Source organism: Pipra filicauda, unplaced genomic scaffold (genome assembly GCF_003945595.2).
Source record: "Pipra filicauda isolate LSUMZ 115617 unplaced genomic scaffold, ASM394559v2 scaffold22_size4397567_pilon, whole genome shotgun sequence".
NCBI lineage: Eukaryota > Metazoa > Chordata > Aves > Passeriformes > Pipridae > Pipra > Pipra filicauda.
Window position 1 is genome coordinate 4195106 of NW_024104343.1, and position 144179 is coordinate 4339284.

At 38.9% G+C, this 144179-nt stretch overlaps 3 protein-coding genes and 3 long non-coding RNA genes across 7 annotated transcripts in view; 1 reads left to right on the plus strand and 5 right to left on the minus strand.

Moving 5' to 3' along the window:
* Nucleotides 1-27343: 27343 nt before the first annotated feature.
* LOC120323298 lies at nucleotides 27344-35436 on the minus strand. The gene is made up of 2 exons (XR_005563624.1): nucleotides 35117-35436; nucleotides 27344-27696 (listed from the first exon to the last, which is right to left on the minus strand). It is a non-coding gene; the product is annotated as an uncharacterized LOC120323298 (long non-coding RNA).
* Nucleotides 35437-51661: 16225 nt separating this feature from the next.
* Nucleotides 51662-69132, minus strand: RBM46 (RNA binding motif protein 46). Of its 2 annotated transcripts, XM_027739555.2 has the most exons (6): nucleotides 68889-69132; nucleotides 66524-66685; nucleotides 62452-62919; nucleotides 60042-60824; nucleotides 53279-53338; nucleotides 51662-51913 (listed from the first exon to the last, which is right to left on the minus strand). In XM_027739555.2, the coding sequence occupies exons 1-6, from the start codon at nucleotides 68917-68919 to the stop codon at nucleotides 51888-51890; spliced, it is 1530 nt and encodes a 509-aa protein (XP_027595356.1). In that variant the 5' UTR covers nucleotides 68920-69132; the 3' UTR covers nucleotides 51662-51887. The 2 variants fall into 2 exon arrangements, with proteins under 2 accessions (XP_027595356.1, XP_027595357.1); XM_027739556.2 differs by lacking the exon at nucleotides 53279-53338 and having other exon boundaries at nucleotides 68889-69131.
* Nucleotides 69133-69251: 119 nt separating this feature from the next.
* Nucleotides 69252-76755, plus strand: LOC113997600. Its single transcript, XR_005563625.1, has 2 exons — nucleotides 69252-69405; nucleotides 76579-76755. It is a non-coding gene; the product is annotated as an uncharacterized LOC113997600 (long non-coding RNA).
* Nucleotides 76756-82390: 5635 nt separating this feature from the next.
* On the minus strand, nucleotides 82391-85450 carry LRAT (lecithin retinol acyltransferase). Its single transcript, XM_027739587.2, has 2 exons — nucleotides 84817-85450; nucleotides 82391-84336 (listed from the first exon to the last, which is right to left on the minus strand). Exons 1-2 carry the CDS (start codon nucleotides 85360-85362, stop codon nucleotides 84184-84186), a joined length of 699 nt encoding a protein of 232 aa, XP_027595388.1. The 5' UTR covers nucleotides 85363-85450; the 3' UTR covers nucleotides 82391-84183.
* Nucleotides 85451-92478: 7028 nt separating this feature from the next.
* Nucleotides 92479-112906, minus strand: LOC120323296. The gene is made up of 7 exons (XR_005563622.1): nucleotides 112652-112906; nucleotides 111608-111659; nucleotides 105168-105279; nucleotides 99247-99330; nucleotides 98590-98629; nucleotides 97569-97692; nucleotides 92479-92564 (listed from the first exon to the last, which is right to left on the minus strand). It is a non-coding gene; the product is annotated as an uncharacterized LOC120323296 (long non-coding RNA).
* Nucleotides 112907-121108: 8202 nt separating this feature from the next.
* The window catches only part of LOC113997578, a 32050-nt gene continuing 8979 nt past the window's right edge, over nucleotides 121109-144179 (minus strand). The window contains exons 8-14 of the mRNA XM_039381544.1: nucleotides 143903-143980; nucleotides 133492-133688; nucleotides 131244-131308; nucleotides 130912-131018; nucleotides 127786-127897; nucleotides 123112-123211; nucleotides 121109-121113 (exon numbers count right to left, since the gene is read on the minus strand). Coding sequence (XP_039237478.1) covers nucleotides 121109-121113; nucleotides 123112-123211; nucleotides 127786-127897; nucleotides 130912-131018; nucleotides 131244-131308; nucleotides 133492-133688; nucleotides 143903-143980 — 664 coding nt within the window. The remainder of the gene's footprint in view (nucleotides 121114-123111; nucleotides 123212-127785; nucleotides 127898-130911; nucleotides 131019-131243; nucleotides 131309-133491; nucleotides 133689-143902; nucleotides 143981-144179) is intronic.

Below are 144179 nucleotides of genomic sequence, written 5' to 3' on the forward strand. Positions count from 1 at the left end.
TATACTCTCTATTGTCTAGATATATAGTTTTATGCATCTGTATAAATGCACTCCTTAGATCTCTGTCTACAATTATTGCATACATTTGTCTACAGTTATTTCATACATTGAAAAATAAAAAAATAGAAACCCAGTGTCATAACAAAGACTGTCTTTCACTATTTAAGAGGCACAGCATGACTTATTGGTGAAAATTGTTATTAATGTGACTGAGACAACTTTGATTTCGCAAGTGCTAAAGAAAAATCCCCACATCATGTGGTTTCTTAAGCATTAAAAAAATCCCCAGATCATATAATTTCTTAAACATTTAATTTTTGCCTCAACTAAAAAAAAAACAAACATGTTGTGTACTCCTGGATTTGAGCTTCCAGATGCATATTTTACTTGGCTTCACCCATTTTTCCCTGCAACCCGAAGGACTAGAAAATTTCCTTCCTTATAGTGAAATCTGAGAGTCATAAATTTCATGACTGCAGAATTTATCATAAACGCACATGGGTCATGAGATTGCCAACAAAATCTTGAGAACTGGCCGTAGTGGCACATCCCACTTTGCTCAGAGTAGACTAATGGGCCAGCTGAGGGCCTCCTACATCTTCACAGGCAGACCCAGCAAAACCTTCCCTCCACCTGATTACCTCACTTGGGTTATATTTTGGTATCTCCCCTCCAGTCAACTTTTTAACCAGTGTTTGTTAACCAGAGAGTGAGTCTCCTGTAGGAAGTGTTACACTGAGATATGCAGCAGCAACTTAAAAACACTTGGCATGGATGTGTCAATCCATGAATACTTGCAATAAGAAGTGAGCATGGCTTGTTCTCCTGATACTTGCCAAAGCTCAGTATTTTAAGTAGTAACTGTAAGACACTAAAAAATGGAGACATTACACTTCAACTACTTGCAGTTATTTTGGGGATTCTGAAAACATGATACAATGAAAAGAAGCATCCTCTACCTTCCTACATGAAAATACCTTGACTTAAATATGCTTTTAGCACAAAAAAAATTACACATTAATTAGTGTCCATCAAAATACAAATACAGATAACCACTTGTGAGATTAGTATAATACACAGATTTTAAAGATGACAGTTAATTTCATCTTAATAGTAGAATTGAAGCTGACATAGAAAACCCATGAACATGTGCATGGTTAAACCTATGTACAGCCTTTGACTATGTGTCTTGAAAATCCAGACCAAATCTTTACAATGCAAGGCAATAAATAGGGATGATTGGAGATTTACTTCAAAAATACACTTCCAAACTAAATCTAAAGTGCTGGAGGAACTCCTTTTTTCTCCTTTGTGTAAGGTCCTCAGCAGACCTTATCTGTAAGGATTAAAGGAAGTGTTCACAGTATTAAAGAAAGAAAATAAGAGGATGCATTTATTGCTTGCCCTTCTGGCTGCCTTCAGGCAAATAATAACCAGCAAGAGAGAAACAGTTTTGAAGATGAATGACTGTTTCTCCAATATATGTTTTTGTGCAGTCAGCATCATTGCAGCATATTTTTCATGTCCTCATTCGTTGGCATACAGGTGATGTGAGCATTTTTCATCTGAAAAGGTGTGAATGTATGCATGGGCAAATTCATAATACAACTGCAGTGTCCTTTCACACTACGATATTATGTTTGTTTGATCATGCATGTAATGATTTTGCTGAAAACTGTGTAAAGTTTGGTGGTTGAACTGATACATCCAAATCAGGTAGGAAAAAAAAGGAAGTAGAGGTATTGAGTTAGAAGGGAAAGGCCCCAGTGTTACAATTTGGAGATGAGAGGAAACAGATCATGTAACACAAGAAAGTAAGAATGTGGAGGATGTGGCTGTTAGGTGACTCCATGCATGACATCTCCTTTAGGTATTGCAATCCCCATTCAAATAAGTAGATTTCCTTGCCATTAAAAGTATATAACAGAACTATTTTATGTTACTATTTTTTTCCATTTCTCCAAACACAGTGCAGTAAGCATCATGTGAAAACACTACTCTTTCTCAAAACTTTCTCTGTTCAGTGGCAATTAGTTCAACTCTTTAATTTCAGAAAATACCATCCTTGATTTATCTAACACAGAATTAAATATTCAGTCACTAAGAATGCTATCTTCCTCTATCAACGGCTTCCTTCTCACGGAGACCTCTTTGTCACTGAGTTTCATGAAATATCACAGAATCACAGAGTATTCTGAGGTTAAAGAGACCCACAAGGATCATTGTGTCCAAGTCTTAAGTGAATGGGCCATAGTGGGATTAAACCCACAACCTTGATGGCGTTAGCACAAGGCTCTAACCAACTGAGCCAATCTCAGCGTTTCTTCCACATCCCCCAGTTTGTTACTTTGCAGAAGTCCTACTCTGTAGATACTACAGCAGCCAAACTACCTAATTATTTTGTGTGTATTATATCCCTTTTTAGGCAGCAGAAAAAAGACAAAAGTACCTCTTTTCACGTTCTTAATTATATACATATATGCAGACAGGAATAGGCAGTGGAGTATGAGGAACACAGAGCAAATCAAAACAAAGTAATGAATCTAGTATTCCTGTCCCTTTCATATGAGTTTAGAATGAAAGCAAAAATTATGCAGTCTGATATGCTCTTTGCCAAAGTCATCACTATTGTACAATTCAGAAAAATACAATTAATTCCTTTAGGTTGCCAATTGTTTTAACTCTGCATCTCTACTATCTTATACAGTTAGAGAGATGGTTACAGACTCACAAATATAGAAGGTCCACCCACTGCTTCGAAGCCAGGATCTACTATCTTTAGGCCATTTGTTGCACGTTTGTCTGCTGAGTACTTCTCATGGTGGGGATTCCTCCACCCTAGCAGGCTACATACTCCTATGCTTTGCTACCATTGCTAGTAGAAAGGCTTAAATCTGTAAGGCAAGTCTTCATTGCAATTAAAAGCCAACATTTTTTGTCCTGTCCTTATCAGAGCCAGGACAAAAACCAGTTATTAAAACCCAGTTGTTCTCTTACTGTTTACTGCAGCCCCTCATATACTGAAAGATTGTTCTCACACTGTTTCCTCTTGTTTCCCTCCCATTCAGTCACTCCTGACAAGAATAAATTCTCTAAGACACTGATCTCTTGGAGATCTTATCTAGACTTTGTAGAGCTTGCCCATGTGTTTCTTGAAATTTGGATATTCAGCAATGGGTTCTCTTTTCTACTGAGAACCCAGCATATGCTAGATAGAGTAGGATTCTTTTACATGCTACATTGACTATACCCTCAGCTATACATTACCTGGCAGCATGTGCCTTGCTCACTACAATACGACTTTGGCGACCCATAGTTGACCTGAGAGTCAGGGTAAGCTTCAGACCTTTTCTCTAGAAAAGTGCCATTTCATTAAATTGGTGAATGTAACTGCCCTTTCACAGCAAAACTTCAAGTAATGGTAAACTTAAAATGGCCTCCGCTTGGACCTAAAAATTTGCACATGGAATTTCATGTGCAAAACCAGAAGAAACACAGTAGAAACACTTATATGTTCCTGTTGAATTTTGAATGGCAGTATTTCTGACCAAACACTTGTGCTTGAAGTCTTGCTTCTGCAGGCCTAGAATTTATGTTAAGGCCTTTCTGAAAACCTGAATTTCAATATGAAAATCTGGCATAGCAAGTACCCAGTCACAAACCTTGGTCTGTGAAAGCAGGCATTTCAAAGCTGATGTATAAGAAATGAAGCTGACACATGAGGAATGTATGAAGGCAGAGAGAAAAAGTCGGGGAGTTAGAAATGAATAAATGGGTTCAGTTTGAAAGAAGTTCTTACTAAAAGGAAACAAAAAATAAACATGCTGAAGTCTCAGAAAAAGATCATGTGCAACTCTTCAATTTGTCTCTCTTGTGTCAGCAGTTTTCTCTTTTTGAGAGGTCTGCTTATCCTGCTGCCAGAAGGTGCCTTGTAGATACTGCAAGATGTGCAAATAATGTCAAGCCACTTGAGTCGAAGCATTCTGACAGCCCCACTGCTTCATCAAGGAAGCTGAACAAGGCAATGAATGAGAGGCTGTGCTCCCAATTGCAAACACACTTTGCTTACCAGCTATGTGCTGTTCACTGATTTGGGCCCAAATAAATTCCCAGTTGACTGTCTGGTGGAAATTAAAACCAACTCGCAAATTTTTCCGTTGATTTTCAGTTCTTTGCCTTTATTACTTTAGTGTAACCCTGGGGTCATCTCAGCAAAAATTGTATGGGGCAGTTCCCAGAATCTACACCTATTTTTTCATTCACCCCTAGAGCTTCTAGGAATAAAAAGCTAAAAAAAACCAGCATGGAAATGGAATAAAAAACTTATAATGTAGTTTCTTGTTAGAGAAATTTTATACTGCGAAGATTCATGAAGTCATACTTCTACAAATGTTTAGTCATTAAAATGATAAGGGACAAATAAAGTTCTCTGTTGCAGCTAAGGAAATTTCTGCACATTATACCTCATTGGTATAAGCTTTTCCTCCTGTTCTAAGTCAATAACAGTTAAAGCTACGATACAAGTATGGAAAAATAGATTCTTCTCTGCATTTACAGCTAAATACATGGAAGAACTTCACTGGCTGATAGAAACAATACCTGACCCATAAATTAATTAGTCATGTTTCAGAAAAAAGTGTGATTTTATTTTTTTTTTTTTATACTTGAAGAAATGATAAATAAGAAATCCAAGGACTAAAGTCTGAAGATGATGGAGCTGTTTATTTGAGCAGTGACAGAACACTGGGAATAAAGTGAATAATTCTAATAAGACCTCTGACTGCGGGGGTCATAGTGCTCCATAAATATAACATGTCTGTAATAATACTGAATTTTTACTTTGTAAAAACTCCTTATGAATGGTCTCTTCTACTAAAAATTTGCCCCAGAATTAGCATCACACTTTCTTGGAGTCCTTATCCAGAGCTATAAAGCCCTCTAATTCAGTTTGGGCATTACCAGAAAGTTGGCACACTAACATTTAAAGTTGAAAAATGTCATATTTTCAGGGCTGAGCTGTGAAGAGCCAGAGGTAGTTAAGTCCCTGGCAGCTTTAGAAAATACAGGAGAATAAAATTTAAATTTCCAGAAGAGATCCAGCTCAGGACAGGCTTTCTGGACTCACTGGGGCAGGTGGATTTCAGGAGCAAGCTGGCAGTCTGTATTCCATAAGCCTTAGCTATCAGACATCCATCTGCCCCAGCTCTGCTCCCTGTATCTGCTTGTGCCAGTGGGTGGGTGTTGCAAGATACAGCCTACAGACATTCTCAGATACCCAAAGGCATGTGACCATGTGTACAAAAACACATAGCATGTGATTAAATCTGTCAGTAGTTGAAACAAAGGCAATGGCCAGACGATCAAGGATAAAGGAGTTTCCATGGGTCTCACCAAATTCAGTGCAACAGGCCATAATGTGAAGCTGTGATGTTACAGTTGCTGAGACCTGACAGTAAGTAGAAGATAAATTAGCAGCTAAATGAGTCTGCCTTCTTCCCAATTACATTAGTAAGTGTTTTAATATGGTCTTTAATAACCAAGCTTCCGCTCTGGGTAGTCATGGAGCATGCATTCAAAGAACAATATCAATCTAGCAGTGCTCTGAAAATTGAGGACAGATCCTAAAGTTTTAAGGTCTCTTCTTAATGCACTAAAGAAAGAAGAAACACTCCTAAGTACTTTCTGGACAAGACAGAAACGTTAAATCGTTAAAGGTCTGTGTCACAAGGTTTTACACATAGTTAGGTTGTAGAAGTTCTGGGCATGTGAGACCACATTGTGTACTGTATTGTTGTTTAAATATAAATTTTCTTTCTCATGTCCATCTGATTCTTCTTCTAGATCCATAATAATTATAATAGTAGTAATCATTCTTAAATCGTTATCAAAAAGAGGACAAGCAGCCTATCCATTTGGGATGGAGACATGAATAGTCCATACTGTGGGACAGTTTATAAAATATTTTCTGGTGTTATTACACCTGCTCAAGCTCCAAGGAAAATGATCATCAATACTTTGTACTGAACTCTAATCAGTTTCCTTGAGGATTTCACTGTTTAACTACAAAATTACAAATAATTTAAGATCAAAAGAACCATATTAGTATGTAAATTTTGTCTTTCTGATAAAATTAATAATAGCGAAGATAATTGACTTGCTTATGAAAGAAAGATAACTGACCTGCTTATGAAAGATAATTGCCTCTGAAGAAGAACAGCTAATGCTGTATTTATTAAGAAGGAAGAGTAAGCACACATAAGGATTAGTAGTGTAATAAGCTGTGTATGAACTGGTATTGTGACAAAATCATGTAAACGTGCTGTGTAGATGTGTAGATCTTATTTTTAAGATTTCCAGACTTCAGTAACTGATAAAATTAGAATGAATATTCATATAATAATTTGACCTATTTTACTGAATCTTTTATATTTATAATTTTATTTCTTAATAATAATTTTTAATAATTCGTTTTAAAATTTGAGTTGTGCCTTCGTCAAGGCAGTTTAATTATCTTCCACTTGATTATCCATTGTCTTACTGAAGGGAAGGAAAATTTGTTCTTTTGAAATAAATGGTAGACTTAGTAAGTCAGCAAAAACACATAGTCTAAAAACACTGTAGTAAAATAAGAAAAAACAGCTACCAGTGTGCACCTTGAAAAGAAAGACTATTATTTTAATGAAAAGGAAGAAAAAATTACCAAGTGTCTGTTCTTCCAAAGCTCATTTCCAGCCTTGTCAAGCTCTACATCACCACTGTAACCCTTTGACCTTACATAGCAGACAGAGGTACTAGGGAGAGTGACAGGGTAAAATGCAGCTATTTGTGCAATATTGGAAAAAGTTTTCTTCCAGCAACCATTTGCAAAGCATAGAGCTGGAAATGGGCAGAAGGTATGCACTTTTGGGAGAAGAGGGATTTTTGAAGTGTTGCCATGCAGCTAAGGGCAAAGAGAACACCTGGTGGTGGGCCTAACAAGGAGTTAATAAGACAGTCATCATCTTGCTTCTGGCATGACATACCTGTGCAGCTAAATGCCACAAATTCTGAGAGTTTAAGATGGAGCCATGTCTGTGGGGACCTTGGCAATGTTCCTGGCCTGTAAATGCCAGCAAGTGTAAGCTGTATCCCAGTCCTTAGTTCCTGCACTCAGGCTTCCTCCAAAGGCAGAGGTCTAAGCTGGTTTTCATCCCCTTGTCTACACAGACAAAAAGCAACATGCTTCTTTGTGGGCAGAGCTCCTGAAGTACAGTCCCTTGTCTGTATAGAACAGTTGAATACATTCGGGGTGCCTTGTCTTCTAGCAGGAAGCACAGGCCCCGTTAGTGGAGCCAAAGTGGCTCCTGAAGTAGAGCTCCATCTATGGTGAAGCTCGTGCACAGCTCCTCACACCTTAAGCTGGAGATGTCTTGCCTCACTGTTCTCTGTACGGGTTTTCTAAAATGTATTCTTCATACATGTCATACTCTGCCATGTAAGGTGCACCCAGCAGAAGGGAACTGCTAAGTTCGTTGATTTTCTTGTTTCCCAAGAGTCCTATGACTCTGTCACCCTCTTGATCCATCACAGTGCAGCTCACCAGGGGAGGTAAAGATAAGACCTTACGTACAATTTCCTGATTTCTCATTCAAACCCTTTAATCCTGTGTTCAAATTTCTCCTGGTATTATTTCAAATATAATCTCCTTTATCCTCCTGTTCTACTAAAAAAACCTTTCAGATCTTGTTCCCATCCAACCTCACATTCCTCATTTGGTGCTGGGCTGCTGGCTGCTTTCTCTGACCAGCCCCTCACAAGATCACCATTTCCAACATCCCCTGTTACATTTCAATAAAAGCATTTTCATGCCTTTCTGCTTGGTGCTTTTCACTTTTAGAAGGCCACAAACACAGCTATGCCATTCTTCCCCTTTAACTACCTATTTAAAATTTTAATTTGTCTAGAAGCTAACAAGGCAATTAGCCACAGTTACACTACAAGCATGCTGTGGCTGGGTGGCTGATCATAAGAAAAAATGATAGCATTTTTTCTTATATAATTTTTCCCTTTTTTTTGCTCCTCCATCTTCCTCATGCACATCATGCGTTGTCAGCTATTGTAGATTTTAAGCATAAGTCACTTTTTTTCAAGCCCCATTTTCTTTAGATTTTGTTCTGTGCCTAGCAGAGTCAGGCCTCTAGTCCTAACCTAATCTCCTTTGTTACCAAATACAAATTATTATATTTGGAGAAGCCTTAAAAATACACCTAATATTGAAATAATACATTCCTTCACAGGAGCAAAGGAATTAGCAAATCTCTTTCTCCTTTCAGATTAGTTATATTATTTTTCAGGAGCCTAATAAGAGATGCTGGTACAAAAGAAGGTAAACCCATCCATATTTAACTCACACAACAACACTGTAAGGGAGGCTTGTCACAGTACCAAATATTTCTGTGTTGTGGGAATTTAATTATGTCTTGCCGGCTTCATGGGAACAGTAACCTAGATACAGAGCACCAAACTGATAAATGTAACTAAATATTTGGTATGTTCAGAACAACCACATTTCAGAGGAAATTATTTGAATTCATTTTTAGAGATCATAAGCCTGAAACTAAATTACAGTCACGAATTTTGGCTCAGCAGAGTTCTCGGAAATGTAATAGCCAAGTCTGAGATAAGGTCTGGGTTTTTCAGTCTTCCAGAAAATAGAGTGAAACTTGCCTTTCTTCTTATAATGTCAATCTAACCACTGTATGTTTCATCCCATAGTAACTTTTCTAATTATAAATGTAATTTTTCTGTAGAGTTGGACTAAGCAAAAAAAGTGCTCCAGGTTCAAAAGAATTGCTACAGGTTGGGAGCAAATGATGAACAGTTTTGTTCAGTTATTTTATTCATGTACAAGAGAAAGAACAGATTAAGACTGATTTAATGAGAATGTCTCCACTTTATATATCAATTTGAAACATGGCTGCTTCACACTTTTTTTCAAACTACTCAAGGTACTTTCTGACGAGGAACGTTGAACTCCAATTTTCATAAGCAAATACAACTGGTAACTCCAATTGTAGAAAGTACAGCTTCCTTTTTTCGATCATCCTTACAAGGAAAATATCCTCAAGCTCCTCTGGTTGATAAATGAATAATGAATTTAGCTCACTGTGACTCAACAAAGGAAAACACATGATGTGAAAATCTCCAAAGGAGTACTAAATTTTCAAATCAAACAACTGTAACAGTTTCCCACCTATAGATGCCGTAGACTAGCATTTTAATCACATGCTAATCTTGAGTATTTACAACTTCACTAGCAAAATAATAAAAGCTTAGCCTAGATTTGAAACTTGTTGTTTTTATCAAACATTTCTTATTCTCATGCAGTCACAGCATCACAGGAAAAAGGGACTACACCACCGAGACGTAAACTAGTGCAGTAAATCAGGGCTGCTTTGCTTAAAATTTGTGATAGTATCACCATGGAACTTACCATGTATTTCCGTCTGACACAATATTATTTTAATTTCTAAATACTTGTGAATTGCTGCATACCACTGTAAAAATAAAACCCACTTTATTCTTAAACAATACTTAAATTATTTTAAAATTTAACACACTTGCTGGACCAAGTTCCCAAATTCATCTGAGCTGCACTCAACACTGAGCTTGCAAGGAAAGAGAAGAGAAAAATTATTTTTGTTGTCTTCTCCTTCTTTCCTTTGCTGTGTCTCTGACAGTTGCAGGAGTATCTTTGAGAGCCCATTCATTTCAAAGTACTTCAGATTTAATCTGTACCATCTTTGTTTATCTCCAGCAATTATACACTTATCAGGCTGACTGAAAAAAATTCAAAGGAAGACTTTGTTCCACTCTATTAATGAGCTTTCATCATATCTGATACAAGTAATGTAGTGATAAAAGCTATATAATCATGCAATTAATTATTCTCTTTCCTTCCATAAATGATGCATAAAGTTTTGTTACCAAGAGAAAGGGATGGTCCTATATTCACTGAGACATTAAAATTGTTGGTATTTAGGTGAGAAAAGATATACTTAATTAGGGTTACCACTTGAACTTAGAAAAAACCAAGATATTCAAATAGTTGATATTCACTTTAACCCACCTGCTGTTTTTCTCTTGTTTAATTAAGCCCAAAATAATACTATTATTAACTTTCTGTTCCTAGCCTTCATTGCTTCATTATCTTCCTGAAATGTAGTATGCCTTGTTTAGCTTTAGAATGAAACAGTACATAGTCACTTGTCGTCTTTCTCCACATATTTGGGTTTTTTTCACAGTCTGCCAGAATTACACATGGGAGAGAGAGGTGAGTGTTTGAATTCTGAAACTTTGTAGGGGTTGTTGCCTAATGCCACCCAGACTGATCAGTCACAGTGGTTCTGGTTGCAAGGTAGAAAGCTGTGCATGCCAGTGAGACTGCAAAGTTGTATTATAGGCTAGAAATCAATTCTTGTGCTGATATCTACTCAGGAAAATTCACCTACTCTTAGAGAATTCTCCATCTTAGTGTTTGACTGCTTTGAGACCACATTTGAGAATTTCTTGTGAATCCTTGTCCCAGTGCCTTACCTGAGAGGAACCTAAAACAAAGCAGCTGGAAAGAATTCCTGCCAGGAGCTCAGATTCCTTCCATGAGCACAGAAGTACACTTTATTTTCTGCTCCACAAGACACTGCATTGCTTTTACATACAGCAGGATTATTCTGTACTTCATTATTCATATATTGGTAAACCATACAATCCAAGCAAAAAATAAGAAGTTCTTCCCCCGTCCAGTAAAAGACTTCAATAGCAGGTGCTAAAGGGATGCTTTATTTCCAGTAAATCATTGGTTTTGCAGAAAGAAAATTCACAGCTTTCACTTGCCTGCTAATAATTAAAATGAAAGCCGAATTTCCAGCATTAATTAAAGCTAAGTCCCAGATTCTGCCTCAGGAATGCCCTTTCTTTTTAGAGAAGCAAGAGTCAAAATGTTGCCAACTAAAGTTCTTCACCTTCCATTGTATGTAAACAGCAAAATGGAAGTTGTGATATAGAAAAAAATTAACCAGCCAGAAGGAATAAATTATTTTTTGGTTGTTTTTGTTTTAATTCATCAGCATGAAATCATGCTGATTTGGAATCCAATCAAGTCTGTGCTATAAGCAGAACTAAGGATCAACACGATATCTTCTTCAAGATAGACATATTTTCAGTCTTTTCAGTTTAAAGAATCCATTCCATTCATGGAGTCCAAGGTAAGCATAAAACAACTTTTCTGTGTAATAACTAAATGAAAACAAATCCTGTATTGCAGATACAGAAACATTTAATCAAAGATATAAATATTTATCCAGATATTTAATTCGGTTTCTGAAGAACTGCTTTGTGTTTGCTTTTGTTAATTCATTTAAAACCCATAGCAGCCTTAGCCTACACTGAAAATGCCAAAAATTCAAAATTAAACTGAGTAACATTATATATAAAGTAACAGACGGGAAAAGAAGTGATTTAAATACAAAACTAAATCCCACTGCTGGAAATTAGGCACCATAGAAGGAACAAAAAGCAATTTATTCAAAGGGCTAAGTCCAGCAATTGAATGGCAAGAAACTCATAATGTCCTTCTGTAAAACATTAAAAATAAAAACATCTGCTTTACTATAGTTATTATCAACCTCCAGGTTTAGTGCCAGTCATTCTTTCCATGTACAAAACCATCACCCTAATCAACAAACGAACAGCACTTCAAGTATGGTATCCACTCCAAAGGTTTTGTGTGGTTTGAAATCTTGCAGAATTTTCACATACTTGAGTTTAGTTGTTAAAAAATATTCTGGCTCCTGCTTTTCATGCAACTTCTCTCTGTGACCATGCTTCATATAGGAGGTTTAATGCCAAATTAATGTCAAATTTTTAGTCCTAGAACAAATCCAAAGAAAGAGATGGGCAGAAGATACTTTATTTGGGTGGATAGATAGATAGATAGATAGATAGACAGATAGATAGATAGATAGATAGATAGATAGATAGATAGATAGATAGATAGATAGATAGACATATATATATTAGTGAATCTGTTTTTAAGGATAGTGTTGCAGAGCTCTACTTTCCTGCTACTCAGATGTCCTGATCTGGTGTTCCTTTTTCCTGAAAGCTGTGGGAGTAGTAAAATGGCTGTTCTGGCTCCAAACCATCTGTAACATACTTCGTTCCAATGGAAAATGTGGGACAAAGACCTGCTGTCATGCCCTGACTCCTTTTTTCCAGTGTGGATTTTATCAGGCAGGAAGGTGAATGACTGAGCTGTCGCCACTCAGGACTAAAACAGAGGTCTTCCTGGAGAGAGGAACTCCCTGCTGCGTGGTGTGCACCATCACACCTGCCCTGGGGAAAGGGTTCAGAAGGTATGGGAGAGCACATTGCCACAACACACATTCCTCATTCAGGTCCTCAAGACTGATAATCTGGCCACTGCATCCATCCGGCCCAAATGTCCAGCTTTTCTCGCTGGATACGGAGTGTGGTAAGGATGAGACAGGTCTGGGCCGTGCCCTGGTGTGTGGTTGCAACATGGACCCTGACCCCAAAAGCACTTCCAGGTCTCTTACAGTGTAGGTTTTAGCTCAGTGATCTGTTCCAATGGTTTCTTGCCTGTTGCAGTAAACACCAGAAAGAGACAAGTAATACTGCTGGTAGCTCCAAGCACTGTACTCTGCTCCAGGGTTGAGCAGCCCTCCTTCACTGCAAAAATCAAGTTTTAAAAAGTGTAGCAGTATAAAAGTGGAATCATTATTCTTGAATGGTTTGTGTGTGCTTTACATTTTTCTGTCCTTAATTGATATATATCAATTATATATGGACATTTTGATTTACAGTTATCAACTACAGTACCATAAATTAAAATTAAAAGTGAAGTGGAAAGCATAAATTTCTATCTTATCTGCAACTTGCTAAGTAGGGGAACACAAACTGTACAAGCTCTACGGAGGAAATAAAAGGAAAACTGGTAATTCAGAGTGAGCCTAATTCATCACAGGCATGTGTGGAATTGTCTGGTGTTCTAGCATTTAATCAGGACTCTTGTCCGCAGGAAAATAAATTGAAAAATATTCTAAGTCAACCCTTCAGTTTAAACAGGAAAATAAATGCAAAAATATCTTTAAAGCTTTTAACATTCAAATTTAATGTATAATTTAGTAGAGCAAATGAGGCCATTTACATTGAAATTTTATTATACACTGTAGTTAAAAAAATAGAATTATGGTATCAACATTGTGGTTATGAATAAAATTATGATGCAATTAGCTACCACCAGCCAGCTTCCTATTTTATTGGAATGTCTTTGAACATGTCAAAAATAAAATATATAATGCAACTGGGATGATATACTTTCAAAGGCTTTTCTTAATCTGGAATGTAGAAGGAAAAATACAAGGAGAGCTCCTCATTGGCAAAAGTCATACAATATCTTTTGCTCCAAGCAAAGGAGGATGAGACTATTCTGAAAAAACAGCTGACTATTTTTTTTTTAAGAAGGATTTATTTGAGATTGTCCTTGTTTAAACCTATTTGCCTAAATCAAACAAAATACATTTTCAGCTGTCTTAAAAACTTCAAATGCCTCTTCAAATCCTTTCACTGGCTTTCTTTCATCTACCACATTAGATTTTATCTCTGTGGATGAAATCCTACTCCTTACCTGCATGCCTCCAAGTCCTCTCTTCAGTGTCAAGAATCCACCTTTAACCTAGTCTAGGTGGTTTAATTCTTTCCACAGAACATTTACTACCTGTCCTTCTCTGACCCTGCATGTGCTGACCATACTTGTCCCTCTCTTCCCAGTATATTATTTCTCTAACAGAAGCTTTTTCCTTCCCTTCTTTCCATAGAAATGTTAATCTAATAAAACAGTGAAGGTTTATGATAATAATTTGTATTAGAATCATCATTGTTTATATGGTTACATCCACTCCTTACATCTTTTAGACTGTAAAAACCCTAAATCACTTTGTCCCAAAAGCTCCTAAGACCCATGGGTCAGACAGGAACAATTGGTTGCCTTTCTCACAGCTTTGGGCACTGCTGATCCAGTCACCTATCAAATGTCCCAGTTCCTGTTGACATCTGCTGCTCCATTTGGTTCCCTACAAATTTACAGGGCTTGATGGGATTCATCCCAGAATCATCAAAGAGCTGGGAGAGGTCTCAGCTGACTGGAGGCTCTCAAATGTTGTTCTGATTTTCAAGAAGGGCAAGAAGAAGGACTCCGGAAACTACAAGCCTGTCAGTCTCACTTCAGTGCCTGGTAAAGTTATAGAGGAGATTATTTCGGGAAGTCTTGAAGAACACTTGAAAGACAATGCAGTCATCGGTCACAGCCAGCAGAAAGGGAAGTCCTGCTTGTTGAACCTGATTTCCTTTTATGACCAGTTTGCCCATCTAGGTTGCACCTCTTCTCTCTGGTGACCAGTGACAAGACCTGAGAGAATGGCTTGAAGCTGCGTTAGGGGGAGTTTAGGTTGGGTATTAAAAAAAGGTTCTTCACCCACAGGGTGGTTGGGCACTGGAATGGGCTCCCCAGGGAAGTGGTCATAGCACCAAGCCTGACAGAGTTCAAGAAGCGTTTGGATGATACTCCCAGGAACATGGTGTGACTCCTGGGGATGGTCCTGTGCAGGACTAAGCTTTGGACTCAATGATCCTTGTGGGTCCCTTTCAACTTGGTGTACGCTATGATTCTGTGATCAGCCACAGCTTCCTGACCTTGCGCAGTTGCACAGTGGACTTACATTGGAGGATCTTCTCCAAATTAATGCTTCATATTTCCTAAAACTTGATGAACATGAACCTTTTGACATGGAAAACAGATCCTGGAACTCACTGAAAACAGTCATTGCATTTAGGAACAAAACTGTCATCAAGGCAACTCTGTCTAGTTGGAAAGGATCTCATGGCAGTATCATATCCGCCCAAGATCAGACAGGTCTCTTAAACACTGAGCTCCCTGTTAGGGCACCTAACTTATGATATTTGGAAAAAAAAAATTGAAAATAAACAAACAAAACCGCCAAGTAACCAAGGAAACAAAACATCCTCACACTCCAAATACTTGGTAGGTCTGTCAGAAGTCTTCAGACATCAGTCTAACAGGCACATGCCAGGTATGTGAATTTTCTTCAATTCTATGCTCCAATTTTCTCATGTACTATGCAAGATGCATGAATACAGACTGTTCTCTACTTGGCACAACATTAACAAAGGTCTTTCCAGACTTTGATCCAAAGAGTGGTGGCTGAGCAGCAGTTCTGTTTATGCACTCAACTGATTTCTGTCTAGCTATCTGTCCTCAGGTCTGCCACCACTGTTCCAGATAAGGCCAGTTGAGGGCAAATGTGCCCAACATCATGTCTTACCTGATGCTGATACTGGTTCCTGGAGGCAAAAGACCGTATTGGTTTATGTAGTTATTTTAGCAGACAGATAGTGTCTTATAAATAATATCTTAATATTCAAAGCAATTTTACTTTGCCTGCTGACAGCTTCACAGTTAATTTCAGAAAATGTGTGGTGCTGGTGGGTAATTTATTCTTGCACATGACTGAATAATCTAATCCTTCATTTGAAAGAGTTTTTCAATTGTTAATAGGGAATATATTTCCTATATAATCAGAAATAACACTTTTTTCCTCCTTCATACTTAGGCTTCAGCTTACAGTGTTTCTTGACTGCATCTTTTGCATGTTAGTCTCTCTGAGACTTCACAGATGAAATGACTCTTGCTGTGAGGCAAGTCACTGCTCAATTACCAAAGAATTGTTTTTCTAAGCAATATAAGCATTTTTTGTTATGTAGTATTTTCTATTCAAGAATAGTTAAAATATGCATCAAAACATCCCAAACCTCTGTTATTTTTGTACCTCTCATATTCAGTGCACAATTTGTAACCCTCTAAGTGATATTTTCCACAACAACGGACTCTTTGCTCACACTGGCTGAGATTCTGTTGTCTTTCCTTGTGAGAGCACTTGTAGGTGGTGTAGCAACATGCAGTGCATAGCACTTTACTCAGCTTTCTATAGGATCTTTGTTCTTTGAAGGGTTTGCATGCTTTCCCCCGAAGCTACATCTCGTATCCAATATTCCTTGGGAAGCTGCCACAGGGACTCCTGGGAGTTTTTCCCTTGATGGAGCCCTTGTTGACCACTTCATTTCGTAGTGTGGTCTCTTACAGATATTCATTGCACTGCCTATGACATTGAATCTGGGTCAGATTAAAGCAAATTTTTGTAACAACCAAATTGGAATGTAGTCAGCAATTAAAGGAGGAGGGGAAAAAAACCAAACAGAAAACCCACCCCACTTCACTGCCTATCCTTTCTCCTCCTCTCTCCCTCCCAAAAGAAAAAAAAAAAAAAAACAAAACAAAACAAAAAAACCAACCAAACAAAACCAAACACCAAAACCAAACAAACAAAAACACATAAGAAAACGTGTAGGTACATGGTGCAGCTATACCAGAGGTGGGTAGCAGGTAAAGATGATGGGAAAATAAAAAGTGGTAGATGGCTTGGGCGAGGGAGTCCATTTTCACTTGTTGAATGAAAGTCCTTGCAGTTGAACAAGGTCTGTCCTTGAAAGTATTTCCATGTCCAGTAAGATACGAGGAAAAAGTATCTGTCTGTGCTATTCTGGTACCTGCATTAACCTTCTAAAATGAGATTTTCAAAATACCATACTTCTAAATGAGAATAAGATGTAGCAGCAAAAATAGGCATCCTCTATGACAGAGGAAAAAATGTAATGGATAAGAATTTATGAGTGCAAATAAAAAAACCACACAGCACATATATTTGCGTATCTAGTAGAGGGAAGGTTAAAACCAAAATACCACCAACCTTTTCTGACAAATAGGGGTTTTTTGCTATTCAGCGTGTCTTTTAGGAATTCTTCAGAACTGTTAGATGTAAACAGTTAGCTCTATTGGCAGTACCATGCAAATATACATGCAATACAAACTGTGAAAATAGCTAATCCAAATGACATCTTCCCATTTTTGTCAAGTACACAGACTCGTAAATTTTGTAAAGACCAAGAAGGTAGACAATGTTTAAGATTATGTTGTTTCTGTATGTGCACATGTTTTCCTATTTGGTCCCAACAGATTTCCCACAAATCTCAATTTTAAACTGTTTCTGTTAATGAATCGTGGGATAAAATTCCCCTATTGATCTTACAGCTATGAAGGAGCAAACACAGTCTGGCACAGTGAATCATAATACTTAGCTTCTGAAGAGATACATTCTAAAAAGAGAGATGCAAAATTCAGAATCACAGTAAGTAAAACTCCTGACATTTCTCCCTGCCGCTTCTCCAACTTCGGAAAGTGTGAAATGATTTAAGGTCAAATCCTCAGCAGGCAGAGCAGTATATGCTCAGTGCAGCGTGAAAACCACCACCCTTATAATCACAGAGCTCATTTGCTGTGAAAAAATGAAAAATTTCGGTAAGCCCAGCTTTACCAGAGAAAGAAAAAGTAATTCTAAGAACATGCAGGGCTGAGTGGCGCTGTTATAAATACGGTAACATTTGCCTCAATAGAAGCAATGCCTCCCTGGATCAGTTTGTTATCTCCCTTATGTTACTTCAAATATCTTTTTTTTTACCTGCAATTACCATTTCTTTTCAGCCAACTAAGAATTAAGACTAGTTCTTGTAAATAGTAAATACTTTTTTAAAAAAACGTTTGCCAAAAAAATCTCAAAAACATGAAAGTCATCTTTATTCTGAGGCTTTACAAAGGAACGACTTTTGCTAACTGACTTTTACTGTACTGGTAGGTAAAATGGTTTCACTGACATTATTTTTTCCTTCTGAACTCTGTGCCCTCTATTCTTATGTGATTCATGGGATCTGTGTGGATGTGAAGAATGTGCACAGCCCTCGGGTGAGTGTTCACATACTGTAGCAGTACCTACGAAGGAAGCAATGAACGATGTCCATCAGGTTCCCCAGAGTCTGTTGCAGAAATCATCAATTTTTCTATGGCAGCAGCAAGTGGTGTTTTGGGTAGAGAAATAAATCTTTCAGCTTTGTGACTTGGGAGTGAAACATGCTTTATGAAGAGCTCAGTCCATGCTTGAGATTTATACTCAGGTTTTTTCCTCTCTGAGTTTTCTGAAATTTTGGTATTTGAGAACAAAATCCTGCTCCCCTCCTGATCTGGTGTGAATTATTCATAATTGGTTAGAGAACTCTAGAGAAGAGACTGGGCATTTTTACACCTCTGTCTGTGCCAAGAGCTGAGGAGGTTTCCGGCTCTGACATTTCCTGGCAAAAGATGACTAACATCTCCCTGCTCCACCACCAGTTTGAAATGTGTTGAAACAACTTATCTGTATCATTCCCCAGCCTGCTGGCTTGCCATCTCACACACATAAACATTTGGATACCTAACCACTCTGCCAGCTTGGTCCCTGATTCCCATGAGAGGACTGACATACATACCCAAGATTAGGACCTTCACTTGCGCTCTCCAGGAGCCATACACCATTTCAGATCTGTGGAGTAGCATCTCTGACTTGTACACGTAAATGAAGGAATGCTGAAGCCTAGCCCCTGCAAACCCAAGATACCCATACTCCTCAGAGAAGGTACGAGGATGTTTCAAAGGATCTGTTTCTGCAAATCATTTCCTATGATCTGCATCCTATGGTAAGAATGAGCAGCAGTAACATCCTTCTTTCAATCACTGCACAGGGAATGGCCCTGTTAGCAATTTAGTTTTGCAACAATATGTAAGATAGTTGGACTAAAGAAGCAATGTAATTGAAATTCGAAAAAAAGTGGTGCGATGGTTACACCATTAAATAAGGCCATATGATTTCAAGTTATTCCATTCTCCCTAGAACATCTTTTCAAATATAATAGATTAATTTACATGTCCAGAAGTTTATTTTTCCTTATATGATCAGTGGATTCTGGTATTTGTCTTTGACTGTTAGTTTTATAAGTGAGAATTCAGGGTATTTTAATAAAACGTGACATTTTATCCAGGAGAAGAATTATTTTATTTTAAAGATTAACCTGAAACCTTTTTCTACTCTTTCATTTCCATGGAGGAGTCAGAGAGTCAGACTCATTTGTAAAATAAGGGGACAGAGAGTCAAGCTCATTTGTAAAATAATTCTGGGCAAAAGAGGAATCACAGAGATTTAATTCAGCCTTTCCTTAACTTCACCCATAGCTGGAGCAAGCCCTACCCTAGATGAGCCATGGAAGCAGACCCTCCTTGCATGTTTGTACCTCCAATAGAAGCCTGTAGTGACCCTAATACAGCAGATGCAATATCTTGAGTATCTTACTCCTGAGAGATCCTCTTGATCTAACATGGGAAAGAAATGCAGCAAGGGCAGTAAAATGACTTATACTGACATCGTAGTATCACCAATAATATCTGAACATGCATGTACAATTTTCAAAAGAGAGAGATCCTTTGGAGGCCATATATAGTTCATAGGTACTGGTAACTTCCTTCAGAATTACAAAATAATCAAAGTATCTTTTTGATTGCTTCAAAGATATTTATCTTAATACTGCTAATTCTTACATAATGATTTTTTTATTGAAAAAAGTTTGTCTAAGTAAGAATCAATACCATGTATTAGTAAATAACAAGACCACTCAACTGCTAATTACAATACTGCATTGATTAAACTAGTAATTTTTATTAAGTTCTTATATCCAGAATCTTGGCCCTTAACGTCCTTTGCTACATTTTTAGACAATTACTAAACCATGTATGTCTATATGTATGTATGTATTTCTCCCTGTAACAGTTAAGTGATCAGAATTGCCGCAATTAACAGTCTACAGTAACAGCTCCCAAAAAGGAAACAAACATCAGTCCCACGTCATAAAAGCAGTCACTTAAAAAAACTTACAATAAACATAGGACAGGTCAACCACAGACCAAATTAAGTACCTCAGAATGATCAGTGCAGACAAACCAGTGACATTAGCTATCCCTAATGCAATCTTGGAAAAAGTCAGACAAGCCAGAACAAAAGCCACCCCTTTGAAACATTTCATAAATATTGACACTTCACTCCCCTAAGAAAAAAACCCAAACAAGCAGACAGCAAAAAATGGCTGATCACTCATCTTTCTAGAAGCAGCTTAATTACATTAACTTTTGATTAATGTCATAAATAGCAACACTGACAGTAGCAATTGTTGCTAGAGTTTCTTTTGTGTATTTTACATCAAGAATAAGCTTTCTAACATGAACCGCAGTGAGAGCCTGCTGCTGAAATCAATCTTCCCAGTTAAAAACAACGTGAAGTCAGGTGTGAGAAGAGGAAAATACAATGCTTACGATACCCTTGTGTTTCTCCTGGTGGAGAAATGCACTACAGATCCCAGTGGCAGGCAATTTCTGGCTGAGGATTTTTACTGACAGACAGTACATTTATCGATTGCCACCACGTGAAGCCCAACAAAAGATGTAATAGCAGAGTACTAAACATGTAGCCTGGGGATCTATCTGGATGTTTAAAAATCTAGTACAGGAGTTTGGAAGGGATTTGTCAGGGCTCTTGGCTGCCTCTGGTGCCGTGGGACCACACTGCTATGGCAGCAATGCCTGGCCCTGCCTGCCCCTTCCTGGCTGCCCTCATATCCCAACTTGCCTTCCCCTGGGGAGGAGCCCAGCTCATGCTGCTCCGCTACAGAATTTTGTATGAGATGATCTTAAAACATCTCTTTTAAATGTCAGAGCACTTTCCCCAGCTGAACATGTTACATGGTAACGTGTTATTTCTTGGCCCTTGGTTCAAGGCCAGACAGTACAGTTAATGCTCAGTGTGGGAAACGGGGCAAGAATTTATTCCCATTTTTTTTCCACTCTGTTTTGTTCTATAATCAGAGCAATTATTGTCATGCACCAGAGAAAACTTTCCAGCTGTGGAAAGTCCCGTAGGAGAAATTTTGAGTAAGAAACTGCCTCTAGAGTATTCTTCTAGAGGGTTTCTCTCTGCTCGGTGCACTGCCAAGGCAGATAACAGACCCCTCATGAAAGACACTACAGCACTGAACTCCAGACGTAGAAAGACATAGCAACATCTTTCACATTCACATGCTATTGAATAACTGGCCCTCAGGAATCTCTCCTGTCCCCATATCTCCAGCAGAAACATAATACCAGGCCTGGCCATACCTCAAGGTATATCTCAAGGAGGTCCAAAAACAGGAAGAAAAAAAGCATGGTGCTAAAATGATAAAAAAGTCCTAAGGATGTTTCCAAGAAATCCATTGAAAGCTCAAGATGTGTTAAGCTTTTGACAGCAGCGAGCCACATCCAGATGAAATAGAACTGCAACTGCCAGAATATCAGGATCGTGTGATTTACAAAATGGTTTCTGGGATGTTCCAGTCTTGTGCTTGATATTGCTTCACTGCCTATGTCCTGGCCAAAGAGCAGTGCTCAGAGCAACATCTGATGTGCTTTTCTGAGGGCTTCTTACTATGGGACCAACACTTAATTAGGATGTTTTCCATGGGTTTTGCCCAAGGCCTCTGACAAAAGATCTCATCACTGCTCTCAATAATGATTGGAGATATTGAGAGGTTTATCGTGTATCTATAGATATATGCACAAATACAGATACATCATCCAAATTTCTGGTACTTGTATCTTTGGTATAGACTGCAAAGCCTTGCAATAATATTAGATAGGTGTAATTTGCTGCTCAACTCACCCCCATACCTGCACTGAAGTCTCTAACTCGTCTGCCATAGACACCACTAAGAATTTCAAACCACTCAACTAATTCTAGCAGCTCCCATCCCTTCCAAAAACCCGATTTGGCAGAATCATGTTTTCTCCTTCTTCTCCATCTCTGCAATTCACACACACTTGCCTTCCCTCAAAAACACCTGATGTGAAGGCTGGATTCTGGCCAGAAACAACAGGGCAAGGAAGAGTTACTGACCAAAGTGCAATTTTTCTCCAAGTTTTCCATGGCTGATAGGTCCACACTGAGTTTATATGTCCTGTTATTCACTAACAGACAGTGCTAGAGACAGTGGGATACCAGCAAGAGGAGAGGAAAGGGAGAGCAGGGCAATGGCACAACTAGGACTGATGCAATGAAGAGTCCTTTCCATTCTGGCTCCTGACAAAGTTTCAAAACCTCTGAGGTAGCAGGAAAAATGAAGTCCAGCAGTAATTTGCAATGGAAATACAATTAGTGCATTAAGATTATTTCACTAAATAACCTCTTTTGCTCCATCACAACAGTGCTTTCCCTGGCTGCTACTAAGAAGGACTGTAAACTCCACAGGAGACAGGCTGAAAACCACCACTGAGAGTTACTTGATGGCTGCTTTTCTGCACAGGAGCTCTGCTGGAGTACTGTGCCTTTGGAGTAAAGGGGTGCACAGCTAACACACTTTTAACCTTTTAGAGAGGCTGTGGAGAAGGAAGGGCTGCCACTAGGACGTCCAGGCACTTTTCTGCATCCCAGGGATACTGAGGACATTTGCTGTTGGGTTTTTTTTGCTTGTTTGTTTTTTTCCCCGACTAATTGCAGATTATTTTTAAATCCTTTGTTTTGACCTGATAGTATGAGTACAGTTTACCTAACTTTGCCATCTAGTGCCTGAGACCACAGCACTTATTAACAGCAACAAAAGCCTAAGGCGACCTGCGGTGGGTTGACCTCGGCTGAACACCAGGTGCCCACTCCCCTTCCCAGCTGGAGAGGGAAGAGAAAATAAGATGGAAAACAACTTGTAGGTTGAGATAAGGCAGTTTACCAAATCAAAAGTGAAAGTTTGCACATGCACAAACAAAAGGAAAAAAAAGGTTTATTATCTATTTCCCATCAGCAAGTGATGCTCAGCCATTGCCCAGGAAGCAGGGCTTCAGCTCACACGATGGTTGCTCTGAAAGGCAAGCGTTGTAAACAAGGAATGCTCCCCCATCCTCTGCCTTTCCTTAGCTTTTATATCTGAGCTGATGTCATAAGGTATGGAATATTCCTTTGGTTAGTTTGGGTCAGCTGGCCTACTTGTGACCCCTCTTGGATCTTGCTCACCCCAAGCCCCTTTGTGGGGGGAAGGAATGTTGAGAGACAGTGCTGATGCTGTGCCATCAGGTGTTACCAACACCTTTTATAGCTACCAATGCAAAGCAAAGCTCTGTAAGGGCTGCTGTGGAAAAATTAACTCCATCTCAGCTAGGCCCAATACACAACCCTAGAGGGTAAGATATTTTACAAAGAGAATATTACATAAAATCTATGTTGTCTTAAGTTTGTTCCTGAGTTCACTCTGCCGTTACACCACTGGCTTTTTTGGAATACTTGTTCTAGAACCAGTACAGATTTTGAAGAATTAAAATAATTGAATGCCATGTCTACTACAAAGAAAGATTCAAACTTTGTATGGGAATTCTAAATGTTTTAAGGGAACATTTCAAGAAGTTACTATGTTCTTACAAAAAACATACTCAGTTCTGGTGAGACCCCACCTGGAGCGCTGTGTCCGGCTCTGGGTTCCCCAACACAGGAAGGGCATTGACCTGTTGGAATGAGTCCAGAGGAGGGCCACCAAGTTGACTAGAGGGATGAAGCACCTCTCCTACAAGAAAAGGCTAAGAGAATTGAATTTGTTCAGCCTGCAAAAGAGAAGGCTTTGGGGTGACTTAATTGCAGCCTTTCAGTACCTGAAGGGAGGCTACATGAAAGAAGGAAAGAAAATGTTTACAAGGCCACGTAGGGACAGAACAAGGGAAATAGGCTTCAAACTGAAAGAAAGTAGGTTTTGATTAGAAGTTAGGAATATATTCTTTACTGTGAGGGTGGTGAAGCGCTGGAACAGATTGCCCAGAGAAGTTCTGGATGCCCTATCCCTGGAAGTATTCAAGGCCAGGTTGGATGGGGCTCTGAGCAACCTGGTCTAGTGGAAGGGATCCCTGTCCATGGTAAGGGCATTGGAACTAGGTGATCTTTAAGGTCCCTCCCAATCCAAGCCATTCTATGATTCTATGATAATGGCATGCTTTGCACTACAGGTACCAAAAACATGATTATTTTTGTTGATAATCCTTTTTCACAGAAATGTTGGAAGAATCATGGAAGAAATGGTTTGAAAAAGTTCATTTGCAGATACTGTCATTATAAATACCAGTTCAACTGTCCTTTATAGGATAGTACATACTAATTTTTCCTGTGACTGGCATCTGAACCTGAGTTTATCCAGGAGCACTGCAAGTTTCTGTCACAGCTTTTTGAATGATCAGTTTAGCGTATAAGAACTTTCAAAGTAAGATCCATTAAATCAGCTGTTATAAGAGAATTGACTTACCACCTCTTCCTCTGATGAAACACCAAAATAGACACACTTAAAAGAGAAAAAAAGAAATTCCAGCAGAAAAAGCGTGAAAGCAGGAGACAAGCTGTCCTCAGATTCATGAGTCCAACTGTGATTGACACAAAACCTTAGTATTTAGTATATTTAATGAAGTTGGTTTTTACTTAAATAATATATTTATACTTACTTAAACATTAGTATTTTTAAACTGTATATATATTTAATTTATATTATTTAGTATATTTATTTAGTACAAGGCAAAATACCCTAGTATGTCTGAGCTGCAATGAAAACTATGCCATTCTATTACACATTTTCCGTCACGATTAAAGTAAAACATGCGGGTGACCATGCAGTCCCTTCCTGCAACACAGTGCCACAGAATCCATCCACCCAGCCATCCATCCACTCATGCATCCACAGGTCCATGCAAGAGTGACTTAACCCTCTCACTGGTTTCATGTTGCGAATCCGTTAACTGGAAGGGCTCAGACAAACTAAATGACAGGCAGTGATATAACCTTAAGGGCAAAGAACATGAACTCCCCATACAACTGTTTATGACTGGCAAGAGTGACTATATGAATGACTATATGAATTCACCCATTCCTACCCTGCAGAAATTTGAGATTCAGGAGAGAAAAAGAGTAAGGAGTAGGTTGCATGCCTTGCACACACTGCTTGGTAGAAGAGCATACTCAAGCAGTTACCAGGGAACCATTAGAGCACTGTAGATCCACATTTTAGTTTGGTTTATGACTACTGCTCACATAAGACCTGTTGTTATATTGATGAAAATTATTTACAGCTAGCAGGAGGCAAACAAAGGGGCTTGGGCTTTGCCTATACCTTGGACTAAGACTCTAAAGCCCTTTGCTTTCTTACAGAATGTGGTATAAAAGGCTTTCTGTAAGACAAGAAATTTGTTGAGAGTTAACTTCTGTGGATTCAAAAAATGCTTGAAATTAAACCCCTTTACCAAAGACAGAGACCACTTTTCAACAGAACTGTTTATTAATTACCTATTTCAATCAAATATTTAAGCCATTCTTGTCTAAATTGCATAAAGATCGAAAAAGGCTTATTAAAAGAGCTCTCTGTGTTTCTTGGCAACAGATTGTCTGATTTGTCAGAATTAAATGCATTTTCATAGGACCTCTTATGGAGCTTAGCAGGAAGGTAATACGTCCAAAAGTCATTTGACTTGGCAGTATGAACTAAATGGTTGCAGGATGATGAATGATAACACTACATTTTCATATTTATATAGTATTTATATTATTTGTATAGTACCTTTTAAAAATAGTAGCACTTTTAGATTTTCCGCAACAGAATCCTAAGAACTTACAGTACCCCTGAAAAGGCAATCCAGTGCTCTACAAAAATGATCAACAGGGACCTAGACCTGAGAGGAGCCAGCCTTCCCTCAGGCTGCAAGATACTCTGCTTTTCAAATATATTAAATTCTGGGAGGCTACAGGAAACAAATGTATGCTTCCTCTGTATTTTCTTCTCCCAGTTCTGGAATGAATAAATTGTAAATAATCTTCAAAGTGCTACAAACACAAGAGTTCGACGCACTTACCATGATAAAGATACAGTAATTTTATGGCAATGAACACAATACGCGATCATGACTATAAGCACTGTGTGATCATAGACACAACTATACACATGGCCAAAGCAGCAAATCTTTGAAAATGGAACGTTAATTCATATAATATATACTCCAAATAAGTCACTTTCAGATATTTGAATATAAATATTCATGGTGTTACAAGGCTTAATGATCTCCCACATGTATCAGTAGCTGATTTCAAGACCATGGTACTTTGAAAGAAATCAAACCTTTCATTACAGAGGGATGCTCAACACTAGATGGTCCTTAGGTCTCCCCCAACAATGGACCTTAACAAATAGACACCACATATTAAGAAGACAGACAACAGCCAAAACTTCTCAGATTTTGTAAGTTGTGGATGGAGATATTCACCAAAGGCAACCTCTGTTGATGACTTCCTCTCATCTGACTTCAGTAACTTGCGTTTTAGCTCAGTTAGGCAGTTCTAGCAGTTAACCAAAACCCACAAGCAATTTCTCTGGTCGCTGAAATTTTGAGATCAGGGCTGCTGTTGAGGTGAATTTGCCTCAGCTGAGTCACTCAAGGAAGCAACTGCCTCCTTGCACATCAGGGAGCCTCTTCCATTAATAATAGCTGAGCTGCCAAAGCTTTTTGTTATCTTAAAATCATCAGCAGGTTTTTCAGAGGAGATGTCAGACCCCTCTGGATTCCAGCAAACCCTTCTGTGTAATTTTAGCTGTGCACATACAGTGAGAGAGTGCAGCCCAAGACGAGGGGTGACAGTGGGCACTGTGGTGTGAGGCACAGAGCTGCAATTTTTTGGCAGAGCTCTGGCTTGCGGAATCAATTTTGGGCTCCTTAGGCAAACTAAAAAGAGACAAAAATGCATTTGGGGTCAATCTCAATGTTTCCCTCGTCAAAATTTTGGTGTTTTTTCCCTTTATTAAGTACCTTGTCTCAGAGGTGCTACCACCATCACTGATGGGCTTCACCTTGGCCAGAGGTGGGTCTGTCATGGAGCCATCTGGCACCGGCTTCATTGGACATGGGGGAAGCTTCTGGCAGCTTCTCACAGAAGTTACCCCTGTAGCCCGCCCCCCTCGGCTACCAAAACCTTACCACACAAACACAATTAAAACTTTACATCTGAAACATTTTCACCAAAATTGTGAAAACTAGTCTAACTTGTGCATTGATGCTGATTTTCTATAAACACATGATTTAAAATTTAAATGTTTTAAATTTGGGGGTTTTCCATTATGTCAAAGAAGATAGTGATGCTTTGTCCCCTGGAGAAACCAAAATATAGCTTGCATGTTATTTAAATTAATAACAAATTACATAACTAGTAGAAGTTGCTTTATGTTACAATTTGGGAAGGAAGCACAAAATACTGAGACCTCGGGGGAAATGCAGATCACAAAATGTAATTAGTCATATTAGTTTCTTGCCAAAAGATTAGATTTTGTAGCTACACAGATATTAAAGTGATAGCAACTGCCAAAGATTTTCTAATTGTAACCAACATATAGCAATAAAGATGTTTGGCTGTTGCACATTTTATATCAGGTAGTACATTTTCTGAAGTGCTGAGGAGGCTTTGTGATGGGTCTCAAGTCAGGTGTCAGGACATGAAGCATCTTTTGAAAATCCAGGATCCATTCTTGAGCCACTCTGTTCTCCAGTATTAGATTTACTGATTTTTGATGTCTGATGTGGATGTGTGATCAATTCATGGCAAGAAAACAGGAGCCCTGTTGTAAAAAAGAAAACAGGAATATTCTTCAAAACTGGCTTCTTTCAGTGAAGACGCACAACACTCTACAACTAACCTCTGTTTATACTCAGTGCCACTCATGGCCTCTCCAAGATTTTCATTTCAACTGAACGTAAGAAACCATCACAGAAGTAAATCTTGCTGGTCAATCACAAACAGCTTTCAGATATCTCCCATAAGTGACTGTACCAAAGTGCAGCCTTGGCTCTTCCTCAGACCTGTTCTCCTGAGGTGAAGCTTTGAGACCTGCACCTCAGCAGACTGCACCAGCCAACAAATGCTCACAGTCTGGCTGCATGGGGCAGCTGGGATCTTTCCTCTTGTCCTGGAAGACCTTTCAAACACAGTGTAGAGCTATCAAAACTCCTGCAGCCACCAGCAGAGATGTGACAATCCTGGACACGTCCTGAAGATGTTTCTCAGTCTGCTTCCCTGAGCAGGGTGGGGAGAGCTGGGAGCATTCATGGCAAAACTGGCAAACAGCTTGCAGTCACAGAACTTTTCCAGAATTAATTTCTTTCTGAATTTTGCATTTATAGATTTCTCAATTTTCCTGTATCCCAGTGGATTAAGACCCCGTATTAAGTAAATATGTTCCTCTGTAAAAAATACCAGGAAGATAAACTCTCTATATGAATACTGGTAGGTACAACCTGCACAGCAAAAGATCTTGTTTTTCCTTATTCAAAGACTACAGATCCACTTACCTGCTCAGTCCTCATCAGACTTGGATGGTACTTCTTTACAGATTTGTATTTGTTTGGAAACACAGATGTTGATGCATCTTAACAGCTTGATTTTAATTCCTATGTCTGCAGCTACTTCTTTTACAGACTTTTCTCCAAACTAAAGCAAATGCGCTGAATGCAAAGGCAACCTGTGTAATTCTAATTGCTACTTTTAGTTGTACTGTGAAGAAATATACACTCTCAGCATTGCTGTCAATATTAAAAACATAAATATGAGTCTCTATTGGAAAGAAATCAAATGCAAATGTATTGATGGTGTTTTAAGCATCTCAGGGCTAAGCATCAAAATCTATAAGACTAGTTCAGGCATTAAGAAACTGACGCATTGTTTCATCTTTATTTTTCAGAAATATAACTTAAAAGAACAGCCTTAATACATGCAAAATAAGAAGTACCCTTTCAGAATTTCTCAAAAAGTTCTTGTACAGAATAATCAGATTTCATTTATCTGTTTGAAGAAGGTGAAATTCTCCCCATGTGAGCAGAAGTTTATGGGGGGTTTTTGTCAGTATTTTAAAATTTCCAAACAAATTACCTAGAACAGCTATCCTCCCTAAATAACTCTCCAGCTTTTCCATTAACTTGGACCAAAATCCACAGTTAAAAGTCACTCTTTCCCCAACCCATACCTCTGGGCTAAAATGTACTAATTTGAGCTAATTCTGCTACAGGATTTCAAGAAGAAAGGTTATTTTTCACTCTCCCTTAGCAGTTTATTTTAAGGTGTAAATTCAAATTTTTGGCACTAAATCAAATCTTTCTGCAGAAAAGCTGTTTTTATTCTCCACAGGGCTGTTAAATGTAAAAGTAATAGACTTCATTCTCCACAAACTGTAATTTTTCCATTATCCTATTACTATAATTTTCCACCATGCTCTTGACAGCCTTGTTGGCTCTGCCTTACCAGAAGAAAGGGGTTTATTAATTTGTTTTGTCTTGATAACATTTTCACCACAAAGGAGGTGGCAGCCTGCAGCACACACAGCTTGCTTTGCAGCAGAAGGGAGAAGAGCAGTAGCCATGGCTGCACTGGGAACATGTATAGTTCACAGCTCTATATTTCATGGGAAGAATAATCTAATAACTGCAGTAATTATAATAATGGCAATGATGTGTGCAGTGACATTGTACAATGCAGGAAGGTTTTCAGACCAATCTCAACTCCAAGCATCCCTGTGTGAAAAAAAATGCCCCTGAATGGTCCCTATCTAAAATGTCCCATGAAAGTGAAAAAGGACAATCTTTTTTCACAAAGCTTGCCATCTTACTGCAACAAATTCCTCTATCAGCCTGTCTCTTTGGGACAACAAGGCGCTGCTAAATGGCAGTCACACTTCATAAGCTCAGAAAAGTGAAAGTAGTAATACATCAGTATAAAGCAATTCACTAGGAAAATGTACAATGCAACAAATCTGTTACCCAGTTTTAGATGCTTCATTTCTCCTTAGTGCCTTACCCCAAAGACTGAACTGCAGTGGTACTTCAGGTAAATACAGTTGGAGCAAGGTGCTCAGGAAAGTAAAGACTTCTGACCTGAGCTGCACAGGATTCAGACTGTGTCCAGTCATATTTTTTGTGCAGTGTAATTTATTTTTATTGTGTCAGCTTAGGACGTTGGGGAAGCAAAACATTTAGAAATGGAATATCATGTCAAACTTACAATTATAATTGTTTGGGAGGAGAGAGCCAACTGTTTTACTTTCTCAGTTTAGCCAAAAATGAACCTGCCATTTCTGATTTTAAAACCAATTAATCATGGCTCCAATCAGTTTTGATCAGCAGATGTTCCATTCTGTTCCATCCTTTGTATTACTTTATTAAAAGCAGGAGGCAGATTTTTAAGGTGTTTTTTGTTGGTTGGATGTTTGGTTTCCAGAGCTATAGCCTTCCAGAGACAGTACTCTTAGAGGTCATCTAGTGTTGGCAAAGGCAAGCACAGCGAAAGTCCCAGGCAGTGAACTGCAACATCTGTCCTGGGGAGGTAGCTGCTCTCCTCACAGAGCACAAGATCATTCTATCACCTTTCCAGTCTTAGAGAAAGCTTCAAACTGCAGTTCTAAAAGCAGAGATCCCTTGTCAGAAGGCATCGAGAGAGATTAAAGGTGAGACTGGACTGTTTTAGCCTTATATCTCTCTGCAAGGCAGTTGGAAGGATATTTGCTGAACTTTCTTCAACAAGAAGCTCACAGCTAGTCTTGTGCAAGAAGAAGGTTTTGATGTGTTTTCTTGCCCCTGCACATGCACAGGATTCAGAGCAGTGGGTAGGATTAAATACTTACCATTCCTTTCCTGCTGCACCAACAGTTTTTGCCATCTGTATGTGAGCAGCCTTAGCTTATAACATTTGGTGTTATAATTGTCTCTGGGGGCTGAAAGATGACTGAGACACTAGCCTTTATAAAATGAGCATTTTCCAAATCACTGTGCCATGAAACAGTCACTTAAGCTAACAGGAAAAAAAAGAATGGAAAAGATACCAGTTCAGAAGCTCAGGTGAACTCGAAAACAAAACAGAAAAGCAGATCTTACAATTATGTTGCAAATGTGTCATTCTGTTCTGTTGAATCAGTACTTCAGTGGCACAAAAGGCTCAAAACTGTGCTAAAAAGCCCCAGAAGAAACCTAAATCCATTCTAGACTCACTTTATATGCATACTGAGCCTGATGAGAGCTTGCCCAAGCAATTAGTGCAGGTTCTTATTAAGTGGGCAGCTGCCTTGTAGGTCCCGCAACACTGAAAGCCTGTTAGCCCACCTTGAAGATCAGGTGTCATTGGAAACAGCTGCCTGGAGAAACCAACAGCTCCACAGAAACAGGCTTGCAGTAGGAATGGAAGTACCCAATTTTACTTGCGTTTATAGCATGACACCACTCTTGTCTGATGCTTAAGGCCTTGAAATAACCGTGGAAAATTGTAGGGTAGTTAGTAACACTTCTGGGAGAAGTAATGCTGTCAGAACCTCTCAACAGGTTCATCTGTTCTTTTCTTGATCTTCTTCCTGCTTTAAAAAGGCTTATGACAAACAGAGGATGATACTCTTTTGCTTACTGAGGGATCCTATGTATTGAAGCTGCAACTCAATTATCTGTGAAGCTTTTCAGAAATCTTCAGCACTGCAGCAAAATTTAGCGCAGATTAGCTTCCAGCTGGGAAAATAATACGTAGAAGTTTTGTTCCTTTATATGTGGGAGAGCAAGTACATGGATATTTCTATGTAAAATGGTAGCGATTTCTTTTGTGTGTAAATAATTGGTGATAACTTGATGTGGGGCAAGGTGGTAATGATTTTGCAACTCAGCCCTGCACCTGCAACGTTGTATGCTTAATCTTTTGGCCTCCTTCAACCTAGAAAGAGCAGAAAAGTGAGAATTTTTATCTGGAATCTTATTTCTAGGTTGCTGCAATATTTGCAACACCTGATGTTAGAAAGAAAAACAAAAGCTTGGAGCTAAAATTCCATGCCCTGTTGCAGTCTATTTAAATTACTGCAGATCAAAATCCTATGTAGCCACTGTGAATTACACTGGAAATGAGCAAAATCAGTGATTGCCTTGCCTAGAAATTCAAAGTAATGCCTGTAACAGTTCTACAGTGTTTTGGCTCAGGCATGCTTAAAATGAAATTATGCCCCTGGTGTTCATGCAGCTGTGGCCCAGCAGCCCTCTTGCACAAAGCCCTTTCAGGAATTTTGTGATAATCTCAGGAGTGTGTTACTTTTCCAAGAATAAAAAAGCACCATGCCAGGTCCTCAGCACCAAAGAAATTTTACTTCCCTGAGGGTCCTACAGGACAAGTTACCCATTGCTGTCAGCTGGGGCTTGGGTAAGGATCTGGTAGGTCTAACACCTTACAGCTGAGTAAAAGGGTAGGCAGGATCCTGCACTGAGCTGTTGTGTTCCTCAAGGAAAAGAAGCCATAGAAGTGTATTTTCTATGGATGTATTTTTGATGGATGAGTGCCTTTGAAAGCTTTGTCAGGTAAGGGAATACCATTTTTCTATGACTTTTTTTTGAGGTAGCTTTGACAATCCTTGTAGTATATTTTAAGCATCCTCGATTCTTGTAATGACTGGGTTTTACTGGTGCTCTAGTTCCTATCTGTAACTCATACCAGCAAGTCAGTTCTCACAGCCATTGCCAGTGAAGAGCATTTTAACCAATAGTCTGGTTCCTGATATGGTCACAGCAGTGGTTAAATTCTGGTTGCAGAAATTTTGTTGAGGAAGGTGATGGGGAAGGGGAGAAAAACCGGCTTGTTTGTAGCTGAGTGGTTTAAGCCCAAAGTACTGGTAGTTTAATTGCTATGTGAACTGAGAAATATTAATGTAACTGTGAGAGATAGAATGACTATGCTCTGTTTTTTTTGTTTCATGATTGTACTTTTCAAGCTGTTTTCCCAAGCTACTATGCTTGCACCTAAAAGGTTGTGCTCTGGTGTGGGAAGCAGCTATGTGGAGAAATAAGTGTGAAATGTTGTCCCAGAATACCCCCTTCTGTCAAAATCTAGAGGTTTTTTCAGTAGATGCAGGGAACTCTACTGATGGGAAGGAGAGAAGACAAGAAAATGGTCCACTCTAATTTTTTGTCAAACTGGGGGAAACACTGAGGGGAAAGCAAGTGCCTGTGCAAAGTGGGTACGGAGGTGAGGGGGGAAACAGGGAGTGAAAGAATTCACATATTTACATTCTGAGATGAGGAAATGAATGATATTCCCCAACACCCTAGTTGATAGTAACACAGTGGTAGCTGATTAGAAGAGGAAGCACTTATGTTAATGATCTTATTTTGTGATTCAATTTTCTTTCAGCTTCTACCATCTGCTTTAAAATACACATTTCTGTTAGGATGCTAATAAGTACATGCTGCATGCTAGTCACCAGTAGCTCTTGCTGATTTAAATGCAAATTTTGTTTTGCCTGAATCTGGTCTGCTAGATCTGGTCCCTGTTTGAATTACAGTTTCTGGGAAATGCTGGAGAAGGAAATGTTTATAGCAAGGTATGTTCACATGTCCCTTCTGCTTTATTTGGAAATGAGGTTCAACTTTGTGATGGATTGTGTTTTGGACCAGGGGACTCATTTATAGTAGGCCAGTGTCTGGCTTTCTTCATTAGCTTCTGCACAGCAGTTTTTATGATTAAAGGTGGCACTGTTTGGGCATTTCTTTCAGTTTATAAGTGAAATTTATCTGGCCATAACTAAACACAAGTCTTACAAAGTGGGAAGTTAATTTGTTGGTGAATGTGAAGTTTCTTTACAAGCAAGGAAGAAAGTCAGTGGTTTTGAACAATTTCATAATGCTTTTATCAAAGGGGTGATGGTAAATGCTTTGCATTCAGGTTCTGTATGGAACTTTTAATAACAAAGACCTGCTATGGTAGAAACCCAGTCCAACAGTGGAAGTTTTCAGTAACATCACACCCCTTGCCTCAAACCTGAGTGTTTAGGTTTTCATTTAAGACTTTTCTGCTTCTCAATAAAAGAGCTTGTGTGAATGTGTGTGTAAAGCATTTATTTATGCAGCTGTTCAAACTGATGGCATGGAATAGGCAGAGAAAAGGACAAAATGTGGGGTCCTCAGCTCTGCCACTCTATGAAGACTTCTATTTTATTATTTTTTTGGTCACCACTGCCTTCCTCCAGAGCCCAAGAGCAGCAAAGAACACAGTCAAATGCTGAATTTGGCTGGTTCCTGGAAGTCTGTATGACTCACCTCTGCAAACTAAGCTAAGCTTAATTTGTAACTCACTGCTCAGTAAACACAATTTTAAAACCCTAAAAGACCAATCAGACACCAAGAAAGTGTGTTGATTTTGTTTTCTTGAAGGAAAACTTGAAAATTAATATCACTTACTGGTATTTCTGATACTGTCACAAGATGAACTGTGAATGAGCAAGCTACAGTATTTTGTGTCTCTCTATGGCCTCACCTCAGCCTCAGTGCTACTGAGCAATGTGTGAGAAAATACAAACCCTAAATAAGAGGTTTTGCTGCAGGTTGGACTCCCACTAGACAGTATCTTTCTGTTTTATAGCAGACGCTGGCCACTGTCAAAATGGGAATTAATGTTAACCTTGCCATTTAAGCTCTGTCTTAGTGACAGATATATTATAATCACTATAAGTTTAACAGAATTTAACAAACTTCAATAAATATATATTTTTAAAGTTAAGGTCTTTTACTTGTTTCCATGTGCAGCCTTTCTTTCCTTGAAGATGACTGTTGAGATGATAGTTTTTTTCATCTCAAATGACAGCTGCACTAGCCAGGACAGTTATAACAGTTTTTGTGCTACTGAAAAATAGACACATCTTTTTCCTAAAAGAGTGACCCTTAACTCAATTTTAACTTATTTGAATTCATAGTTGGCCACTAACACTAAGAAGCTGAAGAATTCCCCTGGATTTGCACTTTTATATCTTTTTGGTACAAAAAAATTCATCATGACTAAGTTCATTTTGAGTGTACCAATAAAACTTCGTCAGAAATAACTGTCTTTAATTCTGAATGTGAGAAATCATATACAAGTTTTACATCTTAAAAAAAGTTATTTGCAAAGAGGATTAGTTGGGATCTTCTAATTCTCATTCCATTTCATCTGCTTTACTAATTAACTATAAATACTCATTCGAATTATGTCACGCTCACCATGCCCTGATCCCAAGAGATGCTGAGTATCTGGATCCATGAGGACGGCCATGAATGTCCTGCTCCAGCATGACTCCTGCTTTCTCTGCCACCTGCTTTAGCCAGAGCTGTTCTGTCCTCTGTTGTCCCGGCTTTGCTTACACGCAAGCAGTGTTTCTTCCTAGCAGGTCTCCAGCATATTGCAATCCTTTTGATGTCTGCACTGCAAAAGGATGGTGTAGCTGCAGCCGATTTCACAGGACATCAAGTCTGTGGAGGCATCCCTGTACTTAGGTTTCTACTTTGTGTATTCCACCAGGCCTTACATAAGCACAAGTAACTGTGTGGCTCAGGAGGCATTATATAACATGAAGTAAGATAAAAATTGCAGGTGTTTGTGTCTTGCTGTGGTTTATGCTGGTAGGCATGGGTGGGGAGGAGGGAACACTTGCACGCACAGGAGAAGAATCTGGGATTTTAATACCAATGCTGAGTGAGTCATGCAATGTAACTACAGTTAAAATTTGTCCACTTGAGGTATCATCAGCTCCTCTCATTTGATAATATGGAATGTTGGTGAAATTGGTAAGGATTCTGCTTTTGCATTTGTCGTAGGGTTTTGCAAAGCATTACTAAAAATTCTGCTATGAGGCGAGTCTTGAAATAGATGTGGATGGGGAAACAGAGGAAGGGGACATTATATTGAGGGCACCTAGTGCAAATGGGACAGTGATGGCATGAAATTGCTACTGCTGCCTCTGTGATACATTTGTGCAGTGAACAGAAGTACAAGCTGAAAAACATATTTCAGGTAACTCCATCCAAGTAGTTTTCCTTTTATTGCTTTTTACAGCACTGCAGTGCAGCGCTGCACCAATAAATGAGATTGATAGCAGGTCTCCAGAAACAAAGGTGCCTCAGCAATTATCCAGGATAGCTTGCCAGTTTTCCTGGGCCCACCACGAACAAGCTATGAGCCACAGGTGACAGCTTTGGAGCAGCAGTATACTCCAGACCCTGAGTGCTGTCTGCCTGTACAAAGACAGGAGCACACCCAGTTGTAGAGCAGGGAAACTGAGGAAGTCATGAAGGAGGAGAATGACTGGAAGCTGTTTGCACTGAAGAAGAGCTAACCTGATACACCACTACCCTCAGTCTCCTCTCAAGGTTTTCCCTAAGAAAGTGGGAGCCACTGCTTGAGATGAGATGGACAGCATTGCTTAAGCAGGCCTGGTGGTGGCCAACAGCTCCTCCTTGGGAACAGACTGAAGGTAGTCATGGACTTGGTAAGTCTGAAGCAGTGCCCTTGTTGACCAAGGCAGGTCAAGCCTGGGAACTTCTCTGTGTTCATGTGACCCTGCTGCTGCATTTGACAGATGGCTCTGATCAGACAGCTTGTAAAGGCAAATAGAGATGGTCTTAGAAAGGTGGGAGGAAAACTAAATGAATGAAAAATACCCAGCGAGTCCTGTGTTCATCAAATTCATGCAATTTATAACTTTTTAATAACCACCTGAAAGAGAACATTGACGCTTGCACTAACCCTCAAATAATGCACTTACTGCAATATTACAAACTCCTGAGATGACACCTCAAATCGCGCTAATATACAGCATGCTTGATAAAAATTTATTATTCGTCTTCTGATTTTTGAGATGCCAGAGTTCCTCTGAGCCATATTTACAAGTTTCCTTTGTAACTAGTGTCAGTAGGAAAACATTACTTAATTGGTTAGAGAGGGGCTTTTTTTTTCTAGCTCCAGCAGTCAGAGCTCAAAGTAAACCCCATGACAAAAAGTTTCAACAAATTGATGAAAGCAGGTGGTGCTGGGGTTTGAATCAGTGATGAATGTATTAGAAAACAGAATGGGTACTTCTTTCTTTTAGTAAAGAGGAAGGGGCAAGATTACTTCCTGTGAATTTGAGTGAATAAACAGCTATGTTACTTGCTGAGTGGTCTCAGGAAGAGCACAGGAGTAAAACTGGCCAGGAGTAAACCTTGGTTGCAAAATGTGAGAAAGTCCTAACTCAGAAGAGCTAAGCTCTGGGATAAATGCTTATCACAGTAACTGGAGCAGTGGTGGTTGTCTTCTAAGAGGAAGGTGACTTGGGTCATGGAGGGAACGCGCTTCCTCTGTGAGCATCTTTAGAGGTTTCCTGGTCTTCCCAAAAAGAGAAATCTACTGTGGCAGCTCCCTGACGCTGCTAAATCAAGTCCAATATGTTTTAACTGTCTCATTTTATCTCCACAGTAAGAGACTGAAATTTTCTTTGAGGTGCAAACCAATAATGATCTATACAATACTTAACTATGTATCTAATAAAAGACACGATTATATATGTTAGATTGAGTCTTTTCTTAGCATCTCTCAGATCATGCTGGGATGCTGGCCAGGCATGGTTTCAGGAGATGTAAGAAGGACCAAAGAAAAATTATTCTAACTTGTTTAATTCTAGCTTGTGGCTCTGCTGTTGTTCTGTGTTTAAATCTTTTTTTAAATCATTAAGCATTTCAAAGTTTTCCTTCTTTTTTTGGTCATCTCAGACAAATATTATTGATACACCTTGTGAAAAAAGAAACTGGATTTGAGTCATGCCCTCTAAATGAAGACTTGTACAATACTTTGCCTCAAATTATAGTGTAATAAAATGCAATTAATATTGTGATGTGACTCAAAAGTGACCTCACAGGCTTGCTCTCAAAAATGTACCGCTCTGAAAAGCTGATATATGTGCTGTGCATAGTAAAATGAAAAACATGAGCTGATTTCTCCTCACCCCAAGTTGTCACCAAGCTATAACAACTTATTACAAAAAATGGTGCAGGTCTCCAGACCTTCAGGGTTGATGTGCACTGCTTGCTGCCATGTCAGCCTACCGCAAGGACACCCTTGCAGCTTTCTACATTATGTCCTTCACTGGAAAATTCCACACAGTCTTCCACACAAACACCAGCACTACCATGTTACCAACTCCTCACCCTGTGGAGCAGCTAGGTAGAGATGCAATTTGTACTTTTTTGGAGCACAAAGGAGGAGCACACAGTTGTAATTTTGTATGCCTGAATAGGGGCAAGGGGATGCCTGATAGTTTCTCATGCCTCTGGTTCATGACTTCATGGGAGAGAAGGATGCAAGGATGTCCTTCACTCTCCGGTCTTCCTGCTCTCACAAATGTTTTCTTTCCCAACTCAGTTACCTTCTGGAAATGCTGATGATATTGGGCATGACCAGCCTTTGTCATCTTCCATCCAGGCAACCAATGGACTTCGTTTGGCTTATCCTGCATGCTTTCTAGTTTCGTGTCCTCATTCAAGTCGGATGGAGAGGTCTCTAGTCCAACCCTTGTTCAACATCTAAGTCAAATCAGGCACTTGGGATCTTGTCCAGGGCAGTCTTGAGTATCTGGAAGGATGGATTAGACATACTCTTCAGGCATCTTTTTTGCAGTGCTAAACCATCTTCATTTGGACAGAGGGGAAAGAAAAGTTAATTGGAATTTCCCTTGCTCCTACCAGTGACCATTTATTCTTGTGTTTTTACAGTGCATCTTTGAGGAGGAATTGTCTGTCTTCTGTCCAGACCTCTCCATCCTAGTTCCTAGTTCCCATTCAGCTCCTCCTGCAGCTCTTTGTACCTTTTGTGCTCCTGCACTCAGCTGTCACAGTAACTCTCCACTGAGCTCCCCCTCCTCTGTGCTGGGGAAAACACAGCCAGACACTGTTCCAGGTGCAGCTTCGAGTGATATGTAGCAGGGGAAAAACACTTCCCTTGACCTGTTGGCCAATTCTTACCTAAGCCCATTCGTGGCTAGCATTCATCACCACTGACCTGTCTGCCTGCCTGTGCTCTTCTGCAGAGCTGGTCCCCAGAAAATCCTGTGCTGTGTGTGCAGCCAGCATGCTGCAGCTACTCAGCAGGACAGTTTGTCTTCCAGTTTACACATAATCCTCTTCCCCACATGCTGAATCCCATTTTGCACGAACCACATTTTCCTCAGTCACACACTACTGTGCTGTGTATGTTAGTGCCTCCATGCCCCTAAGCATGACACTTGACAGTAAATAAGTACTTTGGAGTGATACTGGGTGATTTGGAATGACTGAGCTCTGCCATCCTCTTGTTGGCATTCTAAGTGTAAATTTGACTTAGCATTCTTGTATACACTGGCTTGATGATGTTCCCTCAGTAGATCAAAAGGCTGTGGCTTAATTTAATGTAGCCAACATCTGACAAATTACAGCTGCTGAAGCTGAGTACTGTTTAAAGTTTTACTCATTGTTTTACTACTTAGTTCTGAACTCATGGTGACTAATAAAAAAAATAATACTGTATTTTAAAATACTCTCCAGTAGGTCTCTCCTAAAACTTTTTTTTTTTTTCATGAAGTAAGGAGGGAAGAAGTTTAAAACAGTCTCTTTCCTTTTTTGGGGGAAAAAAAAACCTACCAAAGACCATATTTCTAATCCAATGCCAGTAATAAAATTTCAGCACCGAAATACCAGCTCACTGAAGTCAATGCTAGCAATTTTGTTGCTGCACTTCTTTTACATTCTTATTCTGCTGAAAGAAGGTTGAATCAGTCAGAAATATGTGTTGCCTATGGGGAAAGCAATGTAATTCAATGAAATTCTTCCCTGAGACAGAATAAGTCTCTGTCTTGCCTCCTGTTTTGGACTCATTTTTTAGTCCATTTTAGTTGCATAAATGATCTGAGACCATGCAAGTGTGATACCAGAGAAATGCCTCCATATTAGGATGTAGGATGCTTCCACCAGTAAACATGCCTGTCACTACTGGGTGACAATCCATCAGGTTGGGAGGATCTTTTCCAATTCCCTTAATGAGTTAGGGGGGACTTGGGAGGATGTAGAGAAGTACCACAGAAGGGACACTGCCACAGAAAGCAGCCTTACTCCTTTTTCCTTGACTCTTGCATCTTATGAATAAACTGCTCTCTGCTATGGCAGTGGCTGTCTTCTTCCACAACTAGACATACTTCAAGCCTGAGAACACTGGACTGAGAATTGGGGAAAGAAAAAGAAGCAGGGATAGGCTTTGTCCCTCGGAGTACAACAGCTTGGATAGATCTTTGGTAATCCATTTACAGCAGACTAAAAATGTAGGAGGGGAGGTAAATTATTAAGGCCACTGAGCTAGGACTTGCCAAGATTATCTACATGTAAAGCCTGAATTTGCAGTATCTGTGCTAAAATGTATCAATCAAAGCCTTCTGGCTTGTGCAAGTATTCCTGATAAAATCTGAGAGGGAAGAGATGCAGGAGACAATGCTGATGCTGTAGGACTGCCCCTTGGGAGTTGCTTCCTTCTGACTGGCACAAGCTGGCACTCTGAGCACAAAGGTGCCCTGCAGCACCTTCACATGCCTGGTTTTACACATCCCAGGCTACTGCAAAATTATAGTTCATCTGTCTGGGCCAGTTAAGTCTGATAATTAGAATGGCTTTTTTTTTTTTTTTCAGTCAGATGAATCTCTTAGCCATAGTGTTAGAATTATTACTTTTTATATTAATCTTTTAAAAACTCATTTTCTGTGCCAGTGTGTTGAGACTATAGTTCAAAATAACAGCACTGTAACAACTTGTTCCTGCTGGAGAGAAGCAAGGGAGTTATTCAAAATGTAGTGAGAACTGACAGGATCTAGCTGCCTTAGTGCCTTGAAAGGCAGTTTTAATTTCTTTTAAAACTGGAAGTTAGCCAAATCCCTACCTTTAAAGCATGCTGAAATTCACTGTGTGGCTGGGAATTTTTGCATATTTACAGCCCTTTTTTGCCCCTGAGGTTCCCACTAAGGCAGGTATTTCTGTGGAACTGCCCTTGGCTGCCTTGGAGACCTGACAATAGCAGCACCCCCAGTCCCCTCTTGGGAGAGCAGCACCCTTCTCCATGCCCTGGGTTTCAACTGCATAGGTTAGGATATTGGTGGCACTGTCCTGTCCCTCAGCTTTCTCCACTAAACTTGTCTTCAACAGCAGAAAAAAAAATTTTCAGCCAAGCCCCGCTTTTTCCCCTCTGCCTGGATATTTCAGGGTAAGGAAATATAAGCACATCTGAGGTTTATTAGGAGTGCACAGCTTTCAAAATCAGCTGTCATTTTAAACATTTGATACTGAGTTTTGGCTCTGGAGGTGCTCTACTGAATGCAGGCTCTGGTCCATCACATATGAACAAAGCCAAAGCAAACTTGAGACTGATCTTGTCGTCCTTCTGTGATAGACATTCAGTTGTAAAAACTGATGAATTAGTTGCTGAACAGAGGCTTTGTTCAGTGCAAATCTATTCTGAAAATTTATCACAGGGAGTGTCTTTGATTATGATAGTATGAATAAGTACCTTGTAAAAAAAAAAAAAGTTAAATAAGCTCATAGTCTCATGAGAATCTGTTTCTTGAAAGCCTCTAAAATTCTTCACTTAGTATCAGGTATTGCAAAGTTGGAGATAAAAGTAAGCAGCATTAGAAAAATCAGACTATCTTTCATTTCATAAAGCTGCAAGTTAATTGAATAATCAGAGCCTTCATTGTTTCTGTCATTTAAATTACCATTTGCCATCTTGTCATCACTGGCTGGTACTCATAATGATGTTACACATGGCACTCAGTCTGGTACCTTGCACGTACAAAGATGAATTATGATACCATGTTTCATATCTCACATAACTGCTCCTTTTAATGCTATTACTGGGCTCGGCTCCCTTCAAAGTTTAACTTGAGCTACTGACTTTTTTCCCCTTGATTTCCATCAGGATTTAGTTTGATAGGGATAGTGGAGTCATATCAGAAATTCAGTTTAATGGTAACAAGGTTTTGAAAGCTGTGCTGGTTGAAAAAAGCAGAAGATGGGCTTTTCCCTTGTCAGGCTTGCACTCACATTTTTCCCAGCTGAGGTGTAACGTGCCTTTCCAGCACAAGTCAGCATGTGGGGTGAAACTTCTAGTTCCAAAAAAACCTAACAGAAATTTCTAGAAGAACCTAACATAGAAGTCACAAGCAAGCCTCTGCTTTTTTGTCCATGTTATAGTTTAACAAGACTTTAATATTTGGTTCAGATGCAACTTGGTTAAGAACTGGCTTTAATGTTTCAGTGGTATATATAAGAAATCAGTGTCTTCATTTTGCTTTCCAAAATTGTGATGTTTATCTCCTGGAAAATAAATTTTTCAGTGCTTTTTTTTTTAGAAAAAAAAAAAAAGGTCTGCTTCACCAATAACATTAATATTCTGTGAATTAAATAGTTGTAGATTTACCTCTATCCCTTATTAAATTATTGCTTAGCCAAATATTCATGTTTAGCTTTCACAAACTTTTCTCCAGCACTTGTCCCTCTAGAATCACAATCCCTTAGACATTTTTCTGAACTCTATGCGAACATCTTTGTTTTAGGTCATTTCTCCTCAGAGGTAATACTTTCATATTTTCAAGCCAAAACATCATTTTACTGTCTGCCCTGGAACTGTAAATTTTTCTCATTGACAGCTGGAGCATTTCCAGGTTGAGGACACTTTTTAGCCCTAATAATGCATTTATTTTCCCATATAGGTCAAGACTTTAGAAATGTGTGTTGGCAAATACATGTACCAAACACTTGCTTCTGGTTTGGGTTGGTGTTTGCTTTAAATGTTACTTGTTTACAGCCCTTTTTCCTCTCCACTGTTAACTTAGCAGAATAATTAGAGAGGCTGATCTACCTTGAGGGCTGGCAAGGGCTTTTCGGGTCCTCTGTTAATCTTATTCAGCAGGGGATCTGGAATTATCCCAACTCCTCAACACCCTGCCTTTCCTGCAGTCAGATATTTGAAACCTCTCTCTTCCCTTCTCTGAACTCTGTGGTGCATCAAGGACTGTGTTTAACCAGGTCTGGGTAGCCTAACGTAATGCCTTTGAACATGGGGGAGCATCGGGCATACCCAAAAAGACTGGAAACTAAAAATGAATGAAAAAATAGAGGCAAAAAAACGCATATGTATTGACTTCCCAATTTGTACACTAAAACCAAAAATCCAACTCTGACTAATTGGACATCACACAGGAAAGTATGTGAAATAGCAAGAAGATAAGAGAGTACTGCTGCTCTCCCCCAGGCTCAGCAAGAGACTGGCAGAGGCATTGACAATGTGGTGGGGACAGCTCAGGTAGATGAAGCGCTGCAGGATGGAAGGGAAATCCGCAGTGAAGGGAGATCACTATTACACTTCCTCTCTTTCATATCCAAGAGATCTTGTCCTACTGTCATAACTCTGTATCTAATTTGAAAATCTTTAAAGACTACCACTTACAGAGTGATTATACATGAAAGGAGTTTACAATACTAAAACTAAATAGCCATTTCTTGCCATTACAAATTCTGCTATGATTGACAGTCCTTCATAAAATTAGTTCTCTGGACAAGGGATTCCTGTTGTGCAGAGAGTGCTTTTTGATGAGAGTAGTTAAGATGGACATTGTGGAAATTTGGGAGTATCCTGGGTTAGAGAATGCAGCCTGGGAGTGTTAGCAGTGAACTGGCCGTGCACAGTCTGCATCTTTCTGCTCAAAATCTCACTTTAGAAAACTGTTCTTCACTTTGGGGATTTTTATCCCATATACTTCTGCCACCTGGAGACCAACTGAACTGTGAACTTTCATATACTTCCTCTGTACTTTGCTTCTAACTTCTTGCAATACTCCATTTTCAGTAGAGATTTTGGCTGCCTCGGCCTGAGTTTATTTTATACATCCTCCACTCCCTGCATCTCCCAGAACTGATAAGATAATGAATGCTGAAAGTTCATTTGGTACTTAGTCAATGGTGTTTGCACACTCAAAATAATTCTACGAAGACACTTTACTACCACAATACCTGTTTATAACATATATTACTATAAAATACATGCAATGACCACATGGGACCATTTTTCCACTGAGTAGGTATCTTCTTGCCAAAGAATTAGAGAAGTGGTAGATTCATCAAATTCCCCCTTTGTAAAACCACATCTGTAAAAGATTACTCACGATGAAAAGAACCGAGATTACATTTGATACCTACCAGAAGTTTGCAATGTAAGCTTCCAACAGCACTCTGTTGCAGGCTTTGCTAAGGATATGAGAAAACATAACCAGTGACAGATGCAGCTGAGCTGGCAGGAGCCCACGTGCTAGTGATGCTGAATTTATAGTCAAAGGGATATTCTGGCACCTTATCTCAAAAGCACCCTTAAAGATGGACATAGTCAATTTGGAAATAGTCTGGAAACACAAGAGAATATTTTGATACAAAACAGTGTAACTAAGAGAAGCCAGCACCGGTTTAAGTAAAAGAATCAGAATAGATTTGGTTGAGGACTGTGCTAGGTTTGGGATTTCTTTTTAAAGAAAAAACAATGTGAGCTGACAAGGAAAAAACATTAAATAGTTTTCACTTAAATACAGTAGTAGACTGAAGCTTACTGTGGAAGAATAATTGATGACCAAGGTCAGGTTGGATGGGGCACTGAGCAACCTCACCTAGTTGAAGAAGTCCCTGTTCAGTGTGGGGCAGGGTGGACTACAAGATGTTTGAAAGGTCCCTTCCAAACCAAGATATTCAATATATCTATGACACAGAAAAACATCTGAGGGGGGAGAAATGCCAAGCAAGGCCCACGAAATAATGAAGCAGCAATGAAGTGAGAATTTAGAGAAAGCTGATGAGAAAGGCAGTACGGTGTGAGATACAGCCTGCTGAACCATCATGGAAATTAGGCCAAAAAGAGCAAACATGCAATACAGTGAAAAAGCTGATCATAGTTCAATTTCAGTAGTAATATATCTGAGTCTTATCTACACTGACTTAGATTGTTTGGGTAGGATATTCTCATTTATAGTCAAACATCTGCTTATCCAAGCATTATGAATCCTAATAATCCAACAAGTTTTCAACAGTTATGAAACAGTTGTCCATGTAATGCAATTAAAAATGCCTACTGGTACTCAGATCTTTATCCCTACTTTTCTCATATTCTCTGCAACTCCCTCCCATGCAATTAAATTGCCTTTTTTTTTTTTCTTTTAATGAACTGCTGAACTGCCAAGAGTATAAGTAAATTTCATTTAAAGTGGAATTTTAAAAATGTTTCCATCACAAAGTTTTTAACAAGATATGACATGAAGTTTCCCTGAGTTATGTTGGTTCTCCTCTTCAGGCTGCTAGTATGTACATTTTCCCTTAGTCAGATGCCTCTCTTATCTCTGCTGACTCCTGTTTAACAAACGGTATACTAGGATGTGAATACATAGAATAGGAATCTTTCTACTCTGACAAAGAAAAAAAAAAAAAGGCTTTTAAATTATTGCTGGTTTGCTTGTATTAATTAATGAGGCTTTTAAAACCCTGGGGGGTGTCTGAGGTTGTCCTCTGCACTGAAGGCTATCACTATCCAGAATTTTTTGGCATCTCGGAAGTTCAACGTGTATTCACTTCTTCCTGAAGCAGACAAGCTGTAGAACTAGTACAGAGTGACAAAGTGAAGTGGAAGGCTTAGCACCAAAGTAATGCTCAAAATATACAATTTTTTTTTTCCAGTTTTCTTCCAATAATACAGTATTCTCCCTATCTCAGTGGATTGCTGAAAATTTAAGGAAGAATAGCTTAGAAAAAGTGAAATCATATCTATACAGGAGAGTGGCTTCTTTCCATTATGAAATACTGGTATAGCATGCAATTGAAATGGATTTAACAAGCACAAATACAGAAAGATTTACTTTTCTGGTAAAGAATTCTAGAGTAGGACACTGAAAGTTCAGCAGACTCTACTACAGCAGGAATCTTCTGCTAACCTTTTGACCAACCCTAAAAGCAGCTATGTCTACTTCATTTTATCATGCTTGGAAATATGGGGGAAGGAAACTGGAAGCTGAGCTTCCTGAAGACTGTAGAGTTAATCCATTAGCTAACTCTGTACAGAAAAGCTAGGTCTGAGAGTTCACTAAATGCCTGCCCTAACTGGTACAGTATGCATCATATGTCCCTTACTCCTAGTATTAGAAGAGCCCAAATGAGAATTGTTTACACAAATGACAACATCTGATCCACTTAAAGAATTCCTGTTCCACATTGGGATGAAAATACTTCCATTCTTAGATTTTATATTACATATATTTGTCCAGATGATCCTTGAAAGACTTTCTCAGGCAGAAAGACATACTGTACTGGGAATCCTTGTATCCACATTTATCCCGAACTTTCCAGTGAGAGCACCTAGCTCCACTCCTCCTAGAAACTCAAGACCAGCAGCTCAGCCCCTGGGGCCTCGTAAATTGGAGGCCATGTCCCTCCCTCAGATCAGATAAACCAAAAACAGTGGAGCTCTGCTAACACCCAGCTCTCTCCAGTTCAGCTGTGGAACAGGACCAGCTTGTGAGCTCTGTTTGTGCAAGTTCACCAGAGCTGAATAGAGTTGAACTCCACCTGCTTCACAGCTTGCTGGTGTCTCCCTATAGTGTTATTCACAGTTATTCACTAGTTACTCAAATATTAAGAAAAGTGTCACAAGGTGGTGAAGGAAAAGCAGCAAAATACAGTCGATAGCTATTACCAGTATGCAGAGCTGGTAGGTAATTTGGTATATTAAGCTCAAAGCAAGAGCGGATATTAAGAGCTTAGGAAATACCTTCTTTATGTGGGAGAAATCAAGTATTTTTGCAATGAAGTACTGCGTCTGATTAAAGCTAGGACACCCTGATCCAATTTATGTTGCGAGATTTGGCTCCTTGCGGACTTCGATGCCTTTCTGGAAGATGTGCTTTTATCAGCTGCTATTGGGCTTGCTCCAAGGGCATATATGAAATTGGGTGATGTGCTTGGAGTGCTGGACAACCTGGGTGATTTGACTGTTTTCTCTGGCCTTAATGTACCTCTTTCATAGCTTACCTCCTTGACTAGGGTGAATGGATAAAATAAATATGATTTCATGGTAGCTGAGAACTGCATGGGTTTATTTTTAAGGACAAATATGTAGTGAAAGTTTCATCAAAATACATGCTTTAGTGTTAGAAGTTCAGGTAGCTTTCTCTCATGACTGTTGCTTTAGTTAGTGAAGGTGAGTTTTGGGGGCATGGGAGGTTGTCTTTTTTACATTTTTGTCTAGTTTGAAGAAAAAAAACCAGATCCTTTAATCTGTCTTCCTGTGATCAGCTTTCACTCTAAGACTTCATGGGTGAAAGCTGCTCACCACCCATCCTTAGAAAGCTAGTGCTACAAACCAGCTGTTAACCATTTTCTGACACACCTCCACCCCTGGTTTAAAAATAATACATTAAAACCCAAACACCTCCTTGGATTCCATGAAGAATTTGACCTTCAGTTTTCTACAAGAAGAGAGAACTTAGATTTGGCACTTAGACCTTGTTGTATGGTATTCCAAATCTGTGTCATTTTGTAGGCATCCTGGTTTGTTGGTTTTTTGCATGCACCCAAGCTCTCCTTCGCTACTGAAGTTTCCAAGGCTGAAGTTTCTCCTCAGTCAGACACACTTCATTCCTCAAAGACTGATCATGGTAGCTTCCTGTGCTGAAACCAGATACACCTTCCCAATGGATGTTATTCTGACAGACAACACAATGATGGTTGCCACAGAAAAAAAAAAAAGAGTAGGGGAGAGTTAAAGGTCTCTTTCCTCATCAGTCTGAATCCAGCCTACTACTTTTGTCTTCCCTAGGAACGTGTTGCAAATACTAAGTTCTGCCTGTGAAAAGGTACTGGGAAATGGGAAAAATTGTTCTTCCCCTCCCTTGCTGTTTAATCTGTAGAGCAGAGCAAGGGAGACATCCAGATTTGGGACAGAAGGGCCCTACTGCTGCAGGGACCAATATGTATTTGCATGGATTTGGTTTTCATACACTAGCGAATACTTCCCTCTGCAGGAAAATCTAAGTCAATAGCAGCCACAGCTTCTGTCAATAGAAAAAATGTTCAAGGCCTGAAGTGGGATCAATTCCCATGAGCAGCTATTTTCATTGTAGAATCCTAAAAATTCCACCTGGCTTGACAGTGGTTGCATTGTTAAATGCTTCTCATGGTAGTTTTGCAGTGTCTGTATCTTTGGAAAAGGCCTGCCTCTAGCTGAATCCCACACGCCTGGTGCCATTCCTGATACCAGGTGCCATCCTGGTGGCTTCAGTTGCCCTTTCATGGCAGCACAGGCTCTGCCTCCTGAGAAGGTTAAGGGTGTAATTTTATTACTGATGCAGCCTGTGATGTAGTGAGCAGGGTAAACCATTTTACTCTGTCTCTTAAACTGAACAGTTTTAGACACAGACAAGGTGGAATGATTTCTAGTCGTGGTGGCTCCTTGTTAGCATGGTGAACAACTACGACAGGTAGAAAGAGGAGCTCTGAATGACTGCTTTAAACCTTCCCTTTTCCTGGCTGTTTTGAGGCCTATTAGGGCTCTTTCTAATGTCGGGAATGTTATACTTAAGACTGCTGGATCATTACTTGTTTTCCTTCCTCTGGTTGTCCAACACTACATAATGTGAAGAGATGCAGAACTGGTCGTTCATTGTTACTGCAACTGTGTTAAGAAATTCACTGAAGACTTGGAACAATTGACTTCTCAGGGATTACTTTTACCTCAAGAGTGTGCGTTAACCCAACATCTCCCAGGCGACTTGCTCTTTAATGCTGTTTCCTATTTAAAAGAAATTTCCATTAATTTAGTAACTCTTATTCATATTATTATCTAGGATGCTAACTCCAGGTGAAAAGCAGCCTCGGTTCCCCCAGCCCACCTACTGTTTTTCCCTATGAAAAAAGGGAGGTGGGAAGATAGAGGCTGTTGACTCTAATATGCTTTCTCCACAGCACAGGCTTTCTTATCTATCACCAATCACATGGCAGTAATATTAAACAAAAAGAAAAGGCAAGATGAAAAAGATAACTAAGAATACGGACCTCCTTTTCTTATTTAGGGCAAGTTTTTAATGCGGTGGGTTTAGCACAAAGTAACAAAATTTTGCTTCACTGAAGTCAGCGACCTCTACTTTCAGAGGGACTTCTAGTTTCTACACCAATTACAGAACGGGATGGTACACCAATTTACTTTTTATCAATTATGCAACAGTAATGTAAAAACTGTGCAACACCATGTCCTCTCTGCTAAAACCTTTATACAGGAAATACATGGTGGTTTATTTTTCAAAGGTTAATAAGCTCCAGTGAGATTTTTATAAATATGAAAAATATGCTTGCAATTTTGCACACTGATTAGAGATTTCTAATGATGTGTTCTAAATAAACTTCAAAAACCCTGAATTACACTGAGTGCTACTGCTGCTTCAGCTGCTTATTCCTTACACCTTTGCTCTTATCTGCAAAACAAAGGCAAGTTCTGCCTCAGGGTTTTAATTGGCTGACATGAACCCAGTACTCATTATGCTCAAACACTTCATAATGGTTTTGTACAGTCATATGTGTTGGGAATACTGAAAATAATTGCCAAGATCCAGGCTAGTTGTTAATAATCACAGGAGTTGCTAGTTTGTAGAAAACTGGTGGGGTTTTTTGCACCAGACTACTTCAAAGAAGGGAGCACAGTTAGAAATCTGATCAAGAAGGATGTTACACACCTGAAAAATACAATCCCATGGCTTTCTACAGTACTGGTCGGTGAGCACTGGGGGAACTTTTATTCACACCTCTTATACTGTCTTTCATTTTATCGTTATGCAACTTCTGTGCACCTTGTCCCACAGCTCCCTTATGTAGCTAACAATACCAATCCTACCCAGGTAGAATTGGCCCAGATTTCCATTAGAAATGAAACAAAAAACTGAGTCTTAATCAAGATACCTGAAAAATAAAAATTAAGCTTATTTCAGCACTCTGTAGACTAGAATTCTCATCCTAACAGTTACAAATACTTCTAAATTATCATACCCATATCTTATCGGCATGATACTGTATTATTCTATCTCAAACACTGATTTTTGTCTTGGCCTTAGAAACCACTTAATTTAAACATGGACTAAACAAGTCCCCTCTTCTTTCCTCCCAACTGAGTTTCTTAGGAAATCCTAACAGTTAAACAACTTTCAAATGTGACAGAAGCTACTAAGCAACTTGCTTTTTAAGAACTACTTTTCTTTTTTCAAGGCTTCATGAAGCCACTTAAATACACTTTCTCTTGTTCAGCAAAGCACTGGAGCACTGGAGCCTCTGGTCAAAGCTTGCCACTAGACAAAGCGAAGTGAACCCTGCAAAGTGAGTCTTGAGGGTACCACGTGTAAAATAATAATTTATTTTTCATTTACACACACTGAATATGAACAGCATAAATTTAATATAAATGTTAATTCAAGTACAGAAGTCAAACACATTATTTCAACATTAAAAATTGCAACATTTAAAACAATTATTATTTAGCTAATATCAAATGCAAATAAAATGAAACTGCTATAACTGCACCTAAATTAACAGCAAGAAGGACAATTTAATATGGTGATGAAATAAACTTAACCAAAATGTGTAGTGGACCACAATAGTTGATTGCTTTTCAGAAAAATTATTCAACTTTGAATCTTTCCATTGCATTGTTTTCTGTCTACATAATACTCCTTTTGGACAAACAATTTTCAGACACAACAGCTTACAAACATTGCTTGCATAGGTGAGGCCCTCAGACGCTTTAACTATGCCATTTGGCCCACTCCTCGACAAGGAACTGAAATTATATATAAAATTCCAAAAATAAGGATGGTCTACAGTATTTGTTTCAGATTTTTAAAAAGAAAAAAAAGGCCGTTATTTTTTTGTCATTCAATAAATAAAGCACTTGACTGAGAAATGCTAAATAGTCACAATAAAAATAAAGATGGCTCAAAGTGAATTACATATATCTGATTTTAAAAATCGAAAACTATTTTCAGTTTAATGCTAAACAATGCTTTTTAAGAAGAACATGGCCTGATTAGAAAGTGAGCAAGCTGCTGTTCACATGGCTGCCACAGGCAAGCACAAGTGCTGGTTTCAAGGGATATCCTGGATAAAAGTAAGGCCTCTGTGAATATGAAAGCACACATGTCCCAACAGAGAGGTGCTAACAACAGGAAATGCAACCTAGTGAGCTGTACTTAAAAATACATGTAATTTATATGTGTCAGGATATTTGCCTTTGTTTCAAAGAATAACTAAGGTACTGAACCTCAATGTTATGACTACAGCCACCTCATGTAGCCTGATGGTACCTAAAGTCCTTCAAAATATCACTCCTTCATTGATGTACTGCTATACCAGAAGCAAAGATTTTATTGGACATGTTCTTCCAATAAAATTTTGCATCAAATTATGGAAACAAATTTGAGTGTGGTATTCATTTCATATTATGTACGTTCATGTATGAAAAGGCAAGGTTGCCAGGATGTTGTGGTTTTGGTTTGTTGGTTTTTTTAATGTTTGCTTAAGATTTATTACTTACAACAGAAACTGTAAAAATTCTGTGTGACACTTAAAATACAAGGAATTGTGGCAAATTATTTTAACTCTGAATATAAGTTACTAGTGTATGTTACAGGTAATAAAAATCTTTTAAACAAATTATCTTTTAAAACCCAAATTTAATCAAACTAACCAAAACAATTTAACATTCAATTTCACTAATCTTCATATTGAAATGTTTAATACACACATGCACTTCGAAGAATTATTCATCGTTAAACATGGAACGTGAATTTCCGGTAATTATATATCCGCGTGGTATTCTTTTTTCTTTCATGACAAGATCCAAAGCAATAAATTCCAAACTTTTCTTCTTCAGGGAAATTCAAGCCAAGTAGGGTGTACAGTTGGCTGTGGAAAAAGGGGTGGACGGGAGATGAAAGAGACTTGATTTCAACAAACATACTGCACTACCCATTTCAAGACGAACTTAACTATTAAGGAACTTAAGATAATGGCATAATGAAGGCATTCACAGTCTCATGCCAGTGCTGTGTCCTTCCCTTTCCTCTGCAGCACTACTTCAAATGATTAAGAAACTGTTTAGTCAACAGTTCAAGGTTGTTTTTTCCTCCTAAGAGCCTTATACTTTTAAAAAACCCCATTCTTTGGTACTGAACATAAGTATTTCCTCATCCTATATATATATAATTTTAACCAAAGTTTGTAATGACCCTTTGTTTCACCTTCACTAAACGCAGAATATTAACACAGACAACAGTTACATATATCATACGTATCATAGCAGTAGTCTTTCACATTGCATATTTAACACTTTAGATCAGTGTACTATCAGCTAAGTGCCAAGTTCTGCCTGATGTACACTGCATAAACAAAACCCAACTTCATTGTGATCATCAGTGGAGTAAAAAAAAGGGCACTAAATTCCATCCTGTTTTGAAGTGACTGACTCTACTACTGAAGGCAGTCAAGTTATTTCACAGATAAATATAGTCCAACATTGTTGTATCTTTCTTACTTATCTTCTCCAAGCTCTCCTACAGAGGCCAAAATTTACAAATTTATGTTCCCTGTCCATAAGCAGCAGCATTAGAAAAATAACTGAATCTGCAGGAAAAATTCAGTGTGCCTCAGAATAGAAGCTTCCACCAGTTAAAGTTAACACCGAGCACAGATTTAATACTGTTTTCAAACTGCCCTTTAAGCTTTTAAAAACCATTCTCATGACACTTAAAAATGGTAATCCTAATTTTAAAAAAATGAAAGAGGCCTCATTAGTGACAGATATACACACTTAAATTCATCCACAATAGCATATTCGGAAAAAACCAAAGTCAGAGAAGGAAACATGAGTCTCTCCCATGAAACTGACTACCCAAAGAAAGAGTCCAAGTACCCAGAGGAGTAACTCCCGCTCCTGAACATAAATGTAAACCCAACCTGGAACAGCAAATAACTGAGAAATGACTGAAAAATGACTCAGAATCATTTTAGGAGTAAAAACTATAACCTTCTTTTGTGCTGCACAATCGACAAGAATATCAGATTGGGTGATCCAACAGCAGGTCCACAGCAGTAGAGCTATGGTCTCTTTTGAAAAAAGCAACTAGACAGAAAATCTCTACAAGCTTTCTTAGAGCTGTGTATGTGGGGGAAAGAACAACTTCTCTAACAAACAGTGCAAACAATACAGCTAAGACGACGTCTTCGAGGGGGCAAAAACCTGCAATAAACAATCCTGGGAGGTTTACTCACCTTTACTATCCCACCATGCTGCATTCAGGGACAGCAAAGTTATATATGCTTGCTCGGGGGCTGTGATAAAAACCATTATGTGTAAGTCATCTGATAAATATTTAAGACTTCTAAATTCTACTGTTAAGAAACTTCTTATACTACATTCTGAGCCTTTCTAAAAATCACTAAAAAAACCCAAACCCACTAAATCACCACTTATCACCTGTATTTGCTAAAAAAAGCCAGCAATTTCTGGGGGTTTCTTTGAAACATCTTACAATTTGTACCAGGTTGTTGACTGTTCCAACAGCAACATAATTAATTTTGATAAGCAAACCAAGGCAATGTTTAAATAAAGAAAATCCCTACAACAAAACATTAAAGTAAAAACACTTCATCTGAACTTTAAGTATAATGTCGAAAATCTAGGGCAGCAGCCTACAGACACATTTGTTCTGAGACACAGATGCTGAGTACAGACTTTTGAACTAGTTTATACAAGTTTTATCCTTGACTTGCAAATTGCTACTGCATGCAATATTTAAGATGTGAATTCATAGTAGTAAGATACAATGTTTGCTCCACCTATTTCACTACCATTTACTATATAAATTCTATATGATTAACTGGAATAAAACTTATTTATGTGTTATAGTTAGTTATTAAAATGCTTTTTCTTGAGATTTATTAGAGATTTAGAGTTTTACCAGTATATTTTTCTTTTAATTGCTTTGTATTAAACACTTTTAAATACTCTCTTCTACCTAAAAATTAACTCCATAAATTGTGTCAAAGTGAGACATCACACAAAATAGCATGTGTGAAAGAACAAACAATACTCTCTAGTGGAATACCCATTTAAAGCCTGGCAGATCCCTGAAACCAAGGAAGCTTTACCAAAACTTCTTCCATTCTTCCCCATCACCCTTAAGTAAAACTCAGGAGGTAAGAGAACTTCTCAGAACTCGGCCTTTGCTTCAGAGGGTGTTATCTTAACCTATTTATTTCTAGCAGAAAGAGGTTCTGACATGTTCCAGTATTTCCTTAAATCAGTGGAATTCCACCAGCAGCAATTAAAACATGCAAACGAACAAAACATAATTTTCTAATGATTGTTCTGCTTTTTCCAGGGTTCAGATGCTTGCTCTTACTAAAGAAAGGGAGGTGAAAGTTCTATAATTCAGAGCACATCTCTGGAACTTCCAAGTTCTTTTCTGCCTGTTCTTCAAAGTCATATGGACGAGCCAGACTGATTCCATAAGCTACAAATCTACATTACTGATGCAAAGGACCTGAATGATAACTAACACTTCCTGTTTTGGGATTGACTCTGCACTAACACTGCTGCTGAACCAGAGGTGGAATATACAGTGTATGCTAATTACACACCTATACAGTCTCCAAACTTGAGATTTAGTCAGTCTCCAGCCAAATTTAGTCAGCCTCCAGGACAGGCAAGAATAGGAAGTCTTCCATGTTTTTCTAACTGGATGCCACATTTAACAGCCAAGCACCATTTTGCAAATGACACTAAGGAGCTGTGTAACTTCTAAAGGCACAGACCTATTTGTGTAGTAATGAGAACCGAATGAATGGAAGATGTATCAACTACTTCTACGGGGCATTCAGGGGTTTCTTCTATTCCGCTCCCCTCTCGCCCTACCCCACCTACATTCACCTTCTGGAACTTCAACATGTAACTCTGCTCTCCTTCTCACAAATGGACATGCAGACATGTACTTTCTGTAGGTTTAAGCAAACCTGACTGTTTTCACTCCCTTGATCTGCTAATGATTTTATCTAGCAACATTAAAATACAGCTTATTCATCTTTCAGTGACACCATAGGTTCCTGTATTTTCTAAGAAGCATCCTTTTCAAAATATTCAGGTGACACCAAGTGGTTAATTGTTGTACTGCTGTCTGCTCAAGACTGCTGTATAACAGTACTGTATATACTGTGTAAAAAACAAGTATTCTATTATGTGATAGGAAATACAGAAAGACACACCACAAAAACCAGAATGCCTTGAGATCATTAATCATAGCAGTCCAATCTTAAAGTTCCATCAAAGCAGCCCTTTCTCATTTACTTACCTTAGTCTGCCTATATGCTTTAAAAAATAAATAAAATAAATTAAAAAAAAACCACCAACAAAACTAACCTGTACACATTAGCAAAAATTAAGTGGCCAAAAAATTAGGTTCCTGTAAAAGACGTTACTTACCAGAAAGAATTACTCTCTATGTCATTTTTGTACACGCATGAAGAAGCATAGTCAGACTTTCCTCAAATCACTGCTACTTATAAAAAAAAACCAAACCAACCAACCAAAACCGCCAAAACCCAAAGAAAAACCACAACACATGGACCGGTGCAGCTTCAATCAACACATCAAAGCATGCAACAGACACTTCAGTGAGGAGGGATCCTCTGTCACATCTAGCAACTCTTCTTGAGCTGCAGATGTTTCTTTCAACACAGTGTATATATATATATATATATATATATATATATATAAAGTTGGAACAAAAACAACTGCTGTAGATTAGATAAGCAAAATAAGTTGTATTTTTAGACTCCTCAGGGCTATGTTTCAGTGCCAACATCAAAAAGAGGCCTTTTACCAACATGAAAGATGTGAATCTTTCAAAAATCAGCCTTGTATGTTTGTTTCAAAACAGGGCTCTGTATGCTCTTTGCAAGGCCAAATCCTCACAAACAAGAATGCACAGAGGCCATAAAAAGAAGGGAAAAAAAAAGTATAGTTAAAGATAACAAGAAAGCATTACTAGCACTAGGCCATTATGTAGACAGCTGTCAAAAACCAATCCTGGGATTTGGGAATTCTGCTAAATAACAATTAACATTAATTGTGATTGTATGGCACACTGAAGTGCTAAAAAGCTTTAAAATACTGATAATTTAAATCCACCTTAAAATCTTTTCCCTACAGCACTTCTAATTATAACTGAAGAGAGAAGAATCTCAACACATACTTTCTTCATTTGTTTAAACTTGTGTTGCATTCACGATTTGCCCACAACTGTGAATAATCATTCTTAATCTAACATTTTTTAATTTTTCTGGTGATTCCTCCCCAGAGAAGTATAGGAGAGAAAATATTATCTTTAGACAACACTACCTGTAAGACACAAAACAGGCAGGCATGTATGGTCAAGCATAAAACCTGAAACTGTCTTCATTCCTCTTCTAAGGAAAGCCTCACACAACTATTTTGAGTTTAGCACCCTTATTATCTTTTGTATTCAGGTTTATCTGGGTTATAAAAGTGTGGCCCCAATAGCTAGAAAAATAGGGAAACAGACGCTCAACCAGCAAAGTCCTGCTCACGTTGTGTACGAAACCAGTCACAGATACTTACTATTTTATTATTAAAAATAATCTCATCACTTTGACCATCTGAAAGCACCACCTTCTACTAATGCAAACCAAAGATACCACTGCTGAAGTGGAGACAATGTATAAATTTTTGCCCTTTGGAGGTTCTTCTTCCTCCAAGACCCTTTGGGCATGCCAAATAAAAAATTAGGAGAAGCAAGGACTCAAGCAAAAAGAAAAAGCTTATTTACATTTTAGCCATGCATTGGAAAAAAAAAAAAAAAAAAAGGCATCATAGTTAAGGCTGCAGTAAGTCTGCTATAAACTCATCCAAAGAAGAAATCTCACCACAGCCTACATATCAAGAGACTTCCAGAACAAGTTTAAGTAGCAGTACGAGGATGAGAAGGATGGCAACACTACTTTTAACAGTTTGCTATCAGCAACAGCTTTTCCAATTAACCAAAACTACAACAGGTGAGGGAAAAAACCCAAACCAAAAAAACCCAAACCCAAAGAAATGGGGGGAAAGAAGGGGGAACAGAAGGGAACAGAGAAGTCTTTCTTAAACTACCTCTCAGGAACAGCAGTGAAGCAGTCACCAATAGAACTGGACTTCATGTAACTTTTTAGTTACTATTTCTGCTTCCATTTCCCTGAAAATTTTGTTTCACTGGGCCAAAATTATGAATTAAATGTATTCTAATATACACTTCTTTATCTGTTCTCCTTTCTCCTCCTTGCATTCCTAAAGCAGACTCAAACTAAACTTGTGGATGCAGTCCTGAGCCCTGTATGCATGCACAGCCAATCAGAAAACCATTATTTCCTGTACTGTATGATTTCATTATGTTTCTATCCAGAGCTGCACTATACAGGATCACCAAGTCTGATGCCTCAGACACTGCCTGGCATAATAATAAATGGAAATAACAGTAATTGAAGTCAAACCTGTTTGTATTCCCTTGATATTATAAGAAACTCAGAAAAAATTTGTCTACCACCACTGAAAAACTAAACCACTTAAAATCCAAAAACTTTGGCATTGCTCCAATTCTGAAGTAAAATAATAGTAATAATAAAAAAATCCAGTCAACTTCTGACACACACTTAGACAAGAAACTGGTTTGTATTACCTGAACAAGCCTATCTTCTTCAATATAATTCTTCACTAAAAGAATTCCAAAGAAGAAAGAAGAACGGGGAAAGGGGGACAGAGAAGATAGAGATGGACTAAGACAAGTGGAGATGTGCTGAGGAGAATGAAGGGCAGAAGGGCATAGAAGGGCAAAGGAAAAGGACAGAGAAGGTCAAAGAAGAAGGCCAGAGCAGGGCAGATAAAAGAAGAGATTCACAAAGATGGGCAGAGATAGGCAAAAAAGAAGGGTGGTGTAGAAATAAAGGTAGAGAAGGGCAGAAAAGATGGGTGAAGGAGAAGGGTGAAGACAGATGGGCAATAGAGTGGAATGAGAAAGAGCAGACAAGGGCTGAAGGGGAAGACGGGCAAAGAAAGTCAAAGGGAAAGGGAGTCAGCAGAGCAGAAGGGTTAAGAAGGGCAGGAAAGGTCGAAGAAGGGCAGAAAAGGTGAAAAAATGGGCTGAGAAGATGGGACAAGAAAACAGGAAGATAAAGAAGTCAAAGTAGAAACACAAAGAGAGAAAGACATAAAGGGTAAAGAAAAGAAGTTTGAAGGATAGGGAGAGCAAGACAGACAAGTAAGGTGAAAAGCAAGGATAAAGTACAGTAGAGACCAGTGGAAAGTGGCAGAGAAGGGCAGAGACAAGCAGAAAGGAGCAGAGAGGCCAAACGAGAAGGGCAAATACTGACAGGGACAGGCAGAGAAGGGCAAACACTGGTGGTTGGAGGGATGACCCCTATGAAAAAGGGGTGGAGAGGGGACAGAGAACAGCAGAGAAGAACAGAAGAGCAATAAACATTGAAGAAGGGCAGAGAACTTGAGGGACAAGGTAAGACAGGCTAAGTAGGTCTGACCAGGTCAAAGAAGGTGAAGAAGGGCAGAGAAAAAGGGCAAAAGGGAAAGGCAGAAAAGGCTGAAGAAAGGCAGAAACTGGCAACGTCAGACAGAGAAGGTCAAAGAATAAGAAGGGAAGGGGGACAGAGAAGGGCCAAGAAAAGGGTGGACCAGGAAGGGGTAAATAAAGGGGGAAGGGAACAGGGAAAGGGCAAAGAAGGGGGGATAGTGAAGGGGAGATAGGGAAAAGGCACAGAAGGAGGGACAGGAAAGTGCCAAAGGGCAAAGAAAAGGGTATAAGGAAGAGGGGATAGGGAAGGGGCAAAAAGGGGAACAGGGAAGGGGCAAAAAATGGGGGACAGGGGAAGGGCTATCAAGGAGGGGCAGGGTAAGGAAAACACACCTGATTCTAGGATTCATTAGAAACCTCTTTTTGTAGTTACAGAAAAATACCTTGTTGGAAAAAGACTAGTGAGCATTCATTTCATGATACATGTCTACATTTACTGATGTAGACATGCTGTAAGAAACTATGCAACAAATGCACAAGAACATTACTCAGTAAATCAAAGAAATTACATGATGGTTCATAAAACTTGCAAAATTATAAAGATCAGTCCTATTTCATCTTCAAATATTAGAGAATGTAAAGGCCAGAAAAAGAACTAAGAAGAGAAACTATTCAAAATAACAAGTGGTATATACACAGCTGTGCCTGAGAGTGTGATTTATCAAACCATTATGGTATGGCTCTGTAAAAGCCTTCAAATCCAAGTAACAGATATAAAATTCTGATTTGAGCACGAAATTTAATCAGATGATGACTACAATTATTAATAAACAACGTGGCTGTAGAAATTAGTTCTGCAATCTGAATGGATTTTTATGTGTGTTGCATGTTCTGAAAAATGGTAGGCAGGAACTATATAGCAAAACTTTTATATTTTGTATTATTTATGTATTTTACTTTATAGAGCAACAGGGATAACACTGTCAGAACCGCAGTGATCTGTCTTCTTAGCTATGAAAAGAACAGATTTTAACATACCTTTTTATCAGATAAAAACTTCCCTTTTCTAATAGTTGCATACTATTTTTTAAAAATGCAATATACATAAATGAAGACGGTAAAACACAGACAGACTTTCAAATAAATTTTCAGCACCATAATCATCATACAGATGACTTAAGTCACTTAAATGTCATCTAGTTTTTCCTTATACATCATTACAGTAGGCAAATGCAAGCAAAAATGACCCTGGCATTGGACTGTTCAGACATTTACACAGTGTTTCTTCAGTGCTCTCATCTGATGGTCTAGACTCAACTGATCCAAGAACCAATGCTTCTGCAGACTAGCTTATACTTTACATGAAAATACACACACATGACAAGATACATACACAAAGAACAACTTTAAAGCAATAGCTCCAGTTTTCAGAACTAATCAAAACTGTTAATGCTTACCTAGATGTAAAAGTGTGAACTGTGCTGCCAATTCCTTTGCATCTTCTACCGTTGTACAGAGTTTTTCTGGCATGAAATAACTCTGGGAATCATCTGCAATACTAGAAATAAGCACCCTGTACACCAAGAGTATTTTCCCATCCTGACTTGTTGTTGAATACAAGCAGTACTCTGGCGGTGCCCAGCTATTTTTATGACAAAAATAATCCAGATGCATCACTGCAGAACTGAAGTGATTCAGCTTCAAAGAATACATGCTAATTGGAGTAAGCTTTATTCCTGGAAAAAAAGGGTATGTACTTCTTTCAACTTCAGGGGAGCTTGGACTGTGCTGGCCATTAAGACGAACTGAAAGACTTGCTGGTTTCCCCAAGGATTTTTGAGTACCATCTTCTTTGTTGGGAAACCCTAAGAGATTTTCAGAACTGGGACTTATCTGACCATTAAAGTGTTGCTTCCAAGAACTTTCTTTGTTAACTGGCTTTGCCAGTGTTACCTCAATACTGGCTCCATCAATGCACTTTCCATTCATTACAGACATAGCAGCAACTGCATCTTCTCGGTGGAAAAAATGAACAAAAGCATAGTCTCTCAACTTCTTTACACGTTCAACTACTCCTGGCTTGAACTTGTTGAATTCAGCTTTAATTTTGTCCTCTGTAGTAGATATCATTAAATTTCTTACATACAATACTTTAACTCTCTGCATAGTTTCTTCATCAACTACTTTCTCAGGATCTGCCCAGTCTACTTGAATAGTATGACCCCAGGGCTGGAACGTTCCTACAGCAAAGAAGCATTATGTAAATAAGAGACATGTAAAGGAAAACAGAAGCATTCTTATCAACTACCTCTACAAAAAGCAAACATGATGTATACCACATGAAACTGGGTTTTGTTGCCTGCATCTGCTCAAGCAACTTGGAAATGTTAATGAGATTTTTCAAAAACGCTACGTGTTCTATCTGTACCCTTAGGGCTCATTAAGCACCATAAGCTGTCAAAACAAAGACTTTGTGACGTGCATATTCACACATACATAAAGAGACTAAAAGTAATGCATTTTACCAGCTAGTAAACACAGCCTCTTCAATAATATGACCACTTTAAAAACTTTAGTCAACACCTGGAAAAAGTAATCTAAATATATATCACTAGCACAAGCCTTACTCCATCTTATAGCAGATGCCAGAACCTAAAAAAAAAAAAAAAAAAAAAAAAAAAAAAATCCAAAACCAAACCCACTTTGTTACTCATATCAACCCATCATTTTGCATATCACACAACCAGTTTATTTTATATTCAGTGATCTGGAGGTATTTCTCCCACTACTTAGCATATATATATATATATATGTATATATATATATGTATGTATGTATGTATGTATGTATGTATGTATGTATGTATGTATGTATGTATGTATGTATGTATGTATGTATGTATGTATGTATGTATGTATGTATAAATAATTATATATGCATACACATTCTACATGTAATTCTATGTGTTATACTATTATATTTTATTATTACCTATTGCATATATTACATATTATACATTGCACATTTTATATTTGCATATATATAATATACATATTATATAATCTTAGGTAACACGTCTTCCTAACACTCTGTCAGCAGTCAACACAAGACTTGCCCACATCTTGGCCTTAATAAATACAGGGAGTTTTGCCATTCATTTCAGCAAGGTCGATGCTGTATTATCTGTTTTCATGACTTTGCTTCTTCAACTCTATTGTTTTGTTTCATCTCCTGTCTATTTAATTTCTCTTCTAGAATTTTGCTTTTTAACTCTAACTCTATTCCCTCCTTTTTCAGCACGTTCAATTCCTTTTACTTTCCCTCCCTCAAAATGTATAAAATAAGGTGCAAAGAAAAAGGTATCTTCTACTCCGTAAACTCTTAAAATTATTTTCTAGTAAAAGATTAAAGACCTTTCCAATACGCTTAAATAAAACACCAATAACACCACTCATGACACCCAAATAAGGGACATATGCAAAGCATTATAATTTTTAAGCTCAGTTTTAAGAGAATTTGTGTGCAAGGCCTCGTGCATGTAAATGAAAACCGCGTGTGTGCCCATGCAAATACATATCGGTGTAAATTACAGTAGCTTGTGTTTATAAAACTGATGTCTATTTTGGATAGTCAGAATTGTTTCAATTTCAGTTTCTTACAAAAAAAGTAAAAAAAAAACCAAACCACAAAACATAAAAAAATAGTAATTAAAAAAAAAATCCTCCTTAGCCAAAAGGCACTACTGCAGTTTTGTACTTCTGAAAACGTCTTAAAAATGGAAAACGGGGATGATCCACCACCTTGCTCCCCACAATTGGGAGACAGATACTCCCCACAAAAACTCAGTTGAATTACAAACAGTTTTACCTGGGATTAGTCGTCTTCTAGCCATGGCAGCTGCTCTGTGAGATTCATATTCTACAAAAGCAAAGCCACGATTTTTAGTTTTGTCAGTGGCATTTGGATAAACAATGACATCCACCACTCCTTCTGTAACTTTCTTCATTTCATTCAGTATTTCTTCTTTCTTCTTATCTTTAGGAATTGCTCCAATAAATAGCCTGCAGTTGTCCAAGCTTACGCAGACACCAATAAACTTCCCTGGACGAATTTCATAATTATTAAGAATCTTGATGGCTAGCTGGGCTTCCTCTTTAGTGGTGTACATCACAAAAGCATAGCCTCGATTCTCACCACTGAATTCCATCATCAGTCTGAGCTCATAGATCTTCCCAGCTCTCTCAAAAACAGGAACTAATTCATCTTCGTACATATCACGAGGAATCTTACCCACAAAAACTTCACATCCACGAGGTGGTGGAGGACCTTCCCAACCTTAAAATAAATTGTCCAACAGCAATCTTAGTACAAATGCCAGAAAGGCACACTTCCCCCACACCCAATTTGAAGATGTAAGTTATTTTTAATCTCAACTGAAAACTAGCACATTTTCATCCATTCTTTCTTATTTTTATTATGTTTAAATAAAAAATACCAGAAGCCCACAGATTGTATTTCTCTTAATTTCATCTTCTGGGTTTTTTTCCCAATGGAATCTGTGTGACAACACAGTGAACTAGGGTATTTTAAAATACTGACAGGTTTACTAAGAGTCTACCTTTCAATCATTTTTTGTCCCTTATAATTTTATGTCAGTTATTAATGAAGCTGACAGAGACAACTGAGAAAGAACTTCAGGTGTATTTTCTACTGCAACATTTTAAAGTTGCACAAAGTTTCTCTGCATTTCTTGCCCATATTTTTAGACATTTTGGTAAGGGTCCCAAGTGCAGCACATTTTTTCATCCTTGACATCATTCAAAAAGTCCAAACATTTTGCTTCCACCTTTTTCATTCCTCCAATAAAATAGGACTCCTTAAGGAAGGCAGGATATGGAGCCATCCTTTCCTCAACAGCCAAAAAGACTGAACAGTTATCCTCTAAAAACAGACCACAGTTTTCACAGGCTGGAGTGTAGGAAAAAAGGAAATAAATTAAAAAAAAATCCACAGAACAAGTCAGTCTCAGGCTGACATCTGAAAACAAGAACATCAATGCCTCTCTCCTTAAGCCAAGGACATTCACACATTCTTTTATATCTCTGTCATATACGCTAAAGGATATGTTCAACAGATTATGTAAAAACGAATTCATGAATTTAAAAATATAGAGTTATGGTCTGCAAAATAACAGCACTTCATTTTCCCAAAATAATTAAAAAAAAATCTTAAACATTTTGTTTGGTTTTGTTTCTTTTTTTTTTTTTTAATTAGACAAACAAATCAGGTAGAAGGTTCAAAAAAAATAAAAACCACAAAACTCAGTAAGTACTAGTAAGGAATCACAAAGCAAAGGGAAGCAAGGTGAAAAAATAATTACTGATGACAAGTTAAAACAAGAAGCTAATTAAATAACTTACTTTGGTTTGAAGTTCAGAATAAAATATATTTAGATGATTTTGTAATTAACACTTTTTCCTTAGGAATTGTCAAAGAGCCTGTAATTTACTTGTGAAAAAAAAAATTAACAGAATTGGGAAAATTTTGCCTTCTCACAGAACAATTTTTTATCTATAAACTGTACACTAATTGTACACTAAGAACTACCTGGTATACAGGGAAGCTACCAAGGCATCAGAACTGATATGCCTTTGGAGCCACACTGCCATGACTTACCTAGGAAAAAGCCTGTCTCTGTTCCACACAGCATTCAACATCTTTACCATTTTTAGCTTTATAAACCACTTCACCTGAGGTCTGACCAGACATAAAAACTAACAATATTTGCAGGCCAGTACTGCCATCACTCACATCGTGCCAGTCGGTTCCCACATAAAAAGCATAAACCAATTGCACACCACTTAGGAGCTCCAAAGACAAAAGCAACTGCACACCTCAGTCTGGGAAAAAAGGGAGGAGGCTACGCTTGATTGTGCAGACAAGCCATGAAATTAAATAACAATCCTCATTCATTAACTACACAAATTTCAACATCATTCTCAGCCTAGCAGCAGTGATTCTCAGCAAGTAAAAGCCATCTACTATACAAAAAGCTCCCTTTCTAATTTTAAAGCTCCATACTAACTTAGCATTACAGCACATTACAGCTAACTGGAGCAAGCTGGGACTCTTGACTTAAAGAAAACTGGTCTGTGCCTCATTTGCCAAAGAGTGTCATGTACTTAGCAGAGCAAACATGGAAAATTAATCAAAAGCAATCCTCAAGTAGTTGACCAGAGAGTTTCCTTGACTGGGTATTTGATTCATCACTGGATGATAGAAAATGGGACTCCTATTTTTGCAACAGTTCAAGTAATCAAACTTCAATCAACATTACAGTTATAATCTTCTCACTGTTAGTGAGATCCATGCCATCTTAAACTTCCATGTAATCTAATGATTTACACACCTAATGACATCATTATCTCTGCAGCCATCCCAAACGAAACAATGAAAATTCAATTTTGTCTTTTTTTTTTTTTTAAACACTCTACAGATACATTTTCCACAATCAGCATAAACTGAACAAGAAGTGTGCTGCTGCCAGGTGGAATAAAACCTGTAATTCTTTACAACAATTTTCACGCAGATCTGCTGAAAACAGAGCTGACATTGAGTCTATCCCTTGGCAGCAATACAAGTTTTTAGAAACCACATCTTAAACAGGCAAAATTCATAGTGAAGCTCTTAATTTACAAGGTTATTGTAGTTACTCACAAGCTGTCTCAAACATTCAAGTCTCATCTCGCCTAAAACCATTTATAGTAACTTAGGGCAATTTCCAACCTAAGCAAGTATGAAAATACATGAAGATTTTAAGGAGAGGTATATAACTAATGTCAATGAGCAGATTTATGGAAGAGATACCTTGTCAAACACATCTACTTTCAGAAAAGATTAACAGATTAATAAAAGTTGCTTTGCTAAACAAATACACGTGATACTGTCTAATATTCTAATTAAAAGTCAAAATTATAATGTAAAAAATGTATAAATAATTTAAGAACAGGCTGAACCCTCAGGAAGTAGCTAGTGATACCCTGCAGTTCTTTTCCCAGTGACAGTTTCACAAGGCTTCCTTTTGCTATTTTACATAGGCTAAGTAAAAGTATATACAAAATCTTAGGTGGAAAAAACTTTCAGAGAGAAATAATTTTGATGCAGCCATATCTTAAACTATAGCAATAAGTAATGCAGTTCATGCTTATGAGCATGACTTATAAAGACATGGGATCACAGGCCACAAGTGAGAATGAACTGAAATAGCAGCACAAATAATTTGTCTGCCTTCTGTTTAAGTGCATAATCTGATTCAAAAAGAAGAGTTACTGTATTGCATTTCATACGACCAGGATTAATGGCAATAGCAAAATTCCTGTACATTGCTTATGTCAACAAGGACACTGCAAAAATTATTTAAAATAAATGTTTCATAGTCAACTCTGAAAACAAAATGAGTTAGATTATCTTCACTGGTGTTCTCTCAGAGCACAGATTTAAAAAAAAATGCTTTGGCCAATGGAAGTGGTAAGGGGTAAGACAAGAAATAAAGTAGGTTACGCTTCCATCACCAACTTGTTTTTCCCTTCTGTGCCACTAAACATTTTCAAGTGTATTGTCACTCATACAGAATATGCTCTGCATTTTCAGCTCCACATTTATTCTGTTACCTGTCCACTTTAGCTGCTTTTAAAGCTGTGACTTCTTAAATCCACCAAAAGCAAACATTCACCATAGTCTAGCTCAAGAGATCTTGAACTGCTCTAAACAGTAAAGCATATCAGGACCCTGCACATGTTGTGTTTCTTACAGTTTCCTTAAGCTTCTACTACTGGTCACTGTCAAGATACGCAACCTGAGGCTACACAAATTTTCAGTTTGATTTAGTACAGCTCTCCTTACAGAGAGTAAACTTCATAATCTCAAAAGAAATGCTTACCTGGTGGAGGACCACCAAATTTTCTTTGCCCATTTTGTTGAACCATGCTGTATCCAGTCTTCTCCATCAGGGCAAGTAAAGCAGCCCCATTCTGAGCACCACTTCGGATTTTGCCACATCCGTTTGCTGCAGTTTTATTTTCTTCATGCATATCTGCAACAGCTTTAACAGAACATTGCAGACATTCCAATTCAGCTAATGCTAAATTGTTATATGCACACAGAAGCTACCAAAACACAGAAAAACAATTCAGGCTATACTGCTTATTTACTGTTACTTTGTTTAGCATAAGGTTTCAATCCTAAATCTAATCACTGTAATCTTAGCTATTTGCTTTCAGACATTGTTCTGTAGCTGTGATAATCTTGAACTTTAACCAGCAACTATATATTCTATATTCCAATTCTCACAAGTAGTATCACAGCTATCACAACATAAGTATCATAGCTACTTTTTAAGAATGCTGCCCTTAAGTAGAAGAATAAATTCTTCCATCAACCATGTTATCGCAGTTGTGTAAGGGAGAAACTACTCGGAGTGACATTTTCTTATTAATACATTCCATAAAAATATCGGTTATTTCACAACTGTATTTTAGTACAAAAATATCAAAGAAACACATGCCTTATTAATTTAAAGAACTCAAAGAATTAATGAACAAAAGTAAATTAATTAATACCAATATGTAATAAAATTTAGCAGAACTCTCTTGCAAAACTACGGGTTTGAAATAATCCCACCTCTGGAGTCCCTATTTTCATGGCTTTATCCGTTTTCACAATTTCAAAAACTAAACAAGTTTATCAATATGATTGCTGCTGCTCTATCCATTATTCCTCTGGCATGCCAAGATCTCACACAACAACTTTAGGTTTCTATCATCCAGGTGATGGGAAACAATCACACCATTTGGTAATTACCAACTTTACTAGTCAAGCCCCTAAAAAATTAACTTTCAAGTTACTACTTTGAGCTCAATTATCCAAATGAAAAAAATTATCTACGCAGATTGTTTATTTTACCTGAGAGCTAACTATTTAACCCCTTACCACTAGCAGAAAGAAGACCTAGTAAAAATAAAGCCAAATAAACCAGCAAAAATAAATATTAGTAGCTAATATACCAAATGTTATCACACCCATCCTTATATATAATATGTTGTCAGATGATTGCTGGTCACCCTAAGCAAGCTTTTGCCTCCACACACAAAACAGTAACCACACCTATGCTTACTACTGCTTTTATTCTTCACTTACACGTTCCACTGAAAACTACCCCAGTATCTCAAATTAAAATGATTTTGCACAAGCTGAAGTTTTCAAAATATTATACACCAGATTTACGCAGTGATGAAGTGACTGCTCCCCTGCCACATTTACGCACGTTATGCAACGTTACTGTCCAGAAGTGGCCTCCCCCCATCATGACCCAGCTTTGTCATTTCAAATGTGCTTTGAATGAAAGTAATAACTGTTCTTCAGTGCATTCTTTTCACGACAGCCTTCTTAAGACATTACAACAAACTTCACAAATCTCTTCATCAGAATGGCAATAAAGAGAACTGTGATTTTTCCCATCCTAGAAAAAAAACAATTTTTGGTGGGAATAGATCTATTTTGTCTTTTCTATAAAGCTGGTATTCATTTTGGGGCAGAAATCCATGCAAACAACCACTCTGGGGAACTTTATATTAGACATCTGTCACCGGACACTAAAAAAACCAAACCCCTAACAACTCCTAGCTACATCAAAATGAGATTCCAGAAAAGAAGCAGGGAAGAGAACAAAAAATTCCCCAGCAGGAAACAGCTGTAACAGCACTACTCCTTTCTGCTGCAGAAAATGTCCCATCTCCTTCCAGCAAGTGAATTAGACTTTTTTCACAGCTGCACGGAAGAGATACCTTGTCAAACATAATTCCATAATTAGGAAATCTTTTGGCAGCTTCAGGCCTAACAAGGTGCGGAAATAACAACAGAGTTGGAGCAAGGGAGAGGCAAACTGCTTTTCCCTCTGTCTCGTTGAGTTCAAACACATGTGAAAGAACGCCGTTTTCAGTACGCACAGCAAGGGGACACCTGTTTGGAATGACGGGAGCTGACGCCCACAGGGGCGAAGAAGCCCTGAGGAGCTACAGCAGGCCCATGGAGGAAGCGAGCCAACCTCGGGCGGGCCCGAGGGCACCAGCGTCACGCCAGGAGGCACGGCAGCATGTGGGGCAGGGAGGGAAGAGAAGCCCAACATCCCCGGAATCACCCAGCGCTCCTCCCGCGACTCGCATGTCAAGGCCCCTTCTCCACTGCGCCTCGTCCCTCACCGCGCTACCTCCGCCTCTCCCCACGGCGTGGCAAGGACCCGAACCCACCGCTATCCCCAGGGAGACGAGGCCACGGCATGACTGCCCGTTGTCCCGTCGGGAGCAGTACACCACACAGCGCTGCCCGGGACGGCGGACACACTGCAGCAAACTCCACGTCCCCTCCCCTTCCCCGGGCAGCGGCGGCCCCTCCACCCAACGCCTCACGCGCCCGGCCCGCAGGCACAGCTTTCCCTCGCTCGGGCCCGCCCGGCCAATCTGCGGGCGCGGGGGGCGGGCACAGGAGCGATCGACAGGCAGCGTCAGCCAATCGCGACGAGGTAAACGTGCCCGGCACGCGAGCGCTTCTTAAAAGCGGCGACGGTTGGGCGAAGGGGTCCGACTGCCGCGTGCGCGGCGGCCGCTGTGGCGGTTGGGGCGACGCGCGCTGCCCCCGCCCGCCCTCGAGGCGCGCGCGACGTTGCCTCAGCAGCTCCCATCCCGCTCCCCATCCCCGATCTTCCCCTCCATTCCAAAAGGAGTGTCAGCTGTTAAGGGCACCGTTCGCTTTTTCAGAATTTGGCTGGTAATTTTTTTGTGTCCTTTTGCTTATATCTGCTCTGAAAAGGTGTGTTTGGGCCTTTAGGATGTTGTCTGGTGCACATCTGTGCCCTAGGGGGCATTTAGTGTTGTGCAGGTCCATGCTGACCAGTAATATCTAAGTGAAATATCACAGAATCAGTTATGTTGGAAAAGACCTCTCAGATCATTGAGTCCAACTTATGACCAAACCACCACCTGTGTCTCCTAAAACGCTTCCATCAATGCTGTCTTTGTACAATCCTAAACATCCACTGGTCAGATTATGTGACCAATACGTCTGTTCTAGAACAAGCAGCTGTCACAAGTATGGAGGGCATGTTGCTGAGAACACAGCTGCATGGGGCAGGGCACATCTCAAGGATGTAGGACCACCGCCTCCCTAAGATCTTGCTTTATGGTGAACTTGCCACCAGCTGCCGCAAGAGAGGAGCCCCAAAGAGAAGATACAAGGACTCCCTGAAACAACATCTCAGCCTTGGCCATATTGATCAACATAACTGGTCTACTCTGGCCTCAAATCAGGAGGCCTGGAGACACACCATCTATAACGCTGCTGATGCCTTTGAGAAAGCACGCAGGATCACTCTCGAGGAGAAAAGACAATGCAGAAAGAATCGTGCCTTGCAGAATACACCACCTAAGGAGTCTTTCTGCTGTGCCTTTTGCAATCAGATATGTCTATCTCGTATTGGCCTTGTTAGCCACCAGCTGCTTGTAACAAATGTGGATAGAGCCTTCCTAAATCTTCATTCGTGAAGCCTAGCCATGATGATGATGACCAAACGCCACCTTGTCAACTATATCCAGTCTTCCCTTAAGCACCCCCTGAGACGGTGACTCCACCATCTCCCTGGGCAGCCCACTTCAGTGTCTAATCACCCTTTCCGTGAAGAAATTCCTCCCGATGTCCAACTTAAACCTTCCCTGATGCAGCTTAGGGAATGGCCTGAAGTTGTGTCGGGGGGGTTTAGGTTGGATGCTATGAAAAGGTTCTTCACCCAGAGGGTGATTGGGCACTGGAACAGGCTCCCCAGGGAAGTGGTCACAGCACCGAGCCTGACAGAGTTCAAGAAGCATCTGGACAATGCTCTCAGGCACACGGTGTGATTCTTGGGGATGGTCCTGTGCAGGGCTGAGGGGTGGACTCGATCCTTGTGGGTCCCTTCCAACTCAGCACATTCTATGATTGCATGTCCTCTTGTGCTATCACTGGTTGCCTGGGAGAAGATAGGTCTGTTTTCAATCTCTGCTGGCTTAGTTAATACTTCAGTCTTTTGGAAATGAACCCCGTGAACTTCATAACAACTACAGATGCTTATAAAGCCAGTTGGGTCGGAGGCCCTGCAGTTCTGGCACTGCTCCTGAACTCCCATCACAACTCCTTAGGGCTCATGTGAGTAGACACACATCAAGCGTACCAGGGCTAATAAGGAGTGTAGGATTAGTTAGTGAGTACTTCAAGTTGTTTTTATGAAAATAAGATTAAATTTCACCACCTTTTCATTTCAGGTGCCTTCTTCTCTCCCACCTTCTCTCCCCCTCACCCCTGTCCAAATCAGCCACGAAGCCTTTCACAGGAATTAATTTTGGGTATATTACATCAAATTAAGTTTGTGACATTTTGACTGCAGCTTTGTGTCCCTGTTACCTTGGAGACTGCTCACTCCCTGGCAGAAAACTCCATGTATCTCAGTTGTTATTGCTGGTGGGAAATACTGAAAGAATGCAGGCAATCTCTTTTACATCAAAAAAGAAAAAACACCCAAACCCACAACTCCTCAGCATTTTCTTTGTATGTCATGTAAGGGACATCTTGCTGGATATTTTGCATGTACAACCATTTCTGGAGTACAATGACTGTGTTGCTCTAGCAGACAGTCTTAAGGAAAACATACAGATTTGCAATCAGATTTTTCACTTTTTGGCATGATTAAAAGAGAATATCAAAATAACCAAAAAATATTCAATGTTTACTACCTCTTATTAAGCATCAAAGACAGACATAGGAACTATAGGGACCAAACACATTTGGTTTTCTTGGTGACCCCTGCCTTTCTAGAAGAAATTAATGATACGTTTCTTCCTCTGCTCCCCATGTGGTAATTGGGTATTGGAGTTCTCAGTACACCCTTGCCCACAGGTGCTAGCTGCTTTTCTTCTCTGACAGTCTGTTCAGTATAATTAGGTTTTACTAAGAACAACTGTTTCCATCCTGTATTTTTCTTGGATTTTGCTGTGACCCGTAATAAAAGTCTGAGCTGAATATTTGTATTTTTTTTTTCTGATAAGACAAGATTTACAGGAGGATGCAATATTTTTTATTAAATCAAGCAGTGTAGTAGATAATTTTCATATTTTCAGAAGAGATTTTACACACATGAAAGCTTTAATTCACCTGTTTATAATGAACTTTTGCTAAAGGATGGGAAAGAAGACCAGGCCCCAAACATTGTTTTGGTATTTATCACAGTATTTAGGTTTTTATTGTTTTATTGAATTAGTACCTTAGTACATAGCTGTTCAGCTTTCAAACCTGATAAACAGAAACCTTTTTAGGATTATTTTACGAGAATTACAGCATGATTTACCAAAAAGCATTTGGCACCAGTTCTGGTTAGGAAATTACTTAAAACTGCAAATAATATACTATTTGCCCTAAAGCTTTAAACTATTAACACTGAGTTAGTTTCCTCACTAATGTCTAGTTGAAACTCTCACAAATCTAATGGATGAGGAATGCGGGCAGAGTCTTGCCAAAATTATGCACGTATTCCTTTGGCTAGATTTGAAAATGTGAAAGAGGTCTTTTTCTTACACATTTTATTTTATAGCACTGCACCAGACAGTGCTTTTCCTTCTAAGTTATTTTAGGTAGCTGTAACATAGAAGTCCTTGATGTTTAACTTCTGTTTTATTGGAATGCTAGCAAGCCCCAGCATATATATTCCTGGAGTGGGCTATTACTGCAGTTGTAATATACTTTAATGGAAGCATTAGCTGTTTTTTGGTCAGTGTAAATTTTACTATGGCCTGGAGCAGGAAAAGAGGGCATGTAGTATTTCTCTGCCCTCTGACAGGTTTGATATGTAGGTAGTAGAAATACTTTAAAAGGAAGCAGACATCCTTTGAAGTTTAGACAAAGGTCTCTGCAGAAAACCTAGACATAATATGATTGTAAATCTAATTATAGGAAGCTGTCTGGAAAGACTTCGTTTCAGTCAATCAGTCCATTTTATTTTGGATTTCATTTTATCAAATACTGCAATGCTTGTTTGTTAGGAGGATCCTAGCCTGTAGTGCCTAAAGGGACTTTTTTCTTGAAAGGTGCAGTTTGCTCTTGTTCAGCTTTCTGCCTTAAAGAGTTGAAATCTTTTTTAATTATAAAATTACAAGATCTGATATTGCTGGAATAAGCATTTGGGGGAACAGAATATTACTTGTAGAGAAAACATCATACAGAATTCCATTATTTTGTAAACCACTTTAAGAGACATGCCACACGATTTTAACATGCACATATGCAATGAATATGGAAAAATGGATCCTGAAGCACGTTCTGTCTTCGGTTTGATGAGTATGAATAGCAACAATTGCACTGATGTAAATTGAATCAAATCAACTTTAAGCCAATATTGCCAAGTGCAAAATGTGCATTAAGAAAGTGTATAAAATCTCTTTTAATGTTTTTTCCCCCATTATCTCCAGAACTATTGCTTTCTGTTCCCTCTAAAAACCTGGGCCCTTCACAACAAAGCCATACCTTTTACCACTGAGTGAAATGGCAGTTTTCTGGCAATACAGCTAACTCCCAAAGGGAAGGAGCAGGTGGAAAGTGCTGGAAAAAGTAACACCACCAAGGGTTGGTGGAAGAAGAGGTGGATGTCAGGAAACAGAAGTGATGAAAGGACAGGAAAGAGGGAAGGGCCAAGGAAGACAAGGAATCTTGTCCTATAGTGCTGCAGTCTTTTGATGCTCCACCATTGCAGAATGCTTTCCAGTCTGCTTTTTAGGCAGATGTTTTAAATGCATTCTGAAACAGAGGCATATCCTCCTCACCTCTGTGCAATAGGATTTAAAGAGGATTGGTGAGAAAATGGCTACTGCCCCAACAACCTTGAAATCAGAGTTTTCTTTACACAAGTATGTGAAGCACAAAAAACTACAGAGCAGGCTTCCTTTGTCACACCACTGGTGTCTCAGTCCTCAGCTGGGAGGTTCGGAAAGATCAGAGACAGTCTTCACTCAGTCACTGCTCAGTTTTTTATTTCTGTACAAATATTGCCAAAAAATATTTGAATTTGTGGTAGTTTCTGTGAAAGTCTTAGAGCATGTCTCAGTATTGGAACCAAACAGGCATCAGATGTCAGACTGTAAAGTCTTTGGTTATACCTGATCTGACCTAGATATTAAATGGAAGTTTATCAGGGAGGCTAAATACTTTTATATCATGTTAGCTTTTGAATATTTTATAATTCTGGAAATAAATTAAATTGAGTGAAACAGTAGAGAACAAGATTTCATTTTACTTTTCCTAGATTTAAATATCTAAATTACCTTTTGAGTAGTTTGAAAAATGGAGAGTGTCCACTCTTTCTTTAGGTTGCTCATACTTGGCTTTGAATTCCTCCTGATTCTGAGAATCTCAAAAGTCATCAATGTATCAGGATCACATCCTCTTAATTTTTAATCCAGCTGCCGTAAGCTGCTAACTAGCTTTTAAATTAGGGAACTCTGGACTCTCAATGCCAATTATAGCTAAACAATTTACAATGCTTCAACGTAATTTTCTTTATATTTTTCCTGAGGCTTTAAGGATATAGTGATTTGCTTGGAGACACAATTAGGAAGGTCTGAAGCAATGTTACCTGTTGTTTTGTGTGTTTCATTTATACACATACACCCATATTTTTATATATTTGTGTCTTATACACACACAGAATCCCATGACTTCTCTTTGAGGTTTCTTATGGTGTTCCTTACTACACCTAACAGAATGGTTTTTAAATGCTTTTCTGTATCTAGCTATTGTCTTTCCTACAAAGTCTAGTGACACAACCAAAACTATGGTGAAAAACTAAACTACATTGTGGGCAACTATATATATATATACAAAATCAGTGTTATGCAGCTTAGCTATTCCTTCCTGATTTCTGGTTAGATGTTACAACAGTGAAACAGGAATTCAAAATCAACATTTCTAAACCTACTGAGCAGTTACACCGACTTTTTAAATATCTGGCTTGTTCTTTAAATGTGAGTTCCACAGTGAACTTCTCTGTTTGCTGGAGATGGTGCGTTTTCCTGACTGTAAGAGAGCCACTAGGTGGGAGTATGTTATCTTAAAAGACGCTTGGTCAGCCCCGGCAGTGGTTATTTTGCAGGAGCTCTGCAACTGAAAAAAAGGAGTACTATAAGTTCACGTAGGGTAAGAATATTAAACAAGATTAAATGAATGCAAGCTTTAAAGCTGGAAGTTTGCGAATTGTTGCTTACATAAACTTTTGAGAACATAGCATAGAATCATAGAATAGAATCATAGAATCATAGAACATAGCAATACTCCATCTGTACCCGTACCCTGTCCCAGACTGCTCACTGTTGCTTGTTGGTGGAGAATGATACGGGGCTAAACTCCTTGGATATTGCCAAATTCATTACTGATTTCCTGTGATGATTAAAAATTTGGCCCTCATCTATAAGCTCAGGGTGCTCAAAGGTAGTAAAGTTATTAACAGTGTCTGCTTGTCTTTCTGCAGCTCTGGACTGAGAGTCCAGTTTTCCTAAAGATTAATGGGAGTAGTTTTGTTCACAGAAAAAGATCTCAGAAGCCAGCTGAACAGTGCATTGCCTAGACGAGCAAAAAGGTGGTAGAAACAAAAGTGGCAGCACAAAAGCAACCATCTGTTGGCAGCTGCCTGAATAGATTTGAAAATCTACATTAAAAAAAAAAAAGCTGCACAGTTTATGACCTGTAGGATTCTTCAGATCCTAATTCTGTGTAATTCTGTGTTCAGTCATCGGGGGCTCATTTCTGAACATCGTTATTAAATTTTCACAGGTTCAAGTTTTTGGGGAGGTCAGGGAATTGGTGGGAATACTTCATACTTCCTCTTGCTCTCTATGAAGACAGAAACAAAGCTCCTGTTGCTTTCAGCTGAAAGACACATAACCCAGTGATGCTGTTGTAATTAAGAAGCCTGGAGTACTACTTACTGAATGATAGATCAAATGGGATAAGTTGGGTTTTTTTAAGTAACTTCTCTTACTATTTTTTTAAATTAGGATCAAATGTTTCTTGTATAAATAGACATTTTGCTCACTTCCCAAGTTCCCTTCCTACTCAATTATACAGTGAGCTCACAATTAATGTCAGAAATCCACTCTCCCATAAGAACAGACTATTGTTGCAAGCACAATTTTGTATTTAATTGCAGGATTGAGTCCTGTCTGTTAGAGAGCTTTTAATGCAGAATGAAAAATGCAAACTAGAAATTTACTGAGGGAAAGTAACTTCTGTAACTGGTTTGGGTAGATATTTTCAGTTTGCTTGTAAAAATCTATTTGCAAGTCATAAAAGCCTCACTATAATTTTGAAAAATGTTTCATGACTATGCATCAGCTCTACTGCCTGTGCAATTCTCAATGCTTTAACAGTATTAGTTACTGGAATTGCTCAAAGACATCAGAAATAGAAACACTCTGTTCCTACTGGAATTTCAGTTAATTGGCCAAGCAGAATTACTGCTTTCTCCGGGCAAGTTTTTGAAAAGACATTATTCCCAGCCTACACTCTGTCTGTCAATACATGATAAAATTGTCTTTCTAAAATAGTTACTTGTGGAGTGGTTACAATGGAGTGATTCTTTCTTAACTACAGTGTGATCAAACATACATGCTGTCAGAAATTGGGAGTAATAACTAAAAGAATACAGGAAGCTGTCTTTACCATGCAGTCATCTGTGCTAAATGGCTGATGTACTGGATGAAGAAATGTTATTTTTACCTATTTGTTAAGGCCATGTCCTAGCTTATTACACATTTAGATTTCCAGAGGAGCTGAGGTTTGTGTACATCCTGAGCTTGATGAAAAACTGAGGAATGGGATGTGGTAACATGACTGTGGATATCACCAGCTATATCTTCATGTATACTTCAGGATTTGCAGCCTTACACACTTGACAGTCCGAGGTGATTCTCAGCTCTAAATGGGACCTTCAGGCTCCTCTTCCAAAGTCTGGGAAGAGTCAGATACTGTGGAAGGGACTCCTGAGATACTGTCAGAGCTGGAACCTGTGAAAAGTCAACCATGAATAAAACGAAGCTTGGGATGGAATTTCAACAGTCTGGAGTGTATCTGCATGATTCAGATCTCTTGCTTCAGGTGATTTGACGGGACTGCAATACAAGACAGGGTGATGAGGTTCAGTCTGTTCAGGCTCCAAAAGAGACAGAGCTGGGATAGCACGATGCTGAACCAAACAGCCGCCTTCCCCTTGGGCTAAATGCTCTGCTACGTTTTTCACAGCTATGCTGTTTCTGGTTCTGAAGGCAACCAAGTCATCCTTGGCTCTAGGCTGTAGTGCAAATGACACTAAAAGAAGTGGTTGAAACCAGGTGTCTCCCTTCCCTTGAACATTCACTTGGAGCTACCTGTAATCTAGTCTGCACACAGAAGTAGCAAAAGTTACTCTCTTTAATATCTAACTATAATCTTTCCAGTAGGAGTGGGGGAGAGCCCTCATTATGTTCATATTCACATTTCTTCACTTTTGATTAGAAGTAATCACTAACTTTTTATCTACTGTTTAGCAGTAGCAGACCTACCACTCCCTCTGTTTTCCTACAGTACTCAATGGAAACGTGCAGGTAGTTTCTGCAAAACTGCAAGGAAAATGGATGCAAATTTGAGTTAGGTCTCAGATTATGCAGAAGCAGAAGATAAGGTGGCTTGGCAAGTTTAGGAGAGCATGACTCTTCATTTGCACGTATTCTTAACTATATAATATAGTATGCCTCCTTAGCCTCACAGAAAACTCTGGTTTCACAGGCAGAGAAGATGCCTTCTGGGGAGGAACCATGTATTTTATTTATTTGGTATGTCCAGTGCAAGAAACCCACAACCCTATGCAAATATTAACCAAGTCTTGGAGCTGGCCAGAAATCAAAGAGATGATTATTATTCTGATTATAGAAAAGGGAAAGAATTAAAAAGGAGACGCTTCAGGCAATAGTTTGGAAGGTACATCAGGTATCTGCTTTATCTAAGTGTTTGTTGTAACGAAAACAACAGTGCAGCAAAGCAGCAGACATTTGATCTAACCTGATAGTCTCTCCTTTATTTCTACCTGAAAGTTTTCTGAATGACTGCAGTTTGTGTTGTCTCAAAGTCAGAAATGGCCCAATCTTAACAGTTCCTGACTACGTCTATGGATCTGGTTCGCATTCGGAACCTCACTGGGGCCCATAGGCCATGAGAAGTGACACCCTTCTTGGAGGGAGCAAATACACAGAGCCCAAACAAAGCCTGTTCTCTAAATGGCCAGAGAGCTATTTTCTTCTAACTCAAAGTCATGGGTGTTGCCTGATTTGATTAAAAAAAAAATAAATTCAATAATCACTGTCCTAACTATGAGATTAAAAATAGAAAAGGTGAAGAGTAGCCACCTCATAGCCTTGTCCAAAGTCTAGTAAACTCCTGCAGGATGGACTGAGAAGGTCCTATGAAGAGGTCTCCCAAATCCCCAGAAATGCTCTAACCACCACATTTTTGCACTCTTTATAAAATGGCACTGCTGTTTCCATTTGAAGTGCTGCTCAGTCAGGAAGGGGCTCGAGGTTTTGCGTAACAAATGGGGACATCTACCTTAAAATTCTGACCAGCCTAATCAGCTAAACAAGGTCACAGAATAGGTTTAAACATTTGTACATGTGCATCCATGTTTGCAGGGATGCTGTTTGCATGATGCCAGTTGCAGCCTCTGGTAACTAGTGCTCTCTTGGCACATGCCTTGAGTCAAGGCAGGGCAGGGAGTGCTACTAATAACCACTAGAGGTAAAGCTACCCTGCAGCAGTGAGGTAGTTCAGCTATACAGACATGAGTCACAGGGCACCACCACAGAGTCAGAAGATGGACCACAGCCCATTCTATTTACTAGGTTAGATTACAGCCTGTGGCACACTTCTCAATTTATGAGAAGACAAGTTAATCCTTTTATGTCTGTGGTAACATGCAAGCCTCCTAAATCCAAATGGGGACAGGAGAGCAGACACATCCCTGTGCCCTACATATCCAACTAAGTAGCATTTGGGTCTTCAGTCACACACCTCTGCATTCACTGACTGGTCCTTCACCACATGTACTGGGTTGACTCTGGCTGGACCAGGTACCCACTAAAGCCACTCTCTCCATCCCCTCTGCAACTGGACAGAGGAGAGCAAAAAAAGTGAAGGATTCACAAGTTAAGAGCTGGGAGAGGTAACTTACTGATCACCATCAAGGGTAAAACAGACTCAAAGTGGGGATATTAACTGAATTTATTACAAACGGGATCAGAGCAAAAGAGCGAGAAGTAAAATAATCTAAGAAGACCTTCCCCCCACCTCTCCTTCCTTCCAAACTCTACCTCCTCCCCCACAGCGGTGCAGGGAGACAGGGAATGGGGGTTATGGTCAGTCGTTGTTTCTACTGCTGATCAGGGAGAGGAGTCCTTTCCCTGCTCCTGTGGGGTCCCTCCTGCGTGAGTCCATCCCCTGGGCAGCAGCTCTTCCCAAACTGCTGTCCTGTTGGTCACTCCTCCATGGGGTGCAGTCCTTCACAAGTGAGCTGTACCGACATGGGTCCCCCACAGGGGCCACAAGTCCTACCTGGGAAAACCTGCTCCAGCGTGGGCTTTCCTCTCCACAGGCTGCAGGTTTCCAGCAGGACCCTGCTCCATCATGGACCTCCCATGGGGTCACAGCCTCCTTCAGATATCCACCTGCTTCAGCATGGGCTCCTCCATGGGCTGCAGGGGGGTCTCTGCACCTCGATGGTCCTCCATGGGCTGCAGGGGCACAGCTGCTCCACCATGGGCTGCACCACGGGCTGCAGGGCCTCAGCTCCGGTGCCTGGAGCACCTCCTGCCCCTCCTTCTGCACTCACCTTGGTGTCCACATAGTTGTTCACTTATTCTCACTCCACTCTTTCCTGGCTGAAATTTTCTCTGAGCAATAACTGTCTGTTCTTACATATGTGATCACAGAGGCGTTACTATCACTCCTGATTGGCTCGGCCTTGGCCAGCAGCAGGAAGTCCATCCTGGAGCCGGCTGGCATTGGCTCCACCAGGCAGGGAAAGCTTCTAGCAGCTTCTAACAGAAGCCACCCCTATGGCCCCTCTGCTACCAAACCTAGCCACAGAAACCCACTACACCACACTTAATATACCCTGCCCTTGCAAGTAAAATAAACCCATGCTGTCTGCCTCCCATACTTCCAGTGCTTTGTTCAGACCAAGCATCTACTTGTAGGTGTTGTGATGTAGTTGTAGGAGACTATGCAGCTGATTTGTTCCAAATTGCATGACCACAGAGCATCCACCGACTGTTTTCCAGTTCACAGATACACTATACAGAAGAGGCAACTACTGAAACAAAGCCACAGCGCTAAGTGAAGTTCCCTTGTAAATGGGGAAAGCTACAGAACATCTAAGGGAAGTTTTCTACCCTGTGAGACATGGAAACAGTAAACGTAAATCCCCTGTTTTGTGGCAGACAGAACTGTGGTACTGCAATCTATGTAATTCTGATTTAAACTACCTAAAGATCTCACCACTTGCCCCCCTTCTCCCACAGTATCTGAGCACTCTGGACCACATCCTAAATGTTCCCTTGACTTCAGAAGTGAAGCTAAATCATAGAACATGTAAGAATAATTTTTTAGGAAATTATGCCAAAATAGCCTCAAATCCTTTTAATGATCTATTTCTATAACAGAGGAGATTGTTTATTCTACTAGCACAGTGCTCTGAAAGATTTCTGTAAGGCTGACAGAAGACTGCCATGCACTACAGCAAAGAGCCCCAAAACTACTTAGCTTTTATATCTTCACTTCCCATCAGTAAGCCCATTCACGGCAGTTAAGTACTCGGATGAATCAGGTCCGAAGCTATTACAAAGCATAGTGAGCAAATGGCTCCTAGAGTCACCCGAGGTGACTAAAAAACTTTTTTTTAATTTCTGTGGATAAAGGAGATGCCAACTAATGACTGTCTAACACAGTTCTGTATCATTCAGTGATGTGTGACGCTTTATTTAATGTGAGAACATGCAATAAATAATACAGCACCATATCATTTCTAGAGATCACAGTTACGATGTTTCTTGTTGCTGCAGTTTGCTTTCTAAAACCTGTCTGGATGATGTCAAGTCACACAGCAGTTTAATTCCCTGTTCCCCACCCCCTCACACTTTAACAAGTATTGCTATGATTTTGTTTTCATTAAAAGCCTCAATGGCATTTATATGTAACATTCTCCTTCAGCACAGGAGGATGGAAAGGTGAAATCAAGCAGCAGATGATTGTTCACCAAAATATGAGCAATCATTTATGTTCCAAGCTAAAATAAATGCAAATAGAAAAAGAGAAAGCACACTGTTCTAATGCCTTCATTTAGCAACTTACTTTTTTTTTTTCTTTTAAAAACAAGTTTTGTAAAAACATTTTGAGCCTTGTGAATGCTCACTTTGTTTTTGTTTTCTTTGAAAAGCCTGAAGTGAGACATCTATCCTTTAAACTGCATGTCTTCGCTACTTGCCTTTCCCAGTGGCACAAGGGTGATGGTTATACTCCTCCATTACGTATTCTGGTTTAACCACACAGCTTGTCAAAACAGCCCCACCACTAAAATGAGCTGCAGCTCTAGATTTACACTCCCCATCGTCATCACTTACAGTTACCAATGAACAATTTCACGTCTAATCGCACACATTTCCCCAACAGCTGAACTACTTCACAGTTTTCTGTGTTTTTATTATAACTGGCCCCTTCATTTCAATTGCATCACAGTTGAGCTCAAGTCTGAAATGCAATGCTCCAGCTAGGGCAAGTGCTTATTTTTACTCAAGTAATTACAGAAAAAAGTTGATACTGACATTTACCAAAATATTTCAGAGCACAACCACCACCCACTGAGCTGGACAGGACAATTCATGCCTGCTAGTCTTGTTTTTCCCCTCAGAATATGACTGATTTGACTCATGCCTGACTTTAACAAAATTTCCAGACCTTTGCTAGAATTATAGTTGGTAGGAAAAATGCCTAAACATGCAGCTGAATTTCTGTTCCTATGCCCACATTATTATTTGTCTTTGATGAAAGGATACCGCAAGACATTCTAGACTATTTCATAGCATTTCATAAGTTTAAAACTTTACACATTGAAGGAACATTCTCTATTATACAGCTGTAAGCCTGCAAGGAACTGCTTTCATTTATTTCATAGACACCTATGAAAATCCCAGTTTAGTCACTCTGGATGATTTTTGCTCAACAGCATTAGCAGTGGAGGAGCACTGGTCCTTTGATACTGAAGCTAGAGCAGGAACATTTCTCTGCCTTCCAACAGTCCCACTTGTAGTTTGGTTACTGGTCATGACCCCATTGTTTATTGTATATGTAAATCGTAAGAATTACTGGAATTTTTATAAATCCCAATTAAATAAAGGGTAAAGAAAAGCCCACCTGTAATCAGACACCATGTAACTGCATGTTAATGGCCTGTTCAGTGCCCTACTGGGATATCTTACAGTAATGCTACAGCCCTATACTAAATATCAAGAGGCTAGTAGACTTTGTAACTGAATAAAATCTATTTATGTAATTACAGTAACGACTACAGTTCATACCTTATGCACAGCAAGTAAAAAAAAACAACAAACTAGAGTTTATGTAAATGTCACTAATGCACACTATGAAAAAGTAATTCCTGTTAATTAAAAAACACCTTAATTTCAAAAGTTTACCAGAAACAGTTACACTGAGCATTGTAATCTTTGAAAGCAGAACAGAAGTTGTTTACAAGGATCCAGCAGTAATTGATATCCAGCTGCTTGGAGCTGGGCTGCAGAATGAACATGTACTGAAAGCTGGGCTGAAATCCCCTCTCGCTTGATGGCAGCAGCAGTCATGCTGCTGTTTCCTATGAGCTGGAATTTCACCCCAGTCTTTACATTCTTTGTCGCTTATAGTGAAGTAGCCAGAAGACAACGATTAGAGAGTAGCCAAGTAGACTCACATTTCAAAAATATAATCTTCAAGCATCTGTAAGGTCTAGGGGGAGGAGGAGGGGGTTTATAGCACAGTTAAAATGAGTCTCTGTAAAAATTTGGGTAGTGGCCATTTCAGTAACAGAGCTGATAACAGGACACTGCACACCATTTAGAGAAACAAGTATATCTGAAGTTCAGTCCTTGGTCAAGACACTGTTGTATTGGCTCTTGACAAGAAAGGAAGGAAAGCACAGTGTGTGAACAAGTAAGTGCATGTATGCACACAAGACATTCCAGGAGCTGAACAATTTCTCTGCATACATAAAAGACCTTGTTAAGAAAAAAAAATAGCAAAGGTTTTTGGCATTTAAACAATTGGCTACATGAACTTGATTTCAAATCCAACTTTACACATTCTTGATAAACCAAAAAGCCACAACACTGAAGATGAAACATTTTTAGCACCATCTGTTGGCTTGCAAGTGAATACTTACTCACAAGAAATGAGTATAGAAAGACACGTTATCTTTTACTGAGAAGCATCTTGTTTTAAGGCAATATACAAAATCACAATATAGCCACCACAGAAACTGCTCTGATAATCCCTGATACTTCATGGCACTCACACAGGTTCCACTGCTGAGGGAAGGCAGGAATTAAATTGGTGTCTGTCCTCCTCCTCACTGCCATGTTTTCTGGAACACTGGGAATGTCCAACATCTGTAGGTCACTAGCTGTCATATGGCAAGACAGTTTCTTCCTGTATCTCCTAAATCCCTCTGTCGCCATTTATATTAGCCATACTAGCCACTATCAGTAGCAAGGAAATTGGCAAGGAGTTGCCATCTTTCCTTACCACTAACCCAATTAAAAAGTTGTTCAATACTGTAGCAAGCATTTACACAATTAATACAACTGACAGATTTGTGAACATTTCTCAGAAGGGAAATTACTTTAGCCAGTCTAGCCAGATGTGCTCCTGCAGCACAGGGGTTGGTTTTCCTTCTTTGCTATCAAAAAGAGTCAGTTTACTTACTTGCATTTCCACTAAAGAGTATTTTAAGAATGGACACAGTAACTTCTGAATATATACTATATTTATAAAAGAAAGAGGTAAGCAGCTTGTTTCCCATTTCCATCACTTTGTGGAACTCCATCATCCATTTTTGTTAATAGTTATGGCACCCAGGTATGCAGCTAAGAAATTGAAGAATCTGAAGGATGTAGTCAGAATCACTTATGGCTAAAGACAAGGAACAGAACTGCATTGCAAACCTACTTTTTTTCACGATTTAAAGGTGTGTTAAAATATACCAAGATTTTCAGGAAATCTGTTACTTGGCTTACACAGTAAGCTATGCCTTGTGCACTGTGTTCTAGACAGAGTTGTATTTTAAAATGGTGCACAAGGTTAAGAAACTTTACACGACATCGATGAGTAATCTGTGCTTTCATAAATACAGTAGTATACATCCTATATACAGATGCCAGTTGCACACCTCCAGGAAGGCTGTCAGCCAGCCATCCACAGGAAGAAGGGAATAAAGATAGTGGGGAGCGTGGTGGAGGGTGCCAAACCTAGGCAGACTATTGACGCTAGTCCCACAAGCACTGACGCGAGCACGCTCCTCTGGTCCCGAATAATCATCTTCACAGTCTCACAGAACTGGAAAAAAAAAAAAAAAAAAAAAAAAAAAAGGGCAAAAGATGAGAGTTGAAGAGGAAAGCTTTGGCTGGAGAGCTGACGATCCCCACTCCCTCGGGACAGACCAGCGGCTGCTCTCCCAAGTCTCACACGGGCTCTCCGGAGCCCAGCACAAGGGCTGGCACCGCATCACCCCCAGCATCAGCCCCAGTGCTGCCTGCGGCTCGGGCTGAAGCCATTAGTTTCGGAGCATTTTAGAAGAGTACTAATCGAACTACGAATTCAGCTTCGCTCTCCTCGCCGCTCGAAGGCGGCGGGGCCCGGCTCCGCACCGCCCCGGGCAGCTCCGCGCCGGCGGCACTGCCTGCCGCGGGCACAGCGGCGTCAGCTCCGGGCGGGGAACTCCCGCCCCGGGGCCGCGGCTGACCCAGTTTCGGGGAACGGCAGGAAGGGCAGCGCCGCCCCCCGCCTGTCCCGGCCGCCCCGCGGGCCAGGCCGTACCTTGTCGGTCTGAAAGCTGACCGGGGCTCCGTATCGGCAGTAGGTGACGAAGTGCTCGCAGTTGTTCCAGAGCAGGCTGTAGGCCGTGGTGCCCATCAGCTTCTCCGCCCGGCGCGCCGCCTCCTCGCTGCCCAGCACCTGGTCCTCGAAGAGCCGGTCCATGTGGTTGACCAGGATGCTGCCGCCGTAGGCGAAGTTCTCCACCGTGTCCACGCGGACGCTGGCCGTCCTGGCGATGACACCCAGGATAAGCCGCTTGTTGGTCACCACCTGCTGGATCTGCCGGAGGTCGTCGGTGAAGGAGGGCAGGATGTCGGGCATCAAGTGGGCGACGCGGTTCTCGCCCAGGTAGATGCCGAAGTGAATAAAGAGGGTGCGGGGCACCTCCAGAAGGTCGCCCCGCTTGAAGCAGCTGGTGTCGTAGTCGCCGGGGGGCGGTGGCGTTGTCTCCCCGCCGGAGCCCGCGAGCAAGGGCCGGACGTGGACGAGGAGCATCATAAGCTTCTCCAGCAGCAGCGACGCTGCTTGCTGCACCGGGTTCTTCATGGTCGGCTGGCAAAGCCCTCGGCGCCCGGCTCCGCTTTTCTAGGCTCCCGGTGGGGCGGGGCAGGCACCGGGGCCGGCCCACCGGCTGAGCGGCGTGCGGGGACCGCCTGCCCCGGACCGGCTGGGCTTTTTTGGGGAGCGCGGCGGGACCCCGAGCCGACCCGCTGTCCCCTGGCCTGTCCGAGGCGACGCCACAGTGCCCACAGCCCGCACTCCGGGGCCGGGAGCCACCCTCGGCTGCCGCCCCGCCTTCCCTCGGCGCTGCCCAGGTAGAAGTGCAAGGAAAAGTGCGTGCGAAGCCCTTCTCGCGCCCTAGGGAGAGCAGGGAACAGGGAGCCCCGCCCGGGACCGCAGTTGCTTCGTTCACCTTCCCCCTCCCGTGGGACCCCAGGGGCTCCGGGGGCCACCCCGGCAGCCGCGAGGTCCAAGCGGCAGCCGGGTGGGATCGGGGCGGGCGGGCTGGCACAGTGCTCACAGGGGGGCGGGAGAAGGGAGCGGAGCGTCTTTCTTCCTGGAAAGAAAACAGGTCTCCGAGGGAGAGCGGGAAGTCACATTTATAAATTAACTTGCCCGAAGGGTCCGCCAGCTAAGAAAGAGTGTGAATCGCCGGAGCGGCATTCCCGTCCGCTCAGTTTCATGCTAATCCGTTATGCAAATGGCCAAATCCTGGCAACGGAGCCCACAAAAGAGCAGCCCTGTCAGGTCAACAATGCTGCCCCGGACGAGGCTCGGAACTTTCAGTAGCCAGAAGGTTCCCGCCCCCTCGGGGACGGCGGAATGATGGATGGGACAGGCATTCATCTTACCTGGAAGATGACAAGGCCCGGAGAGTGGCAGAGGAGGGGGCCGCCCCCCCGCCGCCGTGGTTGCAGCCTTTCCCCGAGTCCCCGCCGCCGGGACCTTTGTTCGTGTCGTAGCCGCTCCTGCCCCGCTCCTGCCGCTCCGGCTGCAGGGGGGAGCTTTCGCCTCCGTGAGAAACGCGGAGCGGGCGCAGGAGTGAGGGGATATGCGTGTGAGAATGCTAGAAAAGTTTGGAGCATCTTCCCTTAAACTCAGAAAAACATCGCAAACACGAGATGCCAAGTGGGAAACAGGGAAGCGAGATCTGCTGGTGTGCAACAGCTTGGCGGCTCTCCACAGGAAAACTGCCTTTGAACAGTAGGTTATTTTTCTCTCCTCCGTCACTTTAAATCCGAGAGCCTGTGGATCACTAATGAGATCCCTAGACCACCCTCGAGCTGTAGAACCCCTTTGGTCACACCACAAAAAAAAAAAAAAAAAAAAAAATGTTCACCATTCCTTTTTCTTTCCATTAGCAAATGGCTCTGGTATGACTAGGAAGGCAAAGGGGATGCAAAGTACTCATCAGGCAAGAGCCTTCTACCACCATAGATACTGAACCAAGGTTCCGGATCTTATGCCCAGGAAAGGTGAAGCTTATCAATGACCCAACCCAAGTTTTTCACTTCCTTGGTGAAGAAAATATTTCAGGGGAGTGGGTTACCTCACTGCTTGTCAACAAAAATGATGGCTGGTGCCTTCCCATTTCCTCCTGCTTGAAGCAGAGAGCAGCTTCCTGGGAAACTGAATATAATCCTCACCTTGCTTCATCTGCAAAGAGGGAGGCCCACCATAACCTCTTGTTCCATTGCTGATTACAGGCCAGAGCCCCAGCACTACTTAACAGAGTGATCAGGCATTTGGGATTTTGTCTGGAGAGTCTCAGCCAAATTTTTACGCAACAGAGGCTTACCGTTCTCAAGCCCCCGACTTCACTTACAAAAGAGAAAATACCTTATAGATGTGGCTTATGATGCTGGCAGGAACCCTGTGGATTAGCCACAAGGCACACACAATTATATAAATTAAACCAGTGTACTTGCAAATTCAGATGTTTAAATATATTTGGAAGGTTTGCTACTAGTAAATAAAGACAGGGGGAGGAGGGGGAAACTACTCATTTTTAACTAGTGCATTATTTTTAAGGGACAGGGGAAAAGAAAAAATGCCTCATCCTGATGAAGGGTCTCACCTGTTGGTGATAGTCACAGCAGCTGGTCCAGAGCTGGAGCAGTGTGCCACAGAAGGCTGTCAAACATTCCATAGAACGTCTGGGCACAGAAAGGTTCCTGTCTCCCTCCTGGGAGGATGTGCACTATTCCTGCCCTGTGCTGCCATCTCAAGATTCCCCCTCTCCCCTTCCCCAAAGCTGTCTAGGGAGCGTCTGGATGGTCTTTGTTGAAACAGGCGCTAGAGATGCTTCAGTCCTACAGTTCAGAATTCTTTCCCCTGCCCAAAGAAGGTAGAGAAATTCAACTAAACTCCCTGGCAGATACAGACATTTCCCAACGGGATCTTTCTCTTGGAGGCATCCTTTGTTTGCTTTCTTCACGCTAGTTAGCTTTAATCCCAAAATCACCAGGGTCCATTTCAGGTAAATCCGTAAAGGAAACCAGGATGAAATCGAAGAAGAGGAATTGCCACAAGAAGACTCAAAGTTTTCCTGCATGGGAGGGTTTCAAAGTTTTAAGGTGAAAGGTGTTACATTTATGCAGTGTAATTTCCTAGTACCTAAGGCACTAGCGAGTCTCCTCTCTCCCTCAACCCCCCCAACCCCTCGCTCAGTCCCAAGCCTGGAAACCCCAATGAACAAGCCCAAAAGGCATTACAGAGCAGACAGGTCTGTGGAATGGGTTGCAGCAAGTGAAATCCATCCACATAATGCTTTGCCACTACCTTGCAACTGTTGTGAGCATTACTGTGTGCAAACTACTTAATACAATACAAAGTAATTTCTGAATTAAACCAGATTCTTGCAATGCAACTTGCAATCCTTTCAAACCCAAGGGGCTACACTCCTATTACTGCCAAATTTTCATGATGTAAACTGAAATTTAAAAGGCATACTTACCATTATTTTTCATCTGCTCTGAAGTAGGAAAAAACTATTTATTTTAGTGGAAAAATGGCTCAATGGGAGATGGCAAAACTAAAAACATACATTGTGCATCAAACACTAGCACATCCTCTTGGGTGACCTTTGAATAATAGCTTTTGTACCTATAATACACAAATTTAAGTGGAAAAAACACTTTAGAATATTAAATATAAATCAGCAAACACTGAGAAAGTATTTGTTTGGACTGTTAACTGCTATGGAACAATTTAATGATAAAACCCATGCTTTAGTTTCAACAGTTAGGGTGAGATGCAGTAAGAAAACTGCAAGAGGTAAGAGAATGCAGCCTTTGTTCAGTAGTGCAGATGAGCCACAGCACAAAAACTTCTTAGGTAAGAAGTGTGAGCCAGTTTCCATTACACTGAAACTCCTGCATTACAAGGAACCTTATTTTATGCACTCGGCATTACTATTTCCATCGTGCCCTCACTGCTAACACAGTAGGGAAAAAGCAGGAAAGGCAGGCAATTGGAAAGGTTAAGTTCTTGCTTATATGAGGAACAGACCTGGTTTAACAAGCAGGCAAAATGAATTTTTTAGCTGACTTAAGTTAAACCAATGCTGGTTGCAAACATGCTCACCATTTGACATTTTACCAAACATTTCTCCATTACTCAAGTTTTACTGTAGATTAAGAAACAAATGCAGCTTTCATGTCTTTTGGGACAGCTGAAACAAGTATAGTTTCATGAATTCAAACCACGTTAAGGTATTCAAGGAGAATAAAATCTTTGGATAGAGATTTTTGGAGGATATAATTTGCAAGAAAATTATCTGAAAAGCAATGCCACTTGGTTTAAGCTGGTGTACTGAAAGAAGGAATGGACAGAAAACATGTTTGTGAAGGATGGTTTCACAGCATCCAAAAGGGCTATTCCAGAGATAAAAAATAACGCCTTTGTATTCCCATATCCAACCCATTTGAACACTGTACCATTCTTTTCAGCAAATTACAGCTTCCACTGTAGAGTTATAAGTAACCAGGTCTCTAGAAAACAGTATCATTTACCTTTCTAGTTTTTGTATTTAACAAAGACTAGGGACAGAACAGACAGAATCTGAACAAAGAAGGAAACCGGCAAGACAATGCATGAAATTGCAGGCAAGTGAAACAATCCCAAACAAAGAACCTTTGAGCTAAGTATCACTCTCTTCCTGTAGAAGATAAATGACTAAAACAAATTTATACTTTATAAATATTCATTTTTATTCAGAAACTTATTGCATACACATTTCCACAGTCACTTAAGCAGCATACTGAGTGAATAATTACTGTAGCGTTTTTATCCTTGTAGGTTTGTTACTGAGGCCTATCACTTTTGTTTTATTTCCTCTTAATAGGCTTCCAAATTATTAACAAGAGTTTTCTAACAAACAGTGACTGTAAACATAATAAAACCTGCATGCCATTTTCCCTTTGAAGTTATTAACTTGGATATTTTTCTGCAATGAAGTAATGACTCATTTTTTACAACCTCACTGAATCATGCTGTAAACATGGATAGTACTTATGACTTGCTCAGAGGATAATGTGTTTAGATGGATAAAGCATTCACTTATGATAGCTTCAACTCAAATGAACAAAACTACAGAAAAGGTGGGAATGACTCATTGCCTAGTCCTCCTTAGCAAGCAGGAGGCTAGGAAATCAGTAACAGTAATAGCACAGACGGAGCTTTAGGAACAACTAACAGACAGTTTAGGTGATAATTAAGAAAATACTTACTTTTATAGTTTTGTCTGGTATTAGTAATGTCTCATTTTGTTAGCACTAAACAATACAATTTCCCCCCAAAACCCAGAAAGATTAATTTCTGATTATAAAATGGCTGAACATGTGGAGTAATATTTTTATGGCTTCAGCAGAGAAAATACAGTTATCAGAACTTCCACCTTGATATTGTCCCAGAAGTATAATACAGATTTTTGAGTCTCTTCTAAATCAGGTGAAGAAGTTTAGAAGTATCCTAATTTGAATATGCTAGTCATATTGTGCAGGAAGATGGGCAGGTGATAACTGGGAGTCAGAAGAGAGACAGAGTACACTGCATTCAACATGGTATTCCTTTCACAGCAGAAAACAGACTTTTCTGTGGGAAGGGCAACGCAAACAACAGTCAAGTGAACTTAATCCAGGCATGACTGCTGCACAAAAGGAGGACTTAACAGCCCTGAAACAAAACCAGGTATCCCTCCACCCCCTGCCCCCCCCCCCCCCCCCCCTTCCACCCTGCCAGGACTGCACCATCCCAAGGAGGAGCAAGCAGGCAGACTCCCCTTTCCTCACGTTCAAATTTATTACCACGCCAAGATCTGTGATTTCAAAGTCAGTGCTTTCAAACGAGGGACTGATTAGTAAGAGATATTGGAAAATGTAATAATGAAGTCTGTCATTAATTAGACAAAGTGCTGGAAGTTTGGTGGATCACCACCAAAGGTCAGCATTTACAACCAGTCACTGTATAACAGTACCAATTATTACTTTTCTTTATTGCCTAACAGAGAAGGCTGTTCTCCAGTACCAGACAGTGCTGACTTCACAGCAATGCACAGCAGGTTACCCAGCCTCACTCTCTGCACAGGACAAACACAGCTGACAGGACAGGAAAGTAGTTCATTCAATTTTCAAATAAAGACTGAGAAAAGGAAAAGAGAGATGGACTGAGCAGGAGGTAATTTTCATCCTGGGATAAAGATTATCTTGTCTTATAATTAAATGTTAAGTTGCAATTTGATTAATTCTATTTTTCAGGAAATAAATTAATTCTTCATCCAATGTATTATCTAGATAGGAAATGTTATCAGTCACAGACAAAGCTATTAGTCTGGTATTACTCAAAACATATGCTAATCTGTGCCATATAGCTAAGCCTCTGAGAGATAACTGTCACAAATTTCTACTCTTTGACTTTAAAAAAAAATCTCACTCAAGAAGCCAGTTCTTGTTTATAATGTTTTTATACCACTCAGTGTTAAAAGCATATATATTAAACACCTGTTACTCTATCAGAGATTTTAAATCAGGAACATTTTTAATCTGGAAATCCAACAGCATCTGTCCAAGTGCTTTACCCTGTAAGAAAAAGAACCAAACCAACATGTCATTTTACTATCTAAATATACCACCTTTCTAAATTAAGTTTTTTAGAAGTGGTTCAATACAGTATTTTTCCTGTAATTAGTGAAAATTCAGTACATTTGGGAAGTTTTTTTTAGTATTTCTTTCTATACACACACACACATATATATATGTATTTAATTTTGGGTGAGTTTTATCAAGCCTAAGTATGTATGTTATCCCAAGTTATATTTACCTTTTCCATTTATTTGGCTTTCTTACTTGTGAATCAGTACAATTAAGTAAGGAAAACTATACAGTTGAGTTTTCAAGCATCTAAACATGAACAGATGGAACAGTTTCTTCAGTTTATTTGGTACCTAGTGCTAAAATACTTATTTGGGGTTCAGTTCTACTATCCAATTCATATATAGCATCACCTTATTTTTTGAGCAGTCTTCTTGACTATGCTGAGATTATTTGTACACATAAGCATTTCTGAGCCTATGGTAGCTGTGCTGTAGCCATAGCACTGCTACATTAAAGGATCTCATCTTCAGGATTAGAGGTTTCAAATATTTAATACTCAAACTGTACTCTTAGAAAGTGTTACTTTCAGGTTCACATAATGTCATCAACACAAAAGAACTTCTATCTGTCTGTTTTTCATATTTATATTATTTATCAGTATTTTAACTACAGAAAGCATAGGATAAGATATGGTTCCTGTATAAATACTAAGAAATAATCTAGTTGTCTAGTAAATCTGCATTTTTCAAAACATGACAGCCTTTTTGACAAACTAATTTTGCTGGTGCATCTAAAAACTCAGGTAGCACATCTTAGAATAAATGATTTGAAAACTATTTCAATAGTTTCTCATACACATTTTTTTCACCACATATTCTAAATCAACTTTCGACTTCCCTATGTTGGTTTCAAACCTTAAAAAAAAATAGATAGGTAATGTCTCTTAACAGGAAATTAAAAGGAACTAGAGTCAACCCCCAAAGCTTACAGTTCCAACCCCAAAAACTAGTTATAGAGAGACTTATAAAAGATAACTACATTAAAATCATTGCTTTGATACATGCCTGTGGGTCACTTCTTAGGGATGCTATACCACCACCACCAAGGGAATTCTTCAGAACAAAATTTAATCCATGGATTCCTGGCAACTCATATCTGTAAAATAAAAACTGCACATTATTTCTCAAGAGATTTTGTAAGGAACATTTGTACAGAACATCAAGCAAAGCCAGCATGCAAAAATTTCACGCTTCTGATTGCATCCCACTGCCAAGTCAAACCAAAAAGTTAAGATTAACACAAGGCCTTCCCTGCCTTCATGTTCCTTCCCCTTACTCCAAATCAAGAGTCCCCATAGTTTGAAAGTAGAACCACAAAGTAATCATTCTCCTCTATTCAACTCCAAAACTCATGCATTTCTAATAGGGCCGTTTCTAGATTTCTTTTTTCTATGAGTTCAAGCCCATATAGAAAGCTCTGTAGGCCAGAGGTTCAAGATCCAATATCAACTCAGACAACACAGCAGGCAAAAGGAAGTATTTTTATTAGTTCCTAGTTCTGATACCAAAAAATTACAATCACTTAATTCCTGGCACTCACTTTTGCTAACAAATGCACCAGCCAATTGGAAAGGCATCCTCTTTATTACTGAGAAATAACTATGAGTCACAACACTGAACACTTACGACCAAGAGATAATTCCGTAGCAAATTAAAAGTAGAGCTACATTTCAATGCTTTCTTGGAGCCACGTATTTTGTTCAGGTAAAATTTTATTTTAGTGTGACAGACCTATTTTCCTGTTCCATTGCCACTGTAATAATTTTTCCATTCTTGATTTTGACTAGTATGGTTCCAATTTGGAAACTTCTGTAGCAGTTTGGCAAATGGCTCTGTGGTTTCCTATTGTTCCAAAATCCATAAATAGGTCTACAGCGTATTTCCATTTGCCTCTCCTTGCACAGTTTTTCAGTGTTTTGTCATCTTCCTTCTATTCTTGTTTTTCTTTGGTTTTGCTTTCCTCCAATATTTTCTTCATCTAAGGACTAGAGAGTTTTCCTTTAATTCCATAGGAAAGTGTTTAATCAGAGCATCATAAAGCCATGAGGAATAAAAGAGAAAAATTATATCTAATTCTCACTGTCTCCAGATGTTTGACTGCTGCATTTTAACTCACACTTCTTCCAACATCACTTATTTTTCTTGAGTCACCTATCTGGTCTTCATCTGTTTGGGACAGATTCTTCCAGTCTTTCTCTTGATACAGCTGGAATTTCTTGCAGTGCACTTACACTGCTTATTTTGTCATTCTAAGGTTCAGCTCCTTTTGAGCATTGTGAAAATTATGGCTGTTGCTGATATTCACAGCCCTGTATGCCCTCGTATCTTGGGTATACGACGCAAACCTTTCATGGAAGGAGAGGATTCTCCTGAGCCATCTGGCAAGTGCTTCAGTTCTTGTTCTTGCAAGCATTAGTCATGGAGTGTCTGTGTCTGTCTCCCAGACAAAAAGTTTTCACTGTTCCTTCTACTTTTTCGTTACCACACTCTACTTTAGTAGAGTTGTATTAGTATAGTTGTATTATACAACAATGTATAGTTGTATTTAGTAGAGTTTAGTATTAGTTGTCATTATGAAAAAAAATTGGTGTCAACATTCTGCTGTCCTTCCTTAAAAACCAGTTGGCAGGCAACATTATCATGCTTAAATGCAAATCCATTGGGAAGGCAGGAAAGTAGAATAATCCACCAGTGCTCTACTAGACAACAAGAATATGACGAATAAAGCAACTTCTACAATAAGTCATCTACATTATTTACTAAATAGCATAATCAGCTACACAGCACAACCAGAGGACCCCATAAAATTTTCAACTAACAAGCTCAATGCAAATTACCAATCACCACATACCATGAGAGCTAGGCACTACACTACAAATTTCACTCTGAAAAACTGGCAAAGATTTCCAGGCAGCACACAATTTCACTACTGGCAGATCTCTCCACAAGAACTAGACTGATGGAATATATATTTCAGAAGCTAATACCTCTTTTCTCAAAAGAAGTTTCATGAAAATCAATCAGGAAAAACAAACCAGGAGAGAAACTGAAGAGCATACAAAAGTAGAAGCAAATAACAAAATGAGTGGAAGAATTTCATTTTACTTTCTGCAGTAATTCTGGCAGAGGAATTATGTAATACAAGCAACAGATCTTAATTTGGAACATTTTAAAATGACATTCATTTTAAGTACTTTGAGGAAATACTTACACTGATATACTCTAGCTAAAACTAGGACTACAAAATAATATACAAAGGTCAGCATCTTCAATATTTTAAGGCCTGTTTGAAGCATCTGAGCATTCAAAGTATTTCCACACAGAAAATAAACTCCCACAATAAAAGAAAAAACAACCACTATAATCACTGTAATAGTCTTAAGTGGCAACAATACATTAACCAAAATGTTGGCAGGCACTCAGCATAATTAAACAATTTAAGTTTAATTAACTGAGATCTAAAGGAAAAAAATATTATCTAATTGTACAGTTCAATCAGAAGTTTTAAGAGCTGCTTTTAAAAAAAAAACAGAAAACAAATAAACCCTTCAAAGAATCATAAGTCTGTGACAGAAACCAGTAAAACAAGGAAAATTCACTGTTCTAGCTGAACTCCTATGCTTATGCACAATGGGGTGCCTGCTTAACTACTTCCTTTAAAGTGCTGTCCATATATATTGAAAGAAATCAGGTTTCCCTCTGAATTTCCTGTTAAAATGCATAGAAATAATAATGATAGAAAATTATTTACTGCATTTAAATCCAAGAAAAGATAGGATTCTTTTCATCAGAGGAAAGCAGGAAACAAGTCCATAGGCTCACAGAGATGTTTGCATGTAGAAAAATATTTAATTTTCCCCTCTATTAGAGATATGTACCAAAAAAAAAAAAAAAAAAGCAACCTAGAAGCATCAGTATCCACATTTCTGCTCTTGGTGAAAAATACCCCACAGGAAAAAACCAGCTGTCATTTTTTTTTATTTCTGAGCATTGGAATGTTCTCAAAACATTCCATATACAATATTTCAGAAGATAAAACCAACAAAAATCTCACAGGATAGTTTTACTATCCTTCTTAAATGGCTGACCTAATACCACTACAAAAAGAGTTTCTTATTCCCTATCTTAAGATAATCAGATCTGTTAAGAATGTACTCTAGCACTTCATTATGGAAAACAATCACTTAAGTTTGGCATTTCAGGGCATGGGGGAGTTGAGAGACCATCTTTTGTTATTTTTTTACCTTGAAATTCTCGAAGTTTGAGTTTTCAGTGTTTTCTATCACAATAATCCCACCTTTTCTCTGTTTAGTATACCTATTTAATGCCTTTACTGAAAAAGCATGAAAAGCAACTGGTTAACAGACTCCGTTCTGTAGTGAGGTAGAGCCATGATTGGTGTGTTTTAAGTAACAAAACTAGAACATATTTTTAACCACTCACCATTTAATAAAGAAAATGAAGGAAAATTAAACAGTAAGACAGCTTTTTTTATCATAGTTAAAACTAAAAAGTAAACAATTTGAAAAGAAACTACACAATCTGAAGCACATGAGCATAATCCTTATAATCCTAAATATTTCCACAAAAGGTTTTATTCTTTTTCCCCAGTAGCCTTCCAATTCACTTACAGAGCTCCATTATCCCATAATTAAAGGAAGCCAAACTCAGGAACAGATAATCTAATTAATCAAAATAATTTGGCTTCATCCAGACACAGCAAAATTCAACTTTTATTTATGAACATAAACAGCATTAAAGAACAGCAATGAATCAATTGCTAGAAGTATCATTAGGAGGCGTGACTTTTTTGATTTCTTCTCTTCTCTGCTCTGTTTCAGAGGAAATTCAATTACATTTCTTAGCATCACAATTTATTAGATACATAGATTTGTTAGCACTTACAAAACAGTGGGTGAGATCAGCACCAAGCTGCTTATGAAGACAAAAATCAGCACTTACAAAAGACCAGGGGTGAAAATAACTCCAAGCTCTCTGAGCTTTGGAGCTACACCATTCTGATTAAAGCTCTTTGAACAAGTGAAAAGACACCTAACAATTTGTCTACTACCCACGGAAATAGGTAATGATTTTGGCAGAATCTTCATATTTGCAAATAACTGACTTTGTATCAAAATACATTTTAGAAGAGTGAACAGTTTAAGCTTTTATGTGTTTGAAAAGCAAGAAAAAGGTTTAAAATCTGTTGACTGTTTTATGGACATCCTTACGGGAACAAATCCTAATACCTCATGCTACACGAACAGCATACATCTCATTTGCTAGTCCCCAGGAAGGACCCTGAGCATCAGCCATAGAATGAAAACAAAACTATTATGTATGCTGTCTGCTGGAAGAGGATATTCTTTTCTAGATAAGTGTCAGGTAAAAGTGTCCTGTTTGGGATGTACTCTCTTTCAGAGTATAAGAAGGGAAATGAGCTATGTTTTTTCTTTAAATTCTGGCTTTGTGTATGTGGCACAAAAGTGAGTCATATTGGGGTGTTTGAAGGAAAGTGAGTGAGCTTCATAAATATTAAAAATGTTTTGCAGCAACAGGGATAGTATGAGGCATGTTTCTGACAGATGATCACGTAAGTTTGGGCTCCAGACTACAGTGGCTGTGTGAAAGTCTTTCAGGTGGTGTTCTACAGATTTCGAACTCTCAGTTCAGCAGTGGCTCAAAGGATTCGGAAGCTTCAGTTACTAAGGCTCCTGCAGTTTCCAAATGGTTCAAAACCAATGGAGAGAGAAATTTCTCAAAGGACATTAGAAGGACATTATTTCTTGTTGGTAAAGACATTCTGTACTGGAACAAAACAAAAACAGCCCCAACACTACTATGCTAATGCTGGGAATTTAAATGCCTTCACTAAACGGATTCACGGCCTTTGTCCAGCTTCAGCAGAGGCCCAAGTTCAAGTTCTTTCATAGTGATTACACTTAAGTTGTTATTTAAAAAGGCAAAAGAAGATACATAAAAATATACCAAAGACAATACACACAGCTTTGCAATATCTATGTTAACAATACTTTAAGATAATTTCTGATACCATCGTGTATCTACCATACAACTGTAGACTGAGCACCAAGCTACTCACCTTGTTACTAGTTGTTGTTCTGGTTTTTCACGCTCTAAAAGGTGTTGAAAGTAATTCTCCAGGGCTTGAGCTGTTAAAGTTTTCTTTAGGTATGGATAGTAGAGGGGATGCCGTGCTATCACACCTGTTAAGTATTAACTGGCATTAGTTGAAATAGGAGCTGTTAAAACCAATTTGTATTTATCCTTTCAAAACTGATTTGAGATCCTCTGTTTAACTGAAACTGTACATATGGATCCTCTTTAATGAGCTCCTGAATAAAAAACACAACAGTATGACAGCTCTCCCTCTGTCAGTAGAGATGTAGGGTGGAGCATGACGAGAGGATGCTAAGTGACCACAAAGTGATTATTGGACCTTTTCTGGCTGCAAACATTCCCTGCCACTGACAGACACCTAAGGAACAACAACATCTCAACAAACAACCCACAGGCAGTTCTCTTCCCCTAAGTGGTTTGCAAGACTTTGATAAGTAATCACAATTAACCATAACAAGGCATGATCAGTGACTGAAGGTTTGGTCCTTGCCCCACCTCTTAAATGAGATTCTGACATAAGTGTGAGAAATCACAGTTACATTTGTATTGCTGTAAATACGCTTTCATAAGCTTCAGTTAATTTTATGCTGAAGCTGAAGTTCCAGAGCAGGATCAGGAAGGCAGATTTGTGTCATAGGGACCTTTTTATCTGTGGACTTCGAAGACTAATTTATCTTAGAGGTGAAGTTTGTTGTTGTTATTGCTGTTCCTTAATAAAGCAGTAGTGTCTTTTATAGCTGAAGAAGTCTATTATGTGTGCATCATTCATGATCTGGCAATGCTACACTGCAACAGTGGTCAACCATAGGGAAAGGAAAATTAGAAAAAAGACCAAAAAAAAAAAAAATCAATATTTTTTCATTCTTCAACCCAAAAAAAGAGTTGCACAAACAAGGACAAGAAAACTATATTCCTAAATACAAATGAACAAAATTTATCAGTTTTAGCATGACAGCTAATAGCAAATCAAATCCCAAACGCACCTTTAATTCATACTGAGCTTTGAACACCACACGCTCTCATCTTCCAACAAGTAAGAGAGCCAATTGTTGCATGCAGAAGTAAGGAACAGAAGGAATTATTAAACAATGCAAAGAAGCAGCACAATCAATGTAAAGAGACTGCACACTGAAATACAGCATTTGGATTAGCAATATAATAATAACTTTCTCTTACATACAAGAAAAAATTTTGGTATTTCCTAACACTGTCAATGTTTTAGCCATATACATGTTACAAAATTCATGTATGAAAATACTACACATGATCAGACAACCAAGAAATTATAATACATAACACATATACATGAAGGAGTAGCAACTGTAAGAAGAACCTCAGAAAGGCATTTCTTAACTTTTGAGATCTCGACTTTCAAACCCTAAACAAAAACCTTTCTTTGTAGTATGACATGCTAGGATTTTTTCTTAGTGCCTCAGATTACAACATCTGCTAATCAGGAAACTAATGATATTTCTTTAGCAAAATCCTTGTTCTAGATGTATTCTTTTTTTTGTTTCAGCACAATTAAAAAAAAAAATCAAGTGATACGAGAGATTTCAAGAAATTAAGAATAGCACTTGATATGTAACTCTTATTTGAAAATCTTACATCACTTCAGAAAACAAGAAAACTAAAAATACCTATGTTTGCAGAATTGCCTTTGTCTCCACTTCTCGTATAGGCAAGATCTTCTAAGCGATAAGTATGTGGACCACTTGGCAGATCTATACAATATAAAAATGAATACATTTTAATGATGCTACAAATAATAGCATAATTTGAAGATGTAACTGTCATTTTAAACGTATGCTTTCTGCATTGCTTGGAATAACTCTGAAAACATTTCCAATTTTTCTTCCCACAGGAGCACCTAGAGAAAGAGAGGTGAGACTGGGTCCCAAAATTACAAAGTTGTTCCCTCCTGCTCCATCTCCCAAATCCCTTTCCTTTTTTTACAGCCAAGTGCTGTACCAGGCATCCCTTCTTCCACCACCCTTGAATGTGAATATTCATCTTGATCTTAGCAATGCAGTATCTTTGAAGGAGGCATAGCAGATACTTGTCAGTTCTTGCCTAGCTGACAACTTTTATCTCCCTTAAAACACAGATCTCTCTGCTTCCAGTGCAGGTAGAAAATACATGTGGATGCTACTGTCCTGATAATTCTATGTGTGTTTATTCTGATAACATCTGTAGAAAACTCACAATTTAAAATTCCTTTTCAGCACAACACGACTCTCACTTGCATTTGCACTGTTGTAACAGTTAATTATCCAGCTGCATAGAAGAAATCTAAGACTTCTAATTACTGGGTTTTTTTAAATATCTTAGCATTATATAAGAAAATGCATGCTCTATAGGAAGCCAATCTCGATTATTTTATCCATCTACATATCAAAAAGCAAACCCACTCCTGTCCAAATCCAGAAATTCCGTATCATGGGATTCACACAGTATACACCTGAGGTTTGATGGCTAAGTTGCACAGCACAGACCTCTTGCAACTGTTGATGACTAAGAGCAGTTGGCTGTCACCATCTAGTTTCTGTCCTCCAATGCCAGAGATGAAGCACTCACTTTGCTACTGAGTTATTCATAACTCAACATAACACAAACTTGAAGCATAGGCTATATCAAAGGTTTTAGGCAGTGAGAATCTAGTAATTTTCAGCCAGTTCTGCTCCTGATCCAACTTGCCTACAGCCATATCAGCTCTCCCAGCATCCTTGGCTTTTCAGTCCCATCATCTCTAACAGATAGACCTACACTCCTGACTCAGAGTAGACTTCTCACCCCTCAGTTGCTCTCTCCTCCATCCCCTTCCTGTTGCTTTTCATCCTTCTGCACACAAGTGGCAGCTCTCCCCTTCTCTCTGCTCCTTGAACACCAGTAGGGGGGGACTATGCAGAGCAGGGAAGTGACAGCCTTCCTGCTTTCTGTCACAGCTTCTGCTACAACTACTGCAGGTGACAGCCACAAGAAGTAACTGCCAAATGTCCCAAAATGATCTATTTCTTTTTAAGGCACCAAGCAATTCAACCCTGGGCACATGCCTGTCACAGGAAATTTCAGTCTTATGTGTTAAAAACTGCCACATTTAAAGGAATTGAAGTCAGGCTCCTGTAAATCAATTACGTTGGACAAACTTCACGCTGCCAGATACAATGCAATTTGAAAATATAGCAGTCTGTCATTTCTGTACTATTATTGCTTCTGCTTAGGATACCAAACTACTTTGGGCTTTTTTTTTTTTTTTTGCTTTCTTTTAATTTTAGGGAGTAAGAGACCCAACACTAAAGATGTTATGCTCTAAATGCTGGCCAAAGGCAGTGTATAGAGCACAGTGCACCTAATACGAAGGCATGAGTAGATATGCACTCCATAAACTGCATCAGGTGATGAGGTAAACACAGCCCTAACCAAATCATCATTACCTTTAACTTCTTCCTGCTCAAAGGGAGTTGCTGACTCATCAGACATGAGCCAGGCTGACCTTGGTAAGAAAGAAACTATGTCCGAATCCTACTGGCTGCAGTTTTCACTGACCCTATCAGAAAGGGAGGCTGCAAGTCTATGGCAGTAGCAGCTGGACAGATCCCAAAAGTTCATTTGGGTATGGGGTGGGTGATACAGCGGATAACAAAAATGCCTTAGAATGACATAACACAGAATTTGTATAGTATATCTTAGTTCATGGTACTTATTTGGTTGAAGCAGATCAGGTAACACAAGAATAGCTTTGCTGGCACATGTGAGTGGCAATAACAAGGAAAACAATAACGAAGAACTAGGGGCTCACCACAGCAACCTCTTCTACTGGCACACCTGGATCAGAAAATCTACCCACAACCTACCCAAACACCAACCTACCAGCATTTAACTGCCTTAGTTAAGACCTAAGGTTTTATAATATATATTGGGTCACTGTCAGAGATGATCTGAAGGAGCGATTATAGTTTAGTCTGGCACAATGGCCCCTCATTGGTAAGTAAGTCACAGTAGCATGAAATTTGAAATGGTGAAAGCATACAATGAAAGACATGTTTGTTTTGAACTTGCTCACAATCTCGTCCATGTTCACTTACAAGCCGAAATGTGCCATGAAACTTGGCAGAAGGTATTTAAGAGTGTATTTATTTAACTGGGGAATCTTATTTTTGATTAAACATCTCTATTAAGAGAGAATCTGAAAAAGTCCAGCTAAAGCTCATTTTGGACAAGACTACTACACTTCATTCACTACAGAAATCACATGAATTTTCATAATGTCATTCAATACACAATTTGAGAAAAAAATGAAGTGTTTCTTCAGGGGCTGAAGTTTGACAATGTCTGAACTGTATAAGCTGTAGAAGTCTCTTCTCCATCAGACATTTTACAGTCAGTCTTTGACAATCTCCCATTAAACAAAACCAGTTCAAGACCATGTTCTGGTCTTGAATGTTCTCATTTATTATTATCCTCATTGATTTTTCATGATCCATTTATCAGGAAATTGTTTTCATTTAATAAACATCTATGAAAGCTAGGGAAAATGGTAAATTCAAATTCCACCCCCCTCCCAGAATCACATCTAGCAGCTTATTTGAAATCCATTTTCACATATTTCTCTTATCTATTCAAAGACAACTAACAGTCCCACACACTTGAGATAACCATGAAACTGAGAAAAATACTTCCATTCTTTATAAATACTGACAAAAAATGCTTTACCAGAAGCTATTCCTTTTACAGTCTAACCCATTTGTCTTTCTCATCCATGCTGTCCTGCATTAAGCCACGGAAGTAGGTAAGTATTTAGTCACAGACAGAAAACATTTATATTTACAACAAAGGGCAAAAGTTTAGAGATCCTTCTCAGGGGAAACAACCAGAGGAGCTCTGCTGTCTCTCAAAAATGGGGTTTTGCCTGATAAAAGCCTGAAGAATTCAGTACTTAAAATTCTGCTGTCAGGCACCTCAAAGTTTTCTCAAATGATAAAAAGGCAGTAGGGAGTCCAACAGCGTTTTGCTTCTCTAATATTTAGCATTGTGGTCACCTTGAAAAAAGAAACCAGACAATAGAACAATGATTTCCTATTTCTTATCTTGCCCAGTTTGATGGTGTAAATACACCACTGCCCTCCTGAAAACTCCCAGGCATCAGAGAGATTCTGGTGTGACATCAGATTTCCACCAGACATAAGAGCTGAAAACATACTTAAAGAGTTTAACTTGTTTCTGACTGACACATAAATCTTCATATTGAAGAGATGTTTGAACAGATGGGGGAAATGAACACATGCATGGCAATCAGGCATCCATCATCGGTGGCTTTCAAATGGTATCAAACACATAGTCCTATGTATATTTCAAAATTTCTCTATGTGATACAGAACATTCCCTACTAACTCATAATTAGTTGTTATACTATTCTATTACCAGTTTTGAGAAATACTACTCATGGATATCTGAAATCCAGAATAAATCTTAACACACAGGTGCCTTTACAGCATTAATTTTTCAAGTAGACAGACTTAAATACCTGAATTACTCTTTCAACATCAGTATTATTTTTAGAAATTTTTCAAAGTAATCTTTAGTAATAGCATACTCCTGGAAAAGCTGGCAGCCCACGGCTTGGACAGGGGCACTCTGTGCTGGGTCAGGAACTGGTTTGAGGGTCGGGCCCAGAGAGTGGTGAACGGAGCTGCATCCAGTTGGCGGCCGGTCACCAGTGGTGTTCCCCAGGGGTCAGTGCTGGGCCCAGTCCTTTTTAACATCTTTATTGATGATTTAGATGAGGGGATTGAGTCCATCATCAGCAAATTTGCAGATGACACCAAGTTGGGAGGGAGTGTCGACCTGCTGGAAGGCAGGAGGGCTCTGCAGAGGGATCTGGATAGACTGGAGAGATGGCCTAACTCCAATGGAATGAAATTCAACAAGGCCAAGTGCCGGGTCCTGCACTTTGGCCACAACAACCCCCTGCAGCGCTACAGGCTGGGCACAGAGTGGCTGGAAAGCAGCCAGGCAGAAAGGGACCTGGGGGTGCTGATCCACAGGAAGCTGAACATGAGCCAGCAGTGTGCCCAGGTGGCCAAGAAGGCCAATGGCATCCTGGCCTGCATCAGGAACAGTGTGGCCAGCAGGATCAGGGAGGTGATCCTTCCCCTGTACTCTGCATTGGTGAGGCCACACCTGGAGTATTGTGTTCAGCTCTGGGCCCCTCAGTTCAGGAAGGATATTGAGGTGCTGGAGCGGGTCCAGAGAAGAGCAACGAGGCTGGTGAAGGGACTTGAGCACAAGTCCTATGAGGAGAGGCTGAGGGAGCTGGGGTTGTTTAGTCTGGAGAACAGAAGGCTTAGAGGTGACCTCATCACTCTCTTCAACCACCTGAAGGGAGGTTATAGCCAGGCGGGGGTTGGTCTCTTCTCCCGGGCAACCAACAATAGGACAAGGGGACATGGGCTCAAGCTCTGCCAGGGGAGGTTTAGGTTAGATGTTAGGAAGAAATTCTTTACAGAGAGGGTTATCAGGAACGGCCTACCCAGAGAGGTGGTGGATTCACCATCCCTGGAAGGTTTTTAAAAAGAGACTGGACGTGGCCCTTAGTGCCATGATATAGTAACTGGAGTTGGATCAGGGGTTGGACTTGATGATCTTGGAGGTCTTTTCCAACCCAACCTATTCTATGATTCTATTTAGGTACAGTCACCTGATTTAGATTTGCAAATACCTATCCACAGCTTTAAATTAATTCTCTCAGTTCTATGGTATGCAGAAATAAGGTAATGAAGACCAAAAGGGAATTATGAAGCATTCTATACATTAAGAAATATTATATATCATTCTGCCATTAAAAAGAAAAAAAAATTGAAGTGTCCAGCACCTTCAATAATCAGTTGTATGAGCAACTCTGATTTAACACTTCCTTTTCATTGTGGACATCCTGACCTGTTCCATTCAGCTCAATGGCTTGCCCTTCTCAAGGTTCTTCTTTCTCAGACAGTTTGGTTAGACATGTCCAGCAGGAACACAGGAATTATCATGCTGGATCATTAACTAGTGTGATTTCTTTAAAAGTCACCAGTTCTAGGTTAATCTCATTCTTGTTAATTTTGTGAAGGCTGCCATATGGAACAGGAGCAAATATTAATCTTCTAAATTTTAATAATCTAAGTGCTGTAAGTCTCTAAGTCATTCTGTATGTCCATCCTCTATTCTGAACATCACTAGTCTGATGTAGGGTAAACCCAACTATTTCCAGGATTCACAAAAAGTAAGATTATAATATACTTTGAAACCATATTTCAATTTCAAGCAATCTTTGCAACATCTTCAAGTGTGTCTTAAGGCCTAGTTTTTTTGAACAACAATTTACTTATGTACTTCTTATAGTTTCAAATACATTTTATACTGCATGATGCTAACCACCTTCCTTCCAAGAAAAATAGTTAAAGCGTTTTGCAACGGCCATAAAAATATATCATATAGAGGTAGAATGTATTTCACAGACAAATCTAATATGATTTTCCAGGACAAAGATAAAAAAAAAAATCAGTCACAAAGATGAACATACCTTTCAATTCACTGCTAATCTTCGGTGGATCAAACGGAACCACTTCATCTGATGTAAATGTGAGATCCTCCTCAAATATCTCAACATGCTGCCCATTTAAAAATAGGTCGATCTGCAGAAAGAACAGATTTTCAAACTGTCAAATTAGAAATCCATTGCAACGTGAATAAATAAAGCACATTTTTAATTAATTACTGATGTCATATATTTTCAGTTACAGCTTTATAGATAAGGTTCTGTTGCTCCCTTTTAAAAAGTCACAATACAATAATAATTATAAACCTAAAAGAAATCTTTGTGTAGGGGGAAAATGGTAGGAAACACTCAAAGAAGTACTCTATCCAGTTTGGTACGTTTTAAAGAAAGACAAATATCTCTTTCCACCTCCTTCTATATACTGCAACACAACATGGAATTTCATGTCACAACTCTCACAGTTAAATCCCAAAACTTGAACATTTCCAGTTGTTCCATCATGTAACCCCCTTTCCTTCTTAATGTCACTGTCCATACTAAAGACAACCTCCTTGTTGGATCCTGTATTCATCTTCAAATATATTCTGTGAAAGCCACCAATAAAAATAAATCAATACTGGAATTTTGGGTTTATGGTGAGATAAAATACAAAATAAAAAATGCTATGGTGTTCATTTTGCACTATGAGCTCTCCGTCCCACCCCACCCCCTCAAAAATTAGTAAAATGCATAGTCAAGTGTGCTATTTTATTAGCTGATTGGGCTATTTACTGTACTCATTTAAACTGGCATAGAGCTCATTTTCTTCCTAGTAGCTGGCCAGTGCTGTGTTTTTTGGATTTAGTATGACAATAAGATGGATAAACACACTGATGATTTAGTTGTTGCTCCGTAGTGCTTACTCTCTAAGTCAAGGACTTTTCAGTTTCCCATGCTCTACCAGAGAGAAGGTGGACAAGCTGGGGAGGGAGCACAGCCAGGACAACTGACCTGAACTGGCCAAAGGCATATTCCATACCACAGAGAGTCATGCCAGTATATAAACTGAGGGGGGTGGGAGTTGGCTGGGAGCTGCTGATCACTGCTGGGGAATGGGCTGGGCATCAGTCAGTGGGTGGTGAGACACTGTACTGTGCATCACTTGTCCTTCTTGGGCTTTATTCCCCTCTTTCTTCTTTGTTACCTCCCTTTTAATAATAACAACTACTACTACTTTGTTTCAATTATTAAACTGTTCTTATCTCAACTCATAGTTTTAACCTTTTACCTTTTTTCTAATTTTTCTCCCCATCACACTGGGTCAGGGGAGGGAGGTGAGCAAGTGGCTGTGTGGCATTTAGTTGCCAGCTGCGATTAAACCATGACAGTCCTTTTTCACACCCAACGTGGGGCTTAATGGGTTCAGATAACAGCAAATCTGACTAGATCATGTTAGAACACATTTGTTACAAGCATTCACTGTGTTAGTTTAATATTCACTGCTCACAATTATTTACTTTCTCTCAAAGTTGATGTGTTTGTTCCTCAAGTTCCATTATGTAACAACTGACTTGCAGCATGTGTTCCCTGTTATGATGTTTATCACCCATGGAAACCGGGTTGAGGTTATCAAATTGTTGTACTTTGTAACATTGGCTTATGATAGGATATAATTGCTGGTTGTGAAACTAATCTGGTATTTGCACTCAGCACTGCTGTCATCTCTGTACTTGGGCGTCATCTATCAGAAACTATTAATAATTATACCTTTTACCTTTTCTCCTCAAAGACCCAATCCACGGGGGGGACACACTTCCTTTCACTTCCCCTTCTTCAGGCTAATCACAATAGCTATTGACAATTTTTAACATCCTTGGGATGTTCAAACTAGAATGTTCTTATTGCTATGTCTTCACAGAACCACGGAATCAATTAGGCTGGAAAAGACTTCTGAGATCATCCAATCCAGTCTATGGCCCAATACAACCATGTCAGTTAGACTACGGCACTAAGTGCCACATCCAGTCTTTCCTTAAACACAGAGGGACAGTGACTCCACCATCTCCCTGGGCAGCTCACTCCAATGCCTAATCACCCTGGCACAGTTTTAAGACTATGTCCTCTTGTCCTATCACTGGTTCACTGGGAGAAGAGAACGACCCCCGCCTCACCACAACCTCCTTTCAGGCAATTGAGGAGAGCAATAAGGTCACCCTGAGGCTCCTTTTCTTCAGGCTAAACACTCCCAGCTCCCTCCACCATTCCTCATGAGACTTGTGCTCCAGTCCCTTCACCAGCTCTGCTGCCCTTCTCTGTACATGATCCACACCTCAGCATCCTCTCTGAATTGAGGAGCCCAGAACTGGACACAGTACTCCAGGTGTGGCCTCACCAGCACTGAGTACAGAGGGACAATCACTATCCTGGTCCTGCTGGCCACACTATTCCTGATACAGGCCAGGATGCCATTGGCCTTCTTTGCCACCTGGGCATACTGCTGGCTCATGTCTACTGAATGTGTTCCAGGTCTTTTTTAAGGTTAAACAACTATTTAAGAATACTACCCAGAGATCCACCCCACAGAGAGAGACTTGGGGGTGGTGGTTGATGAAAAACTCAACATGAGCTGGTAGTGTGCACTCACAACCAAGAAAGCTAATTGAATCCTGGGTCAAAGGAGGTGATTCTCCCCTTCTACTCTGCTCTTGTGAGATCCCCTCTGGAGTACTGTGCACAGTTCTGGTGTCCCCAACATAAAAGGATAGGGAACTGTTTGAGCAAGTCCTGAGGAGAGGCACAAAGTTGAAGAGAGTGGGAGGTGTCCCTGCTCATGGCAGTGGGGGCTGGGACTAGATGACCTTTAAAGTCCATTCCAACCCCTTAACATTCTCTGATTCTATGATCTGGTCTGAGGCTGGATAGTTAAGAGTGGCAGGGTGCATGGGATAGTATGGGCAAGTGCCTAGGTGTGTGGGCAGCTCCGGTGGTTTGGAACTTTACCCTGAACAAATGCAGAATCCAGAAAAACTAGTAAAATATTTGGAAAAAGTATGCCATCACCTTGGCAATGCCAGAGAGACATAAATCACTGCAATGTGCTGGCCCAGACCTACCGAGCTCTGTTTAACAGTACTTAGTACTTTCAAGGGGAAGAGGAGGTCTCTGGATCTGACAAAAAACCAAAAAGCCCTGCAGCTACTCCAACCCTGGCAACAGGCACTGCAGCTGAGTGAGAGGACCAACACCTCCTAGTTACCAGTCACTCCTATACATAACAAGAAATCAACACAAAACTCAGCTGATTTAGTAAAGGAGGATGAAGCAGGGTCATCACAAAAATAGGAGAAAGAGGCAGAACAAGATCCCCATCCTCTAGTGAGCAGTGGGATATGTGAAAATATTTCAGCTGTCTTCCAGGTCAGCACATTATCACCTGGCTGCTCCGATGCTGGGATAATGAAGCTAGTAGCCTGAAACTAGAGGGTAAAGAAGTCAAGAAGCTACAATCACTTTCTAAGGAAGGGGACATTGACAACTGGATTTGAGAAAGGGACCACGTCCTCAGCCTCTGGAGGTGACTCATGTTAAGTCTGAAGGAAACATATCCCTTCAAAGAAAATGTTTTATGTCACCCAGGTAAGTGGACCACAAGGAGGAGAGGTATCCAGTACTTGAGAGAATTAGCCATGCTAGAGATGATTTATTATGACCTGAACAATGCACAGCTACCCACAGATCCAGATGGAGCCCAAAGCTCATGACCCACATGGCAGCAATTTGTACAGAGCACATCATCATCGTATGCCAACTAATTGGCAGGCATGAGACCCGGAGAGATGAAAAGGCACCGACAGTGGATCAAGTGGCTCACCAACACAAACAATATGAAGAAAATCTCTCTTCCTCCCTATGGAGTTGTGTCTTGGCTCTGGAAAAACTGTATAAAGGGAAAACCTGTCCTGGGAGTTTCAGCAATTGAAAGCGAATACTTCTTGCTCCTCATCTATACAGACCAGTATCTCAGCTATTAACAGTAAGCATTCTTTTGCTCAAGAGAAAGGATATAGAAAGTACACATGGCAGGGTACCCTGCAGTTTTTCCTGTCACTGACAGGACACAATGAAGTGGGATGGAAGCAACTGACATCCATTTTATCTGTGTTGGAAGACGCCCAGTACTAAAGATTCGGACATATGATCGGGTTACACTACCACAACAAAACAATATAAACTAGCTTTGCTGCAGCAGTTATCGGTGCTCAGTCATCAGCAAAGGCAAGATAACTCTATTCAGCACTCTTTCTTAAGATTGCCCTTAGAGAATAACTAATAGTGACTTTCCTTCAGTAGGTTTGCTGCCATTTTTCTCCCTACAGCAAAATTTTAGGTTACCTTTGAAGTACACATGGAGAGTAACTACTATTTGAACTGTAAAACCATTGGTGATCTATGATAAACTCAGGACAATTGCATAAAAGCAGTGGAAACAACAAATGAGATACTGAATCCTAACTGACACCCAGAAAGGTATTAAACACAGAACAAAAGAACTCACTGTAGCAATATTAATATAACTGAAAATCTGCTTTTGGAGTTTTTTTGGTTTTAGGTCAAATGCTGAACTAGAGCAACCAGACTTTTTATAACTGAACTTCCAATTTAGAAAAATCAGTTAATTCATACTTTACTTACTCTGTAATCTCTCACTAGACCATGGTTGTTACTACATGGCTAGAATTTTGAATCAAGGACTTGAATCACTTACACCCCACTTTTACTGCAGGACAACACATTGCACTTTGCTAATGGTGTATCAGTACATTCATGAGATTAGTTACATAGAGCAAGGACTTTGGTTTTCTGTATTGAAAAGAATAAATGAGACTCTGCTTTCCTTCCTTGTTAAATTGGGTTACTATTTAACCTCAACAGCATTTTACCAAGTCTGGAACACAATGCTAATTACCAAGTTTATATTTAATTTGATGAGCAGTACAGTGGCAGGCTAAACTTCCATAGATAGTACTTTCATATTAAACTTCACAAAGACAAGCCATTTGTATAAAGCAAAATATAAGTGATGATAAAAACAAGTACTTGAAATTCTTTTTAATGCTTTTCCACTAAGCACAGTTTACAAATAATATAATTGTAATAACTAAATAGCATCTCCTCTCTAAAGTTGTGAAACTAAAATATTTTCCATTAATGCAGAATACTACTTAAAAGAATGGGGCTTGTTTGTGCTAAACACTGTATGAGGGTTAGAAAGTGAAAAGTCCCTTTCTGGTTAGAAAACTTAAGCTGTTGTGTTTGTTGCCCCTTGCCAACCTTATCACTTGCTGCCTGTGTTCTCAAAGCTTCCCTTCACCACCCTAAGCAGAAGCCAGTCACAACACCTGTGGTCTAACACAGACCAACATTCTGGCCTTTGGCCACTTTCTTGACAGTGGATGAGTGAGAAAACTCATACCGAGTATGAGGATGGCATGAGAGGCATGCAATAGTTACAAGTCACTTAAAGGCCTTGGAAAAAGAAGAGCATGTACATGATTTTGTCTGCAGTCTCCAAAGGATCAATTAAGTATCTGATGGCATTCAAAAGAGATCAACATTTATAAATCCAAACATTTTATGGTTTCAGCAAAACCAAATTCTTTAAATTTATCTTGAAGACTTCAATCTAGACAGGGGTATATGCGTAACAGAAAAGAAGTAGGGCTCTAAATGAACATGTCATGCACTGTAATTTCTCAACCAGGGCTGCCTAGTCATCTGAACTGTAAGTTCCTGGACTAAAAGAAATGATTGCTATGAACTGAATAGGGCCACAGAGAGACATCATTCACAGGCTCCTCCATGACACTCAGCACAATAGTTGCACAGGCTTTTGCAATTTTACGGTTTTTGTTATATAGGCAAGAGTAGAAATTACTACTTCCATTTTTATAGACAGAGTATATGGAAGGAAAAGGTCCAACTCTCTGTTAAGGTAAAACATCTATGAGTCAGAGGAAATTCAATAGTTTTAATACTTATTCCCAGTAGTATATACAAAATGTAGACTCCCCAAAAAATCACAAGATGTGTCCAGGTTCACAAGATTAATATTCCCCTTTCTGAACACCCAACTGCCTACTTTTTAAAGAGGTCCCGTTACCTTTCAAAAAAGTATAAATTTTCTTAAGCACTCCCTGCAAACACAGTAAAAATAACTCAAACTTACAATTCTAGGAAGTTCAGTTCATGAAAAGAGAAGTTTCAGTTTTGGTGTAAGATATTTCAAAATTTGCAGCAATTAAAACGGAAGGTCGGCAAGTTCAACTGTTGCAAAACATTCTGTGTGAATAACATTAGTCTCTAAGGAAATATGTTTTAATCAAAGTTACCAGAATACTTTGCAGTTTTAGAACTCAAAGTCACTGAAAAATGCCAGTCAGCTGAATTTTTCAAACTACTTCAAAGAAAACCAAGCACAGGCTTACCTGAACATTTCTTTTGGGATAATAGAAGAAAAATGGCTTCAAAACTGGAGACCTAGAAACACAAAACAACAAGCATAAATGCATTTAACTAGAAATTAATGCATGAGAACTAAGAGGAAATTAAAGCTGTTCAACCATAACTAACAATAGTTTTCCAAACAACTTTGGAAAGCCTAAGAAGTGTAAAAATTTCTTAAATTCCATTATTAAGAATGTAAGACTTTGTTAAAAAAAATCCAAGAAAATTTTTCAGGGGGAAGATAGTCAAAATACCAAAAATATTTTCTTGACAAAGGATGTATTTCATGACACTGAAGTCTGTTGCACTGTCAGTAGCCCCACATTAATACCTAGGCTAGTTACACAGGGCTACTGGAAATATAGCTAGAGGTCCTCCTCCCACCTTCATATGCAGTACTTGCTTAATGACAGTAAAGTTTTAAATACTCTCATGAATAAGCATGAAAAGGTTGAGAATATAAATCACCAGCAGACCTCAGTCTTACCTAGAAAAACACTGAGTCAAACCAGAATTTTTTTTTTATATCCTTAACATTATTCTGTTCAGTTTGCTCATGTAATGGTTTCACGATAATATTTTTTTGGGATGTTCTGGGACATTTGACCTCGCATTTCTAGGTGAAGTGAGCTGGTACAGATGTAAGTTTGGTGTGCCTGTATTCCAAACTAACAGCTACAAGAGAAAACTGGTCCAGAAATCTGCATGTATAACACATGGTTGAGCAACTGCCTTGCCACGAAGTCACATCTGAAGTTCTCCCTACAGCTCATTAAGAAGACATTGCTATGAGCTGATCAGACTTACATAACTTATATTCAGTAATTCAGTAAATTTTATTACTTGCATATATATCCTATAGCACCCACTATTACCTTGTTATCAGTTATTAAACATAGTGTGCAAAAGAAAGATTTAGTTGCCTCTTGTGGTTGCTGTTTGAAGTTGAGGAAGCTTGTGATGGTGAGTGGTAGGAACACTATCATCACATATTACAAGAAGTTAATCATCAGGAATTAACTTACACTCTGGGGCGCCCTCCAACAATTCCAGTGAGGCCAGGTACTAGAAATGGAAATTAAATTAACAAAAGAATAGTTAAAGCTATCTTCAAAACATCAGAAGAACATTTAGAACAACGAGTGGAAGAATTAGAACATTATCATAGCTTGAATTTTTCCTTTAATACACATTTAATAAATACAGGGAAGCATCTATAATCTCAAAGTAATAAAATAACATTTTATACAACAGTCAAAAAGGCAAAACATGCAACTGTGACTATTAACAAAAAAATATTTTAAAATGTGCATAAGCTACGTCTTTAGATTCTCCTTCCCAATATTTTGTATGCCAGTGAGGCGATACATTTGATAAAGAACTTCGCTTTAATCTTTTTGTCGCTGTTTTTTTATTTACTTTTAATGAGAGCAGAGAAACAATTCTGATCTGGACCATGCTTTCTTTTAATATTTGTTTAATATGACTTTGCTTGTTAGATTAACTGTTTCAGATTAACTTGCACCATTCTCTCTAGCACTTTCAGTAGCTAACTTAGCTTTCTTAAGGTGCTGGGTACTGCAGATCCCATTCTCTCTCCTTGATACATAGGGGCTTAAGGCACTAGAATGATCCCAGATTTGCAGTAAGTCAGCACTGTGATTAGATTCTTATTTATTCTCAGTATCAGGTTGTAAAGCTTTACTACCATTAAACCCATTTGGCCAGCTCAGTATTTCTGAAAGGAACAGCTCTGCTCTCCTCTTCCTGAGCATAGCTTCTCACCCTTCTTTCTGGCATGGACAGCACACGTACATGAAGCATCAGAGCTCCACAGAGTATTGCAGGGGGAAGAAACAGTGAAGTGCATACTTCAGTATGCACTTCATTAAATCAGTCTAGGAATTAATTAGCAAGTGTGTTAAGCAGTCTCCTAAAAACAAGTGCTGTGGAAAGCTGCCCACATGTTGTATTTGGTCAAATTAATTCTGGCTAAAATGGGCTTCCTGCTTTCTCCAAGTGTGAATTCTGTTTGTGCTCTAAACAGACTAAAAGCCATATAACTGTGCTGTTGTGCTACTAAACTCACAGTGATAATCCCTACTTCTCAGCTGGCTGTTCTATCTTGGATTCAGTGCCTCGGTAATGTGAACACATATCAGTAGCAGCATAGATTACAGTCCTGCCATATTCATGCTCACTGGAAGTGACTTCCCCCCCCAAAAAAAGTCTATGTTTTACAGTAAAGGAAAAAAAATGCCTTCATAAAAAAAGCACCATGAATAAACACCTCTCTACCCACTAAGTTCTGCTGAAAAAAATGTGGTAGTGGATACATTACAAAAAAATCCCTTACACCAGTGTTTACACAATTTTAAATGATCCAGTGAGGTTTCAGCACTGTACATGTCACTCATTCAGGCAGAGCTGCCATCCAACAACAAAACCAACTACAGTTATTTTATTGAACTAAGCGCCTAGTTTGTTTATTTAGGTTGTTGGAGGAAGAGGCTGGATATGGAAAGGTCATGTTGAAAATATAGGTTCATGAAGCTAGTTATCTGTGGATTGTCACATGGGTCACTTCCTGCTAGGCAGCTGAATTGCTCATTAAGGATACCAGATTTTGCTCCAACATCAGTTTCAATTTCCTGAAAGCTCTCAAAGAAAATTCTTCACTTGCTGGCTCTCACAGTGGATCTTGGCTCCTACAACAAAGCAGTTCTCTAAACACTGACCAGAAAACAATCCACCTAAGAGCAACCACTGCTCACACCTCGAGGTTACAACTACCTTCTACTGCTGCTTGCTACTGCTGCTGTTTGAAAGTTCTCCACCACAAGCTACTGTAAAAGATCTGTCTCTGGAGGTACTACACCTACCCCTGCACGTAAATGCGATTGCAGAGCAAAGCTACACCAATATCCCAGTTGGAATGTTATAAAGTTCTATCTTATGATTATCCAATCCTTTGCTTATGTGAACATAAATAAGATGGAAGCACTTTTAAGTCCAATTTAATTTTATCTATATGCAATTCCCGCTTAGGATTCATGTAGAGAAGATGAAGTCAATTTTAAACTGATTGTGGCTTACAGTGATTTGTTTTTCGTGTAAACAGCACTAGAGCACTACACCTCACCTCAACTCATGGCTCAGATCCCCATTACATTTCTCCAGTCAAGCAAAAGGAAGCAGCAGAAGGTGATGTACAACCAGGTAACAGTGGGCTTGTCACTCTGGCCAGACCTACTTCTGCTAAGTAAATTGTGATCTCCTTGGATCAACCGCTGCCCCAAGACAATACCTTCAAGAAGATTTCCTCATGCAGAACTTTATGCTTACTTTGCATTGCTTCCTTAAGTATCTGTGCAGACACTCTCCTTCCCTCCTTTCAGGAAGATTTATCTTTATCTACCCTGACATGAACAATTTGTCATACTTGCAGAGAGTATCTATCAGGCTGCAGTCTCAAGTCACTATAATTCTCAGCTTAACCGAAGCTGTTGTTCTCCTTTCCCAGAAACTTCACGAGCTTTTGTTATCAGAGCTCCATTCATTAGTTACTCAAGGTAGATAAAAGTATCATCTCATCTGCCACCAGTAAACCTCTTGAACAAGTCACTTCAAGTTGAAGAACAACTCACCACCGCTGTCTGTCAAATTCCATGCCTCAGAATGGCATAGAACTGATGCATTGCAAAACCAGCTGAATACCTTCGGGTTGGAGACCTTGCTTTCAGTGCATTTATATACTGACCCCATTCACCTGTAGGTACAGTATTTGTCTGGTGTAATCAAACTGTGTATTATGATACTTATTGTGATTCAAGTGTTTGATCCAAAAGCCTGCCATTTCCAAGAACATTTTCCCTCACATTGTCTGAGGACCTAGCCCGATAACTAAAAATTCTCCAGGTGGCCAGGCATTTGAAACCAATGAGCCAGTACTAAGGATTACACCGCTGGAATTCCACTGCTTTCCTTAACATCCAAATATATGGCATGGTCAGAAAAACATCAGGCACTAAGTCAACTAAATCTACTTCTTTCTAGGTGACTAAGCACTGGTATAGGACCATTCCTTTGGACTCTGTCCTTAAAGGTTTGAATTTACACTGAATCTAAAATATAAGGAATCAATTATTAGTTAGCAAGTGCTTCTCTTTGGTTAATCTGCACAATTCGTCATGAAGTCTTATTCTGTCTTTTCATTTTATGACTCCTTCCTTTAGCCTACTTTAACTCTTACTCATTTGCAGCCCAAGTACCTTAGGAAAAACAAATCATCAACCTCTGACTGTACATGGATGTGTAATTTCTCACATTTTTTCCTTCGTGTCCATGATTCTTCCAGCATAGCTGCAAAACCCCAAATTTTGGGTCCAATAGCAAACTTGATCATATATGATATGCTGGAAAAGACAGCAAATTTTTGATAAATTTCATGAACAGAGGTAGCAGGCAAACAGAAGAGTACTGGGAAAACCAACATTGCTCTCAGTTGGGACAATTCAGGGAATGGATCCACTGAAAATCAGCTCTGGGAAAAAGATGTATAAAATTGGCCCAAACAAGTACCATTTCAATATGCAGAACTACTATGTTTTAATACATTATAATCTATGCCATAAGTATCACACCCTGTAAAATACCCCACAGCAGAAGAAGCTCTGGTTGGAACCTGGACCTATGAGATGCAAATTTCCAGCAAAGTAAGCTTCATTCCTTTCAGCTCTGGTAATTCTCCACTCGATTTTAGATGGTGGAAGAGCCTTATGTTTTGCCCAATTTTGGATTATTACTATTTATTCTTTAATCTACTTCTGTCAAAATATAATACTTCTGTACAACTCTGTACACTTTTCAACAGAATAGACCATTACGCAATATATGTAAGATGCTAGACTGCTTGAAGCATTTTTTTAAAATGTTTTGGAGTAAAAAAAGTATGAAAATGTTCCAACTATTGGCAATCTAAAAAGCTTTAAGAGCTTTAAATTTAATAGGTGACACTTTCTTTGAAGCTTCACAGAATTCCAAAATACAGTGATGTCTCTTGCTCACCAGCTTTCAGCTTTTGACTCTAAATAGTTTCGTTCCTCATATTTCCAGTGATTGAATTAGCTCAACCAAAAGGTTATTAATGTATTTACTGCATATTCTAAAGAGTTATACATATATTTATATATAAAAACCAGATATCAAAACTGTCAAGCATTATTTTTTAAGTGATCAAACTAGGCAAATCTGAAATCTCAGGTTTTATACTCCACAGTTCTTACACTATGGTTGAGCACTAGTACAAAATGCATACATTTTTTACAGGAGTCAATTACAGTTCTTAATTATTCTATCTGTCCTCTGAAAACAGCAGATAGTTTATCTTCTGCAATATTAGTCTCAAAAAATGGTGACTGCAGTAAACTGCTAGAACAAGGACATTTCTGAAGTATCTTCCAACACACTTAGGAGATCAGTCATAATATTTACATATACTCAAGCACTTTAAAATCTCAAGTTGTATTAACCAGCTGTCATCTTAGTGTCAAACTCCGGTCATTTTAATGTGAAATAAGGGTCAGCGCATGATTTCAGCTATTAGCAAAACATTTCTTAGCTACTGAACCCCTGTTAAACTATAAATGCCAGTTTCCCACAGTAAGGCTCTTCTTGAGCCTCTTCTACACTGCACTTCATTCAGAATTAAATATCTGAATTAAAGAAGACAAAATAAATACACTAAATCAACACAAATTATTTCAATTCTAACCACTTGGCTGACTGTACTGTATATAATGAAGACATTTTCACCAAGTAATACAAGCCTGGTCTGTGTTTGCTAGCTTTTATGAAGTGAGGGTAAATTTCTATGGACAGGACAATGCAGAATTGCACTGAACTCCCATAGGCTATTACAGATTTAAAAATCTGAGTCTACATGTCTAGGATTCTTCAATGCCAAGTTTAGGAAAGGTCACATTATATAACAGGAGAAAAACTGTGAATACCCCACTATTGGGACTAAACAGTTCACGTTTAAAGTCTTGGTTTGTTGTTTTGCCTTTTTTTTTTTTTTTCAGGAGACCATACATGCTTAAAAACCAAACAAACTTACTGGATGCTCTTAAAAAAACCCTGGCTATTATCAACTTTCAGACTACTGAGGACTAAACAGAAAGCATGATTTTATCAATTGAAAGTTTAACAAACTCAACTGCTAATTGTAAAAAAAAAAAAAAATGGAATTAAGTGTGTTTGGCCTTTTTTTTTAATAATTTGTATCCCTTTAAGTTCATCAGAAGAGCATAATCCAAATGTAAAATGATTAAGTGTTTGAACTGGTAAACTAAATACCATACTCAACTGAAGTTTACAGTAAATGTCTTCCATTCCAAACAGAAAATAAACAACAAATTGCTCTCTAAGGTATGGCATGTCTACATACAGTAGCTTCAAATTCTTCTCTGAGCTTAAGAATCTCATCTGCAGTTTCAATAATACTTAAAAACAATTTCTGTGGAAGTACACTCATGTGTCCCACTGGTCTTCAACAAAAACAATGGAAATTTAAAAAGCATTAAAAAAAATGTTAGGGAATGTCTATGAAATCTCTATCTTTCACTCTTGATTATGGAAGCCTCTTATTAAGAGATGCAATTTCTCAAAATTCTCTCTTGTAGGTCTAACTCCTTGTCTATATTGCAGAGCACAAACACACAGGCTTCAGCCCATTCCAACATATAAATGGCATTCCTTCTTTTTACAGAGGATAAGATTCCATAAGAAATTGAGAATGTCAGATCAGCACAATGCCTTGAAGATGGTTGTCTTTCTATTGATTACCAGAAGTAAAGATCTACCATAAATGGAGGAAGAAGGGAGGGAGAAGGAGTAATCAGCACTCTTAAACTGACTAAAAGCTATAGAAGCTATACAGTACTTTCCTTTTATGAGGTCTAAGTTTTATTATCCTTTACATATATGAATGCACAAAAAAAATGTATCCTAACCAAAAATCATGTTGCCAAGTAAGTCAGAAGTTAATAAATACTAACATTAAGACTTTAAATTCACTAAAAGCACATCTCTGACACTCAAGACCTAACACCCGAAGTTCTAAGTCTCTGAAGTGAAGCATTATGAAGATCACTCCTCAACAAAATTATTGTGCTTTTTAATCACAGGACAAAAAAGAATTTCTTTTTATCTTACTGTTCTTCTCTGCAAAGTCTGAAAAGATGTAAATGAAAACTCCCTCAAAAAGTTTCAGGTAAATAGCTAAAACATTTTATCTCAAGTGCTTCAAATTTAGTCTAAGTGAAAATAACCAAAACTAGTCTTTTAGTACTGACTTTAAAAGAAATTAATACCTATTTTAACTGCAATTTATAATTTTCATATTATGGTACTACCAAAATAAAACTACCTACCAACTCTAGCTCAGGGCTTCACAAGTAGTAACTAGCAGGCTAAACCCATCTGATGAAACACTAAGAGTGACAGTTCTCCTGGATTTCATCTCAAAAGATGCAGCAGGATCTCTTGCGACTCCGCACCCTTATTCTGAGCCATCAAATATCCTTTCCTTTCTCAATCACTCTTCTCTTCTACTCCTCATTCCTCAATTTTAGACAGCTTGGTCCCCTTAAAGATTGGTGGAGTTGCTCTTCAGCATTTCTTACAGGGAAAGCAGAACCAAGGACTCTGATTCACATTCTTTTGTCATTATACTTTCTTCCACCATCGCAGGAAACCATCTGTAAAGCAGATAAATACTTTCCAATGTTACTAGAAAATACAAAGCTTAGCTGACTGTCTTTACACAGCTTTCTAAAGGTTCTTGGATGAAAGGTGCTATGTATGAAAATTATCATCTGTACAACTGTCCACACATCACTTAGAGTAACAAACACCAAACTGCTATTGAGGTGAAAGAATAGAGTTAAAAACAATACTTTGCAATCACTAGATACAGGTCAAGCAGATGGGCAATTTTTTTTTCTTTTTTTTCCTGTTTGTCTGGTACAGATCTAGTAAATGTACTTTGTTTTTTAAAGGTCACTCTTAAATGTCCGAAAAATAACATAATGCAAATGTTTCAGATCAAGTGACATAACCCTGCAAGTCAACAACTCCTCCTTTCTCCCTGCTGTCCATTATGAAGGATCTATAATTTCTTCCTGCTTTTTCTCAGTTCTTCATTAAAATAATAAGCAAAATAAGAAGAAAAGGGTTGTTTGCCATGACTCTCAGTCACTATCTCACCTCCTGGAAGTGAACTAATGCAGGAGAGCTGGGAGGGGCATTACCAAGCTGGCAATCCTTGAAACACAAGACTTCATTGTTTAAAGGATTTTCATCAGGAAAAGCCACATGCTTAAAATCTCACTTGGTGTGCACCCCCACAACTGCCACCATTTGGCAGAACAAAGCCACACAAGGTTACATCACATAGATCCACGTGGGAAGTGCAAAACCACATCTCATAGGTATGCTCCATCCATATAAGATAATTCACCTAGGACAACAACAATCTCAACAATCTTGGGTCTGGCTTCTGTTCCCAAGATCATTTACCCATCTATTCAAGTCTTGTCTATGGAGCTGCCTGTTTTAAGATAATTAAGCATCAGGAATTCCTTGTTCTGCTCTTCCCAGCAAGTCCTGAAAATCTACACTACTGTCAGAAACTAAGCATTGTTAAGCTGACTCAGTTATTAGTACACAACTAATTACTGTTTGGCAGGGTTTCACAATTCTAAATCTCACTGAAGAAAGAAAAGACTCTTCATAATGACTGCTTTAAGCATATTCCACATCAACAAGTAGCCTACTAAGCATTTATATCCCAAATCTGACCCTTCTCTGCATACAGAAGAGTTTATTTGGTGCAGGTAATGCAGAAATTCATCACACAACAGCAAGTGAAACAAGTGACCATACAAAGCAGTCACAATATATCTTCAACAAATTAAAAAGAATGACTATGTGGTTGTTCAAGCACTCAGAAGCATGTCAGCAAACAGCAGTAAACAGCTCTGATACCCTCTGACACTAGTTATTTATATCATGGAGGCCAAAAATCTTGTTGCAGTCCTGTACCTGGCAAGCAAAAGTGTTGTTTATCACCAGATGCTCCAGATGATGCCAGAAATATCCTCTTTGCCTTTGCTGCTCATTAGCAGCACTTCTGTAACTGAAACAGATTTCAATTTTTTTTGAGAATATCTGCTACAGGATGTTCTAAAAAGCTTAAGCTATTCCCTTAGGAAACAAAACTAGCATCCCTACCACCATCCACATAGACAGCCTAACCCCATTCTACACAGGAATGCATTTTTTCATCACAAAAGCCCTGATAATATGAACTGAAAGTCTGCCAGCCACCTTAAAGCACAGATGTTCACATACTATGGTAACGAAATTTCCATACTGTATATACTCCACCCAATCCATGTAGTGCAGATTTTCCACTTTTTTCATTCTGCAAAGATCAACAGTAAAAGGAAAAAACTGAACCCTTAGTAAACCTAACACTTTCAGACTTCAAAGGTGGTTTCTATATGTAGCAGTTGCTTTATAAAAGAAGCAGCAAAGACAGAGAGACAAGTACAGGTCCATTAGCTTTGGATCTGACAAATAAGCAATTATTTTAAAATCCACCCAGCTTCATTCAAAAAGATGTTTTCTAGGGAATTGTCTACACATATGTAGAATAAATAGTAAGAATAGATTTTTACTTCCATAGTAATTTTTTCTTTACTGATTCGGTAAAGGAAAAACTACTTCAGTTACAAATCCCTAACTAGTTACAGAAATGACAGTTTGGTCCAATGCTGAAAATACCATTTTTCATTCATTAGCTAAAACCCAAGTCTTTAGAAGCAACATATATCTGTGCTACATGCTCACCCGCTAATCAGCCTTCAGAATTGCAAAATTTTAAAATATTATCTCAATGAATATTTGCAATTAGTTTTATATGACCATACTCTATATTGTAGGGATAAAAAAAAAGATGATCATGCACTGACCTTGTCACTATAAACACAACTTTTAAAAAAACCAACAAACCATCCTTCATTAACTGTTCTCTGCTACTGCTGTAAAGACTAAAGCACAGAATGCACACGCTTCTAAGTAATTTTGAATCCATTGAAAAAAAAAAAAGACTAGTTCCTTAACTGCAAGGCAACACCTAACCACTCCTTCATTAATCAGGATTCTAGATTTGCTATGGAAGTTCAGAGTTTCAGGTTAAGCTCATGGAATTTAGTTTTGAAGATCTATATAAATCCTAGGTATAGTTTTCATCAAGATATGCAGAAGCCTTTGCAAAATATCTGAGCTCTAGTACTCAAAATAAGGAAATTTAAATTCATTTTAAATGGACAATAAAAGCCAGATTAGCATCCACAACGTAACCACCAAATCACAACATATGAATGAGCTACTTAGAACTGAGATGGATACAGTGGCGACACTTAAGGGACTCACGAAGAGAACAGAAAAAAAGAGTTTGCTCAAAATAATCAAACAGTAAGTCCCTCCAGAGCATTTAGAGAATCCAATGACATTTACAAAGAACAAACGTGAATGTTTTTGGAACAAACATTAGGTAACCAGTAGAAGTACAGATCACTTCACATTAGGTGACTTATGCAAAAACTTTACAATATACCCTCAAGACTAAGATGGACTTAATTAAATCCCAGTATTTTAACTAATATGTCAATTAAAAAATAAATCTTTTAATCATTGCAATACATCACAAATTCATACAAAATCAAACACTGAAGACAGAATAATTTGAGGTTAGACATAATACTGCAAGATGGTAATTTAAGTTGGGTAGTTAATATGCACTATGAATAAGAATTAGATGCAGCACTTATACAAGCAGCTACACATTAAACAGGTTAGAAGTACAGTAGCATCAATAAAAATCCTTTGCAGTAACATCAGATAATAAAGTACTGAAGAGAACCTTCAGAACCCTCCAACTGCACAGCTCTTCATAAACTACAATGTTATAGCAGGACACTGTGGTAAATTTTTGCCAGCTGAGTAGCACTCAGTGCTTATTGCCAGTGAAGTCTAATACCATCACTAACTTAAAGTAACATGGTAGAAGACAGTAAAACACTCAGTGCAACCACATGTAGGAAAACAAAGACAAATAAGGAAAAGGAAAAAAACCAGGAAGGAACAGTGGCAGCAATGGAAAGATAGAGTCTCAGAGGAACACAAAGACAAACTCTCAGGACTTTCATTTTATCATTTTGCTAATGTCTGTGGGTTCCATCCCTACACCAAACATAAGTACCCTTTAAAAAATTATTTCATTATGCACAACACAGTGAAGTTGAACAGAGCTTCTAAACTGAACATAGCTGAATTAAGTCTTTGGGTCCTAGTCATGCTCAGAGAATTAAATAAAAAAGTAACTTTAAAATTCTTAGAAGACAATATGAGTACTTACCCATGCCAGTTCCAGCTGGTGCAATCTCTCTAGAGAAGATTTCTACAGCTTCTTTTTGTTTATGGTGTACAGCAAGCCAAATAACAGCTTCCCGAGGACCCTGCTTCAAGAAGGTTGAAATTAGATTAGCTTAGATGTAGAATATTGGTTAAATTTACCAAACTGAAAAATAACTGTAGCTCAGCATTCAAGTTAAACTATTCAGTGACTTTTCATCCACCATCATTATAATTTGCTATTAATATTTCATTATCTTCCTTTTGCTACCACAGAATCAACTATTGGGTATTTCAGACTGCTAGGACACTGTACCTCTTCTCCAGCATTCTCCAAGAATTAAGTACTGTAACTAACAATACCAAATACTTGGCTTCACTCTCAGTGGATCTGGCAAACAAACTTTACTCTTAAGTGCACTGAGAGTACTTTGGGGTCAGATTAGAGAGCCAGATGCACTTCTCTCAGCATCAAGAAGGAAGCAGATCTGTCCACAGAAAACAATTCAAACCTAATCTTTGGGACGTACACATGAGAACAGAACGTGTAAAACTCACCAGGATTTCAGAGAAAAGAGGAGATGCTCCCTCTAAAGGTAAATCAAACCAGTACTGTGCTCCCAACTCTACAGTCAACTAAAACACCTGCCCTTGCAGACAGATAAGCACTGTCTCTTGTTAAAGATTTTACTTCTCTAAAAATCTGCTATCAGCCACTGAAGGATCCACAGTTGGAACCAATATACTGGCAAAAGCCTTAGACTGAACATTAGGTCTCACTGAGGGCAAAGACTATTTATTCAAGAATTTGCAATCACCAGCAGGAACCACCTTTAGTTCACCTTTGAATCTATGAAATCTGCCCACAATAGAAGTCTGTTTCTGAATGTCTCTTACTTGCCTTAAAGCACAAGTGCAAGTACATATGAAATGGGATTGCACAAGATGTCAAAATCTGCTGGTCAGGAGTTTCTCACAGCACTACTCAGGTACAGAGTTCTGCAGCAGAGTATTTCTTCTCTCTTGAAGTCATCTCTTGTTTTGTTTATGAATACAAAGGTTCTAAACGTTCTTTGGTAACCTTACGTGAAATTCTTGGTTTACTTAAATCAATATAAAAATCAAAAAAGGATAAGTGACTACAAGACACTAGGAGATTTCTTCCAGTGTTTATATCCTTCTTCAAGTTAACAGGAAAGGATGTATTTCATAAAAGCATGAAAAAAACCACGAAAGTTTGTGCGGAGTTACTTTCTCTTGTTATTCCACAGAGCTTAGAGCACTTCATAACTCTTTAAATGCCCTGTCTAACTAATTTCTTTCTATTTGTTAGCTTTTGATATCCCAAAGAGATCATTATGTTAACAGACTACTAAACCTATTCCAACTGAAATACATGACAAAAATCCCTCAATAAAGAGGATCGCTTATGTCAGGTTATACCAAGGGAGGAAAACTTCCTACTTCATAGCTTGTGATCAGTTAAAATTCGATAATGAAGGGCCTTCTTGTTTTAGTATGTTTAAACCAATGTCCTAAGTATTCATGAAGCTGAAAGAATACTTTTCTCTACTCCCAATTCTAGCGGCATATCCACACAGAGGTACTCTGAGGTAATAAAAAACATAATTGCTTCCTTTTTTCTTAAGTACTCCTAAATAGACTCATAGGACACACACAGTTCATTTCTCAGCCTCCAAGCTCTCAGCCTGGAAAATACCTGCCATAATACTCTCACACTGGAAATCCTGCAAACTTGATTCACATTTCTATCAGATGATTTCAATACTTGTGTAGGCAAACCCTAAAATAAAAGTTTAGTAGAGCCAAGGTAGAAAAGGTTATATTCTTTCTGATCATGTAGATCAGGCATCACTCAAAGGATAAAAATTTCCTTCTATGAATATAGGAAGAGATGTCCTGATCAAGATAACAGAGATAACAAATATCTCTAGAAAAAAAAAATAAATTCCAGTTTAAGAAAGTTTCACTAAGCTGCTGTAAAAAAACAGTTGCTACACAAAAAATATGCAGCCATGCAATGAACTCAACAAATGAGTAATTTTAACATTTACTGTTCCCAAAGCTATCACATGATTCATTAAATTACTACAGATAATAATGAATAGGAAATGCCCTTGTACAAAACACACTCATGCATTCACATGCTTCTATTTCATTTCAAGTTCTAGGTTTACTTCCTTGCTCACAGTTGCAACATACAATGGTCCATTAAAATAAGATGAATCCTGTTTTCAGTGGCTGAATCCAGTATTAAAACTAGATATATGAACTATTTTGAAGTCATTAATCTTCCAGTATCAGAATTAAAATAAAAAATAAGAAAACAAAGTCTTAACAATGTGTTGTACATCAGTTAACAAAGGGTTAGCAGAAAACTAACAAAGCACATACGGTTTTTATGTAGCAAACTCTAATGCTCAATGTACTATTAATAGATATCTTTTACATTAAACACATCTAGTATTTCTAAACAACTCACTGACACTTTGTCACTGTCTGAACTCCTTCCCTCAGCAAAAAACGACAGAACAGGAGATATTAAAAAAAAAAAAAATTCAAACACCACTATGGTGTCAATTCAGGTCTCTTTCTTGCTCATGCTGGACTACTGCTGACAAAGCAAGCTACCAGAGTGAAAGGCAGCAACCACATAAACAGGCAGAGAAGTCTGAGAAAGGAAAGGGGGCAAGCACTCCTTTATTTCTCAAGGATACTTCATGCCGTCGGAAAGAGTCAAAACTCCACACAGCAGCTCAGACTACAGTATACAGGCCTATATAAGCCTGGCATTTACAGTGACTTCACAGCTGCAAAGGCAAACCTCTGCACTAGTTTGAGAGATGGGCATGAGAATTAGTCCAGCCAAACCAGCTGTCTACACAGAGCTCCAAATGTTATTCAACTTACCCTGTCTTGGTATTCACTTATATATTTGCTTCTCTTCAAATTTATATGGTAGAACCTTCAAGGCAGGAACTGTTTTCCTTTTGTGTTAATATTCTGCTTAGCATAATATGGCTCTGGTTTAGACCACTGTGATTTCTAACCCAAATAACCATGTCTAATCTTGCATGGAAAGACATGGTAGGAAAGAGTGTTTAGGGGACCACATTATTCCTACCTGAAGCCCCAATGAGTAAATGTTTTCCTTAGGATTCTATGACTTTATATTTCAAATAGAAAAGCAAATCCCAATCCCCAACCCTTTTTCTCAAGCTACTACGTCTGCTTTCCAGATGAAAACTCCTCTGGCTAGTTTCTTCTAAAAAGCCGGAGGAACCACGAAGCGGGAAGGCAATAGAGCGATTTCCTGCATTTCAGCCTTAGCTCTCACATCCTGTTTAAGGCATGTATGAGAAGCACATACAATGGTGGTAACTCTGTGTTTACTTTTAATATGAGACCTGGGAGCTGAGGCTGGAAATACAGAAAATACTACAAAATACTCAATTTCATTTGAAAAAATTCTTCAATTTTCTGCAAGCAAGGCAAACTCAACAATCAGGAAGGAGAAATTGCTCTTCAACTCATTATTCACTCTATACAATGACAGAAAACCTCCGATGTAACAATTTAATTAAAGAATATATTACAATGCATAATCATAAGAAGCTGGTACGAACAAAACACAGACAAGTTGAACATCTGGGACATCTGTTCCTATGTTTCAAAATTTTGATGCTGCAATCTCAGTAACACACTTAAAATTGCAGGCTTTATGATCCTAAAATGAAAAAGACCACATTATAATGCTCAGTCCTCAGGAAGCAACTCCTGTTGCTGTGCAGAAGGAAATTGAAACTCGAGCACTGAAACGAATAGCTGCAGATATAACTTGAGCAATTACTAAGAACACTTAATTTTAGTAAGAAGTTCACTGTCCTTCTCCAGATCACATTCTTTTTTCCCCATACAACACCAATTGTCAGCTATTAAGTGTCAGCACTAAGAACAAACTTAGAGTTTTGCCACGTGTACCTTAAGAGTTTTCCAAGACTGCCACTGACAAAGAAGAATTAAATGCTACTGTTTTGGAACAAATTAAACTGTCTAAATATTTAAAGTGCATGTAAGTGAGGGCAAGATTTACATTTTTCCTTTAAAAAGGACTTTCATACTCTCAGATTAGGAAAACAGACCATGGATATCACAGCTGCAGTGGCTACAGCCATCATTCATATTCCTACATATGAATTTATTCAGTCACAAAATACAATGCAGAATTAGGCATGTGAAGATTATTTCACAAGTAGTACTCACAGGCAGTTTTAAAGTTGTGCAGGCAACAATAATGCTGATCCTTCCTGACTCTGCAATATTTATAATGTGGTCTTTCAGCATTACATTTAACGCAATTTAAGTCTATGCGACCAAAACTTTATTATAAGACATTTCTTTAGATGAACAACATTAGAATGGACCACAACAACACTTTTGTAAGATTTTATATCAGTGCCTCTGGAAGACCCAATACTGCAAAGACCTTGCCAGTGTTAATTTTGTACACTAAGTAGTGACACTGAATTCTTTGCAACATGAAGGGGTGAAATTCCCAAGATGATACTGACTTCCTTTAAAGTTGTGGAAAAGATAACAATGTGGAAAGATTAAAAGAGGTCAGTAAAAGTTTAAGAACACTCCACTGAATACTTACACCATCTATACTCCTTCTAGCATGAGGTCCATATGTATCTTCAGACCCTAAAATCTGTATGTTAACTGCACTGTAATCTTCATAACCGAGCTGACTGAAAATAAGACGAGTCCTGCAACAAACGATTTTTTTTTATTAGTAAACTGCCTCAAAACAATTATCTGAAGTAGCCCTGTGTGGTCCACAGAAGTTAGCTCTGTCACGTAAACTGGACCATGGATACTTTACACTAAACAAATATATCCGAAAACTACAAATCAAGTGATTACTGACAAGGAAGTCATGCCTATGAATTTATCCCTGGGTTTCAAACTGAGCCTTTTGTTTATTCAAATTATTTGAAAGATGATAAGCAAAGACAAATAAATGTATTTCAGTTCTTACTGTTATCTTTGAAATAAAGAGAGCTTCAAACGTCACTAGAGTATATGCAATCTTCCTGGGTTTCACACTGCTAATTCAGTTTGTAACTCTGTTTCTACTATAAGGCATTACGAACTACCGATAAATACAAGAAACAATCTTGTTACATCACAGGCACTGATGAAGGGGGGGGATCAAATGAAGGAGAACCACTTATTCAAGCCTAAAAGATGATTACTTGGAATTAATGAACATACAACTCAAATGCCAAAAAGCATATGTTTTTAAAGAGCACGTTTTTTCATCACTTGTGCCTGTCCAGTCTGACACTGCAATCTCTCAAATTCTTTTTATAAAACAGATATTCCCACTACAAAGCACATTGTGTTGAGTGCCCAGTCTGTCCAATCACAATAAAGAGTATGAACATTACCTTTTTATACAGCACGAAAACACACACTGCTTTAAGAGAGACAGGAATTAATGCTGGGTTTTGACAAATAATAAATTTGGAATAAATAGACTGCTTGCAACAACTCAGAAAAAACAGCCCAACTGTGAAGTACTAAACCCAAAAATGACTACAGCTAACAAAAAAAAAAATCATATGAAGACCAAAAAAAAAAAAAAAAAAAAAAAAAAGACAAACCACAACACAAAAACTCCACAGTAAAAAAAAGTTAGAAAAAAGTTTTAAAGCATCCAACTGTTAAAAATAGTCTGACTTGTTAACATGTTGCAGACTGGAAAAATAAGTTAAATTCTGAAGACCCTAAACTGGTTTCCTAAGAATCTTAGTCTGGCACTCTTCTAGATCGAAAAAAGATTTTATCACTTGAAACACTGGAATTATGTTAGGATGAGAAAAATAGTTTGCATAGGTGAAACATTTCAAAGACACTGCTAATATATCATTTTTGTCATAAATATTAGCATGGCACCTGAAAAAATGAAGCAATGTACAGGAGTTAAATACAAAATATAATTTTCTAATTGCTGTAAAGAGATGAAGGTGGTTCATGTACCACAAATGAGGCCACCTTTAATTTTGATGAGAAAAAAGGAAAAGAGACCTCATTTAAGGTAACTAATTTGCAAACTGTGTCTGTAGTAAGTTATTTTAAATTATTTATCTACAAACATTACAGTCAGAGATATTACAGTTCAAAATACATTCTATGGGTAATTTTTAGCTCTTTCATTTGTGTTGGTAACACAACAGAGAATCATCAAAAATAAAAGGACACCAGAGACTACTCCAAAAAGACTTCTTCACACACGTATTGCCAAATCCCTCCTGCTTTCAATAATGAATGTAGTGAGGTGTGGGTCAGTGGTCAGTCACTTCTACTGCGACTGCAGTGAAAGGACAAGAGGAAATGGCCTAAAGCTGAGACAGGGAGATTCAGATTAGATATTAGAAAAAAAATTTTTACTGTCGGAGTGATCAGGCAATTCAAATAGGTTGCCCAGGGAGGTGGTGGAGTCACCATCCCTCAAGGTGTTTAAGAGGTGTCTGGATCTGGCACTGAGCAATGTGGTTTAGGGGTTACAGCGATCATCCTGGGTTGATGATTGGACTTGATGATCTTAAAGGTCTCTTCCAACCTTGATGATTCTATGAACAGGAATTGGTGAAAAGACTGAAGTCAACATTTCCTACTGCTGGTAGAGCATTCTCTGAGAGGGATCCAAACAGTGTAATTCTTATTCTCTGTCTGGGCTGACATACACAAATCTTTTGAACATGCCACACAAACAATTCCACAAATTAAGCTGTTTAAGACTGCATTTGAGATGGAGAATATATTTTTGTGTATTGTGATTTTTAACACACAGAACATGCCTACAGGCATGCCTCATGGGTTAGAGGTTACTTATCAAAATTAGTCAACCAGCCTTCAACTACCTCACATCAGCTTTCTTCTGAGGATTACTCAGGAGACCATAGTAAACAAGCTGAATTAATTTTCTAGAGGTTGGAGAGGCAGCAGCACCACAAGCTGTTTCAATCAGGCAAAAGATTCACGTAGTCCAGTCTGAAATAATGTGCAAGAGCAAATATGAAAGGGAAAATACACCAATCTATTTTTTTTTTTCTAAAATAATGACCTAGCTTCCAGAAAGGGTGCTTTTCAGAGGTTCTGGGTCCCTGAGTCTTTGTATCTAACACCTCCTGGAAGTTTTTTTTCCATCATTTGATTTTCTCAGCAGCTCTTGGACACATACTCTTTTAGCATTTGCACAGTTTACACACCCCTATCAGTCTGCTCTCATCTGTCATGTCTCTTGAGGGAAGTCAGTCAATGACTCCTTCACCATAATGCTGCACACAGGTACATGAGCAGTCACTATAAGTTCACAGTAAACCCTGTATTTCTGACTATTCTAGTGTAGTTGCTGCATGGGTCTATAACAGGATGGCAGGAAGTTTTATATAAAAGGAAATTTATCTCATAACTAGAAAGACTGGGGCTATTGGAATAAATGCTCAGATACTCTTGTGAGGATATGGAATTATATTTAAGAGGAATCCCTCCTTGCCCAAATATACTGACACGAGTGCAGTTATATGTTGAAAGCAGGTTTCCTGAACAGGCTACTTAAGTCTTGAAATATCCTCCAAATAGGAAGATTATAATCTTCAAGGGTTCTTACAATGTTAGAACTGTGACACATGATAGCAACATTATTTTTTTCATTATTTCTGAAAAAAACAAAACAACAAAAAAGCAGATCCCCTTCCAAGACTCAAATACTAACCTTTGCAGAATACCTTCTGCAGTGCGTTTTCCTTTTTGTACTGCCTTTGGACCTCCCACTGGACAGACAGCAGTAGCTCTGAAGCCATCAAGATAAGTGGCATTTACCTAACAATAAAGGGATTATGAAATTACATGCCATTCAGTACTGATATGCAATAAATGCTCTCAAGCAATTATTATCTATACAAATACACACTTATTAACATTATACAAATTAACAAGTTTTTATATATCAAATAAGGTTTGTCTTTTTAAACTTTTCTCCTCTTTCTTTTACTCTTGGGGCAGAGAAGATGAGAATATCTCACACTCCACTGTATGAGATAATACCTTATAAAATGTTGACGGAGGCGATCCTTTGGCTCCACAAACTTTCACTGCTCCACCATCAAAACCTATAGCAGTTAAAAATCAGTATTTAAGCTTCTTCAACATAACTTCAAAGACATTCTTTTGTGATACATATTAATCAAATGCTCTTAATTAAAAAGTAAATCGTTGATAGCTGTACTGCCACAGATGAGAGAACCTCTCACAAAACAGTCCTTCCTGCCTTAGAAAGCACAGTGAACTGGTGACTAAATTTATGACTTCCGTGTGCCTTTTAAAAGGGTGACTGAAATGTTTATTCACACACTTAAAAATACTTAACACAGAAGGCAGCCTTAGGACTTCAGACTCAATAGTTATTTCCCACTAATAGCCAGTTATTGCACACACACACACACAGAACATACAATTTACTGTAGCTGGTTGGAGCAGACTGCAGTCCCTCACTTGGTAAAGAAACAAAACAAGGTGAGAAACCATGAGAGTTTATTTGCTGATAGCTTAATAAATTAAGGGATAACATAACTTTAGTTTTCTTGCCAATAACAGAAACTGAACAGTCTGAATATATGTTCCAGGGTAACTACCAAGTTCAGTGTTAGGAGTATTAGTGCAACAAAAAAAAAAAAAAAAAAAAAATTGCTGTTTTGGCATCAGGTCAAGCTTGAACTAGAGAAAATCAATAGGTGCAACTCCTTTAAAATCAGCAGTGCAGGATCAGCACCTCATGCCAGAGAATTATACTACAGTTCATCTGTACCTAACCTGTGCTAGCAAATATTCAAGAAGCAGTTCAAAGCTTTATACAAATACTCTGAAAAGACTAGATCAAAATATACTCAAAATGTGACCAGTACAAATTTTACACATCACTCAAATAAAATCATCACTCTGCAAGACTGACATGAGGTTAATTTAACTGTCTGAATACAGTCAGGGTGAAGATCTGGAAGAGTTTCATGTTTCGGGTAAAGGAGTAATACAAAGAAAAAAATCCCACAAAACAAATGCATAGCATCCATTGACAAAAAAACCACAAAGGCACCTCTCAGTTCAAACACTGCAAGTAATGCAGCAGCATAATAAAAGTGGCAACGTAAACAGCAGAAGTAGATAGCTTGCCTGTTTTTACTGGTGTACGTGTCAAAGCACTTCAAACTGAAATATTTAAGAAATCTGCCCATTTTCCATCTGTTATATTTCTAAGAGGGCTAACTGAAAGTTCATGTGAAAGTTCATTTTAAGTTCAAACATGTCATATCAGGTCATTTGCAAGCTAAGAGTTCATACGAAGGTTAGAGTTTCTTTAAAAAAAAAAAAAAGACTGGGGGCTTAGAGTAGCAAGCTGGCCTTATCAGACTGCCATTTGGTTATGTTGCATGAGCAGAAGGTTCAATGTATTGTTTTATGGAATTTTTATTATTAAAATATTTTTCATGTTACAGCATTTTCAGTTTTATCACAGTAAGTTTTTAATTTGAGATTTCAGTTGTTCTAAGCTTTATAAAGACACTCGGCATACTGTCACAGATAAGTTCCATTAGAATGAAAAAGGATACAACATAGATGCAGTAAAAAACAAACTTTAAATGACAGTCTTGCTCAAACTACAGATCTTCAAATCTGTTAAGCCTGGGGGTTTTTTGTTTGGTTTGCTTTTGAAGCTAAATCTTGAACATATATTATATCCACCTTTAGCCTACTGCTGTTAAGTGTTTCCAGAATAGCAAATGGACTTTTTCAAACACTGATTTTCTGGGGGCAATCCTGTGCCTAAGCATGCTTCTACCACTTAAGATGATCCACCTAAATTACGAAGTAGTGCTTTGAAAGACTTTCCATTGTTACTAACGCTTAAAATGTCCTGTACACAACCTTTTTTTTTTTGAGAAAAGAAATTGAGCTGCAGTTTAAAAAATATTGAAATCATAGTGGAGCTGTGTCAGTGTTGTTCATGCTGCATACACAGTTTAAGGACTTGGTAGGTGCAGGGCATGCATTAAAAAGTAAAACAAAAGGAGTAGCGATCAAAGATATAAATTAGTCAGCAAGATAAATAAGAGTATGCTTAAAATTTCTAAAGGAATTTCTATAAGAAGTCCTTGAAAAAAATCAGTTTAATACAGTATCACACTCTAAGGAACTGATTTAACAAAAAATATGCTGAGACAACATGGAAATTAAAGTAGCTGCTTTAGTTCGATAACACAATTCATTGACACATCTCTTTACATGTAAGAGGACTAACCTGGAATTTCAGTGATCGAAACTTGGGAAAAGTCACATGTAACATCTGGTAAAAGATAGCGCTGAGGATTTCCCAATTCATATACCAACTGTTCAGCTACAGTGCCAAAAGAGATTAGTCCCCCTGTGTCTGGTGGTTTGGAAAGAATAAAGTCTCCTTCAGAGGAACATTCTACAACGGGAAAGCCTATGTTGTGCCTAGAACATGAAAAACATTAAGAAAATAACCCTATAAATACAAAGGAAAAGTGAAAAGAAAAATTATTAACACCACACCAGAATTATATAGTAATGACCAATTAAAGAAAACCTATCAAGAATTAACAGATCTGGTTGTTTCTACAGAAACATACCTAAGAAAAAGCACTGGACAAACTGCTTGACTAAAATATTAAGAAGATGCAGTTTATTGTCTGGCAAAGAAATGCAGACATAAAAGCAGATACCAACAGCAAACATGGAATTGAGGAGGGAAATGGAGAAGGACACTAACAGAAATGGTTTGAGTAAAAAGAAGATGAAAGAATTAGAGGACTATAATTAAAGACATAAATTCAGAAGAAAAACAATGATTGCTAATTCTAGCCCTGTTTGGTTACTGCAGCACACATAGCATGAAAGGGAAGACATGTAAATACATCCTGCACTCTGGATTTGTAAAAAGGCAGTAAAAGCAGGAAGAACAAACTGTACTGGAAGCCTCAGAGATGAAGGGAAGTAGAAAACAGGAATAATCACACATATTAAGGACAATTTCACATCAATGATACACAGAATAGTTTTAATCACAGGCATAGCAAAACCAAAAGCAGTAGAGTTATAGATATGTTCATAAATTAAAATATACTTCCCCCTCACATTCTCACAAGCGTTAATATACAAAATTAATTGAGTAACTCATAATAAGAGGCACATGTTGGTCATTACAGCAGCAGGGCAGAATTTTCGGGATTATATGGATGAGATGCAGACATCTGCTTTTCTAGGTAAAAGGTTTTTATTTTATTTACAGAGAATTTGAGCAAAATTAAGGACTTAAAACTTTTCAGAAGTACCTGAGATTTAAAATAAGTGCTAATATTCTTCTAAAAAGGCTACCTGGCTAACCCTCTCACAGGAAGTCTGAAATTTGTACATGTGTCCCAGAAACACAAAATGAACACAAAAAGAGAAGGAGATATAGACCCTTGCCAAAGTTAAACTGTTCTAAAAAGGTCCTAATAATGAAAGGTGGTGAACTTCACCACACTCATTGAAGTCAGTGACCCTCAGGTCTCTCACACAAACTTAAAATCAGTCTATCCCTGAATTTAATTATTTGCTGGTGGTAACAATGTGCTGAACATACAACCAAATTCGTTATCAGCAAAGGTTACATGAACATAGTTTGTTTAACATAAATCCACAAAGTTTGGAAGAAAGTAAGCAAAGAAACCAGTGAACTCTTAAGGGACATTTGTAAAAGTTCATGGGAGTTTGAGCAGATTCCTTATCATTGGGAATATTCAAACATAACCCCATTATTTAAAAAAAGGATTAAGATACAAGATCTGTTACCAGAGATCAGCAACTTTAATGCTTATAGCATACAAAACTTTAAAAGTATGGTAGCTAGTAAACACCTAGAAAAGCCCACATCAAATCAGTAAAGATTATACTTCAATTGACTGGTCTTTGAAACTAGTTAAACCACCAAACAGATGTAGGGAAACAAAAAAAAGCCCACCCTGGTGAATGCAAAGAATTGAAAGGAATCAACAATTTTTTATACAAGTTATTCTAGTGGGGTTTTTCTAGGGGAAGAGGAGGGAGAAAAGACGGTGGCAACAAGTATAACATACCACATTTTAAAGAGTAACGCAGAAAAAACCAACACCCCAAACATCTCTCAATTCTTGATCTTGAACATTAATGTAGGGTAATAGACTAACGTATGTAATTATCCCAATTTTGTAAGTAAGGAGATGCATACAGGAAACATCATGATTTGTCCAGGGTAACAAAGCAGGATCGGTGACTGAACAAGGCTAGAATTAAGATGCTTTTACCCTCTTGGTGCCATCCTTGTGTGTTTGACCCTACCATCTATCTGTCCTAAGTCAACAGCACCTTGTGAGTTAGGCTCCAAGCAGCTTATTTGAATCACCTATCCAAAACATATCCCTTCCCTCAAGACAGATCACCCAGTGCAATCTCACTGCACTGACAACCAGCATCCCTGTTGCAGCCCACTTTGATCTCAGCACATGGAACTCTTACGATACATTCCTGCACTTATTCCTGAGTGACCTTTGTTTGGAAGCAAGAACTAGACTGTAGACACTCAACTTCCTACTCTGAACCACTGACTCTACTGACAGTGATTGAACTTCATTTTGCCCAAGCTCCACTCTCAAAAGATCCAAGCCGTTAAAAAACAAAACCCAAATATGCTGTAGTGAGGCAAAGGGAGAAATTTCACCCCCTGAAACGGTTAAAATCTGGCAAATACTTAAGCCATTAAAAGAAGACCAAACATGGATGACAGCAGATAAACAGTATCAGTATAAACAACACTATTATTCAGGTCTCTCAGTATGCAAAAGGACAGACTCAGATTTTCTTGTTATCTTAGGACCACAAAAGACAGGATCTTTATGGTGGAGTTTTTTATACTGCCACAGTAGCTGGAAGGAGCTCATATAGGTACTTTCTCAAACAGCTTCTAAATAGCCTCTGACTTTGAGATTTATTTGCTATATGAAAACAGACACTCAATTCTTAGGACTTGCAGCAAAGTGTTGATACAAAGCTTGTAAGAAAATTGTCTGGAGAAGACATTTTAACACACAAAAAAGCCCCCAGACAAAAACAAATACCACCCTCAAAAAATCCAAACCAAAACAAAAAAACCCCCACAAACAAACAAAAAAACCAAACACCAAACCCAAACCAAAGGGGAAAAATAAAAGTCTTAGAGTCTTCCTAGGAGAGGCATGATGACACAGGATACTAGCATGTCCTAGCATGATTAGAATTTTTAGCTATATTTAAACCATTCTGAAATTTATGACCCAGAAAGGTCAGCGAAAAAAACCACTACAATCAGTGACTTATTTGGTCATCTCTTTCATTGTTACTCTATTTCACAATGAAAGTATCAGGGAAGACTTTTTGCCTTTGTCAAAGATAAACATGAGGGATGTTTCCTCCTTGGGGTACAACACTACCCAGTGAACTTTCCTGAATGCTGTTAGTTGCAGAAGATGCGTGTTCTCCTAGGTCATGTCAGGTCTGAAATTTTTAAGAATTCACAACACAGAGATGCAATGACTTGAGCAAGAAGCCCCTGGATTCTATCTGTATTTTAACTGGATGACTGGAAAAATACATATATCCAGTACTATCTTGTAGCAGATGACAGTAATAATCCACATTAACATATGTATGCTTAAGAGAAAAACGTATTTTGTGAATTGCTAAAAGACATTACTTAAAATTAATTTTCAGCATGGAAAGAAACTGGTCTGTCACTCCTATTGCACGATTCGGTCAAGTGATATCTACTTAAACCTGGCATTAAGAGCTCTCTAGCAGCAGTAGCTGCCTGAACCAGGTATTCTAGCACATACCACACCATCACATGATCACACCATCACCTTGACCAGCACTTCCAGTGAAAGCAGTAACTCTTTGCCTGTTTCACTAGTAGGTTTTGCTGAATGACTACACACCATATGACATCTGCTCTGAAGGGAACATGCCAACTTTAGGCTGCCCATAACCCACAGCCAAGCTTTAATTTTGTAGTGTAGCAGGGGAGTTAAATCACAGAACTATGAACTTCAGCATCAATTACGGTCATGGCATCCAAAGCAGTACAGTGTCTAAGTGGCACCTTTCAATAATAAAAGAATTGTATCAGTTTAGTGACAAAATTCCTATGCAGGACAAGGCAAGATCAAGCAGTGTAAACAATTCTGAAAGAGAACTACTAAAATGAATTCTAATTAAATTATGTGATTGTGTAATTAATAAAATGTAATACTAGAGATAAATATCAAGTAGTACTTTTAGAATATTTTGAGCAGTTCTTTCAACACAGAGTTAAAATAGAGAAGTACTATACATCAGTTTGTGAAAACTATCATTCTTTAATCCAAAAGGTCCATTTCAGGTTGCATGTTTGATATTTATCAATTAAATAAATTACACACATTAGTCAACTACAGCACTGAATGAAACGAAGCTAAGATTAAACCTCAGAAAACCCCTTCAAACTGGGGCTAGATGGGCATTAACAGTTAAAGCAGGTTCTCACTGACTACAGTACAGGGGTACCTAAGTCACAAAACCGGTTTTACTACTGCAGAAACCTCATCAACCACCTACAGCTGCTGTCCTATTCTTACAGCAATCAAGACTCTGAAACTGAGTCTCCTGTCAGTTCTCTGCCTGCCAATGACTTTGATTTTTTTCCATGTAAAATTCTAGGTTTTTTTCAGTTTTGGCTCTCAGAAATGTTACAGTGTATGGGCATGTATGAGGTGATAACTTGAATTGCCTAAGAAGAGATCCCCCCTCTCTCTACTCCAGGACAATTCACTATTCAACTCTGTGGAGCCATGAAGACAGCCTTCCTTCTTATTTTGCCATGCATCTTACACCATTTGCGTTACAACAAAAGGAAAATCCATGATCAGTACTTTGGGGAAAGACCTTGTTTGAGACAGGTCATAAAGTATCAAATCCCTCAAGTATCTCATTCTAGCCACTACTGCTAGACTGAGATTAATGGCAACAGAAGATGGGGACTGTTGGTGTAATACATTTACTTGCAAGGGAAGTTACTGCAAGAAAACAAAAAAGCCACAGCAATGTATGTGACATGGGAGTGAACCAGAATCCAAGTAAGCTGTGGTATGAACTTCTAGCTTTACAACTGATGCAGTTTCCTGGGACGTGACTCAATGAATGTCATGCTGAAGAGAGCTCTAAGCCAAGCTTCTCAACTGCCTGGGTATGCATTTTAACCACAATGCTATTAGGCAAAAAGGAGAAGCTCCTACCACTTCCAGCAGTGTTTTGACAAGAAGTTCAAAACTGGTAAAGTGTCAGGCAAGATCAGCACAAGCTTATGGGTAAAGGTATAAGCATCTATTTACACGTAGGTACCAAAATGTTTCCTAGCATGCAATTCTGCTTTAGGTAAAACTTACTGATTGCATCACTTATCTGTGCTGACTAGGGCATTTCAGACTATGTATTGTATTTAAATACTTAATGGCCAGACAATTTCAGCCTAATCAGACCAGCTGCCTGTGTTTTCAGCTGTCTGGAATACGTGGTGGTACAGAGAAAAAAAAGCATTCCACATTGCTGATTGGGACTCACATGCTGGATTTTGTTCTAGTCCCAAATTAAAAAATCTGGATCCAGCCCTTAAGAGACTACAGCTATTCACTTACCCTTTTGGTCATTCCAGGCCAGAAGATTATGCAGTCTCAATCATTGTACACTCTTGGCTTAGGACAAAATGTCAGTGTTTATCATCTCCTCAAAATGATTACTCTACTGATCAGCATTAGTTTATTCTCTCCTGCATTTCAAAACAAAACAAAACAATGTACTAATCACCCATTGGCACTAAATAATCGTGAGAGACAGCAATGTCTGGGGATAAATGAAACTAAACAGAGCTGTGCATTATCAATATCGTTTTGGCAATACAGTTCACTTTGACACATTGTATGAATTCCCCATTGGGATCACAGAATATGCTGAGTTGGAAGGGACCCACAAGCGTCTTCATTACTCTCCTCTGGATGCTCTCTAAAAGCTTAATATCCTTCTTATATTGCAGTGACCAAAACTGCACACAGACCTCAAGGTGAAGCTGCACCAGTGCAGAGCAGAGCAGGACAATCCCCTCCCTCAGCCGGCTGGCAATACTTTGCCTGTTGGCCCCCAGGACATGGTTGGCCCTCCTGGTTGCCAGGGCACCGCTGACTCATGTTGAACTTGCCATCAACCAGGATCCCAAAGTCCCTTTCCATGGCACTGCTTTCAGCATCTCATTTCCCCAGTCTGTCCATACAATCAGGGTTGCCCTTGTCCCAGGTGTAGAATCCGATACTTTCCCTTGCTGAACTTCATACAGCTGGTGACTGCCTAGTTCTCTCATTTGTCGAGGTCTCTCTGCAGGGCCTCCCAGTTTTGTCCCGCATCCAAGTCATTTATGAAGATGCTGAAGAGCACAGGGCCTGAGATGGAGCCCTGTGGAATCCCACTAGTGACAGGTCACCAGCCTGATGTTCCCCCATTCACTATTACCCTCTGTGCTTGACCTGTGAGCCAACTGCTCACCCACCACATGATGGTGGTTTATCCAGCTGTGCTGGACATTTTATCCAGAAGGATGCAGTGAGAGACTGTATTGAAAGCTTTACTGAAATCCAAAAAGATTACATCAACTGGTTTCCCTTGATCAGCTAGGTGGGTTATCTTGTCATAAAAGGAAATCAGGTTTGATAAGCGGGACTTTTCTCTTATGAAGCTATGCTGGCTGTGACTGATGACAGCATTGTCTTTCAGGTATTTTTCAACACCTCTCAGGATAATCTTCTCCATAACTTTACCAGGCACTGAAGTGGGACTGACAGGCCTGCAGTTACGTGCTAGACATTAAACAGGGAGCAGTGACACAGTGACACATTTTCACTTCTGCTGACCATCTGCTGACATAAATTACTATACAAATAACAGGAAAGGAATAAGTGCCTTTTTTGATAACACTTAAAATCAGCATTTAAGAATGCACGTTAGACTTCTATAGACTGTAAACTAATGGTTTCTTGCACTGTCTCTGCTCATCATTCTCTGTCATCAGAGAATGCACACAAGAGGCGAGTCAAGCAGCCACCTTCTCACTGGGAAAGTAATCATCACCTGTCCCCTCTACCTGTCTGCCTGTTTTCATGAAAACTGGATAAAACCTTACAGCTTCAAGATTCCTGCCTTTAAGTCAAATGCATCAAGGAGATACACACAGCAAAATTAAAGAAAGTGCCTTAGGTCAATAGACAGAAATCAAGGAAATTTGGCTTCTATCAACTAAAGTAACTTGGGAGTCATGAGTTGGAACATGCACTTCACTTGTTTTACATTAAAAACTTACTTTACTGACAGAACAAAGAAAATGAAATAGCAGCTTAGGTTTTAATAGCTAACCATTAAATAGCCACAATATACACACATGAATATTCCTTAAAGCACCCTTTTGCAGTGGAATTGAGTTCCCAGAAGTATCTGCATCAAACATTCCAAGAAAATTAAAAATAAACAAACAAAACACCCGCAGAAAACACCAAAACCCCCACCAACTAAAAAACTATGTTGTGTGAATGAAGTGGGTCCAATCCAGTACCTCTATACACATCAAGACATGATAGCGTACACACAGAATATAAGCTCTAACTTGCCTGGCTTTATTTATATTAAAGTGCTCCTGTTTATTTGTTAGTTATTTTGTATATGCATAAACAACACACAGATAAGGTTTTTAAGACTGAAACATGATAAATTCTTTGATTTTTTGTTTACAAGTTAGGAAAAAATCATGCTCTTCAGTCCTTCTTAGCAGTACACTTAAGCCCTCTTCAGCAGTTAAAGACAGAAGAGCCACATGGATTACTATTCTTGGGGAGGAAAAAAAACCAAACAAGGACAGTCAAAGAAATGACCCCAGCCCACCCTCTGCAGTAGGGTTGAGGAGGAGAGAGGCTGCCCTCCAGTGTTCAGTCACCAGAGAACAGTATGTGCATGGGACAGGTTTTCTGAAGCTCTAGTAAAGGTCTGGGACAGGCTTGCAAGACCTGAATGGTGAATGGTCTTGGCTGCAGGAACATGTTTATGGCAGTGGGAAATTTGTATGTGAAAGGTACATTAACAACAAACACACAGATTTAATTTGGCTTCTTCCCCCTCCCATCTGCTAACTTTGTTGGGCTGGTTTGGATTTAACATGTATCAAAGACACTATGATTTATTGAGATCTAAATTATGCACATTGACTTTCAGGAGGCTGCTAAAAATGTCATTTTTCATAAATGAGGAAGAAATCATTAATAGACATAGTCAAGTAATTTCTGTAAACTGTCAGAGCTCTGCTGACTTACTGCCAAAATAATTAGTGTTGGTGGTAGTAGGTATGACATGTTTTAGTCATTACTGAGACTATGAGTTACCATATTATTGTATATTATTATGAATGAATTATGTCCATGCATTGAAAACAGATTCAGATTGCTTAAATAACAAAAATCCCAAGTCACCAAGTTTCTTTAACTTAAGGGGACAGGTTACTACTAAACTATCAAATGGAAACTCCATTTTTCTGCAGCCCAAAAGCTTTCATAATATTTCCCCTTCATGCATTTGGGCCTAAATACAGTAAGCACTTATTTATCAGGAAACAAATTAAACAACTAATTTCCTCCCCTCCTTCCTTCCTCCCATATCCTAAATGGATGTGCTGGATCACAAGTCCACTTCAGTCAGTGAAGTGGATCTCCACTCTGCATCTCCAAACGTAAAAACAAAGCTCACATGTTATTTTGGTTTTGCCTAGTTTTAGGAGTTTATCACATAGACTGATGTGTCACATGGTTTTAGTTCAAGAATTTCATCAATTAAATGTCTATGACTTTGAACTTGCAAACAAAACCATTAGTTTTAAGGCACCATGATTAAATTTTTACCAGACTTAAACTGAAGGTAAATAACTAACTGTTATATTAGCACAAATAAAATCAGGTATGGTTCCAAAGTATTCACACAGCTTGATGGGGACAAGGTAACAGAGCAGTATCAGGTGCTAAACTTCTATATTAATAGAGCACCAGTCAGCTCTAAGCCACAAGTCTACTATGATTTTAGACATAGTTCTATGATTCTTATAGACATAAAAGTATTAGCTATGCATATCCATGTATTATACTCATCTGTAAAATTAACTACTCACACTCCAGTAGCTCACAGCTTAATATACTCAAACTTCCTTTTTTTTTTTTAAACCAGACTGATATTCCTCACAGAAAAATCCTTAACAACCTGTCAAACATTTTAATAAGAAAATTAGTATTCTGGTTTTTTTACTTTCATTCTTTATAAAGCAAGGTCTTCTGGAGTCACAGAAGATTTTAAAAATTTTCATAAGACATCATCATAAAATCATTGGGAGATACATCAGGAGTAAGATTAGCAGTTATAAATTTCCAAATCAAATAGAGCATCTTGTTACTATAAACTGTCTCATTTGATTTCCCGTAAAACACAACAGTGAAAAGCGAGTGCAGTTTGTTCAGGGCTAGTATACTTCTAAGAGGTGAGAAGAAATGTCTGACTTTGCTTCTTTCAATGCCATACATGCCTTTACCTTTAAATCAGCAGTGTTCAGGAACTCACAACAGCAGAACACATCTTTCAGGATCACACTCTGTACCAGAAGCAGTCACTATAAGAAGAAGAAAAAAGCCTGGCAACCCCCTAGGGCTCCTCAGATCGCAGGGCACTGCTGCTTCATCCACCTGGACCACAGTCAACTGGGGAACAGGAACACGCTGTATTAAAGCCACCCTTCTCTCCTGCATCTCCCCACTGCTCTTCAGCCCTGTCCTCCACCACACAAAGAAGCACTGTCTCTCTCATGATACAGCACAGGACAAGATTCCTCCCTCTCATCCCAAGAAATACAGGAATAAACTGGAACCAGAACCACTTGCCTTTGCAAAAATGTATTTCCCAACTACTTTGAAACACAGGCTGGTCAAAAGCAGGTTCCATCAGCAGGGAGAAGGACACACCTACATGAAAGTCTAATTCAATAGGTCTGAAGACAAGATACATGTAAGTTTTTGAAAGAACTGACTATTCAACACATTTGAATGGTGGTGATCAGGTTATACAGCAGGACAGGACTACGGCATATATTCATTCCTACCATAGTAAATTATATAAAACTTGTCACTGACCAGTAGGCAAATCTGACCTAACTAAAGACTAATATAACAGCATCCAAAATATCAATATTGTCTTTTTCATTACAGTCACACCTGACAGTCAACAACATATCTTTTCAGAAAGCAGATGACAACAAAGGAAATAGTCTGAAATAGGAAAAAAATAATCAAAGGGCTAATTTTTTTTTCAAAATTTACTGAAGTTAACAAAAGAAAGACCCCTGTTGACCGAAAAGGAAAACTGCACTAGGAAGAACAGACCTTGTAGAAAAGTTGAGGCAGCAAAATATCAAGAGGCCCATATTGCCTCCCCCAAAAGAGTAAGGTAGAAACAGTTCTCATAGCACAGATATAAGTAGGAAACCTCATCTTTGGTCCACTACAAACACGGATACTGATGTCAAGATTACCTACCAGTCGGGTACTGTGTGCCAATCAGTGAATATTCCACCTGTACACTGAGCACCACATTCAATGAGATGACCTGCAAGACTGGGATAATGGCATTCAAATAACTAAATATTCTGTAAAATCAAGTTTCACAAATCCAGCTTTAAAATATAATGGTACAAAGGAAATAAAGGTAAATAACAGAACATGCTACTTTTCCGTCCATAAGCATCTAATGCAATCATAAATTACACATTAAACATAATACGGGATTTTGAAAGATGAATATAAGTAGTTGAAA

Bases quoted from the DNA above. Each gene is read 5' to 3' on its own strand.
- RBM46 (XM_027739555.2), bottom strand. From the start codon at position 68,919: ATGCCGTGGCCTCGTCTCCCTGGGGATAGCG. The intron at 60,825-62,451 runs GTAAAACTGTTT...TCTTTGCTGTAG, and splicing joins TAGAAGACGACTAATCCCAG to GAACGTTCCAGCCCTGGGGT. The intron at 53,339-60,041 runs GTAAGCATTAAC...TTTTTATCACAG, and splicing joins GTTCACACTTTTACATCTAG to CCCCCGAGCAAGCATATATA.
- LRAT (XM_027739587.2), bottom strand. From the start codon at position 85,362: ATGAAGAACCCGGTGCAGCAAGCAGCGTCGCTGCTGCTGGAGAAGCTT. The intron at 84,337-84,816 runs GTACGGCCTGGC...TTTTTTTTCCAG, and splicing joins TCAGCTTTCAGACCGACAAG to TTCTGTGAGACTGTGAAGAT.